This window comes from Platalea leucorodia, assembly GCF_965183815.1.
Source record: "Platalea leucorodia genome assembly, chromosome: 10".
Classification (NCBI taxonomy): Eukaryota; Metazoa; Chordata; class Aves; order Pelecaniformes; family Threskiornithidae; genus Platalea; species Platalea leucorodia.
The window spans coordinates 24048818-24189040 of record NC_138832.1 but is presented as its reverse complement, the minus strand read 5'-3'; the positions used below and the strand labels follow the sequence as shown (position 1 = coordinate 24189040).

The following is a 140223-nucleotide window of genomic DNA, read 5'->3' as shown; positions in this document are numbered from 1 at the left end:
CCTCTCCAGAGAGCTGCTTATTCCATCGCTGTCATATTCTGTTTCTTTATCCCTCTCCTAAAACGTGTTGCACTGCCTTCCAGAAAAAGTGATGGGCCTGGAAGAGAAGCTGGATTAATCTTATCTAGCGATTTGTTTCTGTCATGATGAAGCAGAGGTACCTGAAGGAAGCCGTGCAGGCAGAGAGGAAGCTAAACTTCTGTTAAGCTGGCACGTGAATGTTGTGCTTTTGTTCATTTTAAGCCTGAAATAAACTGTAGGGCTTAACGCTGGAATATCCTTTAAAGAAATAATAACTTGTAGGTGCCAAGGATGGGTTAAAGGGAAGTCTAGGCTACTTTCTGCTGAAGTCACTGTGCTTAAACCATCTTATTGCAGTTAGGCAGTTTGCAACTTGCAGGGTTGCAACACCTACGCTCGTTTCACGTTTAAAACCAGCAGTAATGTGATGCCCCTTGCTTTCTGCAAGGAGGATTTCTGGAAACATAAGCAGTAACCTCCTCCATCCCTTGTTGGCGCTGAGGCTGTGAATCTTCTGGTCAAGAAGAAGAACTAATGAGTCCCCCTTGGCTGGTAAGGGCAGGACTGCTGGTGGAGCGTGGGCGCAGTTTTCTGGGTTCACTTCTTGCCCCAGCTGTCTTAACTGTCATCCGATAGTTTATTCCAGATCTTCAGTGAAGTCAGAGCAACAAACAAGTTGTTTTGTGTCTCCCTTGAAAATAAGAAATCATCCCTACTGAAGCTTTAAACATCACGTTGAAGACTGAACCTGTGTTTCTGACATTCTTTAAGATACTGCAGGTTTTTTTGTGCCCTTCTCTCAAATGCCATGAGAGACCTTGTAGAGAGCAGCACGCTGCATCTTGCAGTGTGACTTGCAATGAGTAAACAGCTGTTGCGATACAAGTGCAATCCTCGACTCACCTTTGTGCTTCATCTCCATTAGCTGCCAGATGCTTCTGGCACTGCTTAAGGAGCTCTTTGGACCCGTGGTGTTTTCTGGGTGGCTGAGGGATGCAGCCTTTCACCCTTTCCCTCCTGATGCGGAGCCTTTCCGTGCGGGGCCTACCTGATATCTCTAAGTGCGTTTTTCTTTTAGGAAAGTTTGTTCTTGGCTATGTCCAGCCATTCAGTATTGTAAGTTGAGACAGAACACAGTTGTGATCTCTAGGTTATACAAAGAGGTTGAGAGTCAGGAATTAAATCCATTAAAATCTTGTAACTTCTGAGGAGAGATGTTCTCTAGCAGTTTAATAGATTTGTATTACTAACAAAAGTAATACATGAGTTTTACAGGGCTGCATGAGATGCTGCTTATAGAGAGAAATATGCTCCTTGTTAATCTGTTTTACTTCATTTAATCCATTCTGCGCAAAGCTGGGGCAGGTGTCGCTGCAAGGCTCGTGGCTGTTGTCTCCTAAGTAAGGCTGAGGACTGTGAATTCAGTGAGTTGATCTCCTTGCAGGACCGTGGGATCCTACAGCGTCAGCGAGTGTCACCTTGTGGTACCAGTGAACTCTCGCCTCACTCACGTGAGTTCTGCAAATAGCCAACATTAAAAGAACAGAGGCTTTTAGAAGTTGTCCAAACCACTTCATAATCCTCAGTTTGAATCTGGAGTTGTTCTGCTCTGGGAATTAAGGTGTCTCTTTGCTTATGTGGGCTTTGTAGTTCTGAGGTTAGTCGCTCCCTGCCTTGCAGGCTGCTGATCTTTTGCAGCGTGTGGCAGGGGGAGGGTTTGTGGATGTTTTTTCTTTTACAGCTGCTCCTTTAGATTGGTCCTGTTCATTGGCTGACTGCAATGTGAAGAGATTGGTTTCTTGATACTTGACAGTCACCTGATGGCTGAAGAGGCTTCGTCGTGTTTGTTTATTCCTGGCTGTGACCTGGTGTTGTACCACGCACTGACACAGTTCTGGTTCAGTTGCTGGACCCGCCAAACCTTGCAGAGGACTGTATCTTGGTGGGTCTGAAGGGACACGATTGTGTAATGAATTCCTCTTGGTTTAGTTAGTATTGTTGCAGATCAGTGTGCTGTCGTAACCGTTCACATGTTCTTTGACTTGTGCTGCTCAGCAGTTCCTCGTTGTTAGGAAAACGGGGGGTGGTAGCACCTGAAGAGACCAGGTGTTGGGTGAGTAGAAAACACAATAAAGTGCAGTTTGTATAGTTTGCATCTTCTGGCCAAATTAGTCAAAGCTAAGGTGTAGGATAGGGGATGAGCCTAAGCTTTTTTTTTCCTTTTTGTTTTGGCCACAGGTATTGATTTTTGCTGGGAAAAGGTGTGTGCTCTCTCTGTAGCATTGTCAGGCAGGAGTGAGCTGCTCTCTCTTTAATCAGGAGAAACTAGGAACAGTTGCATGGCAGTTAATAATTTTTTTTTTTTACAAGATCGGAATCAGCTGTGTGGCAGCCCTTGTCTCTGGTGTGATAAGCATTTAACTTGAGTTATCCAAGGTTTAGTTTTGTTTCATCTTTGTCTAGAAATGTGTTGGGTCTGTGTTTTTGCTTGGCTTCTCTTCTGCTTCAGCTTCTTCAGGTGGAGGTAGTGGCTCCTGCAGGAAGGTTCCAAGGAGATACTCATTCCTTTAAGCTTTAGCTCCCCACTTCTGCTCAATGCCATGTCCAAATACTCCGATCTTAAATGATGTTGTGAGCATCAGGCTAAAGCTTTTGGTCTCTTCATGTCTGTGGAGGGAGGGACTGGTGATTAGTAACTTAGCTTGTGTTTAACTAGAGGTAGGTGAGTCTTAGAGCACTAGAGGCCCACTTTGTGACCCTCAGACTTCCACGTCTAGTGCTGTGCTTTGAAGAGCCGAGGGCAGCTTGTTAAGGCCAGAGGAGCAAAATATCACTGGAATCTGTGACTACTTTTCCTGCTCTAATGCAATCAACGTGTGGTTGATGCAGCAATTTGAGGCTGGCTTAAAAAAAAAAAAGGCAAGCTCTGCTAGGTTGCCCACCGAAGTCTTGCGTGGCAGGATATCAGAGAGCTCCGTGCTGCGAGCACCCAAAATGGTTTGTGTGCGTGCAGGCTGACCAGTCTGGGGGGGCTTTTCTAGATCCAGCTTTCTGGAAGGAAGTTTGGATTTTCTGTAGCGGGGCCGCTCTAAAAGGCTCTCAGCAAGGTGTGATCTGGCAGGCTGGTTCAGTGGTGCTGGAAGGAGAAGGCTGCGGTCGGGCTTCTAAGAGGCTTTGCAAATGACTTGTCTCTCTGCTTGTTATGTGATGTTCTTGGTAGTTCAAGTGTTGCAAGAGATGATAGGATGCCTTGGAAGTGTGTTTTTAAACTCCTTTAAGGCATTTGCTCTAAACTGGGAGCGCTGGGACTTCGTAGGCCTTTGTATAACTCTTAATTGTTCCTGTATGAGAAGAGCAGTGTGGTGAGCAAGAGCAGCCCTGACGCTCCAGTACTGCGGGAGTCATAACCTCGGCTGGGGCCGGACCACGGATCTGACTTGGCGGGCCACCTGCTTTGCTGCTTGAAGATATTACTTGTTCTTCATAGTATTTCTCCCTGGAAAAAAAAAAAAATCCTGAACTTCTGTGGAGTAAGTGATTCTCAGGGTTACGAATGGCTGTATCGAGTCAGACCGAAGGTGGGCCTGGCTCTGCGGTGACCGGTGGGATGCCTGGGGAAGAGTGGGAGAATAGAAGAAACTCATGATAAACTCTTAGGCTCCAGTGAGCAGCTGCTTGGGTAATATTTGTTTAATAGTGATTCTTTTCCTCCATAAACTTGTCAATTGCTGTCTGAACACATGTGCACTCTTTTCTTCCATGATAACATGTGGAAGTGTGCTTCAGGGCATGCAATGTGTGAAGAACTACTTCCTTCTGCTGGAACCCATCCTTGAACTTTCTTTTCATTTTTGTCTTCCAGACAGTGAGTAATCACAACTTTCTTCTCTGATTATGTTCTTCCTCCTTGGGTATCTTTGTGCTGAGGAGTTTCCTTAGGGAGTGTGTAAGGGGAAAAACTGTTACCCTTGCTTTTCCACGTTCTCTAACTTCCACAATCATCTTCAGGTGGACGTTGACATTGCTTAATCGACTGTAAGAAGCACCACCTGTCTGTATGTTTAAAGATCCCCTCCTCTTAGCTAGAAATGAATTTGGTGCGGTGGTTTGTTTTTTTTTTTTGTAATGCTGACAGGCTTGATGTTAGAGGGCCGTTGTGAGCCAGCATACCTGTGCCTGTGGGAGGAAACAAAACCAAACCTGGCTGTTTGTCACCTCTTTGTACCGACATTTTTAAATGAGCTGGAGCTTGCTTCAGCCTGGAAGGGAGGGGGACAAGGCAGGGGACAGCTGTTTGCAAACCCCAGTTCCTTCACCAGTAGTGAAAGGGGGTCTGCTAGTGTGGGTGCTCTTCCCCTTCCTTCTTCCTAACAGATTTTGTGCAAGTGTGTCAGCGGGATGTACATCCTGTTGTTTAAATCCCCGAGCCATGGCCAGGTGAGGTTGGCATCTAGGTGGGAGGGAAGCAAGTGGTGTGTGAATACTTGGATGCGGTGAGTGAGGACAAGGGAAGCTGTCATCTCAAAAAGAGCAGCAAGTAAATGCATTAAGTTGCCTTTGTTCTGAAAACAGGTCTTGCTCTGAGACAGGGTACACAAGAAGCAAGCCATGCAAAGCAGCACGAGGGGCTTCCCCATGCCTTGGAAGAAGTGAAGGGCACATACGTGGGTCGGAGGAGTGCCAGCTTTAGGCCAGGAGGAAGCGAAAGCAGCAAATCTGTTTGGGGGAGCTGCTGCTGAGTGCTCTGGTGCTTCCTCCCCCCTCCCGTTATTGATGCCCTTTTGTTGAGTTACCAGTCAGGCAGAGCAAAGGAGAACGGCTCATCTGGGAGCTTGTGTCTGCATGGTGCGAGGCTTTGTCTGGTGCGTTCTCCCTTCCCCTTTACTGGCGCTATGAACTCCCTCAGGTTTTCTAGAGTGCGCTTGGCTGGGTGCTCTGCTCCGAAGCAGCGTCCTTCGAGACCTCTTACTGTTCTGCTTCCCGCTTCGCTTGCCGTGGCCCTTTGTCAAACTCATCCTTTGCCTTCTGTTCCCTTCGGCAGTGCTGGCTCTGAATACCTCAGTGCTCCCAGGTCATTGTAGCTTAGTTGTGGAGTCTTATTTTCTGAATAAATCCACAAGTTTATTCTTTTTCCCCTCCAATGTTGAGCTTTTAAACCTGTGGGAGGTTTGGGAGATTACCTGATTGTTGCTGGCCAAGCCTGAATCTGTCAAGCTCAGACAAAGTGAGCCCCAGTGTGGTGGGGTAGTGATTGTACCTCAGCTTCACGGCCTCGCTGGCAGCTCTGCATTCCTCTGCCACCTCTTCCACTGTGATCATTTGTGCATCAGTTCACACGAAAGCGTAAGCTCTTCAGGGCAGATCTGTCTGCACAGCGCTCGGTAGGACCGACCCCTGATACAGAAGAGATCGATAGGTCGCTTCAGTCAGTGCCGGAGGGGTGGAAAGTCTGGCTGGGCATAGCCTGCGTTCAGTCTCTCTGCTTGTGGTCTTCAGACCCTGAAGCTAAACCACTTCTGCTGTTGTACCTATTTCTAGAGAGGTCTCCGAGCTACTCGGTTGCATTGAAATAGGTGTGTGATCTTTCCAGCCAGAACGCAGATGTCTGTAGATACAAAATAAGGCCGGCGATACGAGGGCAGTCAAGTGCAAAGTGAAAAATAAGATTTTTGGTTTTTGCAGGGTCAAAAGTCGTCTTAAGTTTTTCCTAAGCAGAAAAGCGGCTTATGGATGTACTGGATCAGCTGAGCAGATGTCACAGCTGTGGTCTGACATGTGGTTTCACATGTTAAATCTTGGGTCTGTCAGTAGATTAACGTGATGATACTTGAGCGGATTAAGTGTGTCCCTTGATATGACAGCAGGCATGTTCTTCCAACTCTGGAGACTTCACAGAAGTCTGGCCCCCAAACACTTGCATGCTGTAACCTGTCCAGTTTGATACGCATGCGAGAACGCTGGCTTGTAGAAATGGTGTGTGGCTGAGGATAATCAGTTTGCAGACGTGCTGTCTGGCGTGGAGAAGCGCAGATTCTGTGCCGTTACGGAAGTCTCGGGACAACGTACGCTCAGCGAGTGTCTCTAGACCGCGACAAGGGGATGTGTATGGTGTGACTCTAAGCGAGTGGCAGTTTTTCTACTTCGGTTTGATAGCAATCGAAGCCAAGGCCTCACCCCGGTGCAGTCATGTGTTAGGGATGGTGGGCTTGGTCTGTATAATGAGCTGCTGTTAACATAGCTGCAAGACAGTTACTTCCTTTCCGAACTGGAGCTCGCTGGCTGCTGGCAGCTTTTTCAATAACAAGCAAGAAAAAACTTAAGGGTCAGTTAAAGAGTGAAAAAAGGTACTAATAGCTAGAAATCTAGGAGAAAACAAGGCAGGCAAAATTCACTGTGGGATCCCAGACTGTAGGACAGCATGCAGTTGCAATAAGAAAAACCTTCTTCTAGAGGTTATTGTAGTCTTGGTGTCGCTCTGAACAGAACCTAAAAGGGGAAATGAGAGAAGCTTTCTGATAATGGTATCCTGTCGAAGTATCGAACAAACTTATGCCTCCTTCCCGTTATGTTGAGGGCTGAGAGAATGCTGTTAAGATTATGATGCTTTCTCTGCCAAAGGCGGGGAGTGTAATTCCTGCGGTGTTTTTATTTCCAGGTAGTGTGAAGTCATGGCTATCCTGTTCGCTGTTGTGGCGAGGGGCACAACCATCCTTGCCAAGCATGCCTGGTGCGGAGGAAACTTCCTGGAGGTGACAGAGCAGATCCTGGCGAAAATACCGTCTGAAAACAACAAACTGACCTATTCACATGGGAAGTGAGTAATGCTTCTCTTCTGGGTATGGGCGGAGAGACTGGCGACCATGCACGAGGATAGGAATAAATGGAGTGTAGCCAAACTCGTACCTGGCTGGGTCAGTATGCTGACTGAATGGGCAGTCAGCTCGAGAGCTACTTTTTTCCCCCAGAACTTTGCAGATACAGGATTTGAATTTAGCTTAAGCAATAAGTACCCAGGCAGTTGATATGAAATCAAGTTTTCTATTTTTATACAGCTCCAAAGTGAGTTGGAGGGTGCTCAGCCTTGGATATCAAACTGTTGGAATCTTTGGTATCCGGCTTGTGGAGTCTTTTGCTGGCTTTTCTGAGGCTTGAACAAGGCCTTAGGTAAAAACATCACCCTTCTCAGGTCACTTACGTATCCTGGTTGCTTTAAGTCGTGCTGGCAGATGTTGTAGAGTCATCCTGAGCTACCACAAATCCAGCCTGTGGGACGGAAGGATTTTTCCCGGGCTTGCACAGATCTCTGAACAGCCCTTGGTCAGTGTTGATAGAATGGATTAGATGTTACATCGCCTGAGACTATGCTGACTTACTGCACGTGTAAAGTAAGTAAGTCAATGTGCTGGTGTGCACACTAAAGAAAACTGTGGAGAAAGCAAATTTAGAAACATCGGACCCCACTTCAGCTCTGCCTTTGGAACTGGCGGTGTGGCTGGACTCTCAGCATTGCCCAAGCTGTTGTGTTAAAGCTGTTGTGGCTGCCTGAGGATTCAGGGATAAGACTTGGGGTAGTCTTCCCGCATCCTTCCCTGGCTTGGGAGCACTACAAGTCCCTGGGGGAGAGCTTTCTGAGGAACTGCCTGCCCTGTGGTCTAAAGTACTTTGGATGCTGAATCTTTTTTCCTACTGTAATTTTAAGGGTACAGTTATTTTGTTTTAACTTTGCCTTGAGTGCTGTTCAACCAACTGCAAAGTTGAGTTTGCGGAGTGCCGTAGTGCATTTTTATAGATGAAAACTTGAATTTTGGAAGAGATTGGTTTGTTCTTTGCTGGGGAGCACTGGGAGATAGGTGACTAATGCACGAACGCTCGCAAAGCATGCTGCGAGTTGTACAGTTCTTTGGTCGTTACTGACTGTTTCCTTGATGAGGATTTAACAAACGCGGCAGAAGATCACTGCAGTTTGTGGTTGCTCCGCTTTGCATTGTGCTGTTAAAACATACGGGTGCCATTCTGCAGCTCTGGGCACTGAGCATCAGAGTGTCTCCTCTGCTAAAGTTCGTCTCTTCTGACAAGTCCTATGTTGGCTCGTTTTCTGTCATTTGGACAAGCACCTCTTCGGTCAGAAACTGCCAACCCTGCCTTCCCTCTAGGAGAGGGGAAGGAAGAGTTCCTAGCCATCTGTTTGGGGGGAATGAATATCCTCACACACACATGCTTGGAGCTGGCAACTGCTTCCTGCTGTCAAAAAGCAGGGTTTTTGGTTTGCAGAGATACAGAATAGCGTCTTTTTTTCCTTGGCCATGGTAAGTGGGCAGAATGTGAAAGCTGTGAAGCTGAGTGAGCACAAGGAATTGCTGTTCTCCCTGTCTGTAGGCTTTCAGGAATCCTTCTGCCTTCCCAGGGTCCCAGCCTGTAGGCTAGAAAATTGCCCTGCTATCTGTCTGTCTGAAACAGGAAAAAACTTGAGTTTCTTTTAACTTCGTTTGAACTTCTTAAACTCATTTAATGAGTTCTTTTTTGTTTTTAAGAAGAACTTCTGTGTCTTTTATATAATCTCCACCAGCCCTCTAGCATCAGGAGTTCTTAGGGTTATTCTGTCTCTGCCGTTAGGATTCTTCTGCAAGTCACGGGGCAGCCTAGAGGGTAGTGCCGGACGAGCTTTACCTCTCTCCTTCCACCAAGGAAGGGCAATAGTTGTGGATATGCAGAGATTTTTTTTTTTTTTATGAGAACAGACCTTCAGGGCAGTAAACTATACTTCTAGCCCACCCCTAAAGCTTATTTCAGTGTTGTCTTATTTATATCATACAAAACCTGAGTTTGAAAGCTACTGAGCTGTGCCCTTAGAGCCGCGCAAGGCAGCTGCTGTGCGGCACGTTCGTTAGCTTGCTTTTATTCCGGAGCTTGTAAGAGGGCCCGCATGCTTACTGGAGGAACTTTCGGGAATACACAAATGTCAAAGTGAAAGGATACATAGAGTTTTTAATTAGGGGGGAAAAAAAGTATTTGTGTGGCCTTTTTGTAACTCTATTCCTACTTTGTCCTGCTATACTCATCAGAAGAACACATCACCTACTGGAGCATCAAATGGTGGCGAGGGGGCAATGTAATAAAAAAGCAACAGCTAAAGCGAGTGAGTTGAACCAGAATGCTCTGATCAGTTCTGGTTTGGGTCGAGTTGTGTACGGACGAAGGGGTTTTTTTTCCTGGTGGGCCTAAAAAAACAGCTTGGTTTAATTTTGATAGGAAAATATTGCTTTGAACTGGTTTGCACTGGTTTTCAGGACACTGCGGGCTGCATTTAACCAACGTCTGTGTTTGCTCAGCACCACCAAAGGCATCTTTACGTGAATAGTTAACCTAGCCACGTGATTCAAGCCCGTTGAGCCTGATTATTGTTCTAATTCATTTTCTGCTGTGGTTGCTTTTGTCTCCTAGCCTTTGCAGTGAAAACCAAAGGCAGCGCAACCCAGTGGTCGTACAAACAAGGCTAAAGAAGCAAGTCACCGTACCAGCGAGGCTCACTGAAGTATTATCTTTCTGGTCACTCTAATTAACGGCAGCTCTTGTCACGTGTGAACTAGTGCACGGGTGCTTGTATGTACACTGATTAGGATTAGACATAAATCTTACCCCTGGGTATCTTATCAAGGTTTTGTTTTCACAAGGAAGTAGCTGGAAGAATGTGGAACTGAAGTTGTTTGGCAACTAGATGTCCCACAAGTTACTGCTAAGCATGGAGTGCTGTGAAGTGTGTGAGGCCGGTGATGCTTTAACACGTAGGTGGTTTCTAAGTCCGCATAGCTTACAGGAACGGGGACACCTACCTCAACCAAGACGGCTGGGATATGTTGGCATCTGTGTGATTTTCTGTAGAGTAACCGGAATTTGTCCTTCTACTTCTCCAGCCCTTGAAGGCCCTGCAGGCAGTAGTGTATTCTAGACGATGAGTCCTGTGGCAGCTCCAAATGACTTTTTTTTTTTTTTTTCCCCCCCTTCTCTGCAGTTATCTGTTTCATTACATCTGCCAAGACAGGATTATATACCTCTGCATCACAGATGATGTAAGTATTTTGGTTACAGCTATCGCACAGACGGGCTCTTTGCAGGTTTTGGCTTTTTTTTGTATCTGTATGTCAAAGAAAATCAGTAGTGGGTGCTAATCTGAGGTGCCTTTTTCCCCATTGGAGCTACTGCTTGTGTTCTCCTTCACATCAGTGACAGCTTTGAAGTCTAAGCCTGGAACTGAAATGCATGTGAATAGTTAGTTTTGAGGTTAAGTTCTTGGTTTTGCCTAGTTTCTCTCTTAGCAGCCCCAGTGCAGTAGAATCTAGATGTAGAGGCTAGCCTTTACTTGTCAGTGAAATACGCATAATGCTCCTCAGTTCTGGAAGTGTTGAAGGAAAAACTTCTCCCTCGCTGGAAAAAGGTACCAGGCACAGAATTAGATCTATGGATACCGCAATAAAGTCTGCTGCCAACCGGTGTCCAGGAAGCTGAGACTGAAATCTGGCTGCTATTTCAACCTCGGGATAACCAGTCACATCCCATCGTCTTATGCGCAGCATGCCTGTTAAGAACTGATAATTACAGTTTTTCTACAACTGGCTACGTGCCCCGTACGCTTTGTTATTCCTGACTTGACACAGCTCTGGACATGCTCTGCTCTCTTCCTTCCAGGACTTTGAACGATCCAGAGCCTTCAATTTCCTGAATGAAATCAAGAAGAGGTTTCAGACCACATACGGCTCAAGAGCACAGACAGCTCTTCCCTATGCAATGAACAGCGAGTTCTCCAGTGTCTTAGCTGCGCAGCTGGTGAGATCTGTTGCTAAATGGGATTTCCCTAACAAGCCAAACTTCTCCCCAGAAATTCCCCTTGTATTTTCTCACTTGGAACGGAAGCGCCATGCTGAGCCTGGGTGTAAAGCCGGGGAGTTGGCTGTTCTCCCCACCCTTGCCCTGCAGCTGGGTTGCTTCCCTACTTGGGTGGTAAAAATGGGTTGGGGTCAATAGTGATGCATTAACAGTTTGTACCAGGTCGCTGCACTGGAGATTAGATCTTAATGGTAACATTCGAAATGTCAAACCTAGTTCCAGTTGACCATCCAGTGCAAGCTGACGTCGCTGTCACTAAGAGCAAGGCAAACGCATGTTACTCCATTTCTGTTGAACTAAAATTCAGAACTTGAGTATCTAGTAATGCCGAACTGCCTCTCGCTTCCTCCTCCTTACTTCAGGGTAATTCAGCGGCGCATGCTGGAGCGTGACAGGGTGTCTGCTTATGGTACGGTGTCCTTCTCGGGAGGAAGGAAAATTGGGCTTGGATTACAGTCAAGTGCTCTATAGAGCTGTGTAGACTCTCCGGCTAGCTTGCACAGAGGCTCCGAGGATTTCTATTCCCAAGATAGACAGGAGGTTAAAGAGCAGGATAAATGACTTGGGAAAGGTCCCACATTTCTCTGAGCTGAGATTTGCCTTGGACCCTTCCAACCCCAAAATTGAAAGCATGAGGGCATATCTGTTTCACCCTCCACTTGCACTTTTCAGCCGAGGCTGCAGTGGCGTTTAGGACGATGCTGGATTCCAAGTCTAGGGACCGTAGGCACTGTAGTCTCTGCAAGATGAGTTGCTCTACCAGTACGATTCCAGTCTGGAAGGAAGACGAGGCCCATGTCAGTGGGGTCTGTGCAGGCCCTGAACAACAGCATGGGAAGGGCTGTGGGACAGGCAGCCTTGGTACGGCGCGGTGCTGCATGCTCCACTGCAGCGAGGAACGCTGCTGTCGGGGAGCTGCCTGCAGCATAAGGTATCTCCTTGCCAGTGCTCTAGCGGTACTGGCGCTGGCACAGCTTGGTGTGCTGGCGGGACTGTAGTGGCACCCCTCTCCGGCGTGGTGGGCAGGGAGCAGCCTGTCCTAGCCCTCCCACTGACAACACCGCGTGCTGCTTGCAGCTGCTGGAACTGGACGGCACCGCTGTCTTGATGTGTTCCGGCTTGTACTGACTGATTTTAGTGGCCCTGTTGGCAGCTCAACTAAAGCTGAGTTCCGAACGTTGTCGTTAGGGCACACACAAAACACCGTCAATCTCCTTTTTAAGAAATTTCCAGGTTTCAGAAGACTATTGTAGCTACTCTGGGTCTGTTCTGGGACTCCTGACGGGAAAGGTTGGGCCGGAATCTGCTTCCCTCTTGAGGTACAGAGGAGTTAGGTGCTTATTTTGCTTACCACCGGAACGCAATACAGCCTTGATGCTACCACCCCATTTTCACAAAAGTGCTTTGCTTGCTGTCTGTTGTATTCGCGGTGTGGCAAAGCCCACAGCTGCCAGGCAGGAGAGATTTGAAACAGTTGTATTGCTTTATGTCTTTTATTCACAGCAGGATATGGGTGTAGCTTCTGAAGTATTGAAGTGCACAGCATAGTGTTTGTGTTTCCATTCAGCCCCCTGTAGAATGAGATGCATTTCACAGAGCACTTTTTCTTAATGCAGTGTGGACTTGCTGTGTAACCTGGGTCTGCAGACAACACCCTGCCCTGCTTCGGTGGGGTTTTTGGGGGGGAGAGGAGGAGAAAAAGCAGAGAGCAGTTGCTCTAGGTGTGGGATTGGGCTGCTCTTAAAATGTGAGCTGTTAATGTAGTGGGAAGGTTGCAGTTCGCACTTCTCCCTGCTGTTTGGTCTGCAGCGGTGTACGTCCCGCGCCTGCAGAGAAAGCACAGACCTGTTGCTAGAAGTAACGTCAAATGAAATGAATGAAGTCAGATGGAAAATAGAGAAGGAATAAATAACTGCCCTGTGACTCGTATGATCAATAGCCTTATTAATGCGCAAAACCTCAGGCTATACAGTCTACAAGGAAAGTGTTTTGAATCTTCTGTTGAAGACTCTGAAGAGTCCTTAATTGACTACAAACAACTGCATAACCGGAGCAGTGTCGTTTTGTTGTTTTGGGGTTTTTTTTGAGACCTCCCTTGAATTGAAGCTAAGATGTCCTTGGAATATTGGCTTTCAGAGCTTGTACGCAATCCGTATCTGGGGCAGCTACAACAGGCGCGGTACGCGTGGCGTAGGAGGCGCTTGGTTTGCTCTGCTGTGGCTGGTGAGCACGTTGGTGCTGCCGTTGTCCTCCGTGAAGGGCTTGGCTTTTTTCCTGCTGACCTACTGACGGTGCCAGGTTTGGTGATATTGCAGGTGCAGGAGGAGAGGCCCTTTGCTGGTGACCCACGAGCATGGCTCTTGCCTGTAAGCGTAGAAACCGGGCAAGCTTTACAGCCCTCTCCAGCAGGAATAGTTGCGTGCTGGGGTGCAGGGTGAAGCCGGGACTCCGAGGCGCGAGAAGGTTAAGCGAGGATTTGCGCTCTTGCTGCCTGCAGTTTGCATTGGAGCCTGTGAAAGGAGCCGCTTGCGTTGGTGCCCTCGGTGACTAGCGGAGGCCGTTCGGAGCGTGTGGAGTTGCACATAGTTCATTGCAGAAACGGTTGTTTGGCTTAGGCAGCAGATAGAAAGCCATGAATAATAATGCCGGTGTGGCTCCAGGAGGGCCCAGTGCGTTGTGCATAATAAATTAGATTAACTTTCTGTGTGCGATAGCACCGAGTTTCTCTTCTCCGCCAGGCTTTGATATATGGAGACTGAAACCATACGAAGTGATGACTCATCAAATCGTAAGCGGTTCGTGGCTGGAATAAGCTTAATGAATTGCCTTATCGGAAGAGCCAGGCAGGCTTCAGAGCCGTGGTGTTGACATTCCTCTAAAAATCCCAGCCTTTCATTTCTCTAAAGCACGAGAGGAGCTGCCTGCCTTAGCTTTTGCACGTTGATAGAAACCCAGGCATCAATTGATAGAAGTTAAGCGGTGACAAAAAGCTCTTCCCTCAAGTGGCTTTAAAACTTGCGGAGGCGAGAGCCCCGCTGCTGAAGCGCTGGGTGCGGTGCGGGAGCAGGACTGTTATCGGGGGGATGGCTGTGACGGATGGCTAGTTAGAAGGAGTCTAACTAGCGAGGGGCGGAGGGCTGAGGAAGAGCTCATATGGCAGCTCGGAGATCACGCTGCAACTCGAGTGCAGCGCACAGATAATACTGAAAAGGGAGGCTACGCTTCCCGTAAAACCAGTGACCAGCTTTGATAGCCTGCCAGTTCCTAAAACACCTACCCTCTGAGGAGAAGGCTCAAAGGAGCTGCTGCATTCAGTGCTAGAACCGTTAATTATGACCCGAGCGTATGAATGCTGTTAGCGTTGGAGGCTCTTGCTTCCCGTGATGTCAGAAATGGATGCGAATTGAATGCTTATTCAGAAGAAAATTGGGGTTTAAGTAGCCACGTGGGTGGCCATGAAGTAGAGCAGTCGTGACTTAGTCCTGGCCTCTGCTGTCCGTCTCCTTAGATGGTCTCCTGCTGAAGCAGAGACGCTTTGTGAAGGTCTTCAGCTGTGAGTGCAGTGGCTGCAAGCTCAGAGGAAAACAACAGTTTATCCCCGAGTTTTGCTACAGAGACCGGTTTCCCTGGGTGAAGGTGACTCAAGGGAGCAGGGTAACAGGAGCTGTGGCGAGCAATGCTTGGCTGCCAAGGACCTGCGATGAGAGCAGCGACTTAAAATCAATCCAGGAATAGCAGAACTTAGTTATCCAGTGCCGACTTCACCTGAATTTCCCTCCTTTGATTCTGCAGGCACTGTGAGACTCCTGTTAACCTGGGGGTGCTGGCTAGCGCTTCTCTCGCCTACCAGCCTGAACCATGCAGTCACCAAAGGTTCACTTGTGATCCCAAAACCTGAAGAAGAGTCTTTGAGTGAAGTCTTTTTTGAAGGGAAGAGAATTAAGGGGGAGAGGGATGACAGGAACGGTGCCCAGGTTAGCAACACCTCATGGGTTTTGGCTTTCTTCCGCGAGGCCGCAGAACGGAGCGTGCTTCTGCAGGTACCTGGCGAGCGAGCAGCCGAGCTTGCTCCACACGGACACCGAGCCCGGCACTGGGGTATCCAGCGCCTGCTTTTTCCATTTGCTGTAATGCACCAGAGGGATTCGATACCGGCAAAGCTGTCGGCAAGTGCCAGACGAGGAGGTGAGGTGTGAAATCCTCCTAGGTGGGCCTCGTACGCAGCAGACTGGCGCCTGGCCGCTTGGATCCTCTCTACGGGAAGGGCAGTTGGGCGACTCAAACTGGCCATCTTCAGCATCTCCTGGTGTGGAGTTTCCAGTTCGCAGGCCCTCCTCATGGCTGGAGCTACCTCTGGTGCTCACCCACAGAGATGGCTGCGCGCCATCTGGCTTGTGAAAGCGCAGGGCTCTCTTGACGTGTTCTAGAGATAAGCAGAGAGGGTCAGGGAAGTGTGTTGCCTTCAGAAATAGCTCAGAAATGATGTGGGGAAGTGGGACCACTGATAGTAGCCCAGGCATTTAGTGAACCGTGTCTCACAGATTCTTGCCTTAACCTTCCTCCCTTGCTGCCGATTGCTCAGGCTTTCAAAGGGGGCTGTTATTTCTGGGCACCCTGGAAGTTGCAGGCACCTGGCTGCCTTGCAGCTCCTGCGGCGCAGCAGCAGATGGGCCTGCGTGATCCGTAACTGGCTGAGAAAGTCAGGCTTTGGTCTGCTGCACACTTACAAACGTCTCGGGTAATTTGAAAACTCACATTTATGTCTGTTCTGTAGCGACCAGGAGTTCCCTTTTATCTCTTAAGGAACTGAAGTGCAACGTTGAGGGTCCCTGCTTTCACTGACTGTTCATTTGTTACAGAAATACCACTCGGAGAGCAAGGGCACTGACCAGGTGGCGGAGACGCAAGCTCAAATCGATGAACTTAAAGGAATCATGGTTCGAAACATAGGTATCGTAGCTTCCCTCGGTGCCCCCTCAGGCGTGCAGAGTTCCTCTGGGCCAGGACGGCAGCCCGCAGGGAGGGTTACCGGGAGCTGGGGGCCTCTCTTGGCAGAAGGAGCTGATGAAGAAGGGGCTGGCGGAGCTCTGAGCTCGCAAGCCGTTCCTCGCGCCGAACGCGGTTGAGGGTGGCACGTGGGCGCGAGGAGCGCTGCTGGAGATGAACTCGTGCAGCTTGTGGCGGGGTAAAGCATGCTCTGGGTTTGCTCTGTTTGTCACTGTGGCTTTCCTGCAGCTGCCGTGAGGAAAATGCTCCTCATAGCTTGCTTTATTTTTTTTTTTTTGTGTCAGGCTTTCTGGTTTGGGTTTTGACAAGTCTGACTGCTTAAAATAGAAGGTTAGATCTGGAATTGACCAAAATTGAGTCAGGTCAGTCCCAAAACATAGCCTCTGTGATGTGAGACTGTTCCTTAAGTACTGTTGCCTGGCAATCTCTGAAAGGCTGCGAACTGCTTGATCTCTAATAACGCACTGCCAAGAGCTGCTGGCTTGCCGTTGGGCTTGGGTACTGGGAGCAGCTTTTGCACTGGGACGCTACCGACAAATCTGGATGTTTGTCTCTTTCTCCAGACCTTGTGGCACAAAGAGGAGAGAAGCTGGAGTTGCTGATCGACAAAACAGAGAATCTTGTGGATTCGGTAAGTCTGGGGAAGAAGTTAGAAATGGGGAGATAGCGTTACTGCAGCAGTTGTGCCATCAAGGAGGGGAGGTGAAGACCAGCATCTAGAGCCCCTTCTAAACAGACTCCGAAGCATTCGGCTTACAGGTGATCCTTCCCTGTGCCAGACGCAACGTGTACAATATTCTGGTGATCATAATCTCCCTGGTTTGTGGGGAGAACCCGAAAATAACCAGCAGAGTGTGCTGCTGCCTTGGCTTGTTCGGGGCGCTGCGGCCTTTCTCTGGGCGGGCGTATCCTCGCCTGGGCTGCTCAGGGCAAGCGTGTGAACACGGTGGCACCAATACAGCCTGGTGGGTGCTGGAGGCCATTTGGTGACCAAAACCTGTTTGAATGGGTGGGATTGCAGGATACAGAGAGGAGACTCGGAAGAGGGCAAGCACAAGCTTTCCATAAAATGCAGCAAGGCCAAAGAGCTTCCAAAGAGCGCAGCCAGAGCAGGGCAGCGAGGCTGGGGCAGGGGCTGGAGCACAAGGCTGGGGAGGAGCGGCTGGGGGAGCTGGGGGGGCTCAGCCTGGAGAAGAGGAGGCTGAGGGGAGCCCTCATCGCTCTCTGCAACGGCCTGAAAGGAGGCTGGAGCCGGGGGGGTCGGTCTCTGCTCCCCAGGAACAAGCGCTGGGACGCGAGGGAACGGCCTCAAGCTGCGCCAGGGCAGGGTTGGGTTGGGTATGGGGAAAAACTTCTTCCCCCAAAGGGCTGTCAGGGCCTGGCCCAGGCTGCCCAGGGCAGGGGCTGAGTCCCCGTCCCTGGGGGGATTTAAAAGCCGGGGAGATGTGGTGCTGAGGGACATGGGTTAGTGGTGGCCTTGGCAGCGCTGGGTTAACGGTTGGACTCGATGGTCTCAAGGGTCTTTTCCAACCTTAACAATTCCATGATTCTATAAATACTGGAGGGAAGTTCTAGCATTAAAGGAGCTCTCTAGCCCCTGCGGAACTGCTGTCAAGAGTAGCAATATGGGTTGTCTCATTTTAGCAGGCGTATTTACAGTCAGAAAGCTGCATGCACTGTGTTGGTGAGTAGAGCAGTAGTTCCATAAATATTTTGGAGCATTTCAGTTCCCAAAAGGCTGGAAGTCAAAGGAGAACCCCGGCAGGAGTACTCTCAGCTAAACTAAGCCTTGCGGGCAGCCTGCAGACCTGGTGATGTGCTGGGTTGTTCTCCCAAGCTGAACGTGGGCAGGCACAACCCCGAGCTGGTTCTGGGCTGCTCTCAGGCTTTGTCTTGCCCCCAAAGTAGTGTGGGAGAGTTTTTTTTCTCTTGATGCCTGTTCAGTTTTGTATTCGTGTGACGGCGGGAGGTAAATGGCTGTGGAGGAGAGAACTGCAGCGGTTGGGGTTATTAGGGAGGCAGCAGCTGGGAACAGCCTGGCTTCTTGGGCTGCAGCTTCCTTTGCAGCGGGCTCAGGAATTAATTAGTTGTTTTACTTTCTCTTGTAGTCAGTCACTTTCAAAACTACCAGCAGGAACCTTGCTAGAGCCATGTGTATGAAGAACCTCAAGCTAACTATCGTCATCATCATTGTATCAATTGTAAGTATGGAGCGCAATAACCTTTAGCTCTTAAGTCAGGCTTAACTCCTGGAAAATGCCAGTAGCGCGTTACTGTCTTCAGACCCGCGTGCGCTCAGCCCTGTGCCTGGAAGGGTTTTAGCTGTAAAATGAGTGTTTTGATGGTCTTGCGTGCGGTGAGGAGAGAGGAGCATCGTGTCAGGCAGCTTTTCGTGTCAAGGAGATAGGAAAAGCTTTCCAGACAATGCTGTCCCGCTTCTGAGGGCCTGTCACAGGCGGCTGCCTTGCCAGCTCCGTTACAGGCTGAGGCATGGAGTTCACGGCTGCTTGATCTGAAATGGCTTCTGAGGCCTTGCTCCTGTCGGTACCTTGTCACTTAACTTTGAAGTAGCTTTTTTCGATGTGACGGTGCGCCCCCAGCCTGCGGTGAGTGCCAGCAGGGCTAACGCGAGGACGCTGAAGCGTAACGGCAGGTTGGATGTGCGAGGTGCTTTGTCACCACCGAACCCTCCTTCGTGTTTTGCTGGAGCGCAGTTCTCGTCCCCGCGTTGCTGCACGGGTGTGGGGGAGGAGGCGCTGGCACCAAGTCCTGTAGGGCCTTTGACAAGTTATTTCGGGTTTTGATAACCTGGGGTTGCCAAGCTTGTGTTTTGATGGACTGAACGGTGGGAGTGCAGTCCTCTGCTGAAGTGGCCGTTTTCTCCCTCCAGGTTATCATCTATATCATTCTGTCGGCTGCCTGTGGTGGGCTGGCGTGGCCGAGCTGCGTGCAGAAGTAACCGGAGGCAGCTGGTGCTGGTCACTTGGAGATGGGAATCACAGGAGTGTGAAGAAGCAACCTACGGAATAACTCTTAATCTCTCACTACTGACACCTTCTCATTCTTCATCCCTCCGAGACTTCAGACGTTTTTGCCTTATCACCCCAAACAGGCCCAGCTGGTCACTGCTTCTGTGCAGCTGCAACCTCAAGAAGGGGCTGTTTTAAATTACTTGAAGGGATTTTTTTTTTTTTTTTTGGTTCTTTTTCTGTCCCAAGTACAACCTTCTCAGCTGGGCGGGCGGTACCTCCAGCGCCGGAGGGTTCTGTGCATGCTCGCCCGTGTGTCCGTGTAGCTTTGCACTTCGTGTGAGCGGTGCTGTGGGCAGCTGCCCGAGGCTCGGGGTGGGCTGAGCCGAACGAAGGGACAAGGTGGGTGTAAGTGTGAATTTCCACAGCTGTTGGAGATCCCGGTGCCTCTCCCCGCACGTGGTTCTGCAGCGGTTCGACGCGTAGAGGCTGGGAGTGGGATAGCGGTGGTGGCACAGAGAACGGCGTTGGGGTGCTGCACGGTGCAGCCGCTGCTTCTGCACGAAATCTCCCTTGTCCTGGAGGTCTTTCTGCAGGTGGTAGGAGAGGGTGTTGGGTCACCTCGGCATTTTGAAACGGCTGCCTCTTCATCCTCGCTTCTTCCTCATCTCCCACCCCCTTAATTTGTGGCTAAATCAATACAGTAAAGGAGATGGTTGCATATAGTTACGGTTGCAGTAATGTATCTGCTTTCTCACACGTTATTTCTCCTGTTCTTTTGAGGGTGGACTAAAACGAATACTGATGTTATCTCTGGCTAAGGTGAATCGGGGGCCAATCTCTTGATCTGGCTTGGTAAGGTGCCGGGTGTCTGCTGCTTGCGCTTCCCCGGGCAGGGCAGGGGCGAAGGCTGGAGCTGAGGGGGGTGACTTTCTCGCTGGCCTGAAGAAGAAAGGCTCTTTCAGGGGATGTAGTCACACATACTCCTCCGAAAAGAAAAACTAAACCCAAACCAAACCCGAGGCTAACAACCAAACGGAGGATGAGGTGCGCTGCTGTTGGGACGGGGGCGGCTCCGCCTGCTGCTGGGAGCCGCCAAGGCTGCGCTGCTGGCCCAGCTGGGCCGCGGCGACATCGGGCCAGTCCCGGCTGACGGGAGCCAAAGCTGCTGCTGCCTGGGGCGAGGGGCGGAGGGCTCCTGTTCTGCAGCCTCGCTTCCAAGAGGGGAAACAGAAACCTGAAGCCTCATACAAGCATCAGACGGGCTGCAAGGGAGCTGCGTCTTTTTGGCCCAGTGGCTCCTCGGGGTGGGTGGAAGCCGTCGGGGTGTGGGAAGGGGAGGCTTAATTTGGTGACCGCGGTTGGTGCCGCGGGTTCCCCGCGGCACAGGTTTGGCACAGGCTCGGCAGCGACACCAAACCGCTGCTCCTTCGCGTGCTTTTGGTGTACGGTACGCTGACCCTGCAGCTCTCCCGCAGGTGCCGGATAAAGAGTTCTCTTCTAACCTTGTGTGCTTATTTGGATTTGTCTTCTACGAGGCTGAAATTTAATTAAGGGTAATCAGATCTTGATACCCAGAAAGCGTCAGTGGGTCTGATCAGCACCGTGGGCACTGGCATCTCTTTCTGTCTGCGTTCATCGAATGTAAAGCTTAGAGAAAGATTTCCTTCCCCTTACCTCCTCCTCTTCCAGCCCCCCACGGTTCGGTGTACAATTGTGCATGTGCTAGGGATCGTTGTTGTTACTGTGTTCATTTCTATAATTTGTTGTCTTATGTACAAATACTTTTTAAAGAAAATATATCCTTTCCTTTTAAAGGATGCACTGAGGCATTAGTGTAAAAACAAAGTTAACTTGATTTAAATAAAATTACTGTACAGAAAGCGAAGTGCTTTAGTTCTGTGAAAGGTGGGTCTGGCGGTAGGAGCTGCTCCGGGCTCGCTCTCCCCGCGCCTGGCTGCTTGGGGACAGAAGTTCTGTAGCTTCCACCGTGGCCGCATAAAACCTCGGCTTTGGAAGGATTTTGACTTTGTTTTGATGCAGGTGCTGGAGCCGGCGGTGACTTGACAGGGGCTTAGCGCTGGTGGTGGGGAAAATCTGCTGCCAACGCGGAGTGTCCGTGAGCGCCAGCGTGCCCGCTTGCTCAGAGGGAATACAAAAGGGCGAGTGGTGACCCCGGCAGCGGAGCAGCGTTATTACTTGGAAGCTAAATGAAAACTGCGTGAAAACTTTTATTTAAGGTGCTTTTCAGTCATCTAAAACCCCACTGGAGGGGAATCCCTAGTAAGGGCTGCCTTCCCTCTTCCCTGGCCCTCGCTGGAAGGAAGCCCCTGGTCCTGGAAGCGTTTCCTGTAGGGACCGCTGCGCTGCAGCCTCTCCTCTACCTCCGAGGCGTGAAATGCTGCTGCAGTGTTGGGTTTTAGAAGCGTATGAGGGAGTTGGATTTCCTCTTAAACTTGCAGAAACTGCTTACGTTCAGTTGCTGGTTATCTTGGTAATTGCATTGTAATGGTATCTGCTAGGGCTTGGGATGAGAGAGAATATAAAAACCTGAAGGAAGATCACTCGGTATGAGAACAGCTTAGAAAAAATGAAAGGATAAAACTTAAATTAACATCTCGTTAGTGTGATCGTTCGTACAGAGCTGGGTTTGTGCTTAATGTTCCTGATGCGCGGCCCCCTCTCGCAGCGGGACGGCCGCCTGCCCGGCAGCGTCAGCTTTACCTTTAAAATGCCCGTGAACCCAAGCAGAGTGAGGCCCTGCGTAACCCTTGTGCTTGCTTCTGCCTTCAGCCCCTGCTCTCCCGGCACCGTGTAGCCACAGCTGGCTGCAGGCAGCATCCTCACAGAAACACTGTCGCCTGCCTGATAAGCCCTAACTGCACTGTAACCTTACAGCTATTTAAACATTTTACTTTTCCAGAAAGTTTTTGTTCTCTACCTGGCATTAAATGTCTGTTAAGTACCCAGCAGCAGCTGTCTCGGCTTAGGAGGCTGCAGAGGAATTGCCCTGCCTGGAAGATGCAGGCTGCTCTGAATTCCGAAGGTAAGACACCAGGAGAACTCCCAAACAGCAGCGAACCGGACCTGGAGCGTTGCTGGTCCTTTGCCTCTGTACGCTGGGAAGGTAGCTAAGTTCAGCGTGACCAGGGTCCAGCTTTTCCACCAGGCAGAGGTAAGTAAAAAGAACCCTCTCCATGAAGGAAAAGCCTTCACAGGACAGCGCTGTAAACCCGCAAAGCTTCATCAGGGCAGGGAGAAGCCTGTTTGTGTGAAAGCAGTCGTCTCTGCCGTTCTCGTGGGCGGAAGGGAGGTTTCTGTTCAGAGAGCGAGCAATGGCGCCCGTCCCGGCTCATCTGCCTCTCAGCTGCAGGAGCGCTCGTAACAAGAACCTTCCTTTTTACCCTTCCCACAAGGTGGAACAACACTGCTCTGAAGTAGAAGAGGGTTATTTGAACTTCAGGAAAATAATGGTGCACAGCTCTAGCTTAAGTAGTTATAGTAAAAGAGTGGTAGCTGTTAGAATGAGCGAACGGAACCTGAGAAAGAAGCCCCTGCTGCCGTGCAGCTGTTGGCTTCGGTGACGGGGCCAGCCTTGGGCTCAGAGCTCCTGCCGCGCTGGCGGGTGATGCAGGAGCAGCTCCTCTGAGGCAGCAATTGGACACCAACTCGCTCTTCCTCTCTTTTTTCCCTTTCTAAAGCAAACAGTGCAGAAAGTGCTCTCTGCTGTGACGCATCCTGCAGAGCTTCCTCTTTGCAAGTGGCCTTTCCTACACCTTGTTCTGCTTAGGCCACTTGTGGATGGTCTCCTAGAGAAGACGTGAACTAATGCTGTGAATTAAGTCTTCCTTTGCTAACACCCACCTCGTTCCGATGCCGTCCAAGGGGATGAAAGGTAAACATCAATCCTTGCATCATAAGAGATGACTTCTGGAGGCCCATTTACCTACGCAGAGCTTTAAGAGCTGAAGTGCAGCAGCAGAGTTCTGTACGGCTGGGCCTGTCCCGAAAAGCCTCAGTCCTAGCGCAAAAACCACGCAAAAGTCAGGCTCGCTGTTGGAATAAAGCAGATCTATTTCAGCACCATAACATTTTATTAAACTACACTATCAAAATCACATTGATGGCAGGGAGAACATTGCTGTCAGTGCATCTTTTCTGTACTAAGACGGTATTCGTAGCAGCCAGCGCTTGCTGGGGAAAGGGGATCCTTCGGAGCCAGAGAGACAGTAAAAACTCTTCTACAAAAGTCAGGGCAGTTAGGGGCTGGCTGAAAGACTTCAAGTCACATCGGTCAGGGAGGGTTATGTTTAAAAAGTTCACTTTTACCCGGCGTTTGTTAAGGTCCTCAGCTGCGATATGAAGATGCTGATAAACAGCATCCCCTGTCCCTGCACCCACACAAATATTGTGTACCGCTCCTTCACTGGTGAACCGTGCGCGCACACCTGAATACAACAGCTGGAAGTGTACTACAGTTATAAAAACCTGCTTCATCTCCTAGAACAAACAATAAAAAGTAGCAGAAATACATTCTATACAGAAGTAAAAAAAAAAAAAAAATCCCAAACAGTTGAGTTTCAGACAAATATTAGAGTACATCAGGTTGAATTTAAAAAGTCTGCCTTCTAACACCTATTAACTACTCCTAGTCTCCCCGCGCCACTGCCACGTACCGCGCCACAGCGGCGGCGCGACGCCGCTTTCTGGCACAAACAGGACAACCAGCGGCCTCTTCAAGCGAGCGGCCCCCCAGGAGTTGTGTGTGACGCCTTCCGGAGGGCTGCAAGTCGAGGTTTGTGTGAAATAAGGCTATTTTCAGTCTTCGTGGGAAGACTCGTATTTCAGTCGTGGTTCGAACAGTGAAACACAGTAAAGCAGTCTGTTCCACCACCGAGCGGTCAGGCTCTGGGCAGAACAGCAGGGGGTGAGGAGAGGAACTATATACAGCGGGCTGCGATGGGATGGGGCTCTCGAGGTCCCTGGTCAAATAACCTTCTCACGCCCAGCCAGCTGGGGATCTGCTTCACAGAGGCGTTTCGGGGTGTCAGTAACAGCCGTCCTTCCAGGAGTCATCCTCGGCGGCCTGTGCTGACTGAAGAAACCTGGTTTGAGACAAAAAGAAGGAAAGGTCACTCCCGGCTACGAGAAGCAAAGCCCCAGCAGCCCGCTGCTGTGCACGGGAACGCTTGGTCCAGGTTTTAGTTTACACCGGGCTCCTGCAACATCTGTCTGGTGACGACATCAACATCTGCCTGCCCCAGGCAAACTGCTGCAGCTTGCACATCCCGTGCACCGGGTGCCCGCAGAGCGGCCGCAGCCATTTCGGGCAGTTTAGAGACATTAAGTGACTCTTACGGGTCCCTCAACAGTGACCTATCCTGCTCTGCCAAGTTACCAACACTGCTGTGGGTTTTTCCCGTGCCCGAGTCCAACAGAAATAATTTTCCCTGCAAATATGACTAAACACAGGAAAAATAATCAGGTGGTATGTAGAATACTACTATGAATTAAGAGTTTCAGAATTCCCTTTTGAGTATTTTTTTTAAAGTAAATGCAGTTCAATTTATTGAAGGCTACAATGGGACATTAAAAAAATCAACAAGTGCTTCTTAGTCTGATACTGAATCAGCTTAACTCCCCTCAAGCGTAAGAGTTTACACTACAGTTGTGCTGTAAAAAATAGCTTTTGGCAATTTGGTAGTGGGTTTGCCGCACGCAAAAGCACAGCAGATGCCTTAGGACAAGGGGATAAGAACACACCTCGCTAAAATGGCACAAAGCAGTCCCTGCCTGTAGTTAGAAGCATCTCAGAGGCCTTATTCTTTAAAGAGATTGAATATGTTCTAACTAAACAGCTGTTTAAACTATCTACAATCTTCAGGTATCCACTGTCTAAATATCGAGGAAGCTAGTCATAAAAGCTAAAAAAGTGTCAAAAAAACCCCCTCAAGTCCAAAAACCCATTGCATCTTTCTGGATCGAGATGTGGCCCCTAAAGCAGTTCAGACTTGTACAACAAGCACAAAAATTGTACGTTTTTGGAAACCATTATAATATATGCTCTGCTTTCACCCTGTTGTATGAAGTTACTATAATGATACAGAACCATGCCTAAGACAAGCCTTGCTAATCTGTCCTACTTTTCAAACCCTTCTAAGCCTCATAAGGCCTCGGACAATGCCCCCCTGGAGTCCTAACTAAAGGCTAAGGAGAAAAAAAACCACCAAAAACTTATTTTACCAGTAGCAAAGTTACAGAGGCACCAAAGTAGGCCATCTAGGTGGATTATTACATTAACAGTAAAGGGAGCTCATTAGTCCTTTGGAAGAGTTTTCCCCCTTCCCAAAACCAGATGTATGCACCAAATAAGTATGTGCCGTAGTGTTCATTTCTTATACAGATAAGTTCGAGCCTACGCCTCTTCATTTTGCTGGATAATTAGCTTTATTTTAAAAAAGCACTTATTTTTTTAAACAGATGGAACACCGAAATACTGAATGGTTTGGTCACAGATGACACGGTGGAAAGCGGTATCTCGCCCAGAAGCTGATGAGTCCCAGCCTGCCAGTTCACACATACATTCAGAGTTTAATTTTAGTGGTATTTAAAGGAATTGCAACCCTTTGCTTCTTGACTGGGGGCAAAGCACTTAACGTCCACGACTCCGCCAGCTAAGTACTCCCCTTTCTTTAAGGGCTCCCAACCACAACCCTACACCTAACACCAATCAGTAGCTCCAACCCAACCCTATACCCATGTCACACTTCAAAATCAGAGATGAACACCACTTTATAAAAAAAGCATTTCTAATCTGTGAACTAAAGGCAGGCATTCAAGTCTGTGAGGCTTGAAGTCCCCCACTTACCTCTTGGACAGCGGCGGCGGCTTGCTCTTGGGCACCGAGATTGCTCCAACAGACGCGCGTGCTTTAATGGGTGAATTCTTTGCCACAGTGACCACGTTACTGCTCCTGGTAGCGCAACTGCTACTGGAAGAGCCTGTGCTAAGCGACGATGCCTGTGGTTTTCGCACTCCAGTAACAGGACTTGTGTAACTGCAGGCTTTTACTGGCTGCCTGGGCGTTAACAGAGAGTTTGTGCACGACCCTGCTTTCATCGGCTGGCGCACTGTTAGGGGAGACTGCCCAGCGCTGGAGGAATACCTGAGCTTACTGGGAGCCAGACCTGGAAACGGAGGAACGAAAGGAAGAATAACCCAGCTGGCAACAGTATTTTAAGAACACCTCAGGATACCGGGCCTTTTAAGGGCCTCGGGCTTAGGTGGGTTAACCAGACAAAAGGCAATCAACGGCAGCGGCGTGTACAGACGACGTTGCACTGACCTGCCGACCGTTGCTGAGTTCTTGGAATTCGACTGCTCGGCACCTGCAGATCCGACTCCAAGCTCCGACTGCTCCGTACAGACTCCAAAGCTCGGAGGCTGGTCCTGGCCAGGTTGGGCATGCTGTGGCGCATCTCCTCTGAAATTAAGAGCAAATTCTCTATTTGCTGCTTCTGGTTGCAGTGGAGATGTGTAATGGTTTAAACTACCTCTTGAAAAACATGCACTTAAAAGCGGACAAGTGTGTAACTAATTCTTCGTTTCCATTGAATACCAGCACTTTTGAAATGTAGACGTCGGAATTATTTTCCTTGACTCATACCAAAAGCTCACAACAGGCTTACCTTCGCTGTTGGCATACTTGAGCCGGTCTTGCATGGGGCTTTGCACAGACCTCCGCGGGGGACGGATGCGGGAAGCGGATGACCTGCCATAGTCTGCACTGGAAGAAGGGGACTGACATCGGGGTGAACTGAGCGGAGATGGCGAATATCTGTGAGCGCTGCGGTACGACAGGGAACAATCGTAATCGTCCTCATCCTCCAGGCTGTACGTGTCGAACTCCTGGTCACTGTAGGTACCTCTTCGCAGAGAGTGAAGGGAGGCACTGGAACTGCGACGCGATACAGAAGCGGAGCTGGAGGCGCAATCCTGACGGAGACCTGGAGATAGAGGGCAACATGGCTCAAAGTCACCATACGTTACAACAGAAATTCCTTACCCAGTTGTAACACAGCTTCAGCAGCAGTGCTTTTATCAGTGACTCATTTCACCTTGGAAGGAGGGCCAAGTTAATAGCTCTCTTTACTGAAGACACTCACAGCATATGGAATCTCTAAACTGGAACAGTGTCACCTGTATCAGTACTGTTTAATTAGAGCAAAGAGTTAATATTCCATCTGACCTGAATTACTCCTTGGGCCACATACACAAGCAGCTGTGGCTGTGGACTATATATTGCCGTGCAAGCTCTGTTAGGGTAACTGGGTATAGGAGTCTAAGTTACAGTGTGAATTTCTCAGTTCAATTAATTACGCACCCACCAGCGTTTCAACAGGTTGAAACAAAGATTTGAACTTCTGCCTCCCAGTGAAAAAACGCCTGCTTTTTACTGACATCTACAGCGCATCCGTCTGGTTCATTTACAGGTCCTCCCCCAACTTACGCCTTTATTTAAGTCCTGCCTAACAAAATACAAGCAACTTCTTACCAAGAACTCATTTAGCAAACTGGTTCTGAAAAATCCACTTCTCAGTGCAGTCCCTTCATTGCAGGGATTAAAAAAAGCAAGCGTTCCCCACTCTTCTCCCGTCACCATGCAAGTATGAAAAGCTTCCATCGTTCTGAGGATGAAGCGCTTTTCATATTTCACTGCAAACTCTGTAACGTGACAGGATTTCCTGGACTTTTCTTTTTGAAGCGATCACAAAGCATAAGAAAATATTCAAGTGTAGAAAGGAAAAAGCTGGTATTTGCTTGATTCGCTTTAATACAACTTTTCCTCAGCTGCGCTCAGGTGTAATAAAGAGATAACAAGATCTTATGCCTTTTGCTCTTTTGGGTCTCATATTCCAGTTCCTAGATCATAGTATTTGTTAAACTTATAAAGGCACGGTACTAAAAGTAAGTAAATGTTCTCCAAAAGAAATACAGAGAACTTCATTCTCTATTTCCTGGAAATCAAATTAGTGATGAATTTGCACAGAAAAACAGATGCAGCCACTTTGTCCCACCTTGATCTTAAATTAGGACCTCATCCAAATCACACTGATGTCGACAGAAAGTTTACCAGTGGCTTAACGGGAACTGGATCAGGGCCCTGAAGCCCCCCCAGACTGGGACACAGACACGCCTTATGCACAAGTTAAATTTGCAGAGCTGTCTCTGAGCACTTTACCAGAGCAAAACGTAAATTGTAATTTCAGCTCTCCCCGTTTTAGTACTCTTGAACTCTTGGTTTTACTCAACGCAGCAGTGAAATGCTACTTGCATCTTCTGTGAAATAAAGAACTTGTAAAACTCGGTCCTCTAGACAGCTTCTAATATGATTTCAGGCTGCAGTTAGGCAGCCTGCTCAGAAAACCAAAAATTTACAAGCAAAAAATTTTGCTGGGTTATTTTTTTCAGCTGGATCAGCTCCCCAAACCAATGCCCAGTGCAGTCACACAGGGGCCTGTGTTTGCTCAAGCGAGGGGACAGCAACCAGACAGGCAACTGTGAGCTGCGGCTCTTTAAACTGCCACTATTATCGAACAGTTACTCATAAAACTTCACCCGGACTTCAGAGGCAGCCTGGGATGGAGTATTTTTGAGTATTGAAGGGTGCTTACATATTTAACAAAGTGGGGTTTTGGATAATACTTTCAAGACTAGCCTCTGCTTCAAAGAGGTGTCATCTTGAGGGTGTTAGACAACTGCGAAGTTTAAGTGGCAGTGTGGGTCTGCAGATTTTTAAAGGAAGCCCCTGCAAATCACCAACGTTTCAAATGATCTATTAAATTATTTTTTTGTTGGGGAAAGGGGGAAGAGAAGAACAGTGGGAATCCATCTGTATTTCTCTACAATTCTAAGACTGTAACACAACGGAGATCGCCGTCACGTACTTTCTTCCTGAAGGCGTGCCATAACCTGGACGTCAGTCAAGTCCTGCAGTTTGTATCCCATCGAGATGGAGTCATCGGATGTGCTCAGCTCACTGTCCACAGACGACTGGGAGCTCAGTGCAGAATGCATGCTCAGGTAACCTTCAGGAGGAACATAAAAAGCATTCAGACATCCACGTACAAAACAAGAACGAGCAGCAGAGTATTTATTCCAGTAATAAAATCAGTGCAGCTGTGAAGTTGAGGTACGGTTGCTAGAAACAATTACGAAGTTAGAAATTACTTGAGAACACAACGCTCCGTATTTTAACCTGCAATTTTCAGGAAGCAGACTGTCTTTGTGCGGGGAAAAACATTGTGGACTTCTATCCAGAAGGTGGTAAAGGGTAATTTTGAGCTTAGAAACATCCTTTAAAAGATCAGTATTATTTCTGCCTATTTTGAGAAAGGGGCAACTATTGATCTAGATACTCAGCAGCAAAGTTACACAGAGTGCTTGCTAGGGTGTTGGTGAGCAGTCATAGGAGTAAGAGGATCCACATGGCTTTCAGAGTACAGTACCTCAAAACTCAGTCATGCAATCTGCGTACGCAAAGTAGAGTTTACACTAGATTGCCTCCTCCCCGTTCCTAAGGTTTATCCGTTTTTTTCCTCTCACAATAAACCAAACTCTCTCGTACAGGGAAGGATGTAGCTTATTCATACAGTAGGTCATAAAAAACAAACTGGAAGGATCTTTCCACCAGGGAAGTTTTTCCGTAAGTCAGGCATTAGGAACAGGAATAAATAATTTTCCTTTTGAAGAATAAGTAAAAAAAAAAATATCATCGTAGTCATCATTAAGTGCAAACTTTTACCTGTGAGTACTTTTTCTTCAGTCAAGCAAGTCAGTATTTTCCATGGCATGAGTACTACTGCTTGCTGCTGCAATAGGGAGATGAGAACAAGCCGTGCAACTTTGGGGTTATACTGGCACTTGTCCTTCAGAGGCGGGAGGCCTGTAAGTAGCCCTACGCACAGAAACCTGGTATCCCGACTGCCGCCGGTTTTCCTCAGATACCGCTCCTCCTGGCACCCGGGATGACTGTTCCTGCGGGAAGGCTACGCATCACCTAGCAGGCAGCTTATCTCCGTCTGCAGCCGGACGCAGGCAATGACAGGAGAGTCTTGCTACCACTCCATCAGCGTTAATTTTGGCTCGGGGTGGTATCTTTGAGAGAGAGCGTGCAACGGTGAGCATACCTCCATCTTTTCCCATTTTATAACTACCATCCTGCTTTGTATTTAAAAAAAACCCAACAAACCAAACCAAGCAAACCAACCACATTACTAGAAAAATTTTTGGAAACACAGAAGGATTAGTGAATGTAAAACCTCTACCTGGCAAATGTGCTTATCTATGCCACAGGTTACAAAATACCATAATACGCTCCTAGCATAACTAACCCTCGAACACAGACACATAAGACCATATAACTGACAGAGCTATTTTAGGAGAGAGTACATCATTACCTTCAATTAATTCCAAGACAAGGTTGCAATTAGTACTATATACATTTAGACCCACAAAAAAACCAAAAAAAACCCCAACCAACCAAAAAACCCCAACCCACCACGATCTGACAGATCAGATCAAGCTAGTAGATATGCAAGAGCCTAAGAGCACTTAACATCACTTTCAGCTAGAGCAGGCTTAAGAAATACAAATCCTGCTCAAGCAGGGATTCAGGATCATCACTTAAATCAAAAGCAACAAGTAGGCTGTAGCACACCAGCTGACAAATCAAGAACGTAAGTCAGCCTCCCAAAGCACCTATATGATGCTATTCTCCATTGGCTTTTCCCTTAGCTCACGCAGTTTTGCCTGCTGTGTTCTAAGAAGTCCTGCAGGCAGTGCACCTACTGAATAATTCTCAACAACGATGCTAGAAATAAAACATTTTGTCTGTTCTTGGCAAAACGTCTAAAAACCAGTGCTGAGCAACCTTTCAAACAATGGGTAATTCCAGTCAGGCAGGAAAAAGCAGCAGCTTCCCAGCGTTATTTCTTCAGCCAGTTGTGAAGAGCGGTAACTGATGACACGGAAAACACACGTTTGAAGTCCAAGCGTAAAACAGATTTCTTACGTGGACGTTGAGCAAACTGCTTTGTACCAGTAAGCCTCAAATTCCTCATTTGAAAAGGCGTAAAGCTTTCCCCAGTTTCGAGATGCTGGCATAATACGGTGCTAGAAGGTGACGGTAGTGCCAGGGGCGTGCCTGTGCGTTACACGAACGCACGCCCCAAGTCAGGACGCTCCAGTACTAAGACTGCACGGCTGCACAACAGAGTCCCCCTTTTCCCTTCAGGTGTCAGGAAAAGACACTGCAAGCGGCTGAAATAAAGCCAACACGAGAGCAGGGATTGCACCTGTAGGATGTAGTATAATGAATACGCATAGGTTTCCTGCTGCAGCTAACACCTTCTTTCATACTAAAAGCTGTCTTTTTCATACAGCTGTATCTTGAATACAGCTTTTTAAAAAGCAAAGCTCCCAATTCAGTTGCGTGTGTTTAGCTTGGTTGTTGCATTTCAAATTGCAGGTCTATTTAAAAACAGTCAAGGAGGGGAAGAAAAACATTCACATTCTTTCATCAGTAAAAACTGTTGTGGCTCAACATTGCAAGATGAACTGATTATGGTTTTCATTACAGAAACTTCAAAATATACCACATCTGGATTTTGTAAAAGGGTTTTTTTGTTTAGTTTTTAGGGGAAGTTAAACATTTTTCATTTGAACAGTAGGGAAGCTCTGTTTTTCTTAGAAATAAAATGAGATTCGAGTCAATCAAGTTGACAGTGAACTTTAAACTCATGTTAGCACTCGCGTAAGTCAGGAGGGAAGAGCCACCGACCAGCTGAAGTGAACTCGCACGTATAATCCTACACGGACAAAGCCTGTTCTATACTTGGCTGTTTATTTGGTACCCTCGACACCTTCAGCAGATTTGCAGAGCGAGTGAAGAAGTCTAGAAGTTGCACAGACACTTTGGTTTTACACATCGGTAACTGTTTCTGTGTGAAAAGGTGGTTAGACATCTAGATTGCCAACCAACCTCATATTAAAAACAAGAAATTGATTTAGAGATTTTTCCCTGCAGAATTCAGCTTGCAAAAATAATCAGTCCCGCATGCATCCTTTGGTTTGCAAAATAGAGGAAGCGTTAATTTCTATTTACAGCAGAAACCCAGCAGATCTCCAAAGCATACCTGCAGCTGTGAAAACATCCATATGCAACCCTTTTTTTTTTTTCTTAAAAAAAAAAAAGGTTCATTTAACATCAAGTTTCAAGCCAGAAACTGTTAAACATGCTTTATGTTTTTAAACATGCAAATTAGGATATAGCAATTTCCACAAAACCCAAACAAATCAAGGAAGACTCCTTTGATAATAAAGCCAAGAGGCAAAGCATTTGTACAGGGAAGCTGAGCACGAACTGCATCAAGGATGAACGAAGCTCCTGAAAGAGCCTACACGGACTCCTCAGGCAGCAGCTTAAATGCAAAGGCAGACTTGAGGCCAAGCCGTTCAGGAGAAGCTTCATTATCGTACCTACAAATGCAGGCTTCTAACAAGAATTTTGTGTAAGTTGCCTCTAAGGTAGGAAATCTTACTCCAAACACAACTCAGTCTGATGGAAAGCTTTTCTTATTTTGTGTTTAGCCGCTTGCTCAGCCAATTTAAAGGCATATCCTGGAGACTACGCCTTTTGTCTTCAAGCACGAGGCTTCTTTCCGTTGCCTGCATTAATGAATATTTTCAAGAGAAGCTTCACAAACTCAAGCCAGAAAACTGAATCCAAGTAACTTTATAAAGTTAACACCTACATATGGTAACATTATTCTAGAGCAGTATTTTTTTTTTTGTCTCAATAGCTGTTTTCTACTTTAAGTCACTTAAAATTAGTACAATTTATAAATATAGATAAAGAAGGTTATAAAAACAAAACCGTGAAATAACTACAAGACATTTAGAATGCAAGGAGGTTTTCTCCCACGTAACAGATGAAACCTGGGTCAGTAAGCGAGCGAACTAAAAGGAGAAAACCCCATGGGTGGGCTTGCATCTCTTGACAACTTTTCCCTGTATCAATTAGTAATACTCCTTGCATTTTAAACACTGCAGGTTCGCACTGCTCTATTGACACGCCATACCTGAGCTGCCACAGGTTAGTAGTGCTTTGTTAGTCGATTTGAGATGCCCGGGAGAGTTTAGTGCATTGCTACAGGAGCCTGTCTCTGTATTCAAATTATGCGCGCTTGGTGATGCCAATGGACTGCAATACAGGTTTTTCCATCTACTGGCTAGAAGGAAAAATACAAAAAAGCCATAAAGGTTATAAAATTATTTTTAAAAACAAAGAGCATAAGATAAAGAAAGGCATCAGATCAAACAAGATTAAATATGGTAGCAGATGTACTTCAAACAAGACATCTCCACGGTGTCAGTTACAAGATGTAGGAAGCAAAGCAGCGCCTGTTCCCTTGCTCGCTCTCCCCTTTAACTCGCTTTGTCACTTCTGAAGAATTCCAAGAATAACTACTGACAAACTTAGCTTTAAAGAAGCAATACATCTCTGAAAGTTTCAGTGCTGGTCTTCAGAGATGACCGTTTTCATAAATATCTGTCACTTCCACACCCCATCTTCATTTATAAGAACTCCATTAACTTCATGTTTACACATGTGTTACTTTGAATTTTTAACGATAGAATCAAAACAGCATTAAACCACAAAAGCTATGCCTTTAGATTAAAAGGAGAGCAAATTAATATGAAAAACCGCCATTCTGAAATATTTATTCAGCACGCAGACTCGCATACGAGCTAGTGAAACCATCAAAATAAGGCAGGTAGCAAAACTTAGTGCATCCGTGCTTACTGAAGTTGGAAATAAGCAGCTACAACGCTAAGGAAATGACTCAGTCTATGACCTGCACGTATTCGAGGGGCTGCTGAATTGCCCACCAAACCCTTACCATTGAGAGAACAGCAGCTAAGAAAATGACGAATTCGCTATATAAATAGTTTTCTTTTTATTTCCCCCACAAATATAAAGTCAGGCTATTTGAGTTAAAAAGGAGCAGCGGAGTACAAATAAAGTCAGACAGAAAGGAAAGAGTTAATCAAATGAATCTGCATGCAAATTTTTAAGCACAGATAGTTTATGAAAGTAAATGGAGTTTGTTCTCAAACTACATTCAGTTGTCTCAAATCAGGAATTTCAAGGCTAAACTCAAAATAAGCCTGATTACAAGCAGTGCCAAAACACTGTTCGCATGTAAATGTAAAAAAAAAAAAAAAAAGCAAACCCAGCCCAAACCAGTGGCCTCTCAGACTTCAAATCACTGAGGTCAAGTTAGTGGTCAAACTGAAATCAAAATTATTGCATTCACATAGATGACAAAGCCGGCCAATTCAAGACCCAGGCAGACGACAACTTTTGTTACAAACTGGGGGTTGTATTTTAAGCAGTTAACACCGCCACTGAACTTCAGTAACTTTCTCAGAAACTTCACTTCTTCCAAACCCTGCTAACCACAGCCTTTGTGTTTAGATGCTCCTAAGTCCAACCAGACAGGTGAGGCTGCAACACGTCCCGCTCTGCAGTGCTTTTCGATGCTGAGCTGTTAAAATAATGAAACCAGTCACCCCTCCAGCCGCCGGCTCAATCACAGCTGCATATAGGAAAGCTATGTGATATAGAACGCTATGCAACCTAGGAAAGGGTTACTTATTCACTTCAAACCCCTCAGTGTCTCGGCTATCATCAGCCTGGCCCAGGACTCGCACATTTTACATGCAAACCCAGAGTGCATTTGAAAAGACAAAGGTGGGATATACAGCAGATGGATTCCAGGTGACGTACTACAGGTAGCAGAACTAGAATAACCCTCTCGGTTTTGTCCTGAAGAAAACTGTGCATCTGTTCTAACAGCTCTTGCATCAGTGCAAGGCTAACGTGGGATTGATCCTTCCGTGCTGTGAAAGAGGGAAACCACAAGCCTATGACCCCAGAATACTGACCATGGCGGTGTATGCCACTACTGACCAGAACGCTTCGCAGCGTTTTCGTTTCAGGCAGACTGAGGAAGGGATTTTCCCTCAGTAGCAGAGCTGAAAGCCACCATGAAGAGCTTTTAGGGGATGATAAAACTGGAAGAAAAACTACGTTTCCAACTGACACTATTTCTTCAAGTTACAGATTTTAATGTTTCATTATTGTGACCTTTGAGCATCAGAGAACTATTTTACCCAGGTAATAACGCTAATGGTAAGATATGGTAAGAATAATCACCATTAGAAACACTCAACAGTGCTAGAACTTTCTATATAGAAAAAAGCTGCAATAATAGCTTCATATGATTCTCTCCCCCACTCCCCAGAAGCACATTTTTTCCTCTACATATTATTACATTAAAGATGTTTAAATATTTAAAAAAAAAAAATCAAGATCTTTAAAACACTAGAATATATTTTAGTGTTTAGGCTCTGAACATATTAAAAAAAACAGCAAGCAAGGTGGTCAATTTGGCAATTAATTTGAAATACCTGTATTTGCATCTTAAAAAATACACAGAGGCAAAACATCACAGTTCAGCGTGTTTCGTCTATTACTTGTAATCAGCAGGCTTTTTAATGTTTACAGAATGGTCTCTTACCTTTATCAGCTGAGTCATTACCAATGTAAACCAAAAGCAGGGAGGTTTTTACACGGTGACAACCATGGCTGTACAGAGAGGCACCATATCGCTCTGCAGATATTCTCCACTACAGCAACCACAGACTTCGTCTCTCCCTTGCCTTACTGCTCCTCCATAACGTAAAGTACACAAGTGGGAATAAAAGACACTTGAAGCAATGCTTATAGTTTCCGTACCTTGATCAAGTCTGTTTATAAGAGTTCGGCAGGCTGCTTCTGTCTCGGGACTGGGATTATCCAACACCTGTCGGCACCATTTTAAAGGCGAGTCCGTTTTCTGATCCGTAGTGGATTTTCTCGGGGACACATAGAGCCTTTGCAAAGATTGAAAGGAGAGAGTAAAAAGTGCTCGTTAACTCAAAGCATACAGCCACTGAAGTAACATTTACTAAAAGTATACCTAACAGTTAGCAATAGAAAAGTTATCCAAATCAAAAACAGGGGAAAAAAATAAAGTTTAAATTGTATACAATGAGTCAGAAACAAAATTTACTATCACAATAGTAAAATTCCCTTAAAGATGGCTTCACAGAGAAAGTACACAGCCTCTGCAAGGCAAGGCTCAAGCCCGGGCTGTGGGAATACCACTAGAAGTTAAGTTGTTGGTATACTCACCATCACCCCTGCCTCTCCCCCCACTCCTTCCCCCCAAAAACATCTCCTGACAGAGGCAGCAAGGGTGAGGCGGCGGTTCTAACTGGAGATTCCGGGTGATCTGCTGTGGGAAGTCCAGCTGTTGTATTTTTTGTTAGAAACCCCACGGCTCTGGATATCCCACCTGTATCGCACTGCAGGCAACAGTTGTCTCCTGGCTTCTCACAGCAGCTCTCCAAGACACTGAGTGAATAGGAAGAAGTCTGCTCACAGATTTCGGGGATAAACCATTTAATTGGAAGCTTTAGAAATTTTCAGACAGTTAGGAAGTATGACTGTATGCTACCTTTCCTTTTTTTTATTGAAATGTTAGATAAGTTCTCCTAAAGCCTAAGCTTTTGACAGTTCTAATACACCTACCATTGTTTTGCATATACATACAGGATTAGCCTTACATACAGATTTAATCGTCTTATAGTCTTGGATTATTTACAACTGATCTTGTGTAACGTAGCACCTTAACCATATTTTGTAAGTAGAAAATTTCTCTCGAGAAAGGTCACAGAGTATAGGAGCCAGACTGAAAAGCAACTCAAGAATTTTACTTGCATATCTCACATTTGCAGTTTTAAAGTCAAAAAATCCCAACAGAAAAAAAACGCACCCTGTATTTTAACGTATAAATAGCAACACACTTAAAACTTTTGTGAGAGGAAAAAAAATCAGTATTGTGTACATATAGAAGTTAACCAGTTTTTAATTCTTGCATGTCACTTAGAGAAGAACAGCCTTGGGCAGAGGGCATCAATAGCACGAGAGAGGCGGGAATAGAAACACGAAGTGCAGTCGTTAACAGAGACAATAAATTTCCTGCATATAATAATACGTACCTTACTTTAACATTAGAGTTCCAGATACGTAATCTTAATATGCATGTGCTAATATATTTACTGTGCTGTGAATGCATGGCTACAAGAAGATATTTCATATAGTATTCTGCTGAAGTCATGCAAAGGACTATAAAAAGGGTTCACAGGTAGGAAAGTAAGCTCTGGGATGACGAACTTAAGGACCTGCATCTGTGCAATTTCTGGAAGAGTCTGAGGTGACTACCTCTGAACTCAGTAAAAAAGCAGAGAGGAGATTTCTGAAAGCAGACACTTTTTGATCTTGTTAACAAGGCCATAAGATTATTCAACTTACGTTTTGAACTACTGAATTTGTCCACAACTTAATTTCTTAGAATTAAGCATACAGAAGAAGAAGAAAACTTCCAAGTCTTCGAAATTGTGTAGATATTGAGCACCTTTCCAGAAGGGACACGCTTTGAGGCTAAGTTTTGGGGGATGAACGTACAGGAACCCGACCGAGCAGTTGAGTTGCCACTTGCGGACACGAAGCCTAGCTCCCGGGTCCATCGTTCTCAACAGGCTCCGATGAGCCGCGGGCACGGCCGTCAGCCAGCCCAACTGCTACCTCTCTGCCTCAAGAAAATTCACATGAACGGGCTTCACGGTTCGTAATCTCCTGTGAGAGCAAGAGTTCTTCCCTGCACACAATCACACAAGTGCTGTTTTTTCCACCACCACCTTCCTCTCGGGCGCCAATCCGGTCCCGCTGCACTGGCGAACTGCTCGGAGGTGACAAAGAACCCTCCTGGCCACCAGCACGCTGCCTACAGCCGCACTGGATGATCTCCGCTGCTCCAACAGCCGTCCTCGCACTGATGCATACCTAATACGTCACCCTCCTCAGTGCAAAATCCAGTATTTGAGCATAAAATGATCATGCGGATGGTTTTAAGATTTCAAGGAATGTCTGCGTGCGCTTCACTTGCCGCCTGCTCTCTCTCCGAGCAGTAACTTTTGACACTCCTGCAGCAAGACACATCAAGTCTTTCTGCTCCAGTTACTCATTCTCACACAGACACCTCATATCCAATTCATAAAATACTCCTTTCCACAGCAAAACTAATAATCAGATATTTTAGTAATTATCCCATTAGTTTCTGAAAACCCCTCGTGTTTAAAAAAAAAAATATAGAAACATACTGTGGGACTCTCAGTTGTCCTATCCACAAAAGCAATGTTTGGCCAAGATAAAACATACAAACAACTGGGATATTTAAAATACTGTACTGGCATCAAAATGTCCATCTGACCTGTTACCCTGTCTCCGGGTAAGGATAAGTACAGAAACAATCAACGCAAAAGCTGTACCGATGCAGAAAGCTGTCCCGGACTCCCATAATTTTGCAATTTGGGGCTACCGGATTGAGCATCTCTGTGTGCAAGAGCTCTCAAAACAATATTTTTCAGTAAAGCCATCCAATCCCATTTTTGGATTGATATCTGCTTTCAGCACCCACAGCACCCTACTGCAATGAGTCTGAAGAGCCACCTCCTTCCACTTGCTCTGAAAACGTCACCTGCTATTTACTCTTGATGTTGTCTGGTTCTTGGGGGATGGGATACAGGTGGAAGGCAATTATTCTCCATTGCCTCTTGACATGCCGCTCATGACTTTACAGATCCTCATAATATTCCTGCCCCTGGCCAGACCCATCTTTTTCAGGGAGCAGAGATTCAGTCTCTTTAGTCATGTCTCATACAGAAGCTTTTTCATACTGAGCTTTACACAAAACCACATGCAAATAAGAAAATCCAAAAGCTAATTTGCTATTGACAAAATAAATGCTGAGAAACATGAGCGCTAATATTCCTGAATGTGCAACGTTATCTTTTATGAAAGACCCCACAAGCACATCTTGCTGCAGTTCTGCATGGGTAAATGAGCATTACAGCCACCCAGATCCAGTAAAACAGAGAAAGCAAAGTGCTCTCTCTCTCTGGATTTATTTTACAGTTCAGACCAAAAAAGCAGCAATAAAACCATCAAACAAAAAAGAGGCCAACAGCCTCCTTAGGGCAGGTCACGCTGTTCTTCACATATTTTAGGTTAAGGGAGAAAATCCTGCTCTACTTCAGGAGTAGTTGTTCTACCCAGCTCCTTCCGTGCTCCTAACCGTGTTTCTACGCAGGACCGCACCAGCTGAAAACGGTAACACTTGATTGCTAGCACCGCTTCCACACGGAGCAGAGCTACCTGCTCCCAGGGCGTCCGAGTCCCCCGCGGGCTGCCAGAGGACTCTCATTTTTCAGCTGACAAGTCTATTGGCGAGAGATGGTCTCACTTATCATTTCACTCAATTAAGTAAGCACAACTCAATTTTTCAGAGCACTGAAAGGCAACTTATAAAAAAAGAGGGATTCTGGTCTGATTTCATAGCATGACGTTTCCTATTTTCCTTTTTAAGTAGCTTTGGGGAAGGGTTCAACACACTTAGCAAGCTAACTTCTCAAAACACGCTGGCATCGCTTATTCTTCTGGAGCACTGCACACCATCGGCTGATAAACTAACACCACCAGCCCCACAAACAGAAGTGAATATTTTTCTGGACACCATATTCAGAACCAAAGTCACCTTTTAGCAGCGGCTCCCTCCAGTTGCCACCTCCGTTAGCCACGATGGCACAACTGCCGCGGCAGCGGAGGCCAGGTTAATACAGTACCACACTTCCAGCCGAACTAAACCAGGCTTTCTTCCGAAAGAGGTTTTTGTGATAAGCTAAACTCACTCTGCTCTGTTTAAAAATATGCAGAATTTTATTTCTGGTAGTTTTATCCTCTAAGGCTGTTTGATTTGTCAGGTTAACTTAATCCAATAAGCACTGGAAAAATGTACTCAGGCATGTCATTAAGTATGCATACGACTGCCAGTGTAAGAGTCAGCCTAAGTCTTTCGGGTTTAACAAATACCTGATTATTGAATAAGCTTTACCTTGGATTTTGTTCCTACAACTCAGCCTGTTCTGTTTAAACGGCAAAAGGTTATGCTTCGAATGTTTTCTTTTGTCAAATTGCAAATGACAATTAAGAAGTCATTTAGATAGTTACAAGGCCTAATACAAAATTCACAAAGTAAACATTTGGGCATGTATTCTCAATTCAATGTATCAGGGGTTTGCTGCATAACTTATTAAATATGAGAGAGATTTTCTTCAGCTTCTGTGAGGAAACCCTTAAAGCATCTTTAGTTTCTGCTTACTAGCAGGTGTGTTTCACTTTCCCATACAAAGTATTTTATGAAACGCACCTCTGTAAGAGCCAAGTAGTTTTAGTTGTGCAGCAAGCACAACATGCGATTTTTCTTCCATTAAGACTGTAGGCACTCAAAAATAAATTTGTGGGATTCTTTGCACTTTATTCTGACTATTCCAATGTACTAAAAGCAGAGCATCCTCTAGAGATACTATTTTTCTTTTGGGGTCAATGTCACAGGAGGATTTATAGGAGTTAATGGCCACTGTCGTCTGATTTTGAAAATACTGCTTCAAATAAAAAAACCCCAAGAACCTAGAAAATACTATGACAACTTTTTCAACTTGCACGCTGCACTGAAAAAAAAAGCATCTTCACAATTTAGTAACACATCAGATCAATGAGAAGAGCGCAAGCCAGTATTGCCTGAGAATATAAGATCGTTATCACGCAGAATATTTGCACTATGAAATCTATAGATCGTAAGAAGAGAATTCAGGCTGCAGCTCTATAACTAGTACATCAGTAAATTAACCTGAAAGTAAAATGAACCTCAGTTTTTAAGACACATGCTTGGTTTATCGTACATCTTCCAGGGCGCGTCGCACCAGTAGGTACAGCGGTACCAGAAATAGCAGACATTACACTGATTTTCGAACCTTTGGGTTACATGCATCGATGCAAGGAGAAACAGACCTGAGGTAGCTGAATATGTTTAGAACAATTTAGGTTTGTAAGATATACCTCCATAAGGTGCTAAGGCAGCAGCTGAATTCTTCCATAAAGTGCGTATTTCAAACACATAACGCATTCATTTTCCCTTCCTGTCTATCACGGACTTCAGAGAGTTGATTTTCAGATTTCTTACTGTGCTTACGCTGTTCTAATCTCAAATCTAAACACTATTGTTGAACAGAAGTACCAATACAAACAATACAGTGTTGTGGAAAGCAACACTCCAACAATACTCTCCAGGTCTTGAAATGATAGAAACATAAAAGGAAAAAACGAGACAAATCCTGTGGCAAACTCCACACAAAAACATTACAGTATAGCCCAAGTGGAGGTTTGAGCCTGTATTCCCAAGAAACAGAAATTGGAAAGAGAAAAAAAAAAAAATTATACCGCAAAACCCAGAAGAGGCACCACTTTTTCATGTTTATCTAGGGACTAATCCTGCTGAACTGAATACCAAAAATCTAGCCACTAAGCCACAGAAGCTCTAAACACGGCGTTAGCTTAATCTCCTGACAGAGCCAATCGTCTGTCGGCTGATCAAAAGGCACCTTGCGGGACGGCTCCAGAGTCCGGTCGTACGGAGGCTGCAGGAGGACGCTGAGCGGCATCGGTAGCCATCCTGCGGCAGCAACGGAGAAAGGCTTTCCCCCTCCGCTCCGGCAGGGCAACTGAGCAGGCAGGTTACCGTGCCCACACCTCATTTTACAGAAAGATCCGCGAGCCGATACCTCAAGCAATTCAGTAAGAACACAGTCATTTTAAGCCTCCGCCATCAAAAGCCATTTAACCTGAACAGCTGTATTTTGCACACAAGCGTCAGACAAGCAGGTAGATTTTTTCCTTTCAGATTCCTCTACTCCAGCACTGGCAGCTACTGGCAATGAAGAGTGCTGATGGTAATGCTGTCGTAAAGCTGCACAGAAGGGTTTTGAAGGAGCTCATCTACCCAGAGATCGTGCACAGCGAGCCAGACGTTATCGTCGTGGCTAACTGCAGCTAGCACAAACGGGTAACGCACCGTTGGGACAAGCCAGACAATCAGGAAATGGGTTTGATAAGTCACGGGTACGTTACTTAACGCAACAGAGCTAGCTGATCCCTTGCTAAAGATACGTCTAGGAGGTTTTCATAACATGACCAGTCTGAGAAATTCGGACCTTGAAAATTACTGTTTCTAAGTCAGGTAGAGTCTTGTTGGCAAGGAAAGATCCCAGGCAAACTACTACACGGCCTGTGATGTACAAATGGATTACGTGGAGAGTAGGGAGTCAAAGCGCTCCCCCAGATCAGAGGCACAAGATGCCGTATTTTCCACGACGCTATATTGGTACAATACCTGAATTTTGTGCAGAACCACATCCTCATTTGGTGGAACTTCTCCAGAAAATTTTTTCCTATCTCTGGTGGTACAACAAGCTAACAACAACGACGTCCTGCAGTATGTTGAATTAAATGCCTTAAGACGTTAATATAGAAGGCCAATGGACATGGGGCTAAGGCTGAAAACATCCACTCCCAGGTAACTCCTAAACAGTAATTTATCTGAGCAAACCATGCTCCTTCTTCCCACGAAGACTACTTCAAGGGCACCCTCCTTGCCGTGTGGAACTCCTGGATTCAGGCGGGAGACAACACAACGCTACGGTGAAGGCAGCACGACCTGCTTGCAGCTGAAAGACAGACTTTTGGGAATGAAAACTGCACGGTATGGATGTAGCAGCAACACAGGGATTCACCTGAGTGACATGGATTCCTTCTCCTCCTCACCCCACAAAAAACCAGGAGCACGTTAGGCTGAGTCGACCTGTACATCCATGTACGCATCCATCATATTTTACATATTCTTCTAAAAGGAACTCAGCAATTTAAAAGAAACGTAAAGAAAAGGTTCTGTTACATGGATTTGCTTGATAGTTAATGCTGTGTTCTTTGGGTTTTTCTGTTTTTTTGTTTGGTTGGTTGGTTTTTTTAAAGCAGAAGAACCTAAATAAAAGCTTATCTGAAGCCCTGTGTTAAACCGCTGGCAGTTTTGCCACCGGGATCAAGACCTTAAGCAAGAGCAGCAGCCATAAGGGGGAGACACGTACAAGGGCCTCTTTCCTTCCACCAGGGAGAAAACCTGAAGTTGCTGAAGGTGAGGCATGGACAGAGCTTGGTGCTCATTCCATCCAAGGAGATGGAGGGCAAAATAGTCTAATCCAGTGAAAAGGAGAAAGAGTATTGAAAAAGTTTAAGGCTTTTCCCTTCTGCCATTTCTTTCTCTCTCTCTTTCATCCAATGACACACGAACAAGAACACTTTGTAGTTCAGAGGGAGTTGGAATTTGAATCATTTCATCATAATTCCAAGTCAAAATTCCCTCTCCCAAGTCTTACCAGGAAAAATAACTGACAATTGGCAAAACACCACACAAGTAGCATGGGAAGGCACAGCAAAATGCTGAACACAAATCACTGCACGAAGAACAATAAACTAAACACACAGAAAACCACAACTTAATTCTTACGTACAGGGAGTACCCAAGAACGACAAACACTAAGGAAGACAAACAAGGTAACGCTATTGCACGCGTATCTCGTTTGCTCCTTTCTGTATGGGCAACAGCCCTTCTACCACCAGCTCAGGAGCTGGCCTGCGCTGCGGCGTCGCGTAAGGGAGCGAACTGGTAACCAGTAACGGGCAAACCGCGCTGAAGTCTCAGTTAAACATCGTGCTGAACTCAGCAGCACAGAAAGGCAGCTTTCACTTGATTGGGTCCGAAGGATATTTACAATTTTGAATAGCTATTTGAGAAAGTGACCTAAGAAAGCAAGTCAAGGGACAGACACCAAAGCAGTACAGAGTTACAGCCACCGCATGCGATGCAGTACCTCATGTTTCACAGCAGTTCCGTCATTGCAATGTTGTTTTTAAAAACAAAACCTTAGACCACACAAATCTTGCTGAAGGCCAAGGGAAGCTGCACAGAAACGTTTCCAAGTTTGAGCCAAATAAAACCAATGATTTCAAAATAGTGCAGAAACTGAGACTCTGTCTGCACCTGCAGAGAACAGTATCAAGTCCTCCGACCCGCTCCTTCGTGCTCCTGCCTTGGCCCTCCTGGGGCAATGGCTTTTGCTGTTACCACTTCAGCTCAAGTGGCAAAAATCCACACGGCGGACTTAGCTAGAGGTTTCAGACCTACTAAGAAGTCATGGGGCATAAGCACAATACCACAATAGCAAATACCCTAAAGCTTGGACCTGTTCTTAAAACTAGAATGACATGAGGATCTAACAACTAAAGCCGCTCTTTTTGAAAGCTTCCCTCTCCCCATCCCCTATTTTAAACACTTTCATACTTTAAAAGAACACAAAATGAGTTCTTAGTATTCTTTAAGGTATAAAGCATCATCCCCTCTACTAGATGATATTAAAGGAAAGATCAGCAAACCAAAAGGACTAGGCTGGTAAAATTCATCAGTTCAGCAGTGACAGAAAAAAACAAAGCCACTGTGAATTTCTCAGAAATTGCCAAAAGTCGTAAGTATCAAAGTACACACGATATGTTCCAATACTAGCTACAGTTTTTTTCCTACTGTACAATATTAAAAAAAGGATTGCAAATATAGCAATACGGTAAGCTATTTGCTTTGACTAATACACTGCTCGACACGTTTACGTACTACTTCCATCCAGGCAGTACAAAATTCCCCTCGATCAGCAAAGTCACCTTATTAAAGTTGATCCTAAATCCATATAGCAGTAAGGTTTCCTTGTTGGGTTGTTTGTTTGTTCAAAAAAAAACCCCTCCAACCACTGTTTTCTTGTTATTGCTGATAAGAATGCATGACTATCTACATAGACAGTATGCGAAACATGCTTGTGAAGGGAATTTAGGATATTTGGCAATAAGCACAGTCATGCATTACTGACTGGACATACATTATTCATTCCTCACTTTCAGTTTAGCTGCAGAGCTCTAAAACAAGAAGGCATCATAAAAACAGCTTCTAGTTTTACAAGGTTTGTTTGACAAGAGTAAAACAAACCAGACTGAAGCAATTCAACACGACCAAAGGTAATTTACGATAAGAGAACTTGCACAAGAGCTCCGTAATACCACCTTTATTTAAGCTCCTTGGGACGCTTCTTTTTAATCTGTTAGCCTGTATCAACCAAATTTGACAAGAAAACAGAGGTATCAAAACCAGGAAGATCCTACAAGGTCTGGTGAGAAGGGTACCTGGTAAAGAACAACCTTATTAGCCACCGCCTCAAGGAAAGGTTAATAAACTGAGCCTCTGGGTGCAGAATCTCTCCTGATTGCATTGGACAGTATTCCCTGCCCCTCTGAATCTTGGATTCCGCCTGGTTTCTCAATATAGTTTGAAGAATCTCTCATGTCACTGGCTATATAAACATGAATATAAAACAAGCTGTTCTCATTAACATGGAGATAATGAAGCCTGTCTTCCAAATTCAACTGGTTAAATATATATATATATTTTTTTTTTTTAAAGAAATCAAAATGCCGTTTAGGTATGCTAAAGAGTTTCAGTGATCAAGTTAGAGCCAGTATTTGGGTTTTAAAAGAAAGCTTGCAAAGTGAAAAAAGAAATCATAACTGGCAGTAGAAGTTAAAAAGAAACGAGCGGTCACTTGTACCACCTGCAGCCAGGAGAGGTGTGCGAATGAACTTTCTGAATGCCCAGGAAAAGAGTACACAAGAAGAAACTCAATTTTGAAGAACACTTCTAACTTTATACATTCCTTTCCAAAACTAACTAATGCTGAAAATCACTCTTCCCTCATTTGTCATCTCAAAAATGCTTTCCTGTTTTTAATATAAATTGAACTTAGACTTGAGCTGACATCATTACGTTACTGAGCTCCATTCCATTAACAAACAAGTTTACCTTCACTTACAACAGCTAATGAATTTTTAAGAGTTTAAGATTCGTTTTGCACTCAGCACCCATTCTGCAATGCTGTCTTCGCTGCCAGATTAATCTCTAGCTACACGATTTTGAAACACAATTTGCAGATCCCTGAGGCTATCCTACAAAGCCTTAAAATTAAGAACTCTAGGTAAAATCTCAAGTCACAGCTATTGCAGGAGCTGGAGTTAGCCTCAAACTTTAACCAGCTTTGGAAGAGCAAGGGAAATTAATCTGCTGATTTATAAAACAAGTTCTAAACCCGGCTGCTGGTGCAGAGTCCTACAAAGTAAGGTCAGTTAAGGATTACACCGCCGATCTGTTTCAGTTCATGTTTCCCAACAAAAGAAACAGCTGAACTGCAAAGAAACAGTATTCAGGAAATGGAAATTATTTGTCCTCTTAGATACTAGCAAAAGCCACAAATTCCAGATGGTCTGAGGTCTGTTTGTGTTTTACAAAATTCTTATTTAAATATAGTATTTGACAGTTATGTACAAAGTTTAAAAACTCCGTTATTCAAACTAACAGGGAAAGGGAGGTTCTCCGTGCTTTCTACAGCAGCATCAGGAAGAAAGGGGGAAAGAGAAGCCTTATAGTTAAAAACAAGAATGCTCTGGCACAATAGTCTTAAAAATAAGAACAGCCGATAATGAAAACTGCTTTCTTGCTGCTAAAAATCAAAGCACCGTATAGAAATCACTTTATACCATTAAAAATTATGCACACCTAAACACAGAAACTCGCAACCGCAGCAGCGCAAGTTCCGTACATTACTGAACTTTTGAAACACGTACCAGCTATCTTCTTCTTCATTGCAGTTTTCAAGTTCTAACACTTTCACTTCATCCAGATCTGTGTTATTCGAAAGACTTTCTAGACCTCCACATTTTTCACTGGGGTTTTGTTCATTTATTTTAACTGAGGAATCAATACGTGCAATGACCAAGTTTCCCAGAAGCTCTGTGCTATTACTTGTATCCATACGTGAAGAACATCTAATGTTATCATCCGTCTTCATTTCCACCTTACAGATGTTGGAAGACAATTCCTCAGCGGCACTGTTGCAACTATATTGCATTTGGGCATCTCTGTCTTTTTTTAAGCAGTTGTTCTCTCCTTCCTCTTTTCTTATTTTGCTTAATTGGTTGTGCAGATCAGCCATTATTTGCAATTCTTGCTTCTCAGTTATCGCATTGATGCTATTATTAATTTCCATCCCATTAAGACCAGAGTCATGGTTATCCACACCAGTACGGATCTCACTCTGCACGTTAGTCCCAAGCATGCTCCGGCTGCTCTTCATTCTCGGGTGCTGATTCTCGATCTCCAGTCTCCTCACCAGCTCCCGCAGCTTTCGCACCTCCTCCAGCTCTGGGCCAACCTCCTCGGACGCCGGCTCCGTGTCAGGGCCCATGGCAGAGTTCTCCGTTGAGGCTCGTCCTAAGTCAGGCTCCAGAGCGTGATCCTGCTGTATGACCGGGGCATTCCCAGGCACTACCATCATCCAAAATGCACAGTTTCACTGCAAGACACAAAAACCGTATAAAAGCTCCAGAATGATGCACAATATTTTAAGCAAACTGGAATTAAACACCAGAAATTCTGACTTTTAGAAGCATAAGCTAATTACGTTGGGGTGCAAGGTGACCGAATTTAATCAAAATCTATTGAAAAAGAACAACTGAAATTAGTATGAAACATTTCAACAAACACAAATTCTCGTTTTTAACGGCTAGGATGTGCAACTATTATGCTACAAATTAGACTGTATAGAAGGAAGCTGATTTAATCATGCACAATAGTTTAGTTTCCATCTGTTTACAAACAAAATACATGAGAAAAGCACTGATTGAGCAAAGTCAGGAAACATAATTAGCAAGGTGCTGACGTCAGACAATGACAACATTAAGAAAATGGTAAAAACATCCTTTGTTCGCTACCAGGTTTATCCTGGAAAAGCAGAAAAAACTTGAAAACATTTCTGTATCAACTTATACCAAAGGCTAACAACAATGACTAACGACAGGAACTGCAGTTACTGCGGTACACAAAAATAAGCATAACTAATGCCTTTACTGGCGTATTTTCCTGTTACAACTGAAAAGAGAGAAGCAAGCTCTCTGATGCAAAAGTAGCGAAAAACAGGAAAAAAAAAAAAGCTAAATATATCACACCATAGGTTACGTATTCCAATAAGCTGCGTAAAGTGAAGCCGCCTCTGCTTTCCCCGTCTTAAGTGCCACTGTTCATCCCGTGGTTGCGGCGACCAAGGAGGAGCGTGCAGAGCACCATCGCTCAGGCAGCTTTAAACTGCGCGGGCATTCAGGCTTCCCCAAAGCCGTAAAATGATGCTGGTGCATTTAACGTACGGTTTTACAACACTTACAGAATAACAAGCTAACACTGGTTTTTTCCCTGCACTAGGGATTTACGTGAGTTTTCAGTTTCAATGCGTGCGTTCGTTTCGGAATTGACTCTTCATTGAAAAGCCCCTAATACGAGATTCGTGTTCCACAGAGCAAGTAAAACAGATTCCCCTATAAAATTATAAATCCTTTCTATTTTGCAGAAGGAGGGCAAATAGACAGACTGACAGACAGAAGAGGGAGTTAGACGACACAGCCAATTCAAACTTTAAAAGATGCGATGCGGGCATTACAACTGCATTTGAACCCTGATTTTTTGTGGCCGTAAATGTTCTTCCCCTCTCCCTCTGCGGTTTGAAAATTTCTCCTGTTTTTAAGGCCTAGCTGCCTGGTAGAGGAAACCGAACTGGAACTACCTAACTGGTAGAGGAAACCACAAAAATTAAATGTCACACAAAGCAAGCAAGGCTAAAAATATAGGCACCCCCCCATACACACCTTAGCACCTCCCTATTACTTAGTTACGTGGAACAGCAGTAATTGAGTAGGTTTCCTACAACAATATAGGTTTGTTTGGTTTTTTTTTTATTTTGACAGCTTTTTTTTTTTTTTTTCGGTCCTCTATATGCAAGACAAAAATTTTAGGCTTACGTCTGAATTAATAATTAACGTGAACAGCGCTTACGAAGAGCTGCAAGTGAAGAGAGCTGACTGCAGCGCACTTTAAACGCAGCTTTCAAAATCCTGCCTATAAGAAGGCGTGAAGTCGTTTTGACTCGGGGAAAAGAAATGTAATTTGTAGTTACCAAGCAATCTGATTCCCACTCGCATGCCCACTTCGAAAATCTCCCTGCACGCATTCTCACTCCTACAAAATCATCCCGTCTCCCGACGAGTAACGGATCTGGTTTGATTTCCAAAAACAAAATCATCCCGTCTCCCGACGAGTAACGGATCTGGTTTGATTTCCAAAAACAAAATCATCCCGTCTCCCGACGAGTAACGGATCTGGTTTGATTTCCAAAAACAAAATCATCCCGTCTCCCGACGAGTAACGGATCTGGTTTGATTTCCAAAGACATTTCAAAGCTACTGCTCGGTAACTGGCTGAGGATGCACCAGCGGGCAGCTTAAGAGTTCTACTGCCAAAGCACAACACGACGACCCAAGGAAGGGGGGAAGCAATGAGATCTGTCACCCGAAAAATCAGTTCCCCTCCAAGGCCGAGGAGCGGCAAAAACTGCGTTTTCATTCACGGGGGGGGGGGAACAAACAGATTAAAAGCAGTGAGCTTTTCCCCGTGAGCAGTGGGCGTAAAAAGCACCTAAATAAAGCCACAACGTAAAAAGCACCTAAATAAAGCCACAACGATATGGGAGGAGAAAAATGTAAATCTGCAAAAACTTAATTTCATTGTATAATAGGCTGAAAAAAAAAAAATAAAAAAAATGAAAAAGGGAGGGAGCCGGATTTCAAGCCGTTGCCGTGTCGAGGACAATAATTTGGACTTTTTCAGAAGACATCCGGGTTTCTAGCGGCAGGTTAGCGGCAGGTTAGCGGCAGGTTAGCGGGCTCCTGGCCGCGGCCGGGGGCCACCACCGCCTCCCGCCCCCGGCCACCCCGGCCCCGCCGCGGGCAGGCTGCGCACCCAGGCGGCCCCGCACCGGCCCCCGCTGCGGGGAAGGCGGCTTCCCCACCCCGAGCATCCGCCGCCCGGCCGGGAGTCCCGGAGCGCGGACAGCTCCCGGGGCGCGGAGGGGCCCGGCCGCGCTGAGGGAGGAAGCGGGGGGACGGAGGAGGAGGGCGGGGAGAGGGTCGCAGCCGGCACCGGGTGCTGCGGGGAGAGCGGGGCCGCCGCCGAAGGGGAGGCTGCGGCCCGGGCGGGAGCCCCGCGGGCGGAGGGGGCCCCGCCTGAGGGGCGGGCGCGGGCTGAGGGACGCCGGGGCTGCGAGGGAGCGGAGGGGCGAGGGCGCGACCCTCCCGGGGCGCTGCGGGGGGGGGGGGGCCGGGCGCGGCCGGTCCACGCCGAGCCGAGCGCTCCGGCCACCCCCGCCGCCTCCCTCCCCGTCACACGGTACCTGCCGCGGCCGCCGACGGATGAGGCGGGGGTGGGCGCCCGCTCCGCTCCGCTCCACCGCCGCCGCCGCCGCCTTTCTCCGGCGCCGCCTGCAGCCTCGCTCCCAAACGGCGGGAGGGAGCCGCCGCCGCGCGCGCGTTCGGGCCCCGCCCCCTCCCTCGCAACGCCGCTCGTGGGCGGGGCTCCTGCGCGTGCGCGCTGCGGCCCTGAGGCGGCGGCGCGGAGCCGAGCGGAGCGGGGGGGCCCCGGCCCCGGCCCCGGCCCCGGCCCCGGCCGAGCCCCGGGGCTGCCCCGCCTCGGCCCCGCCGCCAAGGGGGTTCCGGCGCCGGCCCCGCCGCCAAGGGGCTCAAGGCGCGGGCGCCGTTCGTGAGCTGGCGCTTGGCCGCGCCCCCCCCCCCCCCCCACCGCCGGGCCTCTCTGTGTGAGGGCAAGGCCGCGGCCAGGGGCTGCCGGGGGGCTGCGGGCCTCTGGCGGGGCTGGCTGGGGGCTGGCCCCTGGGGAAGGGCCCTGCCCGGCGGGGACTGCCGAGGGAGGGGGAGAAGGGGTCTCCCCTTGTGCGTGCAGTCCTGAAAAGAAATAGGCAAAATAAAGACGAGCCGGGACCTTCCGAAGCCGTGGGAAGCGTAAGGTCCCTTCAGGACGGGGCTTCAGCAGGCGACTGTCGATAAAGGCGTCGTCCTTCTTGTCACATCCCCCTCCAAAACGTGTGTCTTGGACCCAAATACACCCTCCGGCATCTCTTGATAAACGTTACACCTATTTTCTTGCAGTCATCGAGGACAAGGGCTATAAGCAGAATCTATTTTTCCTTACAAGTTAACTCGAACACCAAGTCTAGCACCGACTGGAAAATCGTCCTGGGACGGCTTGGTCTGCGCAAGAGGTGGTGTCTGCAAAAGCACGGGTCCGCCTCCCCCCCTGCGCAGGCACTAGCACCGAGGCTTGTAGCCTTTACGTACGTTATTGTGATTTTGCATGAAATAATCTGGTGGAGGTTTGTCCCCGCAGGATCCCCGGTGAAATAAAAATCTCTTTTTCCGTGGAAAATACACGACCTCGTCCGTCACGCAGGGGAAATCAGCGTGCAGCTGACCCTTTCTCCACACATACGTGGGGATACCAGGAAACAGGGAGATTCACCTCTCTAAATAATTCATTTCTTTTTTGTTCAGGAGGGAGGTCAGCAACTCTTCAAAGTTCAGGCCAAAATAAAACGTACTATTTTTAGAATAGCTGCAGGTTCCTTTTGGGCGATACGTGACTTTGTGGGGGGGAAAAATGCCATCGACCCCTTTGTGGCGATGCTCCGCGCGGGTGCCATCCTAGGGGATGTGTGACATCCTCCACCCAGGCACCCCGCGACTTGACGGGTGATGCCCGTCGGCCCCCGAGAAGCAAAAAATGACAGAGCCCATCGCAACAGAGGGCACACGACGGGAGCGCGTTAGACGGCGAGGAAGCTGCACGTGAGCTAGGACTGTTTATTAGAGCTGTATACGGAGGTTAAACAATTGCTACAGGGAAACGCAGCGAGGAGAGATGGTGCAAAGCGTGTGATGGACAAATCCCGTTCCCCGTGAGGCCACGTACCCATCAGGAACTCTGGAACCGGTGAATTCGTTATTTCTGCGGATCACCTTCTCAAAGTGCAGCTGTAGTTACAAGCCCACCTGTTTCGGTGTTTTAAACAGTCCCCCTTTGGCCACGGCATGACGAGACGTGTAACAGCTGCTGCACCAGTCCCTCCCCACCCCTGGTACAGGTACCAGTAAGGAACCAGTAAGGCCGTGGATTTCAGAAATGAGCGGTTCAGGGAGATGAGACGCTTTGTGATCCTCTTCTGCTCAGAAAGCAACATCTCTTTAACATCTTGATAACTTAGAAATGTAGGCAGCCGCAATCAGTAGTCATTTTTGAGAACGATGCCTTCGTGACTGCTGGGTGTCAGGGGTTTTTGGTCCCCCCGTTGTACCACACACGCTCACACCGGGGCTGCCCCATCCCCTCTCGCAGCCACGGCTTTAAGGCCTCAACCTGCAGCTTGCCAGGCGCGGTTGTTTCTGCGTTCAGCCGGAGCTCCCCTCTGGCACTGCTTCTGAGGGCATGCCTACAGTTCAGCTAAATAACCGGTACAGTGGCCTAAAAAAGGTGAAGTAGCACTTGTGCTGTAAAACGCTAACTTGCCGAGCTTTTGCGTGCGTGCCAGCTTCCATCGCTAAGCGCATAAAGAATTATCTGGCTAACAACAGGCTGCAGGAGCGCTTTCGCCATCACCTGTCTCCACGTAAGAGCCGCTGCAGAACGGACTCGCGCGCTTCGCAGACGTTCCTAATGCTTTCAGAGCGAAACCGGTAACTCCCTGCACACATTCGCTGTATTTTTAAGGCTTTGAGGCTGACTTTCAGGTTTTCGTATTCAGGTTTCTCAACCTCTCAGCACCTGAATTAAGGGCTAAAATTCTGCGATTCTGACTTTTAGTAAGTCCAGCATCTGCTAGAAGCTCAATTTGGTGAGTGAGCATTTGCGATGTAAATAATTCACAGCAATGGGAGGCATTACGGCAAGCCTTGGCGAGGGGGGGGGGAAATTCAGATGTCAGTCAAGCAGTGCTCCTTGTCAGGAGAGGCAAGCGAGATAGATACCTGTTCTCTGGCACATTTTGTCTGGCCACGAGACACCTGCCATCAGAGGCCAAGTTAAACTGCCAGGGGAAAGCGAGTGTTATCTTCCCAAACAGACAGCAGACACACAGGCTGCTGCAGCAACCCGCTAGGGAGCAGGCAGGAAAGGGAAATTAAAGCTGACACACAATTAGAGTAAAGTGAGTCTGCAAGTGCTCCTGAAAGCCCATGGAAAGCAAACGGAAATCAGGCAGAAGCTATTTCTAGGCAGAATTTGGGGGTGAGAGAAGCAGAAATAGGCTTTTGCTAAGAACTAAATTCAAACCCTCCCAAGAATCCAAATTTAGCGTTTAACACTTCTCGTATCTGCGTGCTTTGTGCCAGTTCACACACACTAAGCTGCGGCCTGATTGCAGAAATGAAAGAAAAAACCAAACCAACATCAGAAAAGGTTTCTCGCAATTAGCTTAGCTAGACCTAAGGAGCTCTGCCTGACTTCCCACACAGCCAGCGCTCTGGAATCTTAATGAAGTTAAAGACAGGCAGAGGGGCTCAGTACCTTTGGAAAATCAGCCCGCTTATCTTTGTAGGTGACACTGCCTTATCTTGTTAACATGGGCACTTGTCTTGGATGCAGCTGACAGCATAAACTAGCGGAAGTTAAACTCATTCATTGTGATGAGGCAGCGAGAGGGAAAATAACTTGAGGAAAGCGGGGAGCAGGAATTCTGCTATCTCAGCCAGTCAGGAACTGCTAGGTATATTCCGATATGTGCTGCTGAGGACTTTCCACTGGCTGCCTTCTCCAGCTCTGCAACACCCTGCAAGCAAATAAAGAGAAGGTGAACACAGGAGCTGGGTACCACACGAAACACTGCATTACAGAGGTCAGTGGAGCAGATGAACGTGCAGGAACGGGACGAATAAGGCTAGGCTGTCACATCGCATTAAGAGGCAAACCAAGCAGCCGCATACGCAGCGAGGCAGGTGCCCTTTCCCTCCTTCTCTTTATCGTGAGGAAAGGAGGCCCCTTTTTATAATCTCAGCGCAGTGGCAGGGCTTCTGGTTGCCACTGTGGCGATTCCTGCCCCATCCAGATAATCAGGCAAAACAAAACCATATCCAACCTACTCCCTTGTTGATCTGTCGACAGAGCGTACAACTCTGATTTTCCCAGCGGTTTTCATCTCAAAGGATCTTTGCGTAAAGCAGTAACTGCACCTGCCGCTGACGTGCTGCCTCCTTGCCGGAGGAACGTTACAGCTGCAAACAGCACCCAGCCCCCTGCGGTGGGTTAGCCCGGGACGCAAGGAGGAACTCTTCAATTACCTTCAGAGGGGACTCAACCTCTAAGGGAGGTTTCCCTCATCACTCAAGCCAGCCCTCTGCTTGTCTCTCCCACGTGAAGCTAACACAGCCTGTTTATCACATTATGGCCAGAGATTCTGGCTCTAACCGAGACCTCTGGGACCAGCTCTAGCATGTTTCTAACTAATTCTGCAACAAGGGTCACTGCTTCCCACGAAAAAGCCACAGGAAAATCCCTGTTTGGGTCACTCAGTAAATGTGAGGGTTAAATGCTTTTCATTCAGTGAACTCTCATCCAGCCGTTCATGCTGACACGGTAAAGGGGCACTCACCTAGAAGAGTTTCTCGTAGCATTTGTCACAGTGGACAATGTCCCGGTGGATGAATATTTTATCCAGAAGATCTCCCATTGCTTTGTGGCAAATTCCACACTGCCAAAGGGAAAACAAGGTGGTTGGACAGTAACCAAAGCACCACACAGTAACGACAGCATGGAGGGGGCAGAGAAGTGAACAGCCTCTGCAGCATTTTACAAAGGTGTGAGGATGCCAAAGCAGTGGCCTAGTTTTAGGCTAAACTTTTCTACAACAGACAAATGCCACTGCAGGCTTCCTCCTCCCACACTCACCATTTCCACACAGACTTTACTTGTAAACGTTGCAAGGTTTGAGAGATTTGGCGACACCTGCACTGGAGCACGAAGGCCACAAAGCAGCAAGTCTGCCACAAGGACAAGGACATGAGGAAAGAGGGTGCGCTGCTGTTCTATCAGATGACAGTAAGGAATTCTCCTTGTTCTGATACGTATTTATTCGAGGAGCTGAAAAACTTTTGGGGACACAACCAGCTCCTGGGACGGCACGACTTTTTTTGTCCCGATGCGGATGCAAGCGTTTGGCACGCACTATGTACCTTACTCCGAAAGTCTGAGGACAGAATGTGCACCAAGATTCCTCCTCCCACCACTCCATCTCACAGCAGCACACAGAAGGCAGTCAGTAGTTAAGGTTTTTTTACCCTGAAACAGTATTCGTGGCAGCAGATGTTAAGATGCTCTACTATGATCTTCGGGCAGTCTCGGATCTCACGGCTGCAGTAACTGCAAACAGGTTCACTGGACCTGTGAAGGAACAAAGGAGTGAATTCCTCTGGAACACAAGCTGGTTCCAGTCCCAGCTCTGGTCCCAGAAGTTTCTTACCTAAGCCCAGCACCGCTTTCCATGAGCTACCTGCTTCCACATGTGTTTGACTGTGTCAGGTGACAGTACAGAGGGCCATGTGTCAGCCCAGGGATGCCGACCACAACAGCAGGGCAGTACAGATCTTTAAGTCAATCTCACTGTATTTTCCAAAGATCATTTACACTTCATGCTGTTGTTTCACCAAACCTATACCAATGTTCTAAAAAAGCAAAACCTTACAGTCATTTCTGTTTAATAGTTTGCTGAAACTGATTGATTCTATGATTCTACTTCCAGGTCTGGAAACTCATCTTTTACAATCAAGGAGTCCTTGGGATGGGCTGGGGGAGGCACCAGGGTTAACAAACTGGAGGAGGTTGGAAAGTGGACATTTGCAGAGTAGGTAAGACCTGCCCTGATTTTAGTAGAAGCGCATTAAATGGAGAATCTGAACTAGAGCTCTAATGAAAGGCGTCCCTGCCCACGGCAGGGGGGCTGGACGAGGTGATCTTTAAAAGTCCCTTCCAACCCAAACCATTCTGTGAAACCTCCAAGGGCAGCCCCAGACTGTCCTACCTCTGCAGGGGAGCGCTGGACAGGTAGCTGTGGTGGCTGTAGGTTGGTCGCTCCAAATCGGTCAAATCCGCAAGGCTGCCACTGGAGAGAGAAGGAAATATCAGCACTTGACAGCGATATATGGGAAGAGCATCTCAGATGGAATTGTTAATCATTAACCCAAAGTCCTAACTGCAACATCCCAGCTGCCTGTTGCTTGGAGCGAAGGTTGGTCCTTCCTAACCAGCTCTGAAAAGGCATTTCCCTCCATCTTTGCTGTATTCACGCTGCAGATTCTCCATAGGGGTGGCAGTATCCTGCTCCCTGCCCCACTCCACAATCACTGTGCCTCAGGTCAGACCCAGAGCCGACTCTGGGCTCAGCCTGGCAAAGGTTTGCAAGTAAGCACCTCCAAGGGCAAGCAGAGACAGCAAAGAGCTGGTGGCCCCAAGGCCCAACTTCAGAGCACTGAAAAATGTGTCTGGCTGCTGCTGTCCCCACGGGGAGAGGCAGGATGTGGGCAGCGCGGCTGGGAAACGGGGGCACGCGCCCTGAAATGGGGCCCCTTCGAGCCCGAGGGACGTGGCACAGGCACGCGGCAGCCCTGCCCTGCAGGCGCTCCCACCCCGTCACCCTCTGCCAGGAGGAGCAGGGGGTGTCAGGAAGCCGCTGCTGTTCGTCCCACGCGAGGGTCTGTCAAATGCAGCTCAGGAGGGGGCTGAGAAGACCTAACAACCTCACCAAAGCAAAGGGAAAGATACTGCTTCCTCTTGCTCTCTCCCTCCTCCGGTAGGTTCCCAACCACTTGCTCCCACCCCCTTACTCCCTGCCAGCCATCAGACCCCTCCGCGAGCCAGGCTGTCTCATTAAAAGGGCAGAAAAGGCAAGAGTGGGTGGGCTGGGAGCAGGGATAAAAAGAGGGGGAGCAGGAGGAGCAAGGGCTCCCCTGTCAGTGAGACCCACGGCTGCCTTGGCTCTGCTGCCCACGGGCCCACAGCACGCCGTCCAGCAGGCCTGCAGCTGGGACACGCACCGGCTGTGACCCAGGCTACGGGGACCAACATATTTCCCACTGGCTGCTAGGTAAGAGACTGGCAAAATCCTGCGGTGGCTGCTGGGCAGGCAACCTGTGAAATCCTGCCTCCAATACACTCATCAGTAAAACTTCTCTGGCCTCACTGGGGCCCTGATGTTTACATATGGACCCTATAAATAGCAGCTGTTTTCACCGCTTACTAAACTCCCAAATCCTGAACTATTATGCAGGAAAAGGCACGGAACATACCCTTAGTCTCCCCTAGCTGAGTGTTCCCTCTCTGCCTTCTGTTTGCCTGTGGTTTTTAGATGCTGCGGCAATACGCTTATCTTTGGTTGCTGACATCTGCTTTGCTGACCTACAGGAAAGGCTGGAGATTTATGGAGTCTGTAATCAGCTCCCACAGTAATGCCAGCACAGCACTGGGGAGGATAAATGCCAGCAGGGAGGCACCAAACCGGGTGTTAACTGGGGGCCACATCAATGTAAGCACGATGTACATAGGGCCAAACTCTGCTCTCAGTCAGATTGGTGTCAATCTGGAGTAGCTTTACGTAGTTACCTTTGAGCAGAATACAAAAGACTGAAGACTTAAGCTTGAAAATGGCACCTTGTAACTTTTTCTAACTCATAAATTACTTTTTTTGAGTGAGAACCCTCAACCTCCACATTTTTCTCACCAATTCTAATCGTTTGTTTGTGTGCAAATGCACAGCGAAGCCTGACAGTGCCAAATATGCAGCTTAAAAAACTGCAGTGTAGCGTTTCCATCCTGTCACCCGCCTTAGAGGCCAACCCACTCAGAGGGGGAGTTTATCCCCCCGCTGGGAGCTGCGGGACAGAGGTCCTCCTGTCACCGCGGCGGGGCTGGACAGCCCAGTGGATCGCAGGGATATCCCTCTGGGTCCCCAAAGCAGCACTGCTGTCTTAGCAAAACTCTCTGCCCACCCAAAGCAATGATCCCTCCCCGGCTAATTAGCTCAGGCACAATGGCGTGCTGACGCAGCGCTAACGGTTCCGGGGAGCTTGCTTGGTGTGTGTTAGCTGGCACAGCCATACGCTGTCGCTTTGCACACGTCTGTAGCCACATGACTGTCTCCGGACACTCCTCATACCTGCCATAGCGCGGGGAGGCTGCTGACTCGCTGCTGTTCACGTACTCCTTCACAAAGAGGACCCCTTTTCTAGGAAGGGATGGAAACAGAACGAGAAGCATTTGCATTAGAAAAGACTGGAGCTAATGAGAGAGCGCGCAAGGGACCGCATGTGTGCACCCGACACGTAAGGCGTGCGCGAAAAGGCACGCAGTGAGATGCTGTTGTTCTCGAATAAATACTGAATATCGAGCATTGTTGCTAAATAACTCCTAGTATACCCCTCTAATTAACCCACCAAAACAAATCGAGTTAATTAAAAAGAATGGGATGGATAATATAACTCTCTCATCCAGTTATCCCCTGTTCTGCAAGGGTAAGTCTTTTTCAAATCATGCCAGGATTATGCACACAATAAGTATTTAGAGAGCTTGTGGTTCTGCCCGTTAACATTAAAACCCTACTGGCACAGCACTCCTTACGGTGCCTGTTCTGCCACTGGAACATCTCCAGCGTTTTCATCCATTGTAAATTGCGGCTGGTTTGTTTTGGGGATGTTTTTGTTACAGAGCTGACCTTTCTTGCATATTCCTCCCTCTTTAAAATTCTGATTTCAAGATGACATGCCCCCATCTGTCTGTCTGTCTACAGCTCTGTCGCAGATCGAGGGGGGACACTGTGCCCACCGGCTCTCTTCCCAGAGCCATGAAATGAACTAATCAGGCTCTTTCTCCATGGTGCATTTTCATTGCTGCCTATAAGCTATGATTAATCCTCTCTTCTTATACGAGCAAACTAAGCCATGTCACAGCTAAGGAAAGAAAAGAAAAGCTTTTTTTTTTTTTTAACTTAGCGTAGACACTTCCCGTGTCAAGTGTTTCAGATGAGAGTCTCCCACTTAGCCAGGTGTTGTGATAAGCAGGCTGTAGCAAGGCCAGGAGGACCCAAATATTGCCCATCAAAGCCTACGCTGACCTCTCACCGCTTTGAAACCCCTCTCTAAATTGTTTAAAACTGTGCAGCAGTTTTCCCTTCTGAGGTGGAGCTTGTGGAAGCCACGAATCCCAGAATACAGCTCTGAGTTGACAGCTGCACCGCGACGGGACGCTGTCTTCTGTAAGACAGGACAGATCAGGGTCCTGTGCCAGCCCCACCGCAATCTGATACGCTTGCTCTATGTAGGCGGCTCACTTGCTCCTAACTGACAACAAGGCAAAGAGTCTTCCAAGAGCCCCACGCCTGTGATGAGCGTACGGCACGAGGAGCTCCATCACGTCCCTCCAGCTACAATGTGTTATGGAGGATTCATGATTTTGCTACGCTAAAGAGTAAAGACACAACTCATACAGTGAGCTACATCCTGGGCTCTAAAAAAGGGCGCCTGGAGGAAAGTGCCCAGCCCATCTCTCCCTTTTGGGTGGCCGCGATGGCAATGTCGGTGCTCTTAGCCAGAAGTGGCTGAGAAACATCCCGTGGCCCAGAGGCCAAGCAGCAAAGCCTGCCTTGTCTCCACCAAGCAGGACAGCTGCACGCAAAACCTGTATCGCAGAGCGAGGATCGTGACCGCCCATTGCTCTTTACCCGGCAGTGCTGGAATCAGGCTGGTACCCAGCGGCCGCTGGGCTGCTGTGCGGTAAGGCGGCAATCGGACTGCAGATCCTCTCACTCGAACTTGAGAGAAGCCTGGCGAGAGAGAGAAAAGTCTATGGGCACTGGAAACATGAGCCGGGACGTGACCCAAGCTGGCAGCCAAGAGAAGACCTACCACGACTGTCAGGAGGGTGCAATATGAAGCCCCTTAACCATACAGATTAATTTGTCCTTATCACAGACCAAAAAGGCTCCTTTCTCTTTTTACATCTGCCACGTAACAGTACTGCTTCCCTGGAGAAGTCATTTGGAAAAGTACCATTTATCGGGCCACGGGAGAGAAGATCAAACACGATCTTCACATAAGTACAGAGCATAAGTGAAGCACGTAGCCTGCATGGGAGCAGCTAGGGCGAGAAACGGCACACAACACATTGCAGGGGAGGCGGAGATAGGGACGTATTGGCCAAAGTCCAACATAACTATTCCCAGCGTAACTGTCCCCAACTTCATAACTTCAAAAGCTGCAGAAGGGAGAAGGCGATAAAACTACGGCTACTAAAACGTCTTCAGAAAACAGCTCCGCCGATCGACTCAGCAGTGAGGCCTGCTAAGTTTGCCTTGCAGGGATGGAGCTGATCCTGCCTGGAGCCAGCCCTAGGCCATGCAAGGATCTTGTGCCTCCTGTTCACAGCTTACTCCCCTTTACAGGTCCAACGCTCCGACCTACACTGGTGCCTCCATACGGTGTCAGAGTGCGTGTGGATGGACTGACACTGCCATGAGGGACTGCAGAAAGCCCAGGGTAATGGTATTCCATATTGGATACCTCCTACCCTTTCCAACAGCCTTGTTCAGGGACAGTTCAGTCATTTAATCTTTGACATTCTGCAGATAGTGATCCTCTCTCTGACATCTCTCTTTGCTTTTAGCTTTCTTTTTTTCTGTAGCCTCTGCAAAGGACAATTTCTGGTCAAGGGAGGGCAGCCAGGAACCCGCCCTTCATTCTCCTGTCACACTATTCTGGCACCCCACATGGGGAAACAATCTCCAGAGACCAGAGATGGATGCATCACAGACCTTGTGCTGGGTAGCTTTTGCTAGGAATGGTTTAAGAATAGTTCTGTGCCTCTAGATCACACATCCACTCCCTGGAAACCATTCATTTCTCTCTCAGCTCTTGGCTTTGCTTCCTAGCTTCTCTACCACAGCAGTTTCAGGGAGGTTTCCCTCACAACCATCAAGACTACCCATTTACCTGGTGCTGTTATAGTTTAAGCTGTCCATGTAGAACGGCACCCTGTGGCTTCTCTGGGAAATGGGCATGGTGGTATCTCTGGGAAGGGAGTCGTGGCTATGAAAGGAAGTGATACAATCTCAAGCACTGAACTTGAGCACGTGAGGGATTCTCACAAGTGGCGAGAATCTTGGCTAAATGTCTCCCTGCTTAGCATCAAAATCACCCAAGCACCGCAGCCATCCACGCAAACAGCACCTCACTGCACATGCTTAGGTCCAAGGAATTAGTAAGAAGCGGGTCAGGACACTCCAGACACTGAATAAATGTAGCAGCGGGGTGTTCTTTGGGTTAACGAGTCTGGATCCCACCCTTTGACTTCTTACCGTCTGGCTGCGGGGTTAAATTCACAGTGTCCTCTGGCACTAGCGCTGTCGTATCTGCTGTTCCGAGGGCTGCTTCTCCCATCATAAACTCTCCCTTCGTAATCTGGGGTAGGTCTGGCAAGGAAGCACAAAGCCCTGATTACATCATACCGGGAGTCACCGGAGCCCCCACCTTGGCTACCTAATATTTTGTCTCAGTAGTCACTATCATGATGCGTTCTGTTCTCCCTTCGCTCTGCCCATTTCACCTGTGCTGGTTCTGCAGCTGCAGCATGCATATAAAGCTCTGAGGCTAGGAAAGCGGACTCAAAATCTAACGCTTGAGAGTAAAGCCGAAGCAGTTCATAAATGGATATATCCTCAATATTGTTTCCTTTCCCAGCGCTCACCACAACCACCCCTGCGCCATCTGCACGTGGGAACTGCTGACCAGCTGGCCCATCTGGGTGTCAGACCTGCACATTTTCACTTTTCCAAGACAGAACTCATTACCGGAATGGCTTTAACCTGTGGGCAGAGCTCAGCCTCTTTCAATAGAGAAAATGAGCTTATAGCTTATGGTTATTCTTTTCTCACCCTGTGCCCTGGGGCACAGATTATGTTTATATTGTATATCAGCACTTTGATCCTGATTAAAGCTTCAGGCAACAGTATAACTTAATGTTAAACAATGCTGAAAAACACTGCAAATCAATGCTGCATTAAAGAGAGAAAGAGGGACAGCCTAAGCTCATCATAAGATGAGGAAAACCCTGCTCTGGGCAAGCCACGCATTTGGTCTGTGGTATAAACCCAAGGGCAGGAACGCAGCGCGAGTTTCTTGCGCTGCAGAGAGACCTGTCAGCATCACGCAGCGCCGGGGGGTGGCAACAGGCGAGGAAGTACAATACAGGTCTGTCCCGTTTTTTCTAGTCCTGGTCTGCACATGCCTCCAAAAGCAAACGAGAGCTTTGTGACACCAAAGTTCTGAAAAATGCTAGAAGAGGGGAAGGCTACATTCGGATCACATGAATGTAGATATATTTATATAAATAGTTATAAGCGTACAACTCGTCTCTTACGTCATTGAGAACTAAAACCCAAACTGCTCCTGAATCATCATCTCTGCAGTTACAGAGAAGCAGATGTGGTCTCTACACATCTGTCAGGATTCCAGGCACCGTGTAGGTGGTCTGAATACAACCTGCCAAGAACTCTCCAGTGTTACAGAGCAACTATCAGCTTAGATCTCCTGAATCCCTTCTTCAGCCCTTCAGGTCCAAAAATGATCTTGTTCCATGTGTTGTGAGACCTGGCAATACTGTTGCTCCCTCTGGGAACAAAATCCTGTTCTCGCTTCTTGATGCGGTGATCGTACAACCTGGACCAGAGTTTCTGTCAAATATTGCTGTGCCAGCAGCTTTCCTTGTCTCTGCCCCCCTCCCCAAACCCTTACCTTCTGCTGCTGAATACTTGGCTGTCGACGTAGGATGGTATCCTGTGACTGGGTGCTGACGGGCTGGTGTTAAAAGGCTGGCGGTCCATGTACAGCGGTGTGGGATGCTGGGTCTCATGTGCACCGAGAGCACTCTCTTGTGAGCTGAAGTTAGACCTGCTAGAGAATTAGAGCCAATTTGACCATAAAGCCAGTGACTATATTTGCTATAACCAGCTCACACAAGTGTTCAGAATTTGCCAAGGGTGGATCATGCCTCTTTCTACTGGCAATAAGGAAAACCTGGGACCCCGTGCTGTTAATAGGTTCCTAAGGTCAGGGGGAATGGCAGAGGGCTGTACTACTGCCCCTCACCTACGTGAGCTGAAATCCCAGCACAATGAAATGCTGCAGCAGTCATCTAAGTTAATTTGTTAATTGAAATGAAATATGAACAACCATACGCGGGTGGAATCCTAAACCTAATATTCCTTTTGTCAGTATCATTTGATTAGCGTACACTGGGCAAATTTAGATAGGTCCAGGACTTCAGCCAGGTTTGTATCAAGAAGCAGGAATGGCAAAGGGTGAGGATTTGAGAGCCATTGATGGGGAGAAACAAAGGGACAGTCCCACTGTACCTGGCTGCCAGCGGGGTAGGCTCACTGTGTCTCCAGTCCCCTGGGCTCTCCTGGTGACTGTCTGCGGCCGGGAAGGTTTGTGCTTCGTGAGCTGGAGCGATCCTGGTCAGGGAGAGGAAGAAGCCTGTTAGCAGCTTTAGCACTTGTGTCTGAACCTGTCCACTGTGGTGAGGAAATGCAGTAACATCATGATTATGTCCGTTTCTCAATTCACTAGCCAAGAAACGAGCATTCGTAATGCCTTTGAGCAGGGCAGCAGGGAGAACGCAAGATGTGCGAGGCAGCAGGAAAGCAGGCCTGCTCCCCTGGCTCTGTACCTGTCCTGGCATGGGTCAGGTTCGTTTGCACGCCGGGTCTCCGGAGCAGCGATGCTGCTGTCTCTAGGTAGAGAGCTGGGCCTGCCGAGACAGAAGACCGTTACAGTCTGCCGAAGTGCTGCTGCGCATAGAATTACTGTAGGATGTAGATGCAACCCCGGTGAAGATCCTGCCTCAAGAAAAGTACAATATCCCTGCTTGGAAATACGCCAGATAATCCAAAGAGATGGGGGGAAAAAAAAGAGGGAAAATACAGATCTCAAAAAATAAGCCTGAAAGGAAAGAAAAATAAAGCTCCTGATGAGCATCAGTTACCTGTTTACTCTTTACAAACCTGACGTTTTAACTCTGGTCATTTAGTTATGACCATTATGGGTTATGCAGTACCTCTACGTTACACTTCAGACTGCTAAGAGCACAAGCTGGCCTCATTTGGTACCATCTCAGGAGTGTATCCGCTAGATAAACCCACTGCAGAGCCACCCTGGAATTACACCTGTCTACATTAATCTAGGGAAAAGTTTGTTTACTTTTTCTATCTGGTTTTGTATGTTTGTGCACACCAACCCCTCTGGGAATACCGATACCCTGCAGAAAATCTGAAACTGGCCTGGATTCCTGCAGCAAAACTGCATTTAATTAGATTCTAAGAAATTAATTCTCAAAATGCTTTCAAAGATCCTACCCTGAAACATTCAGGTTGATAAAAGAGGAGGCAGCCCTTACACTTTACTTACTACTAGTTGAGGGCTTCCCTCCACCAGCATTAACTCGATCCCTGCAAGTTCACGAACGGAGGTAAGCCAGAAAATGACTGGTACAGTCACCCAGGTGAAAGCAAGATCAATATATTTTGATTCCTTTGCAACAAAGATAGATACTGGCTGAAACCAGGACAATACCTTAAATTCTTTCTTCTGGCAAAACACTGCTGTTCACTGAGCTATAGATTCCCATGCAGGCTGGGATGTTCTAAGTGCCTAAAGAAGCCATGTTTGTCCAGGAGCTCACACTCAAAATCAATTTACTGAAAAGAGCAGGAGGTAACTCCCAGGTCCTTCAGTGGAGCGGTGCTGCAGAAGCAGTCCTGACTGCTCCCTTGGTGAGTCTGATCCAAAGTCGCTGCACCTGGAAGCACTAAGACTCTCGGATCAGGACTCTGCATTTCTCTCGGTGACTTGGTAAGCCTGGCACTTATCCAAAGGAAGTCTGCGGACTGGGGGAGGCGCGGAGCGGGCAACAGATGGAGTTTTATCCATCTTGGTCACTTTGCTGGGGGGTACCGGAGAGAGAGGGGAAGTTTTCTCTCTGTAACTTTTGTCTTCATCTTCCACTCAGATCCCTGGGGACTGGGAACAGCTCCTTCTGCCTCCCTGCGTGATGAAGAACTACAGTTTGGGGTATTTGTGGTACATTCAGCATAGCTCCATTCGCCAGAAGAACCCAGGAGGACAGGACACTGACGGCATTGCTCTCTCCCTGCTGCTTTTCCCAGCACCCCTTCCTGAGCTCCCTCCTCCACAGTCCTCACTAACCACACTCTGCTCTCCCACCACTCACTACGTATCTCATGGAGAAAGCCCAGCTTGGTGACTCCTAACCCCACACAGCATCCTCAGTCCCTTCTCCAGGACCACCTGCAGTACATTCCCCATGTTCTCTCATCAGGAAAAACCAAGCCCATTATTTCGCTTGCCTTCTTGAAGTGACTTCTTCACTCTGCACGCAGGGCGGCATCCCCTCGTGAATGTCCACGCTCCCGCTAGTGCTGTCCTTGGAGCATGGCATGGACCTGGGGGAGAAGAGCAGCCTGGTTTACAACTTGATTTGAAGATGGGTTGCTCACTGAAATACATGCGCGAGGATGCCCAATTTGACCAAGAGCCTCAACTCTTCAAATTTAGGGGGAAAATATGGACAAAAGCAAAGAAATCAGTCCACAAAGTCCTTCCGTTTGGACATTTAGCCCCACACCGCTTTGCACGAGGCAGGCTGAAGGCACCGAGACAGCCACCGCAAACCCAGTGGAGTCACAGGTCAGTGGGAAGGAAAATGGTCCTGTGCCAGGGTGGCCAGAGAACAGCCCGAGACCTGACGCTGGCTGGATAAGTTCGGAAATGAGACCCAGCGTTACCACGGAGGTGTTACCCCATGCCAGGTGAGGGTGCTCATTGGCATATGTCTCTAGAGGCAGTCTCTGCTTCCAAATTTAAGGTCTAGGCAGCAACTCCTCGCAGTCCAGCTGGACCGTGTTTGATGCCCCCAGCTAATGAGGATGCCTTCTCCCAGGCTTTCATACAAAACCATGGTAAAAGGTTGACTCAGTAGAAGCAGCACTAGAATCAGGCACACAAGGGGACCCCAGGAGAAGATTTCATCAGCGTATGTATGTGGGGGAAGACACACAAGGAACTGACCGTCATCCTACGGGAAAAGGCAAGGAGGCGATTATCTGATTCCTTACCTAGTCACGCTGGGTTCATGTTCAGTAAGGTCCTTCGACCTGGGAGGCTCTGGGTGGCCATCATGGTCAGGAGGTTCTTGTCCCTTCTCAGTATGGTTGGTTGAGTCCGAAAACCTAAAATAAAGATCTGTGCTTAAGGCAGTGGAGAAAAAAACATGCTGGGGTGGGTAGACATCCATTCCCTAGACAGGAGCCATCAGGCAGGGAGCAGGAGACAATGCTTGGCCAGAGCTATTCCACACTGCCCTGGGACCAGATCTGATGGGAATCACACGTACAAATCCCGTTCCAGCTTGCAGGATCGCAGCTAAAGGCCTTTCATCCGAGATGTCGCAGAAGGAAAACGTTAGGCACAGGAGAAAGCACTCATGTCAGAATTCCTTGGACTGAGAGATGCTTCTACCACCTCAGGACACACTCGGGCATGGTTTTGCAGCGTTCGCAAAGGCTTGGATAGCACTTGCTGAGATCTCTGGGCAGCAGAAGCTACTGCCTGCCACTGCAGCACCAAGGGAGCCATGCTGATGCTCCTGAGCGCAAAGCAGAGGAGCTGTTCTGTGGTCTCAGTTATGTTGGGAACAGAATAAGACATGAAGAATTAAGAAGTGAATAAATACTGTGGGTGAGCCCTGCTGACCACTTACCCTTCTTGGATCAGCTCTGGTTTACAGTCACCCGAGGCCCGCGTGCTCTCGTGCCCCCTTTCTTTAGGGGTGTTCCCCTCTTTGAAATCTTGGGAAGACCTGGCAAAGGAAAAGAAACCCCACTCGCGGCTGCCAGGCACAAACACCTGAAAGCTCCGTTCAGTGCACACTGAGAAGAAAGAAAGCCACAAGGCTTTGCTGGAGGATACTCCAAGGGCTAAGCTGTACCCAGCACAACGAAGCGCTGACTTCAGCACGGCACAAAGCACTGCTTAACTGCTCGGAATTCAATGGGTGGGTCAAGCAGCAACGTTTTCACATGCTGAAATTAGCTCTTTAAAATACCAGTCCAAATATGTTTTCTCTAGACAAACACGCTGCTTTCTAGCATCAAAGTAAACCTGCAGGGTATTGGATTATTTATTGTGGCTGTATCATACATCAGGATGCGTATGCCAGGACAAGCATCACATCTGCTACAGTGTCTGATAATACCTGAGGCTGAGTTTGAAATGTTCCTCCCTGTCCAATATTCTGAAGGTTTTTTTTGTAGCCAGACTCACTCATTCAACGTATCCAGTGATACCACGCAGCACAGCTTCATCTCCCCTTGCCTTTCTAGCTCAAACTCCCTTTTCTCAGGACATGTGTTGGCTTTGCACTGGACCTTTGGAGTAAGGATGCTGCTGTCTCTCAGAGAAGAGCTGGACCTGCTGGAGAAGGAGCCATTCCAGCATGCTGCGTACAGAGGTGGGCTCTGAGGGAATCGCTTGGGAAACGGCTGTGTTGGAGCTGTGCTTCGTAAGACTCAACACTCAGCAGCTCCATTTAAGCTCTACATTTTCCCCTGGAACGGGAAGGGCCATCGGGAGCTTGTTACAATGCTGTTCCAGGCAAGGAGTATTAGCCAAGGACACCTGGCCTAAGTCATGCCAGCAAGGAAGGATGGTAAGGACGTGAATGTCCAAACAATGTTGGACTGAGGAGAATTGTGGCCCATTCCTAGTCCTGCTGCTAATTCAGGGTGCAATTCAGCCATCCATGTACAGCTGGCATCTGAAATAGGCATTCAACGGAGATGTCTAAAAGGGATGGGATAAAGTATTCAGCATTTCTAGAAGGATTTTTTTTCTCACCTATGGCAATAGAGGGAGTCTGAACAACTCCTGCAGAGCAAAACCTCTCTTTCCTCAGCAGGCTTCTGACGGGGGAGTCAAGTGACTTCTCCCTCACCACAAGTCTTTTGGCAAAACACTTTTTAGGTCATTGGGTTCCTGTTTGCTTATATAGTGGGACAGGAACCCCTCCGGGGAGCACTGTGGCTGCCTCCACTAAGGTTTTAGGGCATAAAGTGCTGTAGAAGAGATGATAATGATGATGATGATAGTTGTTTGGCTGTTTTTCCTGTGAGTTTTTAGAGGCCTTTGCCATCTCTGCGCTAGGGCGCAAAATCCAAAGTACTCAAAAGCTGTACCAGTCCATGCAAATGGACTCCCAGGAGTGCGCCCAGTTGTCCTATTCCCCCAGCTCATTTCTGGCTCCGTGCCTTGGGCTTCTCCCTGCAAAAGGCAAGGGAGGAGAAGCGGGTGATGCGCACTCACATCCCACCCCAGGACTGGTACAAGGTGCAGCAGACATCTCTGCCCAGACTCATAAGCACAGGACAGGTGGAGCCGAAGGGAGATCAGAGCTGAACTGTGCCACATGCAGCAAGGCTAGGGGCTGCTGGGAAGAAACTGGGAAATGTTAAATGCATTTGCTGTGTGGTTAGTCTTCAGTGAACGCGGTAAGGAATTTACTACTTCAATGGATGCTAGAGAGGAGCAGTTTAGAGCTGCTTAGACAAATGGCCCTTATTATGCTGCTGTTCTTGTGCTCGATATTTCCTGAGCAATCAGTATTTCCACGGCTTTCAACAATGAGAAAGAACATATTAGCAAACATGGGGTTAGCACCCCAGGTCCTTACGTTGCTTCATTCCAGTAAGGCTTGCTGTATGCTGGGACCTCGGGACTCCTGTATCTGCTCTCGTGGGTGCTGCTTCTCTCCTCGTAGCCCAGGACAGATCTGATAACCAAAGAAAGGCCCGTTACATAGAATCACAGAATCGTCAAGGTTGGAAAAGACCCTTAAGATCATCGAGTCCAACCGTTAACCTATCAATCACTGCCAAGTCCATCACTATACCATGTCCTCGAGCACCACATCTATCTGTTCTTTAAATACCTCTAGGGATGGAGACTCAACCACTGCCCTGGGCAGCCTGGGCCAATGCTTGACCACCCTTTCGGTGAAGAAGTTTTTCCTAATATCCAACCTAAACCTCCCCTGGCGCAGCTTGAGGTCGTTTTCTCTCGTCCTGTCACTCATTACTCGTTACTACTACATCTTTAACAACTGGCACGTGAATCATTGCACTAGTGAATACTACCTACTCACCAGGCTAGGCTTGTGTCAATCTCTACCATTCTCTGTCCCGCACCAGGATTTTTCTCTAGGGACCATATTTAGACAACAGTTGCATTTCAATGATGTATTTCAGCTGCCTTTCAGCTCCCTTGCTGCCACTCCAGCATCACTGTAGCATTTCACTGGATTAGCAGCAAATGGGAAGGTAGTGACTGGACCCCACCAAGCACACAAGCACCAAGAGGAGAAAAAAACCCTGAGGTGCTTGGTTGATATCAAAGAAGATGGAGGAGGGATACAACACAAACCTCTTGGTTTATTTTGCAAGCTGCGCTTTAAACCTCAGCACAGTTGCCTTCATCCTTGGGACAAAAGCTGTGAAAAGAAGCCTCTTTCTGTGCCTGCCCATTCAGATTTCCCTTAATCCTCAGTACTACTCATACGCCCACTAAATCTACCCCACTCTTACCCTTTAAAGGAATATTCTGTGTCCTCTAGGTGCACAGCGGCTCTCTCAGTAGGAGGAGAAGGGACATCAGACGGCAAGCTAGACCTGCCAAAAAAAGGAAGGAATCTACAGCTTGATAGCTTGCCAAAGGCTTCAAGGGGAACTTGTATGAAATAACACCGCTGCACTTTATATGAGACCAGAAAATAGAAAGTGATTTTCTCAGAGAACTGATTTGCCTTCAGAAAAAACATTTTCGCTATCTCTAACCAAGAACAATAGAGGCTGTTAGTGAAACTAATGCAGTTACTTGGCCTCAATTCACACGTGTCTTGGCTGGATACATGACTTTTCTGGCCTGTCACAGGATCACGCACCTGGGACAAAGCACAATATCAATAACCTCAGGGAAGACGTTCCTACATTTCTAGCAGCAGCTCTAGGTCTTGGGTTTTACACCATCCTACTGGGAACCTTGTGATCCTCCTCACCTCAGCTGGGAGGTTTGAAGACATCATTTTCCCACCTCAAGTCCTTTGGTAAGCCAATACATGGAGTCAAGTCCCAAAATAATGGACTGAAGAAAGCAGCTTCAGGGAGATTAGTGTGTTTGGTGTCAACAGCAGCAATTCTCTCCTGACTCTGCGCCTCTGACATTGTCAGGGGAGCAAGCACACTCTAAAAAGCATGTGGAATGGAGACGCTTTTGAGATCAATGGTAAAAGCAATGATAAAGCTGCTGTACCTGCTCCCAGGCTGCTTCTGTGGAAAGAAGTTGATGTGTAACAGTGAACTGAAGGAATGCTGTTCCCGCTGTTTAGCCACCTAGGATTTTCTGGCTCCCCTTGCTTTGTTGCCCAATTTGGATTGGATTCTGCTTCCAGCTCTACTCTGGACGAGTTACTTATTCTCCCCCCCACATCTGCCCTTTGCGAGCAGCGCTGTGAGTACCCGCACCAGGCCCTGACCTTGCAGGTTCAGGCTTTGCATCATCCAAGTAGTGAGAGGTCTCAGACTGACGGTGCAGCTTGTCCGTAGCATCTGCAGGCCTGTCCCTGCAACCGGAGTTGGACCTGGTAAGAGAGGGAGTTTCATGGGTCAGAGAAGGAAGCTTAGCAAGTTGGAGAACACAGCAAGAAGCAAAAATATCAAACATGAGATTTTCCTGTCTCAAACATAACATCTTTTCCTCCCTCCTGCTTAGCTCAGTAAATTCCCTGCAGCAGACCTGAAGGGCAGAGACACAAATTCAACCAGCTCACGCTAGTGCAAGGAAAGAAGCTGAAAGATCTCAGTCCATTTTGAGCTGGTGGGTCAGGTCCACCCCCGCTTTGCAAGTGCTGCTCCCAGAACACATTTATTAGGGCAGTACTAGCTCAGGAGAAGAGTCCTCTCACTCTAAAATCGAGAAGAAAAAGTGAATTTTACACTGTTAACAGGTTTACACTTACTTTGGTGGATAAAATCCATTGTTGGCTTCTGGGTGTTCAGGATAACTGAAAAGGAGAGACACCAACTTTAGAGAGCATCTTTGGTGATGTTCCATAATTATTTTATTATGCATTTAATAAAAGAGAGAGGAGGAAGTCCCTAAAACTTCCCAGAGATGTCCCTCAGTATATTTCTACAGGAAAAACGGCAAGAAACTTTGGGGAATCTCAGGGCGCATAAAGTACAAAGGAGGGTTTAGTAACTCTGATCATTATCAACATACGACAGATGCCAGTGGTATTGAGTCATCTGGAAATTCAAGCCAGGACTCTCCCCAAAACAGCGGGATGTCCTACAGCCCACAGCTGCAACACAGGCACCTCCATCTGCACGCACAGAAGGGAACGGCCCTGACATCCCCTGGCTTCTCTCAGGGGAGCTGACAAAATGGGGAACTGCAGGTGTCTTGATCCAAAATCGTGTGTTTCTGTTTTCTTGTTTCCAGGCTGTGGGCAGCGAAGAGCCCACGGGTGAACAGCTCTCACTGAACTTCTCCTCCGCATCCCACCCGGGCGATGCCTTTCCTCCCTCACTCCCACTTTCTCAGGCAGGACAGAAGCACAGCCACTGCTCTTTGCAGTTTGCAACCTTTCTTGATTTGTGAATCTCTTAATTTTTTTCCAGTGAGGGTGCGGACTCCCTAGAAAAGCTGTGAAGCGGACCGCCATAGACTGCCACGAGCTGCCGTAGAACAAGCAGGAACCAAGTTGTTTTAGTCGCCTTCAGCGGGCTGCTGAGAAGCGCCCGCAGACTCACAGAGGTTTCTGGATCAAATGAAACCAGTGTTTTCTAGAGAGGGAGGTGTGCCTCCAGCAGGGTCCGCCGACAGTGGCGAAGAGCAGCACGGTGTGGAGCCAAAGCTGCGGAGATCCACTGGCCATCAGCCTGGTTGCATGCCAGAAAGGCTGGTGCCCACGGGAGGGGCAGGATCCTGCCAGGGACAGGTCCTGGAGGGCTGGGGGAGGCGATTCGCACACACACAAAGAGCAAGCAGAGCGGTGACGGCGGATTTCGTTTGAGCATTTGGAGACAACCACCAGCTCAGCTACACCGTACCGCCTGTGATTATGGGATCTTTAACTACTTTCCACACTACCTTGGAGTCAGGACACAACTTTTCCTCGTCACTGAACCTTTCGGTTTGCCAGACAGTTTACAGGATGTGCAATTGCTTTTTGTGTTTGGGCTTTGGGGTTTGGTTCTTGGGGTTTTTTAGGGGGTCTCTTGTTGCAGAAGTAGATAGATAGGTGGAGGTTGGAGGCCTAGAGAGACATTGAGTGTGAGCCTCTCTGTACTGTAAAAAAAAAAATTACATTCCAGAATTGGGAATAAACCCGGAAAATGCAGAAGTGACCCACAAAAGTGATCATTTTTTTCTACCATAGAAACTAAAGAAAAAAAATGGAACAAAATATCAAACAATTTTATTGAAGAGGGTAGTGTTCTCTTCCCCCCCCTTCTTAATTAAAATTTTAGAGAAACTGCTGCAGTTCTGCAAAGCACAGAACAAACTGTTGTTTTTCCATCAGTAAATATCCAGAGTTTCCAGACAGCTCAAGAGCAGCAGTTCATGGTTTGCACAGCGCTCAAGTCAATAAAGGATTTTCGCGCTAAACCTACCTTCCATTTGCGGAAACCCCAGTTGCTCTGGGGGCCAGCTCATCCCATGGGAACGGCTCAGACTTCTCCTTCAGAGGTTTGTCACTAGAAAAAGGAAAATGCCAGTGAGATGTGACCTGACAGCATTTATATTGTATCGTCCTAGAACAGCCTACTAACACGTATTTAGGAGGAGCACAAAACGGGGCTAACTCAGTGTATCAGGGTAGGAAGAGCCGACCTGCTGAGCACGGCGGGCCTGCCTGCAGCTCAGAGAGAGATGTGCTGCTCCCTGCAGCGAGGTACTGCTAACCCCTTTGCTTGGGTGAGCGTAAGTACCCTACAACAGTTGCCCTCTCTCTGCTCAGGGGCCAGAAAGGCCTTGCTACAGGTCCACCAGCTGGAGCCTACACTCATCTTTCACTCGCCCAGACCTGTCAAGCTGTGCGTCTGTCTCCTTCCTTCCCTGCCAATTACTCTCCCTCCAGTTTTAGGTGGCTCAAGTAATGAGGCATCCTCTAATTTCTCTGGGAGACTGACTCACAATTAGGAGCAGCTATGTGACCCAAATGACCCCAAGCACAATGAGCGCGTTGTATCAGGCTGTCCCTGCAATGACATAAGGATATATTTATGGGCCTCAGTTGAATGACCGTGACAATAGTCCAGCCTCTACCTTTTCTCAAGCACTCTAGACTTTGCTTCAGCCTGAGGTATTGGTTTGGGAACATTTCTAGCTTTATCTTCACTGATGGAGGTGGAGAGTGAGTTGCAATTAACTGCATATGCTACAGAAACTCATTTGGTGAATCCAAGCCTTCTACAGCTGCTTAACCACAACCGAGCAAAAGGTGAGGCCACATGAACAACTCTGCCTACTTCGGTCTAGACACAGCCAAAAATTCAGAGTGGTTACACTGAGAACAAAAAGAGCCCTGCTGATACGGAGTATATTTTGAACAACTGAAATGCTCCTGTGTACAGTCCAGAGAATAAAGACTACCGGACAGAAGGGTACAAGGAGGGAGTGATATCTCTCAGGAGGGCCAGAAGCTTCCCTGCCCTCAGCTGCAAGTTCCCTGTCCCACCTGTGCCGCTACACAGGGTCAGAGCTCTGCCCCTTAGCGTGTCCAGCACCTGTACCCATGCCTTTAGGTTCCCCATCAGTTCTTTCTTTCTTAGGTTTTCCTCCATACATCAGCTTTTTACACTTTCCCTCTGCTCAGCCACCCCTTCAGGCTTCCTACAGGGTGCAGAGGACCAGAACCAATGTTAGCAGGAGCCACCGGCAACTGAGGTTCAACACATCCCTTGTAGGTGGCAGAAGCTCCCCAGGGAACGGCAGTGGGAGGGCAACTGGAGCGGTAAAAAGCCAAATGCATGAAGTAGAGTCTTTAGGGACTGAGCCAGAGAGGCGAACCCCTGAGGGAGGTGAAGGAAGAGTAGAGAAAACTGACGAGTTGCAGCCTAGCCAGCAGATGATGCTCTTGGAGTGCAGCCCAGGACCATAACTGGAGAGATCCCATCTGTTTGAGACCACTAGCAGGTATGTACTATTTCTGAGCAAAAGGCAGGGCTACGCCTTATGTTCAGCAGCGCAGATCAGCCCTTCTCAACTTCTTACCCGTCCCCATGCTGTGACACAGCTTCAGATGAGGATTTCCCATTAGGGACCTGTCTGTTTTCACCATTTCTGCAAGCAAAACAGCAAGAACGATTAGGTAGGGAGATGAGGGGACACAATGTGAGGCACAGGAACTGTACGGCAAGGTGCTTGTTGGAAGTGTGCTACGTACAGTGCAGGAATTGGATTAAAATGAAAGCCAGATCAGTTTAGGAGATAGAAAGTTCTGCAGGTTTTGGGCTCATATTCTCATCAGAAAGAGCTGAATAACGTTCAAGCTGTGGGAGGCCCACAGCTTCCATCTGGGTAGGTTTCCTCCCAGATTGCTAATGCTTTTGTAAAGTGCTGCTTTCTTAGATTCCCTGTGCTTTAGTATTTATTGTTCCACGACTGCACTGTGCCCAGAACAATCGTGTGTATCTGGGAAAATACCACCAAGCAGAGCCAAACTCTCCAGTGCAGCGTGCCCCGGCTGTCCTTAGTGGAGCTTTAGGATGACGCAGGGCCAACAGACCGACCTGATTTCAGTAGAAGCGGAGATTCTCTCTGAAGTTTCGTTTGAGGATGTGGTGGTTTGGCTCTTACTGCCTGTTTCCGTGCTGCAAGAGAAGGCAAAGAAAAAAAGCTGTCATTCCTGAACAAACCAGCTCCGCACTGCAGCTGGCCAAAATTTTCCTGCATTGAAGTGTTCCTTTCTGTGAATAAATAAAATAGAAAACAAACACCACTGTTTTCAATACATTTGCTTACAAAGTCGTCTTATCAGAAGGAATTTTTAAATTCAAAACACTGATATTGCCAGGAATATCCACCTTCTGCCAACGATACACAAAGAAGAAAAATAACAGAACAAGGTCAGTAACCAAAGCGCTGTTTGCAGTGCTGTGGAAAACCATTTCAACGCTTTTTACACTATAGTCAGGAATTCAATCAAACAGACAAAGTTGAAAGCAACTGACAATTATTCCACTACACTTATTTGGCGAGAAAGAGTTCAGCATGTTTAGGTTTTTTCCTTTCAGGTTTTGAGCACTTCCAACAGGATGTTGTCAGATCCTTGCAGGACAGAACACAGATTTCAGACATAAAACCTTTTTAAATCAGCTGCCTGCATCTAAGAAAAGCCTCTCATGTACAAGGCTGAGCAATTTGCTTCATTTCACCTCCTAGAGGGGTGCCCACAGAAGTCTCTGACCTACAGCTACGTGTGGGCTGATACAGCCGCAAAAGACGTCCAAGACATCCTGGCTGTGCTATAAAACTTACCTGGAGGGAGACGCTGCTGCTGTCTTTAGCTCGTTCCAGGAAGACCCAGCGCTGGTTTTTCTTAGCCCATTAGTACTGACCAAAAAAAAAAAAAAAAAAAAAAGTAGCAAAGCATTAAAGACAGAAGGTTTTTTAGGTGCCCTCTCCCGTGGGGGGACACATTCTGCTTTCTGGCCCACAGCTCTCGCATCTGCTTCCTGGGCAGCGAGGCCAAAGCCTGCTGGAGTTTGAGTTTGACTGCAAGGACTCACACAAGCAGTTGTCCCTATGCACTGTTGCACAGATGTGACTAGAATCTGCCTTTCTGCTGAAACACTCGGTCTTTAGAAACTGTTTTTTCCTATTTAACGCAGCCAGAGCTGTCTCTATCCCCAATGTCTGAGTTTGCACTAAAAACCAACTTCCCCAAGTGTATAGATTAAAGCTCAGTGCATTCACAAAATTGATTTCACTATGTGCACATGTGTAATATGTGAAGAGGGGAGGGTAACTGCTTCCCAGTCTTGCCTCAAACCTGCACCACAATGGCACAAAACTGCTACCAAAATTCATGAGGCAGCTCCTTCATCCTGAAAATAAAGCATTTCGGGCTGAAAGACCTCATTTGTTGGACTCCCTGCTGGGCCCACTGAGACCCAGAGTGGCAGAGAAGCTAATAACGCTGCTGCCTGGCATCAAGCCACCCCTCAGAGCAGGAATAGAGAGCTGAATCCCAAATTAAATGAATCTGCTTCAAAACAGAGAAGGATTCTCCCTCCTAGGGCAAACATTTCCATTTCAGCCAAACATTTCTGCATACTGGTCTCACTCAGCCCCACACCACGCGCCAGCTGTTCCTGACCAGTATGGGGACGAGGGGAGGGTGTCACTGCTGCCCCTTACACCAGAGACAGCCTGTCCCCAGGTCTCACACACCATGGCAAGAACGCTCCGGCCTGTCTGCCACGGCTCCGTACGGCTCTGCGTACACTTGGGCTTCACAGTAGCCTGTGAAAAAGGCTGGGGGCTTGAAATGAGGCTAACATTTCCCATCAAAGCAAAGATCAATTTAACGATAATGAACCTCTCAAGCCTCTCCGGTCACACCTATCTGTTGTTATCATGGTAGAATAATCAAATCTAAAGTCTAACAAAAGCAGAGAGCTGGCTCAGAGGACTGGAAATAATGAGATATTGAGTATTTCATGTCTAGGTGATGGGGTCAGTTCACACAGCCAAGTTTGCTAGTAAAAGAAAATCATTACTATCTGATGGCTGCTTGATGGGTAGGTGAGCTCATCTAAACCCGCGCTGACTCCTCCTGCGAGTTGTCTTTCCAGAAGTGCCGCCAGGCTCATTCCTGTGGCATAGGAGCACCCTGGGAAGACAGGGCTGCTTGGGCTGCGGAGCGTGATCAGGAGAGGGGCTCAGCGGCAGGTTTACACCATAGAACTCACATTGGAGTTGGCCTGTAGTTAAATGCAGTTTCTCGCCCTCCAGGGCTGTCAGTTGGGTATTTTATGACACTCCGGGCCTGTTCCCATGCCTGCACATTTGTTTCACCCAATTAGCTGACCTCATTTTGCATTTTGGATCTTACCCTTTTTGCAAGAAAAGGGCAATCAGGATTCTCTGAGAAGCCTCTTTTGAAAAACCTTCATCTCTAGTTGTGTTTGGATAGCTGCTGCCTTGCAGATAAATGCAGTTATCTGCAAAGACGGCAAATCAGTGTGCCCTAAAATCAAAGACAGTCAACACACTACTCCAGGATGAGGTCAATACCTGTTGTCATGTGGCGTAAGCCTGCACGAACCAGACACAGTTGGACTTCTCCTCTGCTGTCCTTCCTCTTCTTCTATCTCAATTCTTTCAAAAGGCAAAAAGAGAGACAAATATCACACCGTTTCCTATTCCCCACTACTAGCTAATTCTGGCAGTTTATTCTTGTTTTCCCTTAAGCTATGTTCTCCCTGTTCTCCCCGTTTCCCCTAGAGGCAGATCTTTCCTGCTGCTCGTGCTCCCCGTGCTCCCCGTGCTCTGCTACTGGTGAGCATCTCGGCTGGCTGAATGAAGTGAGATCTTCAGCGCAAATCAGTGACATTTTGCTGTCACAGTCGCTTTACAAATAGCATCAGCTGAATGCTTAAATTCCAGAGAGCACCCTAGGCATCATTGCCCTATCAGACCGACTGCTTTAGAAGCTAAATGCCTGAAGCCCGAAGAGTATTCACCCTGCTGGCTGGAACCAGTCTCCCCTGGAAGAAGAAAGGCAGCGAACGAGTCTCTGCTAGTTTCAGGTTGCCCAAAACCCAAATCATCACCAGTACTGAATTCTCAGTGTTTACAACACTGTGGGCCCTCAAAAGCCAACGTGATTCAACCCAGAGCATCCTTTTTAAGGGAAGTGTCCCTCCTCTGCTTTGTAACACCTGGGGATCTCCTATCCCGGCATTTAAGAGCAGCCCTGGTACGGTACACAGATGCACAACCCCAGCAGCACTCCCAGAGGGCCAGTGACCTACCTCTTGGCGAACAAGGGCGGGAATTCTTGTGTTGGGCTGCTGTAAAGGAAGCACAAAGGCGACAGTTAGAAGTCTGGAGATAAAGACACACCTTGGGCAGGGGCAGCTCCCACAGAGCCTCTGACCCATAATTGACCCGTACGGTGCAAGGCATTACGGGGTCAGGTAACACCGTTTGGGCAGAGCTGACGGTGACTGGGTGCGATAAACCTGCACAAATTACAGAGCAGAGGAAATAAAAAATAGGAAGAGCAGCTAGTTATAACCCATGAAGTAAAGCAGCTTCCCCAAAGGGTCTTTTTAATTTTATACCTTCCTGGTAGCTATTTTTCTTCCTGCATACAAACCTGCCTCCCTCCATACCACACGATACTCAGCGCACCAGAGGAAGTAGCAGCCAGGGCAAACACCCCTAACGTCCCTACAAATCCCGTCCAAGCATTTCTCTCATTCTGGGCACAGCTGAGTGCTGCTGGCGCATCCCCTCCCTGCTTCCTCCCGCACTAGCGACCTCCTGGTGCCTCATTGTGTCACCCTGAGTTATGTCAAGAGAAAAAGGATTTATAGTGAAAGCGAGCTGTAAAAAAGTCACTATCGTGGCTCCTGGGAGATCAGGGACCTTGGAAATCTGCTTTTTTATCCCTCCCAGGAAAGAGATGGACAACAGAGCCTTGAACACCAGTAGCTCCCACACATCCTTCACATTCCTGTTACACATCCACACATTACTGTTAGGTTCTTTTTCCCCACAGAACTATTCTGAAGCTGCAACTAAGATCAGGATCTTGTAAATCTAGCTATTGTTCAGACACAATGTAGAGGCAAACTGTGTCGCAAAAAGCTGATCCGTATTAGATGCGGTTTATATTTCTTCTGATTTTCCCCTTACATGCAACAAAACTGGAGAGAACAGTATTAAGAATTGAGTCTGAAAATTGAAGCCTTGATTGTGGGCCCCAGGGAATTAGGGACTACCATGGTTTTCCTCTTCCTGAAATTTCATCCCTCTCAGTAAGGAAGGCTTCCCAAGACTCCTGGAGGATTTCCCCAGTTCTGCAGAAAGCTGCAGATATCCTTGGTACTTCTAGAGAGACAGCAGCTCCATCTTCTCCACTCACTGGAAATGTACCCATCGCCTTCAGAGCACCCTGGGTCAGGCCACCATCCCTGCGAGGCCGCCTTCAACAGCCTCTTCCCTGTCTCCAGCCCCACTCTTGCATGTTGAAGACTCACCCGTTGCTTTTCTTAGCCGCCGAGAGGACGTAAGCACGTTCCCTGCTGGCAGTGTGTCTCAGGACACTGTTGGCCGCCTCTGTCCTGGAAGGGAGGGAAGGGGTCACATTCTGCTCATGCTGTTAGTGGCTGCTGGGGACAGCCTTGAAGAGGCAATAGGTGAACAACCCAGTGGAGGCTTGTGCTAACCCTGACAAGAGCTCCCATGCTCTGGGGAGCAGAAATCCGGCCGGAGCTAAGAGGAGTAACATCGTCTTACCTTTTTCTTTAGTATCATTCATGCTGGGTCACAGCACTTACGCATGGATGCAAAGCATCAGGCAAAAAAAACAAAACCAAAACCTTCCTCTCCCAGGAGGGCAAAGGGAGTTCCCCTTTTCAAGACTTGGACTGTTGCAATATTGCACACCATAGGATAAAAAAATGGGATACAGGCTTTGTGGCTGGCATGCTACATGGACTGCACATGCCTATACAGACAGCAGTACCACCCCATGTACCAAGGGAGAAGCGCAGATCTCTGAAAGGACTTTTATTGGTTCGTCCCCAGTGGGCAAATTACCAAGTTTTCATTTGTACAAGTCTTGTATCTGAGGAAAAGTATCTTCAGAAACTCGACCGAAAGCAAGAAGAACACTGGCTGCATCAGATGCAGATCCACCACGCGGACAAAACGTATTCCACTCCTGGTACAAGAACGAGCGCCCTGTCTGGATCTGGGCTTAGTTGCAAGTCCCCAAGTGGTCCAGGCTGAAAGGCGCACACAGGCTGTGGGAGGTGGGCTCCTCCCTTCGCTGCCAGGCTATTTGTGCGTCTCTATCTTTTCACATAGATGCTATGCAGCTGATGGATTCCACAAGCCATTTCCAGCTGCCAAATTAATTGGGCTACGCTGTCAGGTTGAATCATGTCAGGCTTTTAATTATATTTTGTTGGGAGCGCAGTCGCCTGTGGGCATAGATGCGCTCTGTGTAGAAATATCTGCTTATTATTTTATTGCAATCAGCCCTAATGGCTTGGCTGTAATCAGCATCGAACTGACCCTCCCAGTAATGAACAGTTAAACTGAAGTAAGTCCACTTGTCACTGCCTCTGCGAGAAAAAGGTGGTTACCTGGAGGGCATACCTCTTTTTATGTTCATCCGGAGTAAAAGGCACATCCTCCTCATCCAAGTCCACTGATTTTTGCCTGACGTTATATGGAGCTCTGAAATAGGAAGGGAAGGGGAGAGCCAGGGTAAGGGAACCGCTTCCATAGACTGTTGCAGCGGCAGCACAAGCAAAACCCAAGGGCACGTGGAAAGGGGTTCAGACCCTAGAAGTGTTGCACACAAGTGTGGAAGGCACTGGTGTTTTTCATGCATATTGGGGTACGCATGGCCCCAGAGGATTTTCTTTTCTTAGTATAGGGGTTAAGCCTAGAGGCTGGTTCATAATAAATGCTCAGCTGCATTTCAGATTAGAGGCACAGTCTTTGACATGAAAAGCTGTGTGGGAAATGTCAGCAGTGCCGTTCTGCCACAAGCTCCCACCCTTCTCCCGGTTTCAGAAAGGCCAGCAATGCTGCAAACCAAGTCCCCAGGCTGCATCCTCCAGTTTCTGCCTTAATTACTAGAAACTGATAAAATTCACTCCACGCAAAGACCATTACCAGTTCAAGGAACACCTTATGGTCCACACAGGCCTGGAGGCAGCACCAGGAACTGCTTCGGTTTCTAGTGGAAGCTCTGCAGTGCTCAGCTGATGAAGCCATGCCTGGCATCCACGTGCAGGTGGCTTCATCGCTGAGGCCCAGGTGCTGCCGAGCCTGCGCATGGACAGAAAGTGCTGCTCCCCTTTGCACACTCACAGTTTTTTGTAATCCTCAGTGGTCATCCTGTAGCCAGAGGAGGAGCGGCACAGGCTGCGTCCCTTCGCGGCAGCGCTGCAGACGGCACAAATCGCATCTGTTAACATGGCCTCCTGAGCTCTCACCCTCGCCACCCTCCTCCCCAGGTGAGCTCATGCTCCGCATGATGGGGGAAAACAGGGTGATCCCAAAGATCCACTCTCTGCATTCAGGGAATGCTATTTAATTGAAGGGCAGCATTTGCCTTCTTTTCACAGCCTTAGACTAGGATTTGAGGTCTACTTTGCTTCCCCGGGGCCACTGCAAGTTGTCAGAGCCGGTACGGGTATACCCCTCTGTGGCACGGTGCTAATCCATCCCAGGATCAGCCAGTGAGAAGGAAGACGACCCCTTGTGGCATCATCCTTCTCCCCAGATGAATCAAAACAGGGGGAAAAATGGGGTTTCAAAAGTTTCACTTGAGGTGCAACAAAGCATCTGCTTAGATCAGAGCCATGCGTAGATCTTACTTACTAGAATTCAATGTAAGTGCCTCTCACAAGACAGGTTTCAAAACCAACACAAAAATTAAACACATTAAAAAAAAAAAAACACATTAAAATGATCAAAATCAAGTGTTACAGCTTTGCAAGGATTTCTTGTGATTTGTCCCCCACTCAAAACTGTTTGCCAAATTAAACCCAAACCCGTGAGTACTTCCACAGCCAACTGCCATCCCATCCTCTGCTGAGGAAAATACGGAGTTTGATGCCTTGTCTTTTTCCCACGTCTGCTGAATGGAGCTGTTAAATGAACGGCCAAGTCTTCCAGCATTTACTAGGGATTTAGTGGAGCCCAGTGGAAGCCCACAAGCACTGGCCAAAGTAAAAGGATGACTAGAAATATATACAAAATTTAAAAGCTCATTTTCATGAAGAAGAGGAAGACACACACGTACCTTTTTTGTGCTTCATTAGAAGATGAAGAATCTGGCACAGAAGAGGTCTTATCAATGGTTCTTGTGAACACCCCTCTGGGGAGAAAAGAGACATGCTATATTTTTTGCAGGACAGAGTCTGGAACTAAAATTAAGAGACTTGCAGCTGCTCTTTGGCCTAACAGTGTCTGTGTGTCCTGCCAGGAGGAAGGTGCTGGCTCAGGACACTGAGAATCAGAAGGTCCTTCCTTGGGAAAGTCACCCTGAGAAAAGTCCCGTCTTCCTACTCCCTGGCCTTAGACAAGACGGTAAAATCAGCTTGCACAGAGGCTTGGGTGTGGTATCGCAGGGCTTGCCAGCCTGGTTAGGATTACGATGGCATCAGAGTCTCTGTGGGCAACAGCCCTTGTGTCAGAGGAAGCTGAAGCACGCAAACCCCATCGCTGGTGCTGCGCTGATCACAAGGATGGTGGAACGTTTTGAAAGCACGATAATCCTTCCATGTGTGATCACTGTATCATACAGAGGAGATCTGATTTTCTGTTAACATCACCATCAAACTACCCGTTAAACAAAACACTCAGGACTATCTCTTCACCAAGGTACTCTCTGAGCATTGTAATGCTCCTAACTAATAGGAGAACCCAAGAGAGAGTAATATTTCTCATGCTCGTTTCTCCTGATCTAGTTCTCCTTCCCCTACGGCCCAAATATATGCCACTATACTAACCTGATGAGGTAACCGGATTGAGGCTTGGAGGCAGAAGACCTGTGCAAAGAACAGACATTAGTAAATTAAGAAACATGGGGAAAAACTAACAGCAGCAGCAGCGGTATTAAAGGGAAATGTCCACGTGGCTGCCAAGCCAAAAAATCTAGCTGAATGGGCCTTCAGTGATGCCTCAGCTGCTGCACCAAAACTAAGCTTGGAAGGATTCTTTAGAAATAAATAATGATCAGAACAAGCTCTAGAAAAGATTTTTATAAGAAAAGCAAATTTTAGAGTTAGCCAATTAAAATTAGCCATGCTGACAATGTTTTCTGGCTCAAAATTACGCCTGCAGATTGATGGCACAGAGGGGGGAATTAGATGCAGTAGAGATCCTCGTTTTGTCACAGGAAAACATCATCTTCACACTAACTTCTCTGAGGGGCCGTTCTCGGGAAGGGAGTGCATAGCTCCCCTGGAAAGGAAAGGGATACCACCAGGTGGGGATCTGGCCCCTTGCACCAGGGCAGGAGGAAGCAGCCCTGGAACCTGCTTCAGGCTGTCTTGGAGAAGTCTTCCTGAGAGCAAGGTGGGGACCAGGATGGGCCTCAAGGACCTGGTTCCCATCAAATGAGCTCAGACAGGCTCCCGTCACCCCTGCCCAGATACCAGCCCCTCTTTTTCTGTCTTGTCCAGGCGCCCTCAGGATCTCAAGATAATTCACTAAGAAGGCTCAGCAGATCTCTGGTCTAAGCTCCTGCTCCAAGCAGGGTCTGCCACCAGGTCAGAGCTCAGCAGGAAGGCAGGTTTACACTGCCCATCACCACGTGCCTGAGCTGGCTGCCAAGCTCACATTTATCCAGTTGCCTTCACAGAGACAGAAATGCAAACTCACTGCAGACTTGGCCTAGCTCGGGAGCTCTCCGGATGGGATGGGCTGGAGGACAATGAGCGCTGAGCACAGCCCCAAGCTCTTGTTTCGGCAGTGTCCTCAGAGCAGGCACCAGCAGGGTGGAGCCCATCTCAGCCCCGTGGCCTAGCTGTTCCCTGAGCATTGAGCGTTGAATGAGAGCTGCAGGGACGCTGAGAAGATGTCCAGCTTGGCGTATGAATGCCTGCCCTCACTCAGGTATAAACAGACCCTGAGTGTCCTGGACTCCCTGTCACTCACCTTCTGTCAACTTCAGGCCCTCACACATTTGTGTGAAGATGCCCCTTCAGATGCCACATTTCCAATGTCACAAATGTCCCTGTTTTTACTTATCCTGTGCCTGATAAAGCACTCTGCTGCAGACAGAGGCAGAGAGAGGTAGGGCACAGCAGGGAAACCATCCTGTCTAATTGCAACAAGAAGTGACAAGAGCTGGCACAGAAAGAGGGAAAGGAAGCAGGAAACTGCTCATGGGAGAGGGCAATGCTCTCCCCGCAATGGCACTGCAGCTAGCAAAGAGCTCTCACATACCACTAAGCCCTTTCCCACAGTTTCATCTTTTAGGACACTGGTCCTACAAGCTCCTGGGCTCCTGAAGAGGCCTCATGCTCTGGCCCTGAAGCAAATTCAGCTCCTACACAGGGTTTTGCTTGCTCTGAGGAGCCACCAGGCTTAGAGCATACAGTTGTTGCACCAGCCCAGGAGCTGATGTGCACCAGTAACCTTGTGGGATCATGGGCTTGAAGGCATCCATTCATCTGCATTAAAGACATCAATCCATCCATTCATCCATCTGGACTTTGCAGGAGATAAGCCACGCTCCCTACGAGGTGGCAGTTTGTACGACATTATACTGACCAACGCAGGCTCTCCTCAAGGACTGCATTTTTCAACACAATCGCAGCAGTGAGTGGGTATGAGGAGGTGAAGAAAGAGCAGATATTTGTGAAGAACCAGTGAAAGCATGCACCGACCCCGTGAGATAACACAGAAGGGAAGCAAAAGGATAGGTCCCCAAAATTACCTGTCGCTCTGGGGAGCAATAGGTGTTGCGGCTGGGGATCCCCCACTGGCCCGTCCAGACCTGAGTACAGAGAAAACACAATGACATAAGTAACTTCTGATCTTGCTGAGCTGCCTTGCTGAACGTGGCAGTGTTGCTTTCGGAAAGAGTTGCTAAGAGAAGACCTATGTGGGCTTGGTTTTGTTTCTAATTAAAGAGAAGCTGGTGTAGATTGTGGTGTTCCCTGGTACAGGGGTGGCTGCGTGACACAGCCCTGCGAGCTGCAGGGGGAGATGCAGACCTGGCTGCTTTATCACTTAAACTCCCTCTCATCCAGGTCTGCCCCTTCGTTTGTCACTCCGGAGGTGGTGAAACGCACTCTGGCTTAAAAAAAACTTTGGAGTTCTCCTGAGACTTCAAATCTGCCCGTGCTGCTGGATTCCCAGCTCCCAGGAAAGGCCATTTCTCAGAGCTTTTCCCCAGCCTGCATTTATCAAAATTATACAGGGGCACCGCTTCCCTTTGGCAGTGTCATTTCCTGACATCATGGGGACCCCAAAACATCCTAGCACCACATGTGCTTCTTCTGCAGGCCGGAGAACAGAGTACTCGCAGGTGGTTGATGAGGGAAAGGGAAGGGAGAAGAGGAGCGTTCCTCAGTGGCCGCACTTACAACGGGCTGCTCTTCTTCTCGTCCTCAGAGTCCGAGTTATGGTGGTGGATCCAGCTCTTATCTCCTTTCAGGGTGGTGCGAACCTTCATCTGCTTAATGATCCTCCTGCGGTCTTCATCAGTGGACAGAATGGCACGTCCTAGGAGAGGCCGAGGGAAAGGAAGGAGAGAGAAGGGTTGCTGAGAAAGGGCAAGAATGCGCAGTGTCAGCAGGGAGCCGGGGTAAATCTCAGACAGCAGGGACCAGGGGTCTCCCTTCAGTCAGAGATTCAAGCACTGAATGAGTCTTTTGCCACTTCTGATGAAAGATGGAAACAAGCTGTCATCCAGATTTCAGGATCAATTTACCCTGATGCGTCACCTCCTCCACAGAGATGCGTACAGTTTTTTCTCTCCTTTCAGAGGACTCTTCAACATTACTGAGTCATTTTCTCTCCAGAAGACCAAAGACATTCAGTGGGTGGTCTAATCACCTATTTACAAAGCAGTGAGTTTCCTCTGGCATCTCCCATCACATCAGCTCTAGCATGAGGCTTTTTTGGTTTGTGGGAGAGGATGATACCTCCGGAGCATGAAGCTGAGCGTGAGCTGGGGGAGAGAGGTAAGCCATAAAATGCAAACACACAGCTGTCAGCTTTCTCTGGTGGCCTGGCAGAGTTGGAGAAGACACCTCCTTTGGTTCCTCATTTCCACATCTCCATTACAAAGTTCAGTTTCAAAAACATATCCTCAAACCGCGTCTCCCTAATGGTGTGGTTCTGGCCCACATCTGGAAACGTCCTACCCTGGACGGTCTCTCTTTTGCTGTCCAACAGCAGCTCTGCCACCATCCTCGTTCTGCCCCTTGTCTCTGTTCAGGCAATGAACCACAACTACATTCTCTGGTTGAGAAAGTCAGCGATGGCAATTAAAACATAAAATCAGAATATCGGAAATTACAGAAGGTCATGGATTAGGAGTTGCTAAGCCCTCCCAGTGGGAAAATTGGGAAAAAAAGCACAGGTTAACGGGGAGGAGTATTAAAGCCAAAAATATTGGGAGCAGGCAGGGAAGGAGATGGGAGGCAGGGGAAGGGGGAACAGTCTCTCACAAGGGAAAGAAATGTGCAGGTGACTGATGTGAAGGGCTTCAGTCATCCCTGAGTGCCAAAGCTCATGGACCAAATTGATTGCAGCTGGATATTATTAAAAAAAAAAAAAAGGCATTTTAACTAGGAAATTCCCCATCCAGAATTTTCTTCTGAGGGAAATAGCTGTTTTCCCATGGGGAAATTGTAAGATGAAGACCAGATAAGGAAATCTCCTTTTCTATGTATTTCTGACTATCTTCCATCTTTTGCCATTTTGGAAATGGCCGGTAAAGGCAGAAAACATCAAGCCTGCTCTCCTCATCACACTTGGACCAACAGAGCCCAGGGGTTTAGAGACACCACCAAGTTACTGCAGCTTCACAACTTCTTATCATCCAAGGCAAGGAAGCTGCCTGCCTGCACGCTCTTAGCCTGTGGCAAACATGAAATAATTCAATTTAGCTACCAGGAAAGGAGGGTCAGCTAAGTCTCTGTATCTTGTGCTCGTGATGGGCTAGAAGGCTGCCCAGAGACAGTTATCACTGAGCAGCCGACAGGCAGTAAATTGATTAATCTGTGACACATGGTCATCTGCTTCAAGTATGTGTTCTGTAGGAGTGGTAGGATTTTTTTTTTTTTAAAAACAACTGGTCACATTCGATCATCTTTAAGGAAAACACAGCTATAGCAATGAAGAGACTGTCCTTCCTCACGTGGAATTAGCAGCAGCAGTCAAAAGGCACAGTTATGCAGGGCCACATCTGCATCAGGGTGCAGTTTGGGGACCAGCAGTAACGCTCTTCGTGGGGAGCACCTGGAAAGGGAAGGGCTGCTTTTCTTAGCAGTGAAATGGAAAATTAAATCTATTGCCTAATGAAAATGAATAAGGCATTTCTACTCTTCTCCACATTCCGACTTCAGTCTACCTACGGATTTGGAAGCATCATCCCATCTATTCACATCTAAAGGTCCTGTGAGCATCCATTGCTTAAAAATTAAATCTCAGAGTCTGCCACAGAATTCTACAGCTTGGGCACGTTCCCGGGACGACTCCGAGCAACTCCTAGCCCCAGTATGATTTTTTTCACACTCCTTTGATAATAAAACATTATTAGGAGTTTATTAATAATACTGTATGGATATTGCACACTGCACAAGGGTGGTCTCCAGCCCACAGACTTCTGTTCTTTTTCTCTAGAAGAGACAACAAGAGGGTGTGGGTAGACAGAGATACAGGGAAGCCATCCTGGCCAGCCGCTGCACTGCCTGCTAATTGCTGCTGTATTTTCAGTAGACATTTCAAAGACAGAGAAATTTAAGGAGGGTCTTGAAAAGGGAATAATATGGTAGTTTATTAGTCTTTTGCTCATCTCAAAACCTCAGCCAGGCTATAAGCTCTCCAGCTCTCTGTACCTTCATGGATACTGAAATTATAGCCAAATGCACGTTATTTTGGAACTGCGGGTCAGAGCAGGTCCCAGCCAAGGAAGAGGTGTGCTCTCCCTTTGGACACACTGCACTGGGGGGGTTGAGCAGAGACGTTACAGCAGATACAACTGAGCAAAGAAGGCAAAGGAAAGCCGTGACAGCGGGCAGACCCCCAGCAGCTCGGGACGGGGAAAGGAATTACCTTTACTGACACCCAGGGACGTCATGGTTCTCGGAAGCGCCTTCCCCTTCAGTTACCGTTTGAAGACAACAAGCCCCTGGAAGAAACGAAAAAAGGGGAAAAGCAGATTAGTAGTTCTGATATAAAAAACTTTGAAGTTATGTGGAAGGGAGAGCATCACAGCAGTGTCACAGCCACAGAGCCTGGAGGATGGGGAGACTGTGGCACATATACCAGAGTCAAGGATATCAGTGGCACATATATCGGTGTCAAGGATAGGGAAAATCAAATGGGTGTGTTCTCCACACCAGTAAGGCTTCAGACTGGCCACGCCAGATGAGTCCTTCAGGTCTGGGAGGAAAGCGGTGGAGGAGACCTTAGCAAAAGTGCCCAGAGCCACTCAGGTGGGCCAGACCTTCTGGAGTCTACAAAACTCAGAGCAGCTGAGGCTGCTTGGGTGAACCTCGGTATTTTTGTCAAGTGGGAGTATAAGATAAGGGCTCCTGACAAATTTCAGTTGGCAGAGAAATCTGTTATTCCTCTACGATACAGCAGAGAGAACGTCTTACAGTCTGTCTCTCAAGCAAGAGCTAGTTCTTGCTTCTGATGGCGGCTGGGCCCCTCCTTGAAATGACCACAGTAAAGCAACGAGGAGAAACTCCTGGATGTACAACCCCAACAATCAAAGACAACCACAAACTAAAGGTCAGGAAAAACAATTGGTTGTTTCAGATTCTGCCAAGACAATTTTTTTTTTTATTATTTGTAAACAAACGAACAAACAAAAGAAAGCAAAACCCCTCCAAATGGACCCGCTGTTTTGAGAGGAGTAGAACCCAGGTTAATTCAGCACCTGATTACATTTTTATCAGAAATGTTTCTTTTCTTTTTTCACTCTTTGAAGTTTTTCAGGTAAGCTGTGGGATGAGCCCTTGTTTCAGAGGAGAAAATCAAGGGCAACTTCCAGCTTTTACAACGCTCCATTCTTTCCTTGCCAAAACCTATCATCTGCTGAACCTGGATTCTTAAGTGACTATGCTATTCATTAATAAAAATGCCCAGCCCTATTCAGGAGTCTGTGAATCTAAAATTAGGTTGTTATTATCTGCTGGTGGGCTTGTCCCTGCAATACTGCTGCGAAGCCACACGCCCATAAGGAATGCCGAGTGCTGATCTCATAGGATTGCTTCTTGGCAAAATCTCCTCCTTTGGCTTGTCTCAGCCAAAGATCTACCGCCTGCATATCCACTCCTCATCCAGTTTGCCCTGAGACTGTGAACAAGCCCTCTGCTATTACCCCAAGGCTCCCTCTCCCTTTCACAAACACTCCCAAACATTAACTCAGCTTTCACCATGAGCAGACAGCCCACCTCTTTTCTTATCCTTCCCAGATCCCCCTTCCCACGCAAATTTACTTGACCCTGCTATTTAGAGAGAAATGAAAACTGTAGCGTTGTCCTAGATATCCATGAAGAGCCTCTAAATGCTTGGGTACCTTTACACCAAAAGTGGGAGACATGGCTGCAGCCTGCAGGAGCACAGCGAACAGACCTGTAATCTGGCAACTTTGGGCTAAAAAGAAATCACAGCATCTTGGACCTGCACGTAGCGAAGCCATGTGGCTTCGTTACCTACCGTATCTGAGCGAGGCAGCTACCCTGCTAACTGCAATTCAGAGGCGCATTTGGTGCTCTCTTCTACTTATTAAATTCTTTCCTATTCCAGGACAAAATAAAGCTGAAGCAAGTGGAGGATGAGAAGCGGTGGAAAAGAACTATCCCAGGAGTTTGATACAGCCCTGATCCAGGGCAAATCAGGGGCAGAAGTAGGTCTAGGCTTCCTGCTGTCATATAATGGAGGTATCTGGAAGCTGGAGAGCTGGTACCTATCTAGCAGTGTAACTGAGAGGTGATTAGCCCCCCAGCACAGATCTTTTTGAGGAATAAGCAGAGGTTTAGGAGCATGGAGGAAAGATTCTCAGGAAGGGCTGGAGCGAGGGCTGGAGCTCACAGAGGTGCAGGACTGAACTCCGCTCCTGGTCACGCACCGCAGCTCCGCCTGGCACGTGCTGCAGGCATCCCACGCCAGCCCTGCGAGAAACATCTCCATTTATTGCTTAAACAGAAACTTTGCTTCTTACTCACACAACTCCCCTAACAAATACACCCAAAAGGAAGGGAAGCCGCAAAGGGTGGCACTCAGCGCCTGTATAAAAATGTGCCAGAAACTGCACATTGGCCAAGCCTTTTCCTCTGGTGCTGCCTTCCCTCTTCCTGGCTCGCACCATCCTGGGAGGGACCACAGCAAACACTGCCGTACTCCACTGATATTTCTGGCTTGACAAACAGGCGTTGGAACATGTCGGTGGTGCTCACTGGGCTTGGCTTTGGGGGACTGGCAAATGTGTTCTGCCAGCCTGCTTTCTCCAGCTATGAATCATGCGATGGCAGCAGCAGCAGCTCGGCCGCGCCGGGCCGGGCCCGCTGCGGCGCTGGATGGTGTACCTGCCCGGCGCGGCCCGTCGGGATGTCCCGCTGCAGAAACAGCCGGGGGTTAGGGCCGGCTGTCCTCCCGCCCCACGCCCTAACAGAGGAGGCCAGAAGGAAGCTGTCAGCAAACCTTCTCTGACAGGGCAGAGGGGTGCAAAGGTCCTTTGTGAGAGATGGAGAGGAGTCAGCTCTTCGCTTCCTTGCAACATCATCTTCTCTGTCATTAATGAAGGCTATCAAGTGGCTGTTTTTATCTTTCACCTGAGGATCAAGGCAATACAGCCTAAACAAGATCACCAGAAGCTGAGTGCATTCAGCAAGAAAAGAGCAATTCAAGTACCCTATTTCTTGCCCATCTTTTTTAATCACCTGCTGTAGGCTCCTGTTGGACACAGGATTCTGGGCTTGGTAAAGTTTTGGGCTGATCTTATGCGTGACTAGGTACATCAAAAGACAAACCAACCCAGGTTATACCACGAATCCTGCAGCTAGAATAACTCAGCATTTCTTGGATGAGAAACAAAAAGCTCATTTTCTTGTTTTAATGCTAGCTGGCAGCGATACCCGGCAGATAAACTGATATCTACGGATGCCAAGATAGTAGCTGTGATGAAGAAACAAGAACAAGAGAGATACATGGGACCCACTAACCCAAACCAAAGACAGACAGATCGGCAAACTACTATCAGGAAAAATGCCCGCATCTTCCTCCTAACTGTATTTATCCATGTTTTGATATTCCAGCAGTTGGTGGTTAGAATAAGAAACAGTAGACTTTGCTTCTTGGGCTGCAACAGGCTGCAACGGGGCCACATCCCAGCCCATCTGCTCAAACTACAGTGCTGGGCAGAAAGCAGCACAGGATTTATGGGGCCAGAGAGGATTAGCAAGAGGGTGTCTGGCTCTGGAGCACTGATGCAACACTCCTGGGAAAGAAAGTGCTTCTCCCTGCTGCAAGGACGGCTTAGAAATTGAAACGGCTTCCCCTCTTCAGCAAAATTTGAGTTGAGGCTTCAACACGTGCTATAGGACCTCAAAACATGGCTCAAAGCATTTTTGCCTTTATATTCAGATTTCTGTGAGTCTGCGGTGCAGGAAATCTCAAAGACCTCAGTCCTAGGTTTGCAGTGGGTGTCTTCAGCTGTTAACACTTGCCTGCCATTATCCCCATGACAGGCTGTGACAAGCCAACATGGAGCACTTCCAAAATCTTCCTTATCAAAACGTTGCTAGGGAATGTGTTTCTTCAAAAATATGCTTTTATACTACTGGAACCTCCACGTGTGATGTTAAGTTACAAGGGCAAAAAGTGGTTTTGTTGGTATATCTGGGAATTATTAGCTGCAGCCATAGGATACAACAATTTCCTCTGCTGGTACAGAAACACACGCACTTGCCCAGTGCTGGAACGGACTGTAGCTGATCCCAGCAGCTCTGCTTCCCACCTGGAGAACAAGAACGTGATCTGCCACTTGAATGAAGCTTGGAGATCTGAACTCAGCAGGTGAGGGGAAAACACTGATCCTCAAAAAACCTCCCGTGGTCTGCAATTCCTCAGCGCGGGGCATCTCCAGACTTCTGAAAAGACAAATGCTTTTTCTCCCAGTGGGGTAAGTCCCAGGCTCCACTGGAGTGGGTAGTATTTCTGGAGGGTTTATGATCCAAAAGCAGCATTCCACCTTGTGAGAGTAATTTAGAAGCTGGGAGCACAGTCCATGAGTTTGGGAGCAAAGAAAAACCTCTCTTCTGGCAGCGCTGAGGGATATCTGTGAATCTCTGGAGCTGGCTGTGAGCATAGTCTCCAGCTATACACCACTGCAGCTGTCTGTTCAGGACAGATTCTCAAAAAAGCCCCAGAAAAAAACCTTTCCTCTACACAAGATGCCAGAGACCTGCTGTTCCCTGGCTTCCTCTTGCCAGCACAACTCAAACATTAGCCCAGCACCTGGCACTTGTGGCAAAATGAGAGACAAAAGGGAAGAACACAGTTCAGATCACTCGCCAAAAATGATGCTTCAGGACAGGAAATATGGCAAGGGATCCTTCTGTATTTTGGGCACTCCAAGTCCCCGCGTCTCCAGCAGCCTATTGCTGACAGAGAGCACTCTGCATGCACAGGAACTTCCAGACCTGTAGCACCGCAGAAATGCGTGCAGCACTGGCGAGGAGCACGACAGCAAACAACTCGCCTCCTCTTTTACTGGTACGCAAAGGTGGCTGTCCCCCGAAAACCTCTGGGATCCTTATCTCCATCCACCAACAAGCAGGACTCGGATTTTGAGGCACCGGATGAGAGACAAGCAGGTACAGCTGAAGAGTTTGTCACCTTTCCCACTCCTGTCCCCCACACAGCCCCCAACCACCTCTGTCATTCGTGAACCCACAGTCCTCTCTCTGCATCTCCACCACTGCAGAATCCCATTTTCTCTGTTTTTTTTTTTTTTTCCCAAGCCCTATCCACACCGACTTCCCCGTCTCTGTCATCACCTGTTTCCAAACACACAGCAGCAAACTCTCGTCCCCCTGCTTACACAACGTGGAGATCTCCACCTCTCGTGTAGACCAAAACCTCTTTGGCCTCAAACCAGATCCATCCCTTCCCTCTTGCCTTGTAGTTAGAAAATAAGCTCTGCCAGGCTGGACACACCTTTTTGTCCTCTGTTTATTCATTACCTAATACAAAATGCTTCCACTGTGTGACTGGGAACGTCTCTATTATAAAAGGACATAGAGTAAGTCACCAAGTCACTCTGGTTTAGATACCAAACAGAGCTGTTCAGGAATATATTTTTTCTCCCAAACGTTCACTACAAATATAAGATCTGAGACAAAAAAAAAAATTCATTTAAATAAAAATCCCTATTCCCTCCCTATTTATACAGAAGGTTTTCCTCCAGAAGTCCAGCGGGAGCCCTTTGGAGCCAACTGCCTCCTATTAAGTGTCTGCACACCACCGGTGCAATAGGCCCTTGATCCTAATTGGCACCCTTGGGTGCCATCGTTATGTAAATGAGCAATAATCCTTCTTCACTTCCTGATCCAAACAGTTATTGCAGGCTCTGTTGCACTGTTAAGCATTGCCCAGTTTACTAGGAAATGGCTGCACTTTGAAGGATGATTCCCTCAACGCGCTTTCCCTGGACAACCTTACAGAGCTGCCTCCGGATTAATGTCTGCAAATTGCCCTGGGATCCTGAAATAAATACGAGATTGGCTTGCAAAGCACCAGCTCCGAGAGGCGATCCCCTCCGAAAACAGCCACAGAAAGTCAGGAGCTGCATCTGGCTGCAGACAGATGCCCATTTATTTCCTTGGCCGCTGAGCGGATTGAGGCCGCACCTGTACCAGGGGACTTCCCAGGTCTGTGCTTCTGCCGTGCCCCGACTCCTCACTGAAATAAAGCCAGCGCAGGCACTATATTTCTTCCCAGTTATACACCGATTTCCATGCGGACAGAGCCCTGGCACCTGGGCTCACAGGAAGCTGTGGTGTACGACAGCAGGTCTTTTACCTGGGCAGCGAGAGAGACGGGACCAACATGAACTTGTGAGCAAGACCTGCTAGAGAGACATCAAACAAGCAATAAAAAAAAAAAAAACCAACAGACTGACCACGGTGCCTAAACCTGCCTGTGGAAGCAACTCCTTCCTCAGAAGCGACAGCTGGGCGCTGCCACAGGCAATACTTAAGACACAGGCACATCCATCCATGACCTACCTGTCAAATACAAAGTCGAGGGAAAATTGCTAGGTAGCATGAGAGACAGAATTCAGCTCCTCCTGCACCTTCTTACAGACTTCTCCTGAGCTATAATAATTGAGATTTCATCTATTTTAAAAAGCCTGTGACTCACAGAGCCATGTGTACTGTCCATGCAGAGCACAACAGGGCGCAAATCCAAATGCCACCTACCTTCCAAACAGTTCACAGTAATGTCTGCGGGTTACACGCACTGCAGCACCTGCAGTGCACAGACACTTCGGCCAAGAATACATATCCTGAATCCTTTCTGTGGCTTAATCTGTAGTCAGGCATAAATACATTATACTTTTTCTATTCTGCATACTTCCTCCTTCTTTGGACTCAGTAGAGTCACTGCACATCGGTATTTCTGCTCACGCAGCTCTGAATGGATGTTTCAAATGGTACACAACCCTGGGACTTGTGCTCTTCCAGCAAGCATTAAGAACAACATTTGGAGAGAGTGGTTTTTGTTGGTTTTTCTCCAAAAATAAATATTTTTTGAGGAAAAAAAATAGACCGGTAAATAAGTGCCAATTTCACTACACTTGTTACCTTAAAACAAAACGGAGATGTAAGTACTTGCAGAAGCACAGGGCTCTGTGAGAAAGCCCTTAGCTGGGAAGAGTAAGGGGAAGCAGGGGAGCCTCCCAGAGGTGTCACAGCCAGCCCCAGTCACGGGGACGCTGGCCACGGGGGTTACTGACACCTGCGGCCATGAGAAACAAACCCCCAACCCGGGGAGCAAACACAGCTAACTGCAAAAGACCCTCATGGGCTGAGTCAAACCAGCTGCTGAATGTCTGAAGAAATAGCTTCACAACCGCCCGTCTGCGGAACGAGGTTTAATGGGAGGTAACAGAATCAAAGCGGTTCCGTTTCCCAGGATAAACGCCTACAGGAGTTTTCATCTTCTGATCCTCAAAACCCCCGGGGTCCTGCGGACAGTTTACAAGGACAAGCCCTTACTGAAAATAAGTCTGGAAAGGCTATAGCCAGGAGGTTTAGTCCCCAAGCAGTGAAGGTGTTTCCATAGGAAAGGCAGTCTGCAGACTGGAAAAAGCTGGGGGAAGAAAAAAAACCAAACTCCACAGGTTCGCTCTCTAATGAAGGGAAGAGCCCTGAGCCATACAGTGAGTGACTGGGAGCCTGTTGCATAGAGGCAGCATCACTGTTCTAAGAGGGGTTAACTCCCGACTGCCTTAGCTTGAGGAAAGGAAAACCAAGTCCCCAGGTGCCGTCTGAGTCTATTTAATAAAGAGGATAAAAGAAGAGGCCCAACATGCTACTGCCGCACGCAGCCCGAAGAAAACACCTGCCTCTTTGTTGAGAGGCGCTGACGTGGCCGGCGTCAGCAAGCGGAGCCGGTGGCATCGCCCGTCTCCGCTCCCGGAGCGGGTCCGTGTCCTGCACAAAGGCGTCCTTTAGAGGTCTTGAATCGTGCCCCGCTGCTGGCCCGCGGGGAGGGGCATTCGTCTCCCCTCTCCCTCGTCTGCTTTTTCAGTGCAGCAGCGCAGCGTTAAGAGGGGTGGGAAATGAGCGGGTTATGGGCTTACTCATTTCTCAGGCATCATGAAGGAACAGGCAGAAGATGGAGGATTTTTTATTCGCTGATCGTTTCCAGCATAGAAGAAGGTTGTTCTGGTTTGACGTGAGAACACAGCTTTCAGCAAACGGAAAAATTCAGATGAGAGCATGACAAACCGGCCAAAGGATTTAGTTACGTGTTATGCTGCTATACATCTTTTAAACAAAATCAAATGAAAAGTGAGGAAAAAAACCCCACATTATTTCAAAACATAAAATGAAAATGTTTCATTACGAAAGGCTTAAGGGAGCCTTTGTTTCAGGTTTTAACTTCTTTTTTCTTGGGAACAACAACTTAGTGAAACTTGCATGTATTTTTAAAAGGGTTCAGCGTTGCTAATTCTGCAAAAATAAAGAAATTGTGCAAGTCTAACCACAGAGCTGTATCAGGTTCATCGCTGCCAGTCCAAGTTCACAAGGCAAAGCAGCTGCCAGCCACAGCCTCTCTAATCTCTCCTTTACCATGATGCTAGCTAAAAAAAACAACCCAAAAGCCCCCGAGAAGACCCTTCCCCTATTAAAATTCACGAAAGGCTCTACCCAAAGCCCCAGCTTTGAATTCAGGGTCTATCCTCACGTGATCCTGAGGACATACCTGCTTCAGCGCAGCTGGCCCCCGCTTCGCTCCTCCGATGGCTGCGTCTCCCCGCCACCCTCTGCTCTTAGGCAAGAGGTGAAGCTTTATCCTTGCCACAGGAGTGTTGCTCCCCTCCCAGCTGCTGGCTGGGAGCAGCACGCCATGGGAGCGTTTTGCAGGAATACCCAGCGGTGGCCTGCTTGTGCCCTCATGAGTGCCTGTGGTGAAACCCTGCCCCGGGAGCCGAGCTGGGACAGCCTGTTGGAACTCGGATCTGCTGTGCCTGCGTCACGCCCAGCACTGGATGCCAGGGGAGCAGAGGGGCAAGCAGGGACCATTCAACCCTTTATCTCAGTGTACCGCTCCGAAATGGGATCCTGCTACAACAGGATACATAGATCACTCTGCCCTTCCAAACCTTCCGCCGTGCTCTCTTGGCTTGCTGCAGGCTTCTCCACTCCATGTTCATCCCCGGTGTGCTCCTAGCCCTGACACCACCGTCATCTCTTTCATCTGTTATCTCCTTGTTTCCCAGACCTGTCCTTCCCTCTTGCTGGATCTGCCCACGGCCGAGATTCAGACAGGCTGGCACCTTACCGAGGCTCTGACTTCACGGGAGGTTTCCAGCATGGATCATAACAGCAGAGAAACAGGGTCAACTGAAACTGCCACCAGTGCTTCTCCACGGGGGAGAAGCGACATGTTGGCCACTGGACAGAGCAATTTTTAAATTCATCTCCTCTCCCAAGTTCTCACGAGCCCTTTATGAGTCAGGATCTGACCAGCTTCCAGGCAATTAAACCCAAATTGCCTCTCCCCTCCCTGCGATAGCAGGTCTCGGGTATGTAGCACAGGTGGAGCTACGTGCTGGTACACTAGAGAAGGTGAGGTTGATCATCTGAGTGATAGTACTGCGAGAACCTCTGTTGATAAGCCAGGTTTCCTTCTCCATCAGCTATGCAGGGCTGATTTCAGGGAGTAGCAAGGATGAATTTGGCCTGGTTATGACAGTTTACAATCTCCTTAATTCTGCAGAGCACTTCACAGGCCAGAGGGACCTCCAGGCCTGCCCCCCTCACCCCCTCCTGCTTCTCTCTCCGGCCCTTCCCTATCAGCACCATCAAGATACAGGAAACTGGCTGGCCGTCCCTGGGCGATGCGAATACATGACAGCTATAGGCTAGATACTCTTTCTGATATTCGAAATCATCTGTGATTTACAGTCCAGCTCAGCCTCATGTTTCTCGTACAACATGGCCAAAACACTCTCACTGCAAGTCCCTCAGCCTGTATGCCGGCTGGTTGCAACTACTGCTCAGCTTTCAAACAGCAGCCTCTGGGATGTAACACTGGGACGTCCCAGGCAACTGGAGACCCATAAAAATGGGTGTTACGATGCCTAAATTCCTGCTGACAAAGCATCCAACATGAGCAACGCAGCACAAGAAGTAAATGTTCTGCCTGTGCAGGACCGAAATCCTATTAGACCGTGTCCTGAGCCTGCATGCTTCGCACGGAGCCGCTGGCTAAATCCATGCTAACTACTGATACAAAAGCCCTGATTTTCAAAGGCACAGAGCACCACCAAGACCCTTGACAAGCACGGCCCTGGAAATCACATGGAGGTTACGTCCGCCTCTGGGAACCCCTGGGGTGTGCAAGCAGCTTTGCTACAGAGCTGGACAGACAGACAGACAGCCCTCACATTGGAGCTAGTCTGCTGACTGCAGGCAGGGAGGGCATGGTGCCTGCCAGTACGCTGCCTCCCACTGAAGACAACTAACCCTGAAGATCCTCATCACGTGAATGAAAGCAATTACAAGCTACTTAATAAGGAAAGGGGAGCTGAAACCTTGTTTAGATTTTAATCTGCAGGGCGCGTCCGTCTGCGGGCCGCCAGCCAGCTCAGCTCTCCCTCTGCACGCTCCCGGGTGCTGCGGTGGTCCCTGCCCGGCCTCGGCTATTGCAATGTGCTTTGAGCTTTTAAGGCAGCTTCAAGGTATGCCACTGCCGCTGCTGAGATGGAGTCTCTGCCTCTCAGCAGCGCTTCCGAGAGCAGCTCCTGGTGAAAACCCTCACCCTGCCCGGCGAGGAGGGTGAAACAAGCTGCAGAGCTCAGGGTGGCTGCCCAGGGACAGGCCATATACCCACGCGACCACAACAGCGGGCACCGTCATGAGTGGCACCAGCAGAGGAGCCGAGAGATGGCTCAGGCACGACAAACTCCTCTCTTACCCTTAGCAGGGAGCAATCCCTACGGATCACAGCCCGTGGGCTGTGCTCTTGTCTGTCCCCAAGGCCACCGCTCTCCCCGAGGCCACGGGGGCTGCAGCTGGCCCTGGGCAGCTGGCGGAGGGAGAGGGTGATGCACGCTTGCCCACTCACGCAGTCCTCTGCGAAGGAGCTGATGCACAGCCAGACCAGCACTCTTTGCTAATAAATTCTCCAAGTGCCTGAAATCAGCAGCCCATCACTTAATTGGGAATGATTCTGCTTTCCATGTAAGCCACTTAAAAAGATGTAATTATACCCCAGGAGATGAAACACTTACTATTCTTTAAAAGCTGACTGCAGCTCCTACTACCTGCAAACGCACAGCAGAAAAACCTGCCAGCCATCTTCCTTTTTGATGGCTCAACTGCAACTTTAAAATGTTAATAATTTTTTAGCCTGCTGTTGTCAGGAGTTTGTAGGGCACTTGCGGTAATGGCCCCTTTGCGCCTAATAGCCACCTTGCCCTCCGTTCGCCTTGGTGATGAGCCGGTTCCGACATCGGACCTGGTTCTGAGGACTAAATGAATGCCCTGGAAAGGAAGCAGAGGTGCTTTGATCCCATAAATACAGCTTTCCTGGGGAGCGCCACAGGGTGCCTTTAGACTCCTGAACTGTCCACACAGCCCAGGCCAGCCGCCCAGTTCGTGTTACAGCTCTCCTGTTCCCAGTGCCTGGCTCCCCGGTCTCGGGACGGGATCTCCCTTTGATGTCCAGGGCACCAGGCTCACTTTACTCCCTGCGAGAGCCGCACGGTGAGCTGCTCTGCGCCAGGAAGCGCTGGATCAGGCAGGCCCTTTCTGGACAGGTTCCCCACAGCCGACCCCTGCCTTCCCGAGTCCATGCAACAGGGAGCTGAACTCTTGGTGCCTGAACAGAAGGGTCATTAACAGACAACAAACCGCGTCCTAGACCAGTGTTACTTCAGCCCAAAGCCCACGTGGCATCACTTATGCCACCAACTGCAAAGCAATCCTGCCCTGCCTACAGCGACCCAGGACCTGCAGCCAGCAGCTCTGGGCTCTGCTGCCTGCTAGCAGAGACCACCCGTGCTGTCGCGCTGGTCTCCGAGCAGCTCTCACGTGCTCTCCTGTTCCTGGGCAGAGGCACAAAACTCATTTCACCAGCTAAGAACTCAGGTACTAATGGAGGACTTGGCCAGCGACCGGAATGCTGGCCCTCAGCCGCAAACAGGGCTGAGGTCAGTCATGAGGAAGAATATCCTGGTTTAATGATAATTGATGCCTATTCTGACCTTCACAGTCCTCAAATTAAAACGTATTTAAAGCTTGCGAAAGGTTTGAACCTTCTTCATTTGAACCTCCTAAACTCTGCTGCGAATTTTGTCATCTAGGCCTAAATCAGGGTCCGAGTCCCTGCGCTCCAGCCCACATGGTGAAAGGTGGGACCTTGCTTTAACTCGGCATCAAGCCCAACTTCTACAAACCCACAGAAGGAAAGCCAGGGAGAGGAGGCTTCTCCACGCCGCTTACATGCAGCCACGAATCCCTGTGCTGCAGAAAGGCGGCACTCAGGTGGCAGGATTGCTAATCCAGACCCGTGCACGGTCAGACTGCCCTCCAGTGACCCGGGTTAGGCGTGGGCACGTACCTGCATTTCTCTGGCATTAGCCAGAGCGCACAATGCAAACTTTGTGCCAATGTTACGCTTTTATGTCAGCTGTTACCTGATCTGCTGTGAAGCGAGAGCAGCGTGGATAGACTGTACCTGATCTAGCATAAAACCTGCCAGAACAAAATTAACCCTTTAAATTCATTTCAGCAAGTTCGAACCGGTAAAGGAAGCTTATGCTGGACTAGCACTTCGTGCCCAGTGGCCATGACATTTTTGAGCCAGCATTCTTAAAACTAGATTTATTTCACCTTTGAACTCCGACTTGAATGACATCCCGTGCCTGGGAAGGACGGACACTTCTGTCCCACTGTCTGCACCCGGGGAAATGGGCGGCAACAGGAATTACACTTCAGGCATCGCTCACAACCTGCAATTTAGGATCTCATCCCCTCGCGCACGCAGGTGGCTGAAGGTGTTTGAAGTGGGAGGCTGCCAGTCGGTCTCTGAACGTCCAGACCCACAGCCTGAGGCGCACTCCAGGACTTGGATAAATGACAGCCCGCGTCCCGATATCGGCTCAGTATTGGGAGCAACTGAATGGCTGTGGGCTTTCAAACGGAGATAAACTCCTGCGTAACCGCCCCTGAACAGCAGAAAGGTTCGTAATGCCGAACCCCAGCCGAATGCTCATCCATACAGGCAGGGTGATGAGTCCTCGTGTTTTAGACAATGCTTAGCTTCTCTGAAGGACCAGCTTTTTACTCTTGCCTCCCCCCTTTTCCATGCAGTGACTATTTAACACTGATACTGTTACATACACACTTGATGATATTTAAGAAGCACCAGGAGATTTCTAAAGTCAAGCTCGCGAACGATCAGGAATGCAATAGTTGAAGCAGTCCAGGCAACCTTAAATCAACCCTTCTGGGCTTGTGCAGTACCACAGCTCATCGCTACCTTGTTCAGCACAGGCCGAGATGCTCTAAGGAGAAGCCAGGCTACAAGAGGAGGCTCTTTGCCCCCGGAACCACTGCTAGAGGTGTTTGAGGAGTCAGGCGTCAGCTGGAGAGGATGGATGGTTACTCTGCTGCAGGTGACGTTTTATGCCTCTGCCACAGTTCTTCCATGATGCTAATAATATATCATAATTTAAACTGCATCATGGTCATCAAACTGTGCACCCACCTTTTTCAGGGTGGCCAAGACAACCCTGAATACGAACGGCAGAAGCATCAAGCACTTGTGGCTGCAGCGGAGCCTGGCTGGCTGTGCCGGATCTCTGCAAAGAGCCTCAGCCCGGCACCGTGGTTCCTCAGGATCTTGGTCACCGCTACCTGGGGACAGCGAACGCCTCTTCTTCCCCGAGCATGGGGAAAAGGGAGATGAAAACCTGCAGTTGCCACGGGGAAGCCTGCACAGAACTCACTCACACGAGCAACGCAGACATGTTTCAGCCATGTCCGAGACAACAGCTGTAAAGCTGCAAATGCACAATTATAATCTCTTTTAATTCACTTGTAACCACATACCCCACAAGAAAAAAAAAAAAATCAGTCCAACCAGATGAAGTTGGCAAAGACGTGAGCTATTAAAGTCAGGAAAGTGTGGCATAAACTTAATTAGAGCAGCGCGCAAACCTGCCTACCCCAAGAGATCATCTTGGGGCCGGTTGTGCTAGGAGCTGTACAAACGTACACAGCATGACCACCCCCAAACACAAAACTCACTGCTGTTACTGCCAAAAATTACCAGATCATTTTTCACTATACTGGGTATACAGCTTCATTACTCTAATTACAAGGCATTAATTCCTAATTGCTCAACTAATTTCTGTATTTGAAAAGGAAGAAGGATGTAAAGGATGTTTACCACACCCACATGCCATTGACCTTAAGCGTTGATGTCTAAAGACGAAAGCAAGAAGGAAGGAAAAGTTCGTTTTGCTTTCAAGAGCAGAGTTTTGCATTTGTATCACAGACCCACAAACAGAGCAGGACAGAAAATCTCACTGAAGCTTCATGACATCGCGGAGACCGTACAAGGTTTTGCTAAGAAAAAACAATGTTTTTGTAAAAGAAAACTAAACTCCATCATTTGTGGAAATTGCGACTTCCAATTAAAACATGATAAATTTGGGGGAACAAATTTAACGCTTTTTCTTCGGCTGGATGAATAAACTAGCCTAAGTACAACGTCCTGATCGATCTGACGAGGGAGGACACGGCTGCTCCCCAGCTTGCGGTGGAGCAGCCTCTCCAGCTCGCCCTCCTGTTAGGGGTTTGTCCTGGAGCAGCCAAGGGCCGAGCGGAGGGGTGGGGACGGGGAGACGGAGAAGACATTCACCAAGCTCGGAGGCAGGATGAAGCAAGGACGGAGGGAGGTGCTCGTCTCCTCTGTACCAGCTTTACCACTCCCATCCCTTCCTTTCCAGGGTGCTGATTTCATACTAATTCAGAGAGAAACAAAACAAGGCAGAGCAGGAGAGAGAGAAAAATCTCTATCTGCACCCCTCTCTGCCCCACACCGGTCCTGGGGAGGTGGGGTTGGACAGGCAGAAAGTGCTGCAGCTTACCCCAACCCTCTCAAGAGGCTATCAAGGGTCACAGGCTCAAATTTTGCCCATGTTGTCCGGACTCTGCTCACTCCTGCCCACACACAGACCCTTCCCCAGTTAGCCCGCTGCCATGCCCCCTGCTCTACCTAGCAAATTAAGAGGGAGACAGATTTTAGAAGGATGTGGGGCGATGGACAGGGAGGGAGCTCAGTGATCAGACAGGGGCAAGCAACAAAGTCCCATACCCAAACCTCCCCTCTTCTGCCTCGTTTGTGTCCTTGCACTAGCACCACCCTGTAGTACTCCAGTACCATTTTAGATGCACACTTTGGTCCACGACACTACAGAAAAGAGCTTCATTTCCCCACGCAGGATGAGGATTTAAGGTATCGTTCAAGTCTCCCTCATCCCCGCCAGATCCCTGCATCAGCAGGTTAGGAAAGGACAGCCTTCCTCTTCCTCCTCCTCCCCAGGCAGAGAGAGCAGGTGAAGCACGGAGAGAAGCAGCACCCCAGCTGCCCTCTGCCAGGCTCAGCGGACCAGCCTCCCTGCCCAGCCCTACCTGCGGAGGCTCCTCAGCTGTGGCTTCTCCCCAAAAGACCAACGCGGAGCAGTTTACAACCAATCTCCCGGCACTTTTGCCCCCCAAGGGCTGGCAGCAGGTATCTCCGATCCTCCCTGGCAGCAAAGGCGGCTGTGGGCGAAGCTGAGAGCTCACCTGCCGGGCGGACCAAGAGGGCTGGCTCCTGGAAGCCAAGCCTTGTTTTGAGGAGGAGACTTGGGTGTGTTTTGCCCTTCAGGGGAATCAAACAGGTTTCTCCATTCAGAGGCATGGTCTCCCCTCCCTGTAAGCTCTCCTCTACATTCCTCGCATTCTCCAGCAAATGCCGTGTTCCCCAGCCCTGTGCTGCAGTGGGACAGCAGAGAGCAGCCCCCCAGCTCTTCACCCCACTGAATTTCTTCTCCAGCCAAGCCCTGCCAGACAGGCTGGCCCTGCAGGACGGGGGAGCAGGCACCCCGCTGCTACTCGGGTACCGGCAAGCCCTTGAGTCTCAGAGCCGCTTACAGCAGCGGTACCCAGGTAGCATCAGGGACTGGCACTGTAATTAGCACTGAACAGTGATTGTCTGGTTCTAACTAATTAAATGAGCTAGGCAGGTGCGATTATCGCCATTCACTGCAGAGGAAATTGCCAGGTATTCTGCTCTCCCTCAGTTTATTTCCCTTTCTAATTGCTGTGGTCACCGCAAGATCCCCAAGGCCCAGCTTTGGTGAGTCTCCGAATGGACACAGCACGACCCTGGCGTACGCCTTTTGCCACTTCCTAAAGACCAGTGGTTGGGGACGTGAGTTTAGAGCGCTTCTGAGAAGTCAGGGCTTCAGCCCGGGACTGCCACAGGTTGGTACGAAGAAGGTGCTGAAGCCCCAACCAAGCATCTCTCAGGACGTCTTCCCACCTCTGTACCCACCAGCACAGACCTTCCCCTGCCCCATCAGAAGTAACGCCGAGTCCGTAGCAGGTGAGGGGCTGGAGAGAAGCACTCCCGCGCTCTCCTCGCAGCACTGCAACAGATCTGCTGTAGGATTGTGGGCAAACCACCAGCGGGCTGGGCTGGGATGTGCTATAACAGGGCTAATAACCCACCCCTGGCTCCCAGCAGCACGACGAAGATAACGTCTGAAAAGCCCTGATGTCAACGTTGTTACTCCAATCCCAGATCTTTGTTTCTGATCTGCTCACGCTGCAACACCAGCAGCAGCGCAGGCTCAGCTGAGCTTTCCTCCCCAGGGGCTGCTGGTGATCCCAGCGGAGATAAGCACAGGAGAGAAGATGTAATATTCACAAAGCCGCACCCTGAGCTCGGAGTGGGCACAGAGGGGTGTCCAACTCAGGAAAAATTAAAACGTTTGAAGTGGGCTGTTTAAAATGCAGCCCAGACCCTACCTCAGTAAAGCATCCTCTGCTTCAAGGCTCCAGCTGACAGTGCAGCTTTATTTTCAGTAACCCCTGAGTCATCCCGTTGTTTGCTGAAGGTTCGTTCATGTTCTTTCCCGAAATAATAGTGACTAACAGCCTGGCCAGCCTTTCAGGTACAATAGGTCCTCTGCCAAGCAAGCAGAAGGGACACCCCAGGGTCTAAGGACTATGCTTTTTTTTCCCAGGGTGAACACACTGTTCCACAATGAATCTTAAAAAAAAAAAAAAAACAACCAAAAAATGTACCTACTGTGAGCACCTTAACATTAAACACCAGAAGAAATGTATAAGGAGATCCTAAAACAACATACACAGCAGCTGACTGATGTTTTACTAGATGCAGACAACTATTTTGTTGAACTGGCAGACATGCAGGCTAGAACATTAGCTGTCTATCAGCATTGCCCTCTTCCTCAGAAGAAAGGAACACAGCGAAGAACTGCTTTTCTCATTAACTAAGAGGAGATAGGGGCAGTATTAAGTAACATTTTGTTATTAGCTTGAAAATACAGGCCCAAGCATATGTAGAAAACTTCCAAAGACAGGTCTTAAAGTCAGGAGTGTGGTGGCAAAGCAGAACAGCAGAGAATGTATTTCCGAGCTGGCAGCTCCGTCGCAACAACTTGGTCGCGCAAGTCGTTAGCGAAGGACAGGCTGCACAGCACGTAGCCGAGCGAGATACAGAGAAATGCCACGCAAGACGCTTCTCCTCACCAGGAACTACCATTCAGGCCCTGTCAAACTCGACTCTCTAAAGTCTCCTCAGTCTTCAGCCTCCTGATGCCACCCAAAGCCCCACTGATTCATCACTGACCTTACACAGCCTTCCTCCATTTCAGGAGCCAGCTCCCTTGCTACTCCAGTCTGAAATCCGTACCAGTCCCACACAGGGTTCTCCGCGCTGTGCTAATCCTGTGGCAATGCCCCTGAGAGAAGCGACAAAAGGAGACGTTTTACTTCACTTAATTTAGCCATGGTTTTCTGGTGCAAACTCTACCTGTGTCATTTCAGCTGCTGGCTAATGCAGCCGTGAGATGTAAGGCTGTTGCAGAGCAGCGCTTGTTGAGTGAAGGAGAGCATTTGCCTACTCGCTGCTGTACGTCGTGCTGGCCACAGGGAGCTTCTTGGGAGTAAAGCAAGAGGAGAGTTAAGGCTTTCCTGGGAAAGCCAAGGGAATACTACGATACTGCTACAACTGCCACAGATGGACAGCCTACACTGGAATAAGAGACTTTATTCTGCTATATCTACTCGCCTTTCAGCTAATTTCCTATTTAAATGGGGTACGGTTTCATTTTATTTAAGAAGCCATGGTTCCGTTGTGAACTGCAGTCCTGGGGAGGGGCAGCAACACGCAGCTTCTCCTTCCCCTTATGTCCGTGGTCCCCCCAGCGCTGGGGAACCCACGTCTCCTGCAAGAGCTTTGCTCCACTGTGGCAACGCCTCCAATTGTATGAAAGGCTTATCGTCGCGATTAAACCCAACGCCTATCCAGCAGCTCCAGCTGTCTCTCTCCCATCTGTTTTGAAGCAGTGAAGCCCTTCATTGCAGGGGAGTTGCTTTCATTTGTAGTAATGTACTTGCAAGGAGACTCAAGGTCTGCCCAGGAGGATCGCCAAGGGCAACAGCATGTCCCTAAAACACTGCACTCTCGTCACCATTTAGCACACGGCTGCCAAACACCACTTTCTGCGGAAAGAGTAAAGTGGGGAAACTCTTCTAGCCGTGGCTGTTGCTGAAGAGGAGCAGAGAAGTGGATGCTCCAAGGACAGCACGAACATCACAGACCTCCCAGGGCGTGGGTTTCCCAATTGATAGCAAGAAAGAGAGAGGGCACTTTCAAGAGTCTGGAAAGAAGGAATTCTCAAGAACAGTTGTCTTCCAGGCCTGGCAGAACCTGGAAAGGGACCTTCTTTCTTTCTCACATGGACTAGGACAACACCAGAGGGTCAAAGACATTTGATACCACGGGAAATACAGTATATAGGTATATACATGTTAGTATACAAGTATACTAATGTAAACCACAGCTTTGTCTTTTATTTCCCAGGAAGGAGAATAGGATAGGAACACACTTTTTTTTTTTTGTCTTTTTCTTTTTCTTTTTTTCCTCCTGTAGAAAAGGCTTTTCGTACTCTTTGTTCAGCTGAAAATAACCATGGCCAACGACGCAGACAGTTTACCTTGAACTGGAGCTTTCCAGGGCTGTCGTGTCACCACAGTTCACAGTACTCCCATGCTCCAAACAAAGCTCAGCAAGTACATCTGTGGTGCTCAGCAGCTTGAACAGTTGGGGACAATCCGCCCCAAACAAGTCTTTGTGGTTTTATCCCAATTAAGCTCTTAGATAAACCACTCTTTCCACAGTATAGCTGGATGTCACTCACACCAGCAGGCACAGAAACCCTGATGGGTGTTTTTCTTCCTCATAATTACAGGAGCATATTCAGTTTTTAATGACACGGCATTTCAAAATCACAGCAGTGGCCAGAGGCAGAAGTTTTTTTGCCAGCAAGTGGGAGGCCTGTGTGACATCTGGAAGATCACCACGCCACGGGGCCGCTGAAACACAGCACTACCAGGTCACTCCAGACCAGAGGCTAAAAGACTGTCCAGTGAGTCTGAGGGAAAGCCAATTTACTTCACTTTAGGGACTTAACCGAGACAATCAGATTGGGAGCATCATCAATCCAGCTTCTAGAAGAGGCCTAGGGATAACGACTCAAGATTTATGTTAGGAATCCATTCAATATGCAGCGTGTGTGCGCACAGGTGTGTGTAGGGGGAGTGAAACTGGGTCTTTTTGCTAATACGTACAGCAACAACCACAGTCCGATACTACTTTGAAGCTAGCAAAACTACAATTCTTGCCACCGCCAGAAGTAGCAGCTTTTCCAAGCTAGCAGCTACAGATTAAATACTGCCAAATTCATGATGCTTCAGGAGAACGGCACCAAACTCAGTCTCACTGGCAAGACCTGCCTCGTCTGGAAACAGCACCGTTAAGCCGCATTACCGCTGGAGCAAACCCTGTGCGTACTGAAGTCAACAACAACAAGTCCCTTATCTGCATCAGTCCAGGAGCAGAATCCAAGAGGGGCGTTTTTTCCTCTGTACCAGGTTAAAACCAAGAGGGTCTGGCTTGAAACCCCCCCCACCCTGCTGCAGATCTGGACTCCCTCCTGGGCCACGAGCCAAAGGTGCAGTTAAGGCTGCCATCCCAGCGTGCCAGAGAAGCCAGCCCAGCCCAACGCAGGAGGAACGTCCCGTCGCTGTTTCAACAACACAGCCTTCTCCAGGGACACACACACGCTCCTGCGGCGGGGAGGAGCAGGTCGGAAGAGTCTTGTTTCCCCATCTCGTTAGGAAACATTATTTTTCTGTAAAAGCTGTAGGTAAATTTCAGCCTGGAGTATCTGACTTTACCAGAAAATGGATTCTCCCTGAACCTCCTTTACGAGAAAAGCGCAAACACCTCTCATAAAGATGTTTCACAGTTAGCGCTGGTTGATGCTTGTTTCATTGCTGTTTATCTGCCTCTTATATTCTTAGTGCGCTGCAAAGCAGATCATTTGGGATCAACGAGACATGCGAATTACATCACACAAGGAAGCTGCAGCCACAGAAACCACGCGCAGGCTGGAGAGAATGCCTGACAGCAAAAGATTTAAAGGACTCAGACGGTTCAGGCAAAAAAAAATTTAAAAAATAATTTAAAAAAAAGAAACAAAAGCGACTTAACCATAGTGTAAGAGAACTACCCAGGAGAGAACGTGGCAAGTATGAAGGGCACTTGCATCCAAGAAATAAAAACAGAAAAAACTGAGGACCGAGCTGCAAACTAGACACTTTCCAATGAGAGTTTTTTTCTTTGGGGGTGGGTTGGTTTGGGGTTTTTTTGGAAGAGCAATGAGCATTAAACACTGCCAGTGCTCTGAAACATCAACAGATGAGCTCTCTGTTTCCTGAAGTCCAGAAGCTGTCCCAGAGGGGATCCCTTAGCCAAACTGCAGCAGATGAGCCGTGCAGGGGTCAGCGCAGGCCAGCTCACGGCTAGCGACACAGGTCAGGCTAGCAGGTCTGGCTGGCTGCGGACTGCAGTTATGCCTGCGCTGTAAGGGTGCTAGGGTAAATCACCTGCTCTGAGCTCGCTTCTGCCATGGGCACACTGCTACCACTTCCAGAAACAGCCAGTTTAAAACCAGTTTGCATAACCCTACAGTACATTCCTTTCCAGAGGTGCAGTACATGTACCTTTAGAAACAGTGATAGGTAGGAACCTGCTCAACCCTCGAAATTCAGGCAGCCAATTTTATGGGAAGGTGGTTGTACCGAGTAGCATAGCGATTCTTGGCATTCCTATGACAGCAAAAGACTTCTGCCCAGAGGCGTGCAGCCTCCCTGGCCACTCCTGCTTGTATTTGAACAGTTACTACAATATATTCTTAAAAATTCTTTGAGTATTTTCTAGTCATGAAAAATTAGCCGACACCACTCCAGAGCACTGAACTCCATTGGACATCTCCCGTTTTTTCGGTACCGCTTTCTCCTGTGTAACTATCTATCTGTCCCCCATCCTTGCACTGAAGGTGGACGGAAGGTGCCTAACCCATCAATCCTTGGGGCCTTTGCCAAGGTGACAGAAAACCAAAGCCTCAGTAGCGACCGAGCACAGCTGTGATGAGTAGAAGGGTGTAAAACCACTACACCCATTTGTTACAAGGGAATCAAACTGGTTTTTCATGAGGTGTCATTACAAAGCACTGCCAAAATGCCAGACCTCACCTTCCTAATAGCAGGTAGCAGAACAGAATCGTATATCCTTGACTACCGAGTGCTAGAAGAGAATAATCTCACTCATGGTCACGAAGCCACACCTGCACAGGAGGTCAGGAGCTCTCAGTGCCGGGACAAAATGATCTCATTAGCAAACGCAGGGCAAAAGAGAGGCTGTGGCGAAGTGCCAGCCTGATGGCATTTCTAAGACAGTAAAACAACATCTGCAATCTGGCAACCGAAACACCTCAAACACGCTCTGTCGCAAGTAGGGAGATGCCTATTTATTTCTCATCACCAGCTCAGCAAGCTTCCTCCGGGCTCTGAGGTAAACAAGTTGCTTTCCTTCTCCCATAATCAGGACCAAGTTGCACCATCACTTTACATCTGCGGACCTGGCACTCTCCAAAGGCTTGCACAAGCATTAGCGAAACTTGGTAAACAATTCTCTCAAGGAGCAGAGTCCAGCCCACTCATGCCGTGTTTGGCTCTGCGGTGCTAAAAGGTGTGGAAACTCATACTAGCGCTTGCTGACCACTGGCACCGGCAGATTTGAATAACATACGCGAGGATCTCCTGAGGCCAAAGGTACCCCTCTCACACCTTCACAAAAGGCTGCACTCGAGCACTGTCGTGCCCCGTAGGTCCCAGTATTTATAAGCCGCTGAAGGGCCTGAGCTTTCACAGTGGCAACGACATGCTTGCGTGACGCAAACGTTATCCTCCGCCTGAAACCTCCCACATATCCACCTCAGCCTTGGCTTAAGTTTGCCTCCGTGCCTTTTTGCTCACTGGACACGCAAGATAATTTCTGACCTGCTTTTTCATCAATTGCTCCTCCTACCTGTTTCAAGTAATTACAGCCAAGCCACCCTTTTTCCTTTTTGGCACCGAGGTGTGCCTGGACAAGAGCTTTCCCCCCACTCGAAGGGCAAGACTGAAAGGGATCTCTTAGACTGTAACACCCCCCCGTGCAGACGTCCCCTTTGCGATCTCTCTGTAAGAGGGGAAATGGGGTTCTGGGTTACCTTAACTCCATCTAGAAAAGCACTTTTATTCCCCTCTCTCTTTCCCTCCCTCTCCTTTCGCTAGGGTAAGCAACAGGAGGTATCTCCTTTATCTCTCCCACTAGTTGTTAAACCAAAAACAGTCTCAGGTCAGCAAAATCAGGAGCTGCAGCAAGAAAAAGCCAGGAAAGCAAAGCGAGAGAGATAAGAAGTTTGACAAGCGTGCTCTAGAAAGTCTTTGAAGTCTTTAGCAGCTCCTTCTGAGCATTACTAAGAACAGACTGCAACTGCACTTGACCCGAGATATTTGGAAGGGAATCTTGATAATGGCAGTTTTGCTCTGTAGCCTCCTGCTTGCTGACGCACACACGACACAGGCTGCGAAGAGGCGGCATGACAAATAAATCACAGCGGGAAAGTACAGAAGGATCTCATTGGCTTGCCCAGAAAACACAAGATGGGACTTATGCAGGTGCTTATTAGGATGAGAAAATGAGTTGAGAGGAGGAGGTTTGATCAGGGATAGAAGCGGCTATGGATAAAGCAGCGCTCCTCCTCCGTCGTGGCCAGGGGTACAGGCGCAGCAACGTCAGGCTCCACCACAGCAACAACGCCTGCGCGCTTGTGTTTTGGAAAACAGCAGCTAGTCAGCCTGCCAGAAGAAATGCTGGGAACTGACCTAATTATATAGGGAGTACCAAGTCAAACCAACTTCAGCATGATGCAATGCTTCTTTCCATGCCCAGCTCTGGGAAACTGCTCGCCCCCATACAAGCAAACCTCTGGTTTACCCTTCTATTAACCAGACACGTGAGGGAAACCATATTGCCTGCTGCTTTTTATCCAGCAGACTTGAACTTCCAGTGCCTCTTGTTTCTGTAGCGCTTTCTGCTTGTTACCTTCACCTCGTACCTTGACAGTCCGCCAAAGACCCGGGGAGATGAGTAACCCTCCGGTGGAACTGTGTCCAGGCACTGAGAGACAGCATTTTTGGGGACTGAGTGAAACTGCAAGGCAGACCTAGCTGGGAAATGCCATCTAGAGGCCAAACCGTGCTTTTACCTATTTTTTTATGTTTGACTTCCAAGTAATGGTAGCGCTTGCTCCTTTCACTTCAGTACAATCCTATTCTCTCGCCACCTCTCTGTGCGAGGGCAGTGTTATCCCTGCTCTGCCGACAAGGGGCTGAAGTTCTCTGCTGTGCTGCACCATGAGCCCCAAAAGCTCTACCACCTCTTCTGTGCAGCACTGAACTAGAAGACGCCGTCCCTCGGGGCCTTCTGTACTTACCAGCTCGGGTTTAGCAGCCACCTCTGCTGCACAGAGCAGAGGTGCGTCTGAATTGTCCATTTTCACAAAAGGCCATTCTTCTGGTAACGAGCTACGAGTTTACTGTCCGTCGACTACATTACAAAAACTAGAAGTGGGCCCAGCTTTGTGGAAAGGAGCAAGGAACAAACATACTCCAGTCCTTCCTCACCCCTTAGAGCAGGAGAGATGCCTCGCCTTTTACAAAGCCTTGGGAATAAAGCCATGTCTCTCAGCCAGGTGTGGTTTCGCCATATGAGCGTTCTTTTTATAAGTCACAATTTATTTTTTTTTATATAGGTGGGGCACTGGTACACACTTACAGAAACAGTGAGGGAAGAAAGGATCTTTCCATTAGCACTGACTTTGTGCCGGCACACTGATGCATCGCATGGAGGCGAACACAGCTTAGGTCTTTGAACGCAGCATCTGTCTCCCACTGAAATGGGATGTGGGATGACACAAGCAGATTCCAGAAAACCTAGGAACCACAGGGCTTTTTTTGGAACAACATGCTGCTGAAGAATTGCACTCTAGAATTCAAGCTTTAAATATTTAACCCTACAGGCTGAAGGAAAAAAAAAAAAAAGCGCCCAAGGTGGCTGACCGGTGCAAACCAGAACTGGGTGAACTGGCCCAAGCAACTGGCCAGCATTTACTTCAAGATCAAGCAAGGCAAAGGTTGGTAGAACTAGCTAGCTGTTAAAGCAGCAAATAAAAATTTCCAGAAAAAAAAAGCCCAACATAAAACTCTCCAGAAAATAACCAGAAGTTAAAATAAAACTAATTTCTAAGCAGCGTATCGAGCTCCCAGACGAGGTTAAGGCTCACTGAGTAAAGCACATCCCATACTTGTGAAATGTGAAACACCAAAACTCCTGGGGAGCCAGGAACTGGCACGGAGGGAAGTTCCAACTCTAACCTAAGCTCTTCATTTAAAAACAAAACAGAACTGAAGCACTTCAAAAGATTATAGGGTAAAGTACGCTTATTATAACAGTCAAACCAAACAGCGTGGTGAACATAGCATTATCATAACCATTTTCTTGTGGAAAAGAGTTTTTTTCATGTATGAAGTGGTCAAAGCACCAAAAAATCACCATTACCAGCAATAACATGTCAGACAAGACGAGAGCTTTGTGCAGCAGGATCTTCCAGCCCATGTAGTTCTCTCGGGAAGTGAGCGAGCTATGGTAAAATAGTATGTGCTGTCTGACAACAGCCACAGCAAAGACTTCTTCCCCCACAAAGGGAACGATTAAAATCCTGTTTATGCTGACATGTTCAGAACGGGATCTGCCCTTTCAAAGATGGAACACAAAATTAGGAAGTCATCTCTTCTTGATTTATTTGGGTTATTTTTGAATAGAAATAGGCTCCTGCAGAAATAAAGGCACACGCTTCCTTACAAAGAGAGGCCTAGCATGCCTTTTCTCAGGTCTCCTTCTGATGCCTCAGTAAGAAGCCAAATCACCCACCAATCATGGAGGGAATAACAAAATCAGCTTCAGTGATTCAAGAGACGGTGGCAGGACTCCCTTTTGGCATGACTCTCCCTTTCATTGCTCTGGTATAGAAAAAAGCCAAACCACAGAGAGGAAGCAGTCGTGAGGAGTATTTCATTAACCAGTCTGCAGCTATGAGAAGAGGCGGCTGTTATCACCAGAGCAACACAACAGAGGACAAGGGTGGAGAGAGAAGATGAAGGAATGCTGATGTGCTGGGCTGGGATTGAAGAGGGCACAGCAGGATGTTTATTCATAGTCCATAGGGTTCAGCAGCTGTTTCAAAACAAGTCGTCACATCAAAGAAAAGAACTGTTAGCACAGCTCCTACATGAGGTTTTTTTCAACCCAGATAAAGCCGCCTTGATAATGGTGAGGAGGAGGAGGGACTTCAGGAAAACTCCCTGTTCCAGAGAACGAGTGAAATTTGCTTCAGTGTTCATGTTAAGATGTCAAAGCAATTATGAAAATCAAGTAGAAAAAAGTCCACCTAGGACCTCTCAGGCCTTAGCCCGGCGTAGGTGGGGGTAGCTCTGCAGAGTCCTGTCTATCGCTTCAGCCAAGCTCACCACCGGTTTGTAGCCCATGTCTCTTTTGGCCCGTTCACAGCTATAGTAGTGAAACGTTCCAGCTAGCGCTACCCGCATAGGGGTAAAGGTGGGCTTGATGGTGACCAGTGGGCTTAGCAGCCACAGCACTAGAGACAGGAGCAGGGCCAGGTAATACGCCAGCCAATAGGGAATATGGTACTTGGGAGGATCGTAGTTCAAGCCAGTCAAGATACGGGACATGAAAGCCCAGAAGGGAACGGGTTCATCGTTTGTGATATGAAATGCCTGAAAGAGAGGAAGACAAAAAGCCAGATGATAAAATCATTACAGTTTTCACAAATTTGTCTCTGTGATGGCCCGCTTCACGTTCATGCTGAGGAGACTGACATCCCTGATTGACTGAGAACGCAGGTTCCTGAGAAACTGCTTTGCGCTAACCACCTCCGGCTGAAAAGCGATGAACCCCTCCTTTGCTAAGAAAGCCAGCTACTTCTGACGCTCCAGAGGCTGAGATGACACATAAATGGTCAAACAAACCAAATGACGCAACACAACACAACACAACCACATTAAATCATCCTAGCTGTACGTACAGTGCATGCCCAGAGCATGGCGGTGCCATGAAAACCTATAGAAGTTTTTCCTGTTCTGAACTCTATCGTAAAAGCTAAATAACTGTGTTCCTTATGTACGCATCTTGGCTGCCCACAGTTCTGCCTGGATTTCCTTTCACAAGGAGTTTTCTAGCATGAAGTTAAAGTACATTCATACATCTTAGCCCACGCGGTTGCACACAATGGTCATCAGATGGGCAACCACTCATTATACCCACAGAGAAAAGTGGACCCGTCTGCGTGTGCTAGTTCCACTCATCTCCAAGATGTTCCCTACAGACAAAAATCAGCGTGCACTACAAAGCAGACACATGCAGCCAAGCGAGGCTTGCAGACGACGTTCAGCTAGGGGACACCCGCTCCCTCCCCTCGCCAGGTCCTTCCTTACCTTCCCACACAGGGGAGAGTCTTTCTGAAGATTTTCTGCAGCTAGGATGTGTCCATGGACCACGTTTTCCACATAGGTGAAGTCTACCAAGTTCTTTCCATCCCTGCACAGACAAAAGGAAGAAGTTTAGCCCTAAGGCAAGGTAGGCTGAAAAATCTGCTTGTGACTTTCACACAAGATATATTTATTCCGAGTTTCTTCTTCTCCCGCTCTCTTGTGCTGCAACTTCAGGCTATACCCTGTCAGAGAGATGAAATCGCTACATACGATTTTGGAGACAGAGGAAAGGCTGTTATTGTCTCAGCTCTTGTCAAGGCCCTCAAAGTTTACATTCCTCTAACAGTACCATTTTTAAACCATTTTAGACGTGTAGGTTGCAGACCCTACACGTCTCAGAATCAGCAGAGTGATCCACAGAAGCAGAACGAAGAGAGTGGTAACTAGCACAAAGAAAGTCACTTGAGGACAAGCTTTCAATTACGAATTTCTTGGCTCATGAAATTCCAACTTACTCCCTCAAGAAGCCAACTTCAGCCCTCGCTGAAACAGATTTAACCCACTGTGTTAAATCTATTTCTGCACAGGTACAGAAAATGAAAATTAATCTGCCTATCGCTTTCAAGAGTCCAGCTAAATCAAACAAATCATTTGTTGCAAAACCATCACCACGCTCATTTGGCTACAAAACCAATATTGCTGCAATCCAACACTCTGGGAAAGAATCATTTTCATTTCCTGCGCTCGTGGATGAATGGCTATTCTATTGGCTTTCTTGGATATACAGGTGTGTATAGCGGTAGGGAAACCCAAACAGGGAATGCATGTTTGAGTCGGAAGAGAACGCAGACTTGCACAAAGCAGAAGCCTTGAGTTGGCGCAGGTTTGCTGCTTACAGATCGGTTTGAGAGATCAATTCAGAAGTGAACTGTAAGGAAGAATAAGAACAATAAAACCCAACCCCCAACACCAAAAAACCCACAACCCTATTCCCTTTCTTCCTCGGCCCCAAGCACATATTCACGTGTGCGCATATAGACAGAAACCAGCTCCTTGCACGTAATAAAAACCTATTATAAATTAAAGAGCACATTTCTTTTCAAGAGCATAATACAATCGATAATAATATCCTTGCTAGTAGCTTGAACCATTTCTTGCTCTAAAATTTCAGTGGTCCACTAGAAACTCTGCAAGGCTCAATAACAAGGCAAATATCTTTCACCTTATAATCAGAAATATTAAAACACTGCCATATAGGCTTTTTAATTGCAAGAACCTCAAATACCAGAAGTGGGTATTAATTAAATTAACAGCAAGTAATCTGAGCTCTCTCATATTTAAAAGGACAGCTCTTTAGACAATGCAAAGACAGCTCAAGCTATGTCAGCTTTCCCCACCGATATTCTTTGCATCATGAACGCTTACCGTCTGAGTGCATGAGTCCCTAACACAGAAGGGTTTTTAAAAAAAGAATCCTGGATCACAAGTGAAAAATTAAAGAAACGTACTTTTTCCCATGCCACACCACCACTCCTGATTTAATATTATTCCCTTCCAAAAGGGCTTTGTAGGTTCAGCATCGATTTTAACAAAAGCTAGAAAATGACTGAGCCTTGCTCACCCAATTATGAACTTCATTTTGCCGCTCTTAGCTGCTTGGATGAGGATGGGCACCAGCTGAGGGTCTCTAGGACCAAATATTCCATGGGGACGAATAGCAGTAGTGAAGAAATTGTTGCCTGGGTCATTCGCACTGAGCACTTCCTGTAGGGAAAAAAGACAACCAAATCAGGAGGGAAAGGCTGGGAGGAAAAATATGGCTTTGTAATATATTCCAGGATTATCACTAAATGGGGTGGGGGTTCCCCCATCTCCTTGGGAAGACATCAGCGGAGGAATTACTGCCCACCCGTATCTTACAAATGATCCTTCCTTTCTTCCTATCTCTTCTCCCACTTCTCTTTAATGAGAAAAACAGACAAAAATCTGTTTTCATTATTGAACCTTAATGAATTGACAGGCAAAGGAAAGGAACGCTTTGCCTCTCTCATTTAACACCATAGAAACCGGAGGAGCTTTGAAAGTTCCTTCACTCCACGAATTCTTTATGGACACGTTGGAGAAAAGAAGGACACTGAGCAGTTCAGTCTCTGTCTCTCCCATCAGTCAGTGGAAGATTTCCACCACGGGCCTTCTCGATCGCATTCAGAAGGGGTGTGATCCCATTTTCCCGGCAGCACCAAGTGCTAAGCAGGTTCAGCAAGGCATCTTTGAAGAAGAGTTAGTTCTGCTGGGAGTTTCCAAACAACGTGTTCTACTAATTTTTAACAGCTGCTGGATTTTCCATTAAAAATCCAAGGACAACGCATACAAATAAACACTGAATACTGTCACTGTTTCATCCAAAACAAAGACATAGTTACAAGCATATTGGGCTAGACTTGATCGCTACTCATAAGCTTCCACTTTAGTAGTCCACTTTACTGCAAAGTGGTTATGCTTGCAAGTGAACAGATGTTTTTATGCTGCGTTTTCAATTAAGCTCTTTTCAAGGAACCTAAGAAAAATTCTTAAAGGCTAATACTCGACTTTAGAGGACACACTGTCAGCTTTGGTATGGAAGCAAGGCTAAATTCTTCTTGCACAAAAAGCGTAGATTGTTTCCACGACTGAAATGCAAGCCACTGAAAAAAAGTTTGAAAAAATGTTTGTTCGCTTTGATTTAAAACATTGTCATGCCGTATTTAAACCACAAATACTGCAGCGTTAAGAACCTGAAACAGAAGAGATACTAGTGACCTGCAAATGTCCCAAGCAGTGGACGTTCAGATGTAGGGGGAAATTTTAGACCTTTTTTAACAAGAGTATTTTCAGCATATGGCCAATAGCATTAGCTTACAGCGTGTTACTAGCCTGGCACGCTCCTTAACTCAGTCCACATCTCATCTTCTCCTTCCCCAGTGCCTTGTTCACAGTCCCAACTGTAACTTCAGGCTGCAAATCAGGTAAATGTGGTTCTGAAACAGCCTTCCAGTAGGAGTAGAGAAGGGAAAAAACTCCCCTCAGCTGCTCTTAAAACAAAGCTGGATCAGTTAAGAAATGGGATTATCACACAGCTCTTGCAGCGAAAGCAACATCTCTGCCAGTTCTTTTATTCTTTCTCTAGAAACAACCCCTGTAGTGTAACACGCTATTTCACACAACTTCCCTGGTAATTTACGTCACAGCGTGATTTTATTCTCTTTCTATTAAGTGAACACACTACTTAGGAGTTTCACCAGCCAAGGAAGACGTAACTGAGCAGGTACGAATGTGGACTGCTAGACAGCTGCTAGGGAAGCAGCCCCTGCCCAAGCCATCAGCATGCCGAGGGAAAAGGGCGCCGGTCGCTTGCGAAAGAGGCGAGCGGCAGCCACCTGCCATACTTCTCTGTAACAGAACAAATGAATCCACAGCTCGCTAGCCTCCGTGCTGAGAATCGGGGGCTAAAATCTGACAGATTTGTCTAAAAGAAGGGACTTTTCTATTTCAATTACACTCTGAAAACTCCGGCAGGCATTGCTACGTATGCATGCTTCTGCGCAGATTTTCTTTGCAGCTGTAAGAACGAGATACTTCTTTTTAACGAAAGAGATTCTGGAGAACAACAGAGATCCGTTCAGTCTTGACGAGTCTGGTGTGTCCCCTAGGGCATGCCCTACTTTTAGAAGGGCAGTTTTAAGCATCGAAAATAACAATGTTAACGATATGATGACAAATACCTTCTCCTGTAGGATCTTCGTCTCTGTGTAATAGTCGATGGGTTTTTTGGCATAAGGGAGGTCTTCTGATCCATTTTTTATGTCTGTGCCCTCAAAAACTACACTGGCACTGCTAGTTAATACCAGTTTCTGCAATAGACGTGAAAGAAAACAGTTGTTTAAAGCCTAAGACAAAAGGGTCATTATTTACGAAGGCTGAGTAAAGACAATATTAATGTTTAATCAACTGATTCTACAGATAATAAACTAAGTCCAGAAGAACATGGACTAACAGAAGATGATCTGAAACTGCAGGTAAGGAAACTCTCCCTCTTTTAATTGACTCTGTCACATTGTTTAGTGCTACCTAAAGGAGATTAAAACATTTCAACTAACATCCAAGGCAGCCAGTCAAGGGGAAAACATCTCGAGGAAAATCAGAGTGCCACTTGGCTTGGCACATTTTAGCACTTAACACTCAATGAGTGTTTTTAAGATATATTTGCTCATCTTGACGATAACAATATCACAGTAGATTAAATCAAAAAAGAATTCTTATCTTGGGATGTTTTTATTGGATAAAATTGGACTTCAAAGCAGGAAGTCAGCGATGTATTTGAGTAATCAGAAACATGTGGTTTTAAAACAAGATCTACATTGGAATAGAGAGATGACTAGATCCAACAGGTTCCAACAAGACTTGACTCCTTGATCTGACAGAATCCAGACTGGGCCTGAAGGGAAACACCGCGTGGCCCATTTCCTACAACAGCTAATTACACGGGGCTGGGGGGGGGAATCCAACAGACAACAAACTGTGGGGCTGGGAATCCTATGTGATAGACATCATTTAATTCTAAACATTATCACTGCTGTGTTTGTACGTGGACACTGCGCAAAAGGCATGCTTTGGAGGCGACGTCTCTGCCCAAAATAAGTAAGGGATCTTCACGTGCGTTGTGCTTGAAAATTTGCTAAGAATTTAAATGAAAACTCATGTGGTATCTAATAACATAAGGAAAAAAAAAAACAACAAAACAAAAAACTTGTCTGAACAGCAGCCTGGTTTCCTCTGTTGCTTTCTCTTGTGGGCAAATGACTTTCTAAACCAAATTATACTGAGATTATGGCACAAGTGCATTCCTTCTCATTATATCTCAAAGAATTCACACAGGTAAGAGGTGCCATGAATACTTCCACTGCTGGAAAAGCTATCTTCAGAGCTGTCCCCTTATTAAAGCATGAAAGAATCCACTTGTCAGTCGTGGTTCTCCCGTGGGTGATTCCCAGACGTCTAGCAGAACAAATTTTAATGGATGCTTTTCCTGCAGCCAGGAAGATTGCAATGTGTAGGTTTTCTGTGGCAAACATGGCCTGAGCTTACACCAGACACTAAGGGGGAGACCAACAGAGTCTTCCTCTTCTACTAATTTTCACAGAACAAGGAGGACTGCAGTACCTCAGAGACCTTTGCCCCTCTATCAAACTAGACTGAAATCGGTCCATGCTGCAATTGTTATAAAGTCACATCAGCGTCTTATAGCCTCCATCTGCTTTTCTGCCCTTACCTGCACTCCAGCTTCTTTGCAGGCTTCAATGACTGCTTTGGTTCCCATAAAATTCACCTTATAAAACAGTTCCCTGTTGTCACTTGAAGGTGCTGGTGATGCACAATGAAATGCCACTGACACACCTTGTAAAGCTGGGAGCAAAGCCTAGAAGATACAGCACATGAGACAGCAGTGAAGCAACAGCAGTAGTGCCTACTCAGAAAAAAAATTAAAAAAGGGAAGGAAATAAAACACAGTTCTTTTTCTCATGGAAACAAAACCGCTAAATTACAAGTCATGTTCCTCCCATAAAGGTGAGCAGCTGGAATAGGATTAGCATCCAGGATCTTCACAGCGTTCTCTCCTTCTTGCTAGGCAAAAAAACCACTACATCATCTTTAATTTCCAGAGAAGAACCTGGGAACTTTCTGAGACCTGCAGGCTATCTAGACTTAACTACTTGCAATAGTCTCAAGTGCAGGTATGAGACTCAAAATGACCTGGAGATAGGAGTTAGAAAACTCAGCAAGCAGCAGGTTTAACAGCCAGCAGCACCCCGTGGCACTGTCTGTGTTTGAGATCGCTGTCATAAAGCTCCGAGACGTGATACGTTACACCGGTGGGGAGAGGTCTCTTCCCATTGCATACAAACGCTTTTGCCAAGGCTCACACACGTGACCGAGTTAAGGCAAGAGGCCTTAGCCTGCCTTAACTGTTAGGAATAATGCATCCTGCCGATCTCATGCAGCTGAGGTCTGTAGGAGAGCACCCACATGCAATTACCAACGGTGACTGTAATTAGGCTGCCTATCTAAGCTAACAGTAATGCAAATCATAATACAGAAACAAGTTCTGTTCTTTTCAGCTTCAAGACGACGTCAAGTATATTTCTTTAAATGTTCTAGATGAGGGTTCCACACCAAACTGCTCAGGCTGCCGACTTCCCAGGGCAAGGTTGGGGGGCATATCTACATATGCTTTTACAACCCGTGCAATGCCTTCGGGTGTTTTAGTGCTTCAGGCAAGGCTCGGTAAGCTGTCTGAGCAAACATTTATTTAAACAGACATCCTTTCTATCTACCCATGTCGTGCACTATTGTTAGTCTGTACCTCTTTGTCGCAGAGGTCTCCCAGGAAGAACTGCACTCTGTCGTTGTCAAATCTCTTCTGAATATCAAACACGTTGACGGCGTAGCCCTTCTCCAGGAGCTGCTCCACCATGTGCTGGCCTAAGAATCCTGACCCGCCGATCACTGTACATTTCTTACCCGCCTGCAGAGACAGCGAGAAAAGCACTTCAGCAAGCAGACATACACCTACAAACTGCGTAAGTAAACCGATCTGAACTTCCCGAGATCTTAATGTGCTGGAATTTTGCACAACTAGTTTAATTGGAGGAGTCTAAATTAATATCAAGATATTAATATTATAATGTCAAATTAATAATATCAAGATATTATTATTAAGATATCAAAAGACTCTCCAACATGTCTGTGTTATCACAGTAACTTAAAAGCTCAGACACGCTAACGGTCCCCCCAGCTCACAGGCTGGTTTGCATTTGGCAGGACTCGGCCTCATAACCAGGTGGCTCACGTAGTATGGACGAAAAAGAGGATGGGCTCCGACAAACTCTGCCCTGATGGTAAAGCAAACAGAATCTGCTTCAGCCACAGATCATTCAGGATACTAAAACTGTCACCGTTAGCAAGGACAAAGCCTTTTTCAGAGCATGTGAAACTTAGGCTTCCCCAAGCCAAGAAAGCAATCAGGTAAAGGCAAGGCTTACCCTTTTTAGTTACTCGTTAGTTCTTCCTTTCTTTTTTTAAGCTCTTTCCAATCAATGGCTAGAGTCACTAATTAACAGATTCCGGCTGGTCACTCATCTAACTGGACTGACACTGAAGACCTTGCCGCCAACACAGAACATACAAACAACGAGTCTGAGGAAGCTTTTGTACAAAGAATGCTCTGTCCTGGCTGGAAATAGATTTGCTACACAAACCCCCACCCCTGCAGTTATACTGTCGAGCTGAAGGGAATTTTAACCCAGTGAAACCAAAGACGACAATTGTTCAGAAGTTTCTAAGTGCTACATCCTTAACCAAAGGTTCTACTGCAAAGTGTCAATTACCCACAACAGAAATTAGACGAGTTCACTGCAGTGGCTCAGTTACATTAAAGCATAAGCAATGATTTAGAATGGTGCATGCAAAGTACAATCTGATTAAAATAATTAAAAAAAGTTCTAATGGCTTGGCCCAGGGGTCTATTTGGTTTTGATAGCTGCAAGAGAACAGACGATATAGAAAGAATACGTGAGCCTAAGGACTCTCTGCAGTTCACTCTCCTTGTGCTCCCCCACCACAACAGTTTTGCATTTGCTTTACTCATCAGCTTCCCGATTCTCTAAACTCAGTCACATCGCTCCCCTCTGCGGTGTCCTCGCCCCGTTGAGGGGTCTAGCCTTTTCAGCTCCCCCTCAAAAGGCCGTCGCTCCGTTCCATCGATATTTTTACTTGTCTTCCCGTGTACCCTTTCTCATTCCCGTGTGTTCTTCATAAAATGAGAGCGCCCGAACTGCACACTGCACTTAGATGTGCTGAACCGAAGCTTTACAGTGGCAGAAGGACGCCCTCTGTCTGGCTCGAAATATCAGAATCATTTTCTACCCGTACAGATGAGAGAGCCCAGGTTTTCCTGTATGATAGTTTTCCAGTCACCCCAGTAAAGGACAGTATTCTAACCGGGGATGAGAAGCGGACTATTTAATCTTTAGAGCACATTGCTAATGTGCAATACAATCTGGTACACACACCTCTTGGGAAAGTGCTACATGAGCCAACGCAATGACGGGAATCAGTATAACTGCAGCTAACAGTGCCGCGCCTGGAGTAATTAGCTAGTTTAAAAAATGCAGGTAAAAAGCCAGGCTATGCATGATGATATTGATTTTAGGATGTGAATTACTGCCTATCTAGTGTTGTGCTGTGAAGGTACAACAGCTTGTTCATGCTCTCTAACGTGATGCTACATTGGGGGGGTTTTTTGTTTGTTTCTTTGTTTCCTAAATATCTGGGATTCACTGGTCTTCCATAAGCTTCGTATGAATTAATGAGAAAATAGTTCAGAAGGCAGAAATTTCTCTATAAACAAGAACCACAGGTAATGCAACAGAGCAGCTTAATAAATTGTACTCCTAAGAGTAATGTCCAAACATCTCTCTAAGCCAAGCAAAATGTTACTCTTTCCATATTCTAACCTCCTGTATTCAATGCAGTAATCACAGAAAGAGGTTACAAGGGGCTAGTAGATCTCAGGGACCTCAGCTGGGCCTTTATCTGCACTACAACACGGAATAATGTTATAAGGCACGTAGAAATGATCCTGGAGCAACTAAATCTCCAGACCAATGGATTTGGCAGCACTGACAATGCCACTGGTGTTCTGGGCGGGGTGGAGCATCCCTGGATCTCTTTGGAACTAATGGCAGCAAACGATTCCTTGGAAAATCACATTTCCCCCGCCAATATCTCCAGTAGTACTGCAGGAACAGTCTCGTGTCGTCCCTAGTAGTGTTGAGAAGAGCTATCTATGAAAATATGTTTCTGCAAGACAAATCTTCATAATGCATCATTTAAGTCCTCAACTTACCGATCTGAGGCGTGTGGCCATTTCTCAGATGATTCACTATCAGCCCGATTCCTTTAAAAAAGGAGAATATTATTTTATTCACAATACAATACTTTACTTACATGTGCCATTAACACAAACCAAACTTTTTTTAAAGATGGTTGTAGTTCTAGAAATCAAGGTTTGAAGCCTTTATGCTAAAGCAGAAGCATGAACCCAATTGCAGGTTTTGGCAACGTCCTCTTCAAAAATAGAGTTGCTCAAGGGTGTTAGGAACAACAAAATAAAACTGAAGTTCAAGCATTTCAGCAGCACCACGCCCGCCTGTTCCACAGCAGCAGACACCGCACGGCATAAACGCTGGCACTCACTGGTGCCCATCAGCGAAGAGAGGGGAGCCAGTGGTGCGATTTTCCAAGTTTTCACATCACAGGCTGTTGATGCCACCAGTTTCATTAAAACACTCTTCCTCCCAGCAACAGCAAACAAAATTCCCAACTCAGCTGGGATCCTACTGCGGGGGGGTATAATTAAAAGACAGAAAAAGACAACATGCCTATTTAGATCTGTTTCCAACATAAAGACAAGCTGCACACGAAGACTTCTGATGGCTTTACGGTCACTTTAAACCATCACTATGATAAAGCACTGTGTTAGAGGCTGGTTTGATTCTCCTTATTCCTAGTCAGTGCTTCCCACTACCTCCTACAATTCATGCGCTGAGATGGATCAAGGCTATGACTCGCTGAAAATTAATCATTTTCTGCCTGGGTTGGTTTTCAGCCAGATCAGCTCTCTGACCCATCTCACCTCACGAACACCAGTGCCAGCACAATTGGATGAGATCCAGGAACAGCTACACCAATGTTGCTATAAAATTATCACAGTGCCATGCCTCACGCAAGCAAATACATCTGTTGGACTGGCTCACTCTGCAAGCTACACCATTTAGCACTCGTTTTTTATTTTTCTGAAAAGCCCTTTGAAATGGCAAGGAAAAAGCCAAAAAAAAGGCAGGATTGGTGCCTGTCCAGCCAGGGACACCAAGCTGGTTTGAAAGTACGGGCACAGGGTGATCCACCCTCCAGCTGCCCCCTCTTCTACCCCCAGGTCTCCCTTAACACAGGCCTTACCCCTCTCCAAAATGCCATTTATGAACTGCTCCGCCTCCAGTTTCCCTCCAGCTCTTTCCCAGAGCCCCCCCACTCTCCTCCTGCCCCTTCAGCCGCCCTCCACACCCCATCAGCTCTCCTCACACCCCTCTACAGCCTGCCCTTCCTCACAGCCCAGCCTTCCTCACAGCCCAGCCCTCCATATCCCCGAGCTCTCCTCACACACCACTACAGCCTGCCCTTCCTCACAGCCCAGCCCTCCTCACACCCCACCAGCCCTCCTCACAGCCCTCTACAGCCTGCCCTTCCTCACACCCCAGCCCTCCTCACACCCCAGCCCTCCTCACACCCCAGCCCTCCTCACACCCCAGCCCTCCTCACACACCACTACAGCCTGCCCTTCCTCACTCCCCCAGCTCTCCTCACCCCCCCTAGCTCTCCTCACACCCCTCCACAGCCTGCCCTTCCTCACAGCCCAGCCCTCCTCACAGCCCTGCAGGCTCCGCCGCCTCCAGCCTGCCCCTCCACAGCCCCCACGACCTTCCCCACACCCCAGGCCTCCTCTCACCCCTCGGCCTCCTCTCACCCCGACCCGCCCCACTCACCTCACCGCACCGCCGCCGCCCTCACCCCAGCCCGCCTTCCCGCCCGGCCCGGCTCCGCCCCCGGCTCCGCCCCAGCTCGAGCCCATCCCTCCCGCCCACCAATCAGCGCGGACGCTTCCAGCAGACCCCGCCCACTCCGCCGGCTCCCGCCGCTTCTCCTCCCGCTCGCCCTGGGCTGAGCATCGCGCTAGCCGGCTCTCGCTCGCTGATTGGCCAGCGGCCTCCCCCTTCGGCCAATCGCGTTGACGGAAGGAGGAGAGGCTCCTCCCCTGTCAATCGCCCCTTGGATCCTCCCCAGCCACGTGTTGGCCAATAGCAATCGCCCAGCCACCTCCCGCGCCCGGCTGGCCACCAAATAGGAGTGAGGGTTGCCATAGCAGCGGCGTAGGGGCGTTAGCCAATGGGGAGGGGCGGTGTTGAGTCTCGGCCTGCCGGGACTGGAGCCGCCCCGGGGCAGCGGCCGCCGGGATGGTGAGTGCGGCCCCGGCCCGGCGGCGGGAGGGGGCCTCGGCCCTGCGCCGCTCCGCTGCGGCGCCACGGCGGCGGGGGAGGCCCCTGTCAGCCCGGAGCGGCCCCGGCGCCGCGGTGCGGGCTGGGGGCTGAGGCGGCCGCGGTCCCACGGGCCTCAGCCGCCCTTCGCGGGGCGGTGCGTCGCCGCGGCGGCGGCCTGATCCTCCTTTGCTCTTGTGTTGCTGTGCCAAGGCCTCCAGCTTTAAGAAGCCCTCGCTAGGAGCCGCGTCCCAGAGGAAGAAAGCGAGTCCCAAGCTGGAGCTCACCGAGGAGCAGAAGCAGGAGATCCGGGAGGCTTTCGACCTGTTTGACACGGACGGCACCGGCAACATCGATGTCAAGGAGCTAAAGGTAAAAATTCTCCTAGTGCTGAAAGCACAGCTCTGCTGAGGTTATAGAGTAACAGGGGCATAAACGCCTAAATGACCTTAAACAGGAGAGATTTTTTTCCAGCAGAAAACCTTCTTGTGCATTTTTCTGTTTAATTGTAGCTCTTTACTGCTGTTATCAGGTGTCTTTAGGGCCGGGCTGGCCAAAATACCGTGATAGTTCTGTGTTTTCTGTACTGTCTCCTCTGTTAGTCAAACATCAAAAAGGGTTTGTGCATATTAAAAAGGTGAGGTGTTTTCCTCTCTTACGTGTTGTTGAGGATTGCATGCTGTGCAAACTAGGTTATCCAAGCTATGGAGTACACCAGTGTTATTCATCTTCATGCTTTTATTTATTGCGCAACATTTTCGGTTCTTCCCCACCCCTGTCCTTTGGGAAAAACAGGAATCAATAAATTAGGACTTCTTTTGCTTTCAGAATTTGCCCCTCCTGTTTGCTAACTGGATGTCCGTATTACTTAAGGCCATAGGGAGGAGACCTGATTTCAAACTTGCCGCTTGTCCCTGTATTTGGAGGAAAAAGTAAAGCGTGTAGGTGTGTCTGCAAGCGAAGGCATCCTTGGATATGCTGCTTACAGGAGCGTTGTCAGAAAGGCACGCAAAGTGTTTGAATTGTGTTTTCCCAACATTCATTGAAAAAGATTTTTGTCACTAAAATGAAAAATTAACTGATTTCCGTTCCCTGTGGTCTGCCAGCTTAAGACTTTCCCTGTTTGTGCCATCAGATCAGGTGTTAGAGTTTGGCAGAGCTGCAGGTACGATGGAAGCTGCTTTCATGGAGTCACTTGTCTCGAAGTTATTTTGTGGAGACGTTTCTGGGTCTTCCATTTCGCCATCTTGCCTACAACAGGGCCTGAAATAAGCTCTGTTTTTAATTATTATTCAGTGCCTTGTTTCTCGTTGCAAAGGGAACACTAGTAGCGATTGCCTTGACAGGAATGAAATAACATTCAGTTTTCCAGTAGCCTTGGAAATTGCCGTCCACAGCAGTGTGTGACAGTTTGGGACTTTTCCCTTCAAAATACTAATTGAAGTGGGACTCTTTTATGCTCTGAGTGCCCATCACAAGAGTTTAAAAAAGTATGTACCAAAATAGGTATGCTAAGACTTTAAAAAAAAAAATCCAAATTTTCTCAGAGAACATATTTCTCCCCAGCCTCTGTTATATGGCCTTACCCTCCCGATTCTTGCCAGTTCTGAGCTGGGGGTGGCGGATGCGATGGTAAGAATGCGTTTAGAAAATCTCTGAATTAACTGCAGGACAACTGCGGAATAGGAATGGTCGCGTGCCCGGTTTCTGCACCTGGATGTGCCCTTGTGTGTAGGGAAGCGTTGCTCTAAGTCTGCCCCTTACCTTGCTGTTTTCCTTGAGACACAGAATGCGTGTTTCAACACGACGTGGCATAAAGCTCAACTTTTTTTACCCCCTGCGGTTTTGTTTATAGTTTGGTATGATTCATAATTTTTTCTTTTTTTTTTTATCCTGACAGGTGGCCATGAGAGCACTGGGGTTTGAACCTAAAAAAGAAGAGATCAAGAAAATGATATCAGATATCGATAAGGAAGGAACAGGAAAAATCAGCTTCAATGACTTCTTGGTAGTGATGACACAGAAAATGGTATGTTGATTTTAAAAGTCCAAGTGAAAGCACTTTTGAAAGTGGCTGAGTACCTTTCATCTCCTTTTGGTTTTAGTGGAAGATGAAAGCACTATTTTAATCTTAACAACAAAACAGATAAAAACTAGAGTTGCAAGACAGGGATTACCCTATCTCATTCTTCAAGGTAAGGTTGAAATAATTATGTCATTAACAGGTTTCTTTAGCAGTTTTGTGGGGGGGGGAGTGAGAAAAGGGAAAAACTGAAATCAAGATTTTTATCACAGATTAAAACCAGCTCTGGCCGGCAGAAAGCTGTCGGGGGTATTGACACGTGACACTGTGTAGCAATGCACTGTATTTTCTTTTCTGGAGTTTTAAGATTTTTAAAACCAGAGATTTCATCTGTAAGTATCTTGAAACACGTTGAGTAAAACCAGATATTTGACAGTGGAAGATCCTGATACTGAAATCCCAAAGACTTCTGGCTAGCTATGAAAGAAAAAGAATTCCCTGAAACCCTGAGGTTCGGGAAGCATCGCTGTGTCTCTGCTGCCTTCAGCTTTTGCACGGACACTTCCTGCTGCTGGGCTTCTTTAAATTTGCTCTTAAGAGCGTTTCTCAGTCTTTCTGAGTCTTTTGTAACTTTATTTTGAGTGTTACCTACAACATAACCGCTACTTTTTTTTCCTTAAACTTATGCTGACTTCTTTAAGGCTGAAAAAGATTCCAAAGAGGAGATTCTCAAAGCTTTCAAACTCTTTGATGACGATGAAACTGGCAAAATCTCTTTCAAAAACCTCAAACGTGTCGCCAAAGAACTGGGGGAAAATCTCACAGACGAAGAGCTGCAGGTTTGTACCTGGTGTACGAAGCCGTACCGACACCAAGGCTCGCTGTCTGCCTTTGTGTGCAGTGAGCATAGAAGGGTCCGGACGACGCCGTGCCCGTTGAGTGGGGAGGCAGTCGCAGAATGGTCATTTATTACTTGGTTTCCTATTCACATTCGTTTAAAACCTGTGTAAATAGTCGCAGTCTAATTCCCCTTCTGTCTGGGGAGCTGAGCCGCCTCTCCCACTGGTCTGAGCTGGCAGCGAGAGGAAGGAGTGGGCATCTCTGGGTGGGGAAGAAAGCCCTCTCAGGGTCAGTTTTCGGGTAAAGGCAGCAGCCTCCCTGTTTGAGACGCTGTCCTCCAGCGTCCTGTGGGATCTGTATGCTTGAACTGTTGGGAAAATCGTCTCCTGGCAGGAATGGAAGAGCTTCTGTCGATTCGTGACTGGGAAATGGGTTCTGAGGGCAAAGATGGGTTAAGCACGCGTGGCTGTCGACAATGCGTCGGTAGAATTGCAGTTCTATGGAGTGACGGTGATGTAAAAGGAACAACGCTGCTCCAAGCGCTTTGTTTCTTCTAGGACAGTTCCTATAATACAACATTTTTCTATACAGATTTTTGTATAAATACATATATGAAGACATACTAGTGTCTAGTTTAGTAAATATTTTGTAGCATAGTAGGTCTGACATTGAGCTAACACTGTCCCCTCTGATACAATTTACTAAAAAGCGGTTCTAATTCTGAATTAATCCAATAATTCTAATCCTAGTCTAATCTGCATCTAATTTCTGAATACAAATATCTTTCAGGAAATGATCGATGAAGCAGATAGAGATGGGGATGGGGAAGTGAACGAGCAAGAATTCTTGCGGATCATGAAGAAGACCAGCCTTTACTGAGACAGAATTTAATTTATTTTTGCACACATGTATATACGTTTGGTAGGTGCCTCACTTTTTTACAGTCTTTTATTTCTTTTGAGAGAGGTCAGGGGTTTTTTTTGGTTTGGTTTTTTTTTTTTTTTTTTTAAGTGGAAGATCTTAAACTTTGTGTTTGTGAACAGTTACCAACTGCTAACCTGTTTACATGTAGCAACGTGGTTGCTTCTTTGTGCTCCTAGGATGTTTACACTCTTTGTTTTCCATACACAAATCACGTTTTTCGGTGACAGTATTCAGATCCTTCTCTGACTGAAAACCGAGATTATGGTTTGGGAAAGAGAGGGCTCAAACCCAGATAGTGTAAATCTCTATTGCCCAGCAGCTGAACTTTTTGGTTTAACGTCTTGGTTTGCGCCCAGCTGTAGTGAACTCTTTATATGACATATTTGCAGGGATCAGCTTTTTATACACTGTCTTACTGTGATTATCCCCTCCCCTTTTTTTAGTATGTTCTTGAAACTGAAAAAAAGTAAGTAAACAGACTGCTGCAACTGCTATTGAGTTCATGTGTTTAAAGAAATCTCTTTGTAAAGAAGAGGTACGTTACCAATGCTGCTGCTGAAAGCACTGTATATTTACAGGAATATTCAGTGGCTGCAAATATGAGATTGTATTTAAATAAAGTGTCTTATTTTAAGCCGAGTTGTGGAAAGGAGTATACAAAACTACAAACAAATCCGCTGGTACGGCGTGCCCCCGATCTGCTGACAAATAACAAAACGATGCTTCCAGGTACTTGAAGAGTTTCAACTTTGAAGTTTTAACTCTTAGGTCTTCAAAAGGGCCCCGGTTACTGAGAGCTTCACTCGCGAGCAGCAGCCACAGCAGAGCCTGAGCGTGAAGCGGCGTCCGCCTGAGGTCAGAGCGTAACTGCAGGGGGGCTTTTGCCCCGTCTTGGAAGGAAAGGAGCTCCCGTGCCCTCCCGCTCCCTGTTTGCTCACCGAGCCCTCGGGCGTCCTCCCTCTCCGCTCTCGGGCAGGGGCAGGGCAGAGTCCTCCTTTCCAGACACCCGAACGCCATCCTGACTCAAAATGTGATTTATTCCTTTGCGATTCTTGCCAAGGTGCAAGCATCTGCCCCCGTGTGGTAAAGTACCCCGTTACAGAAAACTGGAAAAAGTAAAATCAGGTTTCTCGTTATAACATGAGACGTACGTAGAGGAATATGTAAGTGACAAGGGGTTCATAGAATCGTTTGGGTTGGAAAAGACCCTTAAGATCATGAAGTCCAGCCGTTAACCCAGCACTGCCAAGGCCACCACTAAACCATGTCCCTCAGCACCACATCTCCCCGGCTTTTAGATACCTCCAGGGACGGCGACTCGACCCCTTCCCTGGGCAGCCTGGCCACCCTTTCCGTGAAGAAGTTTTTCCTAATATCAAAAACTCTGATTATTTAATGTAATAAAGGCATGCCGAGGATCATCGGCGCTCAGCGGGAACGCCCCGCTCCTCACAGGGCTCCCGCCCCCGGGGCGGGACAGCGCCGGCTCCCCCTGTGGAGCCGCCTCGCGGGGCTCGTCCCGCCCCCGATCTGCGTCTCGGCCAATCAGCCTCCGCGCTTTCCCTGAGGAGCGGCAGCGCCAGCCAATGAGGAGCGTGGTTGCAACAGAGCGCGGCGGTGGGATGGTGAGCGGGGCGGCGGGGCCGGGGCTGCCTCCCTCCCTCAGCGCCACCCCGGGGCTCCTCGGAGCGGCCTGGCGACGGCGCCGGGGGCTGCCCTGAGGAGCGGCGGGGAGCGGGTGCGCGGCTTGTCCCGACCACCGCCGGGGAAGCCTCCCCCGGAAACGCCTCAGGCGGGGCGGGGCCTTGCTGCGGGAACCGGCGGGCGGGGCCGTCGTGGGCGCCCCCGCGGAAGGGCGGCGGGGCCGCCGGGGCCGGTCGGCGTCCCGCTGTTATCCGAAAAGCGGCTCCGTTGCCCGGTGTGCAATAAACCGATCCTCACACGCTCAGGAGAGACATTGCTTGTTTATTTCAGGTTTGCGCAATCCTGGGCGCTCGGTGGTTTCCCACAAATCGAGCGCACCGACTTGATCGCCTACAGCCCTTCCACACTGTACAAAAGGCAGCATCAGCAATTAGTCAAGTGTAGAGATAACCTCCGCTTAGACAACTGGTCTTTTTAAGTTTCTCACTTTCATTTAAAGAGGCACTACAACCTTTTTATACTAGGCATGCTCAAAGGGTGAGGGTCTCCTCATTCAGGCTAGGGGCTCGCAGCAGCGGCTGTGATTTTTAGTATTACAATGAGGGCAGTTCACAGTTACCTGCCTTTCCTGCTGACTAAATGTATTAATCAAGTCTCCGGGGTGTTCGGGGTGGGTTCCTGATTAGGAGTTTCTCAACTTGCCGTTGTTGACAGCTTCAAGGATGGTCATCCTCACTCCAGACCATATGGTTGTATTTAAACCGGTCGGTTACACGAAATAAGGATATACGGCTTCTTTTGCCGAGGTGGCAATGCACACAAAACCTCCTTAAAACATCTTGATGAACTGTCTCTTCGAGACCTGATTGTTTAGCTTGTTAACTACAAGGTAGATCTTACACAAAATAATCAGACAGCTCTAAATCTCTAAATCAGCCTTCAACACTCCTGCCGTCCCTCTCTCCCTCAGGCTTCCAGCAGCGACGGAGGCGCCGCCGGTGGGAGCTCCCCGAGGGAGAAACCGGCCCCCGGGTTCCCGGTCAGCGACGAGCAGAGGCGAGAACTGCGAGAGGCCTTTGAGTTGTTCGATCCCGAGGGCTCGGGCCTAATAGACGTCAGCGACTTGAAGGCAAGAAGCTGTAAAAACGCAGCGTGTTTCCCGGTGAAAACAAAGGCTGTGAGGTTTAGGGACTCCTCGCTCATCCTCATTTCCCACCATGAAGCCCCACACAGCCACATTGCTTCTTCCACGCGCCTCTGGGCTACGGAGAGGAAAACTTGGTCAGGAATGAGAGCCTCTGGTCTCAGCGAGCTTTTAGGAGGTGGAGTGAAGTTGTTCCACCCCTCTCATCCAGAGGCCGCCTCCTTTCCCACCCTGGTTGCGACTCTCCTCTGTCACGTTTCCATCCGCGCACCAAGATGCCGTTAACCTGTGCCGCAGGGACTTTGTTTAGGTGGGCCTGGAAGAAGGCACGGATGCAGCATATCCTTCATAACCCATTTCACATGTGGAAAATCGTACTAATGCAGTATTGCTGTTGTACTCCCGTGCCTGCAGCGGGAGTTGATAACAGCACGTAGAGCTTGTCATCGCTCTGCTGCTGACTGAACTCAGCCCAGACCAGCAGGGGGGTTCGGTCCTTTTTCTGTGATGCTGTTGCACGTAATTGAGAAAACCCTCCAAACGAGAGACTGAAAGCCTAGTTTAGAGAACCGACATTGCTTTATTCTGCGCAGGGTGCTCGGCGGTAACTCCACAAATCAAGCACACCCTCATACAAAACTACAGCACATTTATCAGGTTACATGATTCGTATAAACCCGCCTGAATTTACACTTATTGGTTAGTGATTAACACTGCACACACTAGTGGTTTGCTGTAGTTAAATTAGCCTCGCTTGCTATGTAAATCAGCACGTGTGCTCCTTTTTGGGGGCGGGGGGGGGGGGTTCACCACTTTCATGTACCTGCTTCTTTCAGACACCTTTCCCTCTTTGTTTCTGTTTGATTTGTACACCAAGGCATTGGTCTGTTTTCTCTTTTGGCAGATAATCGTAAAGGCTGTGGGCTGTGAACTGGGGAAAAAGGAGATGAAGAGAATCGTCTCTGAACTCAGTGAAGAAGGGTCAGGGAAGCTAACCTTTCAGTCGTTTCTGCAGGTCATGACTCAGAAAATGGTACGTGAGCCCAGCTCGTCCCAAAGAGTGAAATTCCTCTTGCCTAATGTTATGATGCAGGTAGCCGCAGCAGACTGGGTTGCTCTGGTTCCCTGCAGGGGAGAAACAGGAGTGCTTCAAGAGTTTCATCATCTGAGCTGTTTTAGAGCTCTGCCTTCGGGTGAATTGCCCACTGGATCATTCTTGGCAGCTGCTTCCTCCTCCAGCAGCAGTGCTATTCCCGTTCTTCCTGACAGAGCTTGGCCAGGATATTCCAGGCCAAGTCCCCGTGCCACTCAGGCAACTTCTCTGGGAGCTTTTCCTTTAATGCACAGTTAGACACGGGGGGAGAGGCAAAGGTGAGATAGCAGCGGTAGATACCCCTCTCCTATGGCCACGTTGTCCCCAAAATGATGTCTTGGGTTTGATTGCAGGTGTTTGCTGGCTAAAGTGCCTGGCTAGGGACTGTGGGGTGGTATGATGTCATGTTGACACGATGGCATTTTTCATTTCCTTGCTAAGGCGGCGCCATGTTTGGAAAAGGAGATCCTGGAAGCCTTCGAGGCGTTTGATTGTGATGGCACTGGCAAGATCTCCTTTGAGAACCTCAAGGTGGTGGCCAGTGAGGTTGGGGAAGACGTCACGGACGAGGAGCTGCAGGTTTGTGAAGTACAAACACGTCCCTCTCCTGCTCTGCTCGGGGAGGGAGGGGAGCCTCTTGCCGCGGGGAAGGCTGGCTGGGGGATCGTGCCGTGCTGCTTTGCAATGGAGCCGATCTCTGTCTCGCTTGGGCCTTGCCCGAGACCTTCATTGGTGTTTGCACTTGGTGAGCGCCCACCCTCTCAGATCCAACCTAACCTGGTCTCCAAATCTTTGCTGTCCCACAGGAGATGATTGATGAAGCAGACATGGATGGAGATGGGGAAGTGGACAAACAGGAGTTCCTACGGATGCTGACACTGACCCACCCATAACTACAGGATTTTCTTTTTTTCTCCCCTTCCCATATAAACAACTAGTTACAACGTCGCTTTTCCCCAGCTTCCTTATTTCTTGTTTGTTGCCTTTCTTGGGTGTCAAAACACACCAAAACACGGTTAATGGCTCATCTTTGGGGTTGATTTTCCTGCTCCACTAGTGGAAGTGGCTTTCTGCATCCCAGCAAACAGTGTTGTTACTAGCTCTGCGTCTGTGTGTGTTGTGTCTAAAATTAGAGAGTAATTCGAATTCTTCAGCCAGTCCCTGAAATCCTCCCTATTGTATTTACATCCTGTAGCTTATCAGCCTATCTGGTAAGTTAGTCAAAACACTCTTAATTTCAGAAAATCCTGTATAACTATAATACAGAAAATCCTGTATAACTCTCAAAAGTTAGTGCTTAGGGCAGAAACTTCTGTACCTTTCCTGAACTCCTGCATTGTGCAGAAGACAAGAGTCCAAGGGCTTGGAAACGATTACTTTCTGTAAGGTAATGAACAGCTTAAGCTGAGGATTCCCCTTCAGAAATAAAAGTATGGGAGAAAACTGTGCAGCTCTGAGGCCTGCTCTCCCACGGATTTGTGTTTCCGTCCTAATTAAATGCTAATTCAGCCTGAACGTTACTCGTGGTTGGGCTACTCGCTGCAGTTCTCTGTAGGGGATTGTCGAAGGACCGAGGGAACAGTGGACTTTTTGTGCTAGCAAACGTTTCCCTCCCCTTCCTGGTGGCTCCTGACCCCAAACTGGCCGGTCCTTTACGTCCCGGAGGCTTTCACACCTTTGCAAAAGGTGTAGGAAGGTGGCCAACGGGGTGAAAATCAGCGGAAAAAAGTAACACAGGAAGGAGTGACTGGATAAGCTACATTTTCATTAGAAACCTGGGTAGAATTGCTGTATTACGCTACTCTGGGCCGTTCTGTCGCTGCCAGATGCGTTTGAACCCCTCCTTGCAGCACGACTGCGGCATGGGGGTAAATCCCTGCCCGCCCTGGCCGCCAGTGTAGCCCCAAAGGATCTTCCCGCGTTGGTGAGAGCGCACAAACAGGCCGGTGTTTTGAAAAGGATATAAAAAGCCTGAAGAGTTTGCTGAGAAGAGCCTCAGAAAATAGTTGCTGGCTTAGAAAACATGTGTAACACCGAGAGAATTAAACAGCTCAGTCTGTAAGGATTACATGATACTATCTCTACAATAAGAACCTATATAAGAAGAACATAGCAGCTACCATCTAAAAAGCTCTTGAACCTAGTGGAGGCAAACCTGTCAGCATCCAGGGGCTGGAAGTAAGCTCTTCAAGAGAGAAATAAAGCACGGCTTATCTTAACTGTCGTCGACTGTGAGAACGAGCTATCAAACGCTACGGCACTGTCTTCAGGTCAAGACTGAATCCTCTCAGCAGCCTTGCTTCAGCCCGGTGTAAGTCGCTGTGCTCTTTACAGCGCCTGCAGAGTGGCCAGATTACAGGGACAAGTGGTTCCCTCCGGCCTTAAAAACCCGTGCCTGGCCGGTACCCGAACAACCGTGCCTGATACTGGGTTATTTTTAGTGCTGTCTGCTTGCCAGGCGTTGCTATCGCCCAGCCAGCTCGCAGCTTGCCGTTCAGGTTTCAGCCAGATGGGTATCTATCTTCTCTGTCCCTGTTGCAATGCAGAGTTGTTGCTTCCAGGTTGTTTCTAGGAATTTTCCTGGAGATGGGAAGGGACTGGAAATCGCACTGCTTTCTCGGGGATGCCGAGACCTCACCCTGGCCTCTTTCTGCCTAGGAGCAGTAGGGAAGGCTGCTCCGTGCTATCATAGCAGGTCTCCTGTTCATACAAAGGAAGAATTTAACCTCTTCCCGTTAGACCTGGATGCTACCATTGGTTTGATTCTGCTTTCACCCATGTCATATTCGTGCCCAAGTCTGGGTTCTGACAAATCCTAGCAAAACAAGTGGGGTTTGTCGCTGGTGACTTCTTCCTGTGCCTTTTTCCCCACTCACTGGCCAACCAGTGGCACTAAAAGCGTCTCCTAATCCGGAGTAAAAGGCAAAAACGAAAGCAGAATTCAGCTCATGTAAAAAGTGTCAGGTTTTATTCAGTAGCAGAACCACGTTCCTTCTTTTTGCCACTAATTCCTCTGTTCTGTGAGGTACACGGGGAGCTGTGAAGTACTGGCAAAGATGGATGCGTAAGGAATCTCGGAAAGGGACCGGTTCCCGTTGACACGATACGCACACGTCAGGTCAGCCCAGTCAGGGCTGACGGGACCCAGGCAGCTCCTCAGCCACTCCGAACCAAAGACAGCGACTGTGTTTGAGCTGGGGAAACCTGGCGTCTGCACGCCAGCTTGCTGCGTGCCCGCGCTGCCCATTACTGCCGGGTTGCTGTCAGTAAGTGGCGTGTCCTTGGCAGAACACAACGCTTCCATTGCTCCGGAGTTCTCCCTCCTCAGCAGCCCCAGTGGGCCGGTGGGGAGGAAGAACTCGGTCGGAGCGGCAGTTTGCCTGTTGACCTGTGGGTGTAAAAGGGGAAGAACCTTATCCGAGGCTGAGCGCCCGCACTCCAGAGGAGGTGGATTCTGTGGCTTTGTGGCGTTCAGGCAAGCCTGACCACTTCTGCGACCATTTTTCCGATGCCGTCGTAGATCTCGTGAATGGGGGCATTGCACATGAAGGCGCTGGTGGTCACCAGCTTGTTCTTCACATCCACGTGAATTTCAGTGACGTGTTTGTTCACATGCTTGCAACCAAGCTCCTTCATGGTCTCAGCAGTCTTCGCGTAAGGCCATCTACAAGAAGAAAAGAGAATAAACCCTGTGTGGGGAAGCCGTCATTACCCAGAGTGATTTGACGAAGGCCTAGAGTGAGAAGTCTGTTGATTACAGAGATGGATGGTCCCTGCAGAAACCCTGCTCCATAGGATCCAAATCTTTCCCTGTCAGAGGAGTTCCTCCAAGGCTGTAGAACCAGGAGAACCTCCAGATTACAGTGAGTTAAAATCTGAAGTAAAGCCAAAATAAGACCTTGATGTTCCACTATAGATGTTGCACTACTTAACTCTGCCCACTCCAGACTTTGTGCTTAGATTTTTTTTTTTTTTTCCACCAGCTTCCTACAAGTGACATTACTTCCTAGCCCTTCCTAGCAGGAGCCATCACAGTTCCTGCCCTGCCATTGGGAGAGTTCAGTCACAGCTTTTCCGTATGAGTTAGGACAGTTTAACTCCCTCCCTCTCTTTGCACCACCAAGTCTTGTGCAGCCATCCTGTTCCTACCTAGGATCTGCTTAACTTTATGAGTCAGTGGTCTGGTGTCTTTCCTACCTTGGGACCAAGAGGTGCATGAGACAGGGAGGCAAATACAAGATTGTATTTAAAATAAAGTGTCTTATTTTAAGCCGAGTTGTGGAAAGAAGTATACAAAACTACAAACAAATCCGCTGGTACGGTGTGCCCCTGATCTGCTGACAAATAACAAAACGATGCTTCCAGGTACTTGAAGAGTTTCAGCTTTGAAGTTTTAACTCTTAGGTCTTCAAAAGGGCCCCGGTTACTGAGAGCTTCACTCCCGAGCAGCAGCCACAGCAGAGCCTGAGCGTGAAGCGGCGTCCGCCTGAGGTCAGAGCGTAACTGCAGGGGGGCTTTTGCCCCGTCTTGGAAGGAAAGGAGCTCCCGTGCCCTCCCGCTCCCTGTTTGCTCACCGAGCCCTCGGGCGTCCTCCCTCTCCGCTCTCGGGCAGGGGCAGGGCAGAGTCCTCCTTTCCAGACACCTGAACGCCATCCTGACTCAAAATGTGATTTATTCCTTTGCGATTCTTACAGCCTCTTGTACCCCCGTTAGAGAAAACGGGGAAAAGTAAAATCAGATTTCTAATTTTAACACAAAACATACATGTAGGAATATGTAAGTGACAAGGGGTACATCAAAAATGCTGATTATTTAATTTATCAGCCAATGTTAATTTAATAAATGCATGACGTGGATCATTCGTTCTGAGAAATAACGTTCAACTCATCACGAGACTTCAGATATCCGGGCAGGATAGCTGAGAGAGCGTGCTACGTACACTGGGGAGGCATTGCTGATTCTGTGATGTTCGTGGTGTGATCTCGTAGAGCACGCCGAGGTGACTTACTTACTTCTCACACTCTGTGTCATGGCCCACGGTCAGCTCGCAACCTGGGAAGATTTTGGCTGCCAGCACCGGGGAAATGCAGCACAGGCCAATGGGCTTTTTGGCAGCGTGGAATGCCTTCAGGACGTCCTCCACCTCTTTGGAGATGATGCAGTTCTTGCCTTGGGTGGCCCAAGTACTCAGGTTTTTAGCCACTCCAAAGCCACCTGAGAAAAGAGAAAGAGATTAGGGTGGAAGATTAGTACTCCAGGGCAGGATTTTTTCAGGTATTACTTAGCAGAATGCTAAAATGGATTTGCTGGGTGGCAGCATTTGTCCAATGTTGATAAAAGAATTAAAAGCAGACAAGCTGAGCCTTTGTGAGCTGACTGCCAGGAGATGAGACATCAAAGCTCCTTTCTCGCTTGCAGACAGAACTGAAGCGGAGGGGTACCACTGCTCTGTTGGGTGCCGTGTTCCACCCGTGAGCTCTTTTCTGAATTATGGTGGAACATGCTGACCAGTCTTCACTTATCTCTTAATCCTTGCTCCCGGCCTAATCCATCCCCACTGAAATCCCACGGTCCTATTTTCGCTAAAGGTGAATTGCCAGACTGATCAAGCTTTCCGCTTTTGCGTCACCCCCTCTCTGTCCCAGCCTCTTCTTCTCCTGGTAAGGAGGCAGGCATGTTGGTGAGGGAGGGGATAGTTTTACAACCAGTAAAAAAAAACCTCAGTAGATGGTACAGAGGAGAATTCAGCTGGCCGTTATCTGCCCTCTCCTCTTGGGATAAGCTTCTGCATTGCCATGCTCTCTTTTAATGTCAGTCCAAGCTAGCATGCTGGTGCCAGCACAGATGGAGGATGTCTGTCCTTCCAGGCCCTGCTTCCAGCCTGTCTTCTTCCCCAGTGGCTCTGCCCAGTTCCTCTCCAGCCCATGACTCCCACACCATTCGAGGCTCATGGCATATCTAAGCTGTTCCCCAGACTTCGGGCGTGCAGACCTACCTGGTATGATTAGGGCATCCAGCCCCTTGACATCCAGCTTAGCTAGGTCCTTGATGCTGCCTCTGGCTATTCTGGCGCTTTCAACCAGCACGTTGCGCTTCTCCTGGGTCGGCTGTCCTTTCACGTGGTCCACCACATGCATCTGGTCAACATCAGGAGCATAAACCTCTGCCTGGGGAGGGAGGGGAAGGGTCTGTTATCCTTCGGTCGTGTACCCTAAGCATGTTAAAGATCATAGGTAGTGAATGACAATGCTTGAGTTACTTTGTTAGGGAAGAACTTTGCTGGAGAATGCAGTGACCTTCAGGCTCACCTGTACCTGATACTGGCATCA

At 48.0% G+C, this 140223-nt stretch overlaps 7 protein-coding genes across 11 annotated transcripts in view; 3 read left to right on the top strand and 4 right to left on the bottom strand.

The window, feature by feature from the left end:
* Window positions 1-19603, top strand: part of VAMP7 (vesicle associated membrane protein 7) — a 20242-nt gene extending 639 nt beyond the window's left edge. For 2 of the 3 annotated variants that reach the window (XM_082323329.1, XM_082323331.1), the window contains exons 2-8: window positions 6677-6835; window positions 10031-10088; window positions 10705-10842; window positions 15762-15852; window positions 16473-16540; window positions 18018-18110; window positions 18800-19603. In XM_082323329.1, coding sequence (XP_082179455.1) covers window positions 6690-6835; window positions 10031-10088; window positions 10705-10842; window positions 15762-15852; window positions 16473-16540; window positions 18018-18110; window positions 18800-18868 — 663 coding nt within the window. In that variant the 5' untranslated portion in view covers window positions 6677-6689 and the 3' untranslated portion in view covers window positions 18869-19603. Of the gene's footprint in view, window positions 1533-6676; window positions 6836-10030; window positions 10089-10704; window positions 10843-15761; window positions 15853-16472; window positions 16541-18017; window positions 18111-18799 lie in introns of all 3 variants that reach the window. The other variant, XM_082323330.1, reaches the window with a different exon arrangement.
* A 764-nt stretch (window positions 19604-20367) lies between these two features.
* Window positions 20368-50431, bottom strand: LOC309595860 (SLAIN motif-containing protein-like). 3 transcript variants are annotated; one of them, XM_082323326.1, is made up of 9 exons: window positions 50364-50431; window positions 46714-47441; window positions 35743-35879; window positions 33020-33169; window positions 28826-28966; window positions 26567-26884; window positions 26224-26361; window positions 25747-26065; window positions 20368-23983 (listed from the first exon to the last, which is right to left on the bottom strand). In XM_082323326.1, the coding sequence occupies exons 2-9, from the start codon at window positions 47421-47423 to the stop codon at window positions 23926-23928; spliced, it is 1971 nt and encodes a 656-aa protein (XP_082179452.1). In that variant the 5' UTR covers window positions 47424-47441; window positions 50364-50431; the 3' UTR covers window positions 20368-23925. The 3 variants fall into 3 exon arrangements, with proteins under 3 accessions (XP_082179452.1, XP_082179453.1, XP_082179454.1); XM_082323327.1 differs by lacking the exon at window positions 50364-50431 and adding an exon at window positions 49092-49175; XM_082323328.1 differs by lacking the exon at window positions 33020-33169.
* Window positions 50432-53550: 3119 nt separating this feature from the next.
* ZNF185 (zinc finger protein 185 with LIM domain) lies at window positions 53551-86331 on the bottom strand (the record flags this gene model as incomplete). The annotated part of the gene is given in 34 exon segments (XM_082322974.1): window positions 53551-53804; window positions 54624-54722; window positions 55309-55411; window positions 56049-56129; window positions 58179-58247; window positions 59739-59840; window positions 61006-61101; window positions 61371-61484; window positions 62806-62964; window positions 63426-63527; window positions 63743-63823; window positions 65439-65534; window positions 66207-66320; window positions 66851-66949; window positions 68819-68917; window positions 69729-69812; window positions 70676-70762; window positions 71159-71203; window positions 72819-72902; window positions 74422-74490; window positions 74940-75020; window positions 75688-75762; window positions 77449-77532; window positions 78189-78227; window positions 79422-79505; window positions 80548-80628; window positions 81271-81345; window positions 82208-82282; window positions 82917-82955; window positions 84851-84910; window positions 85503-85644; window positions 85647-85681; window positions 86064-86089; window positions 86206-86331. Coding segments are annotated over 33 exon segments (2805 nt in total). The 3' UTR covers window positions 53551-53804.
* A 27716-nt stretch (window positions 86332-114047) lies between these two features.
* NSDHL (NAD(P) dependent 3-beta-hydroxysteroid dehydrogenase NSDHL) lies at window positions 114048-124062 on the bottom strand (the record flags this gene model as incomplete). Its single annotated transcript, XM_082323413.1, has 7 exons — window positions 114048-114383; window positions 115101-115203; window positions 116719-116861; window positions 118859-118987; window positions 120406-120552; window positions 121498-121659; window positions 124042-124062. 7 exons carry the CDS (start codon window positions 124060-124062, stop codon window positions 114048-114050), a joined length of 1041 nt encoding a protein of 346 aa, XP_082179539.1.
* A 2100-nt stretch (window positions 124063-126162) lies between these two features.
* Window positions 126163-130081, top strand: LOC309595893 (centrin-2). Its single transcript, XM_082323414.1, has 5 exons — window positions 126163-126208; window positions 126440-126598; window positions 128127-128255; window positions 128951-129088; window positions 129879-130081. Exons 1-5 carry the CDS (start codon window positions 126206-126208, stop codon window positions 129966-129968), a joined length of 519 nt encoding a protein of 172 aa, XP_082179540.1. The 5' UTR covers window positions 126163-126205; the 3' UTR covers window positions 129969-130081.
* Window positions 130082-132379: 2298 nt separating this feature from the next.
* LOC309595715 (uncharacterized protein) lies at window positions 132380-134787 on the top strand (the record flags this gene model as incomplete). The annotated part of the gene is made up of 5 exons (XM_082322973.1): window positions 132380-132421; window positions 132628-132786; window positions 133706-133834; window positions 134336-134473; window positions 134701-134787. 5 exons carry the CDS (start codon window positions 132380-132382, stop codon window positions 134785-134787), a joined length of 555 nt encoding a protein of 184 aa, XP_082179099.1.
* Window positions 134788-137365: 2578 nt separating this feature from the next.
* LOC309595728 (glutamine amidotransferase-like class 1 domain-containing protein 3, mitochondrial) overlaps window positions 137366-140223 on the bottom strand; it is a gene marked incomplete at both ends in the record, with an annotated part of 4930 nt that continues 2072 nt past the window's right edge. Inside the window, 3 exons of the mRNA XM_082322993.1 lie at window positions 137366-137558; window positions 138907-139108; window positions 139890-140061. Coding sequence (XP_082179119.1) covers window positions 137366-137558; window positions 138907-139108; window positions 139890-140061 — 567 coding nt within the window. The remainder of the gene's footprint in view (window positions 137559-138906; window positions 139109-139889; window positions 140062-140223) is intronic.

Excerpts from the sequence above, each read along its gene's own strand:
- LOC309595860 (XM_082323326.1), bottom strand. The coding sequence starts at position 47,423 with ATGATGGTAGTGCCTGGGAATGCCCCGGTCATACAGCAGGATCACGCT. Across the intron at positions 28,967-33,019 it reads ACTAACCTGTGGCAGCTCAG|GTTACCTGAGCATGCATTCT; the intron begins GTATGGCGTGTC and ends TTCCTCCTGAAG. Across the intron at positions 26,066-26,223 it reads AACTCAGCAACGGTCGGCAG|GTCTGGCTCCCAGTAAGCTC; the intron begins GTCAGTGCAACG and ends CTCCGTTTCCAG.
- LOC309595893 (XM_082323414.1), top strand. Across the intron at positions 126,599-128,126 it reads TCGATGTCAAGGAGCTAAAG|GTGGCCATGAGAGCACTGGG; the intron begins GTAAAAATTCTC and ends TTATCCTGACAG. Across the intron at positions 129,089-129,878 it reads TCACAGACGAAGAGCTGCAG|GAAATGATCGATGAAGCAGA; the intron begins GTTTGTACCTGG and ends AATATCTTTCAG.